Source organism: Papio anubis, chromosome 2 (genome assembly GCF_008728515.1).
Source record: "Papio anubis isolate 15944 chromosome 2, Panubis1.0, whole genome shotgun sequence".
Taxonomy (NCBI): domain Eukaryota; kingdom Metazoa; phylum Chordata; class Mammalia; order Primates; family Cercopithecidae; genus Papio; species Papio anubis.
The window spans coordinates 111,409,880-111,554,058 of NC_044977.1; the positions used below are offsets into that span (position 1 = coordinate 111,409,880).

Genomic DNA, 144,179 nt, shown 5'->3' on the forward strand with positions numbered 1-144,179 from the left:
TATAACTAATGCCAGAACAAAACTTATCTAACACACATTTTCTTTTAAAGGCCCATCACAGATTTCTTGCACTTAGGAACATTAAACAACCCTTCAGCACTATGTTTGAGGGCCATTTAAAAACAATGAAATCACCAACAAAAAGCACAAAAATGGAAAAAAAAATGGCACTATACGGATGGCAAAGGGACATTTGGTTACAGTACGAGAGCTGAAACAGGAAGGTAGTGTCACCTCTTTCAAACTCACTTATGAATTGGCACATCAGGCAACTCAAATTTTTTGCTGCTCTATGCATGGCCTCAAAGGAGCACGAAAGTGTGTTGAGTATTAATTTGGGGGTTACAAATAAACTGTAGTGAGTAAGCAATTTCACAGATACGGGATCTGTAAATAATAAGAATTGACTATATTTGTCCAGTAGGGATACAAATAATTTTTAACCAGAGGAACAGAACCCCAAGGGTTATATATTTGGCCCTGCTAGAGCGTTAACCAATTCTAAATCTTAGGCCAAGATCAAACTGGTTTGCCAATATAAGTCTAGTTTCTCAACTACTCTGAACTGGTTTTAACATCTCATGGATTCCCTTATTAATTGAGGAATACTATTGACATGTGCTCATTTTATATTTTTCTGAGAGTCATGTTTTTCACAATTTGAAATTTGAACTTTATAAATTTTCAGAGGCCGAGACACTGAGACAACATGCCCATAACTACTAAATAAGGAGGTTGAACTATAAAAGTTCTAATGTCCTTTTTTTAGCTCTAGATTCTGCAATTTTAGGAGAATGGGTAAAGGATGATTCAAAATTATTTAAACTATATTAATTGTAATAAAATTTGTCAAATATTTTGACTTTAGTTCATTAACATATTCTAGCCTCAATCTATCTAGCCTGATACTACTATTAGTATAGTATCAGAAAAGAAAAAAACTCTCTTAAAATCAAAACGAAAATAAGCCATCTAAATAATCTACAGAGAGTAAAACAAGATTATTTAAATCATTATCTGGTAAGAGATAAAAATTTGTCCAGTCTTAACGGTGGTTATATTTGGAATCAAGAAAAACAACTGTCTTTTTGTCACAGGATTTTTTGCCTTTTGTGATTTCAATAATTGCTTCATCAAGTAAATCTATATAGTCCCCCATTGAATTAACAGAGGGAAATGAAATTATGCTGATGGTTTCTTTCTTTCTTTCTTTTTTTCTTTTAAGCTTTCATTGCCAGGCAACTTAGAGTGAAATTTGAGGCTCAGCTATAATAACTATATTACACAGTTTTTCAAGACCTATGCCTTTATGGGCCTTTTGCCTGTCCTAATCTTATTTATTATTGATACTATTTATTTATAATATAAACTGAGTAATATAAATTTATTTATAAAATAGTATATATATAATTTAATTATAAGTTCACTATGATTTTTAAATAATTTTCTCAGTCCTGGGTTTTAAACTCCTATATCTATTTTACTCTTTTATTATACATGTCTTTTGTGGTCACCTATACAAGTCAAGCATTGGAAGGAAAAAACATTCTACTCCTTTGTGGAAGGAGGCAGGGTATACACAGGAAAAATAGACAAATAAAGGAAATAAAGAAAAAAAAACATTAAATTGTCCTTTAGCCAGAAAGGAAATGAGCCATTGTTGTCCGGAAGGCAGAACAAAATGACTATGACTTCTTACATATGAGGCCATCATGGTTGTATTATCGTAAATCAGAGTGACCTCAGACAACTAGTGCAATGGATTATTGCCAGAAGAAAGGCTTCAGGCCAACAATTTCTTATACCCAGCATGATGAAGGATAGAAATTGTAAAAGGTGGCCGGGCGCGGTGGCTCACGTGTGTAATCCCAGCACTTTGGGAGGCCGAGGCGGGTGGATCACAAGGTCAGGAGATCGAGACCATCCTGGCTAACACGGTGAAACCCGGTCTCTACCAAAAATACAAAAAAATTTAGCCGGGGGTGGTGGTGGGCGCCAGTAGTCCCAGCTACTCGGGAGGCTGAGGCAGGAGAATGGCGTGAACTCGGAAGGCAGAGCTTGCAGTGAGCCAAGATCGTGCCACTGCACTCCAGCCTGGACGACAGAGCGAGATTCCGTCTCAGAAAAAAAAGAAAAAAAGAAAAAAAAGAAAATTGTAAAAGGTCCCACTAACTTTTATGGGGAGAAAAAAGTAAAACACCCTATTTCTCAGGACAAACTTCATATTCTGACACCAGAAAAGTCATACCAAAAAATTAAGACTTTTCCACCTGCCATATGTGACCCACACCACCTCCCTTACCTCCAAGAGTCATGAAAAGCCTTGGAATAATGCCAAAATTATTCAAAGCTATAATTGTTTTTTAATTTGGAACTACAAAAATGAAGATTAACTGCAGTGTGATGACAAGCAGTAGAGGTGGCTCTATCCTTCAAAACAGTGGGAATAATTAGTGTCTTAGTAGAGAGGGACTACAGCCTCAATGTCCCAAGGCATTAGTGGGGGCAGGGAATTATGAGGAGATGGAAGGAAAGAAGAAGTCTGTCTTTTTAAAAATAAATGTTTTATACAAAATAAAATAATGTTTTCATATTTCAAAAGCAGAATGTGCTAATTTTTAGAAAATTTTGAAAAATTTAACAACGTTCACAGATGAAAGTAATAACCATTTGCGTCATCACCACTCAAGAGAGAACCCACCCTAACATTTTACTCTAAGTACTTTATGAGCCTCTAGTCTTCTAATCTTTGCTGATATATGCATATCTTCCCTCTCTAAGAATCTATCGCATTACAAAAAGGTCATTTGAATAGGGAACCATAATTTCACAGAAAACAACGAGTAAACATTTGATTGAAACTTGACTTTTAAAAGAAGCAGGCCAGGTGTGGTGGTTCATTTCTGTAATCCCAAGCACTTTGAGAAACAGGTGAAAGGATTGCTTGAGCCCAAGAGTTCAAGACAAGCCTGGACAACATGGCCAAACCCCGTCTCTACAAAATCACCAAAATTAGCCGGGCGTGGGGGTGCACACCTGTTGTCCCAGCTATTGGGGAGGCTGAGCCGGGAGGATCGTTCGAGCCAGGGAGGTAGATGCTATAGTGAGCTGTGATTGTGTCACCGCACTCCAGCCTAGGCGACAGAGCGAGACCCTGTCTCAGCAAAGTGAAAAAATATATATAAATAAATTAAATAAGAAAATTACAGAAATGAATTTATTTCATGTTGTGTTGAGCAAAATTTAGGTTGTAGTTGAAACTATGCACTAAGACTTAGAGTGAATCAAGTCGACTTTGTTTCGGAGCAATTGATTGAGCAAAATATATTTGATATTTGAACAGTGTGATAGGAAAGACAGTGCATCAGTTTATTAATTAAATCATTCTTTTTAAAACTACCTATTATTTTATGATTTTCATCTAGTTTATTTTATTTAGTTTGGGGCTGGGCACAGTGGCTCACCCCTATAATCCTAGCACTTTGGGAGACTGAGGCAGGAGGATCACTTGAGCTTAGGAATTCAAGACCCACCTGGGTGACATAGAAAGACCCTGTCTCTAAAAACATAAAAAAATTGAAATAAAATTTTTTTTAAAAAAAGAAGCTTAGCTATAGGCATGGTGGCTCATGTCTGTAATCCTAACACTTTGGGAGGCTGAGGCAGAAGGATTGCTTGAGTCCAGGAGGTAGAGGCTGAAGTGAGCGCTGATCACAACACTGCACTCTAGCCTGGGTGACAGAGACCCTGTCTCAAAAAGAAAAAAAAGTTCAACTTTGCCAGGCCCTCATTAGCAATGACTTTGGATGTCTTTGAGAAACTAGGAGGAAGATAAGATACTTCCTTTCTCAGGATTAATTTTATTTACATCCATGGAACTCATGGAATTCTGGTGTCTTTCAGAAGCTCTACAACTTTAGTTTGAAATTAGTTTGCATTGTGTCCTGATTATTTTAGCAAATGCTTACTGTATCTGAAAATCAGGTAGAGACTGACTCACCAAGAGACAAATTCCATGGGCAAAGGTCAGTGTTAAATCTGTGGGAGTTTTGTAACAATAAATGTTGCTTCTTTATACACTATCTTATCAATGTGGACATGAATAAGAAACAAAAACCCCTCTATACTTGATAACAGTATCAAGTAGTTTTGGTAGATGGGGTTGGGGGATGAAGTGCATCCTATGACGTAAGAGCTGTATAGGATCCTCCAAGAGGATCCTTATTTCCAGGATCCTCCTAGAAAAAGCCAGGACCTTGAGAATGATGGCAGCTAATTTATGATAGAGAGAAGGAGAAGTAAAGACTGAGCTAAAGAGAGATAGTATATGGAAAAGTGTTCAGAGCTATGCACTTGTAAGTTGTTATTGCCATTATTACAGGAGTCAGAATACCTGGACTAAGTCACCAGATGTATCTTATGCCTTTAAGAAAGTCACTTCCATTGGAAACACCATTGATTTGTAAAATAAAGGGTTGCTGTCTTTGTCTGTTTTCTGTTGCTATAGTAGAATACCACAGACTGGATAATTTATAAAGAAAAGAAGCTTCACTCACAGTTCTGGATGCTGGTAAGTCCAAGAGCATGGCACTGTCATCTGGCAAGACCTTTCTTGCTGTGTCATAACTGCAGAAAACATCACATAATGAGAGGGCAAGAGCAAAAGAGTCACAAAGCTTGCTTTTTTAACAAAGCCACTCCTGCAGTAACAAACCTATTCTTGTGGTAGTGGCATCAATCCATTCATGAGAGTAGATCTCTCATTAATTCATTAATCCATTTACAAGGAAGAGCTGACATTAATCCATTCACATAGGCAGAGGAATTAGTTTTCCAAAACATGAACTTTTGGGAAATACATTCAAAGCATAGCAATTGGTGTACACTTATGTTTTTAAAGTTCTATAATTCTATGACCTGAGAATGTGCAATATTTCTAAGAGATGCTGGAGTGCTTAAGAACATTTGAAAAATATAATTCTGATATTTGCTATTTAAGAAGAGTTTATAGCCATTTGAGTTTTTTTAAAAATAGATGCTCTTACATATTTGCACTTACATGTTTCTTTTGCTTTTAGTGGAACTAATCAATTGGCTCATAAGACTTTAGTGAATTAGGAAAATGCTTCTCCATTAGCTTGGCAAAAGGACTGTGTGTGTGTGTGTGTGTGTGTGTGTGTGTGTTCTCTCTTTGCAATCATGGCATTGCTTCCATTGGATAGATAAAACCAAATTATTCTTCTTTGGGCTCTTGATCTGATAAGTGGAGGTGCTATAGTCAATAATATCATTTGATTTTCTCCCAAATAGTTTTCAACTTCTACCTGAAGTGAACATAAAAATGTTAAATTGTTTGAATGGCTATACGAGATAAATACAAGTATGAAGAAAAGTAGATTTCAGGGGCAGACAGAAAATTTGGTCAATTTCCAGGAAAACATGCTGGGAGAAGATTATTTCAACCATTTAAAATATAATGGGCACCAGAGATCGTATAGAATCACTTGTTAGAGGTGTGTCTTGGTGTCTTGTATATTCAAAAATATCCTAGTACATATGCAACTTGATACTGATTTTAAAGATTTCTTGAATAAGATAACTAGCATAGGCAAGACAGTGACCCCATTTCTACATAAAATAAAAAAGTTAGTTGTGTGTATTAGTCTATTCTCACACTGCTATAAAGAAATACCTGAGACTGGGTAATTTATAAAGAAAAGAGGCACTACAGGAAGCATAGTAGCTTTTGTTTCTAGGGAGGCCTCGGGAAACTTATAATCATGGCAGAGGGCAAAGGGGAAGCAGGCATCTTCACATTGCTGGAGCTGGAAGAAGAGAGAGAGATGGGAGGTGCTACACACTTCTAAACAACCAGATATCATGAGAACTCTATCATGAGAAGATCACTAGGGTGATGGTGCTAAACCATTCATGAGAACTCTGCCCCATGATCCAATCACCTCCCTCTAGGCCCCACCTCCAACACTGGGGATTACAATTTGACATGAGATTTGGGTGGAGACACAGATCCAAACCACATCAGTGTGTGTGGTGGTGCACATCTGTAGTCCCAGCAACTCAGGAGGCTGAGGTTGGAGGACTGCTTGAGTTAAGGAGGTTGAGGCTGTAAGTGAGCACTGCACTCCAGTCTGGGTGACAGAGTGAGGCCCTAATTGCAAAAACAAAACAAAACAAAAACAAAAAACCCACAACAAACAAACAAAAACAGCAAAACCTTAGTAAAATGGATAGGAATCTCAAGGGATGTGAGTTAACTATTTGTGACTGCTGCAATAGGAATGTTTACTAATATTTCCTAACTGTTTACTATGGATCAGGCAGTGAAATACTTTGTAACAGGAAGTTGCTCGGGACTATACAGCTCATAAATGGCAGAACAACTGCTATGATTTGAATGTCTCCTCCAAAACTCATTTTGAAATTGAGTTGTCATTATGATGGTATTATGAGCTGAGACCATTAAGAGGTGATTAAGCCATGAGGGGTTATCCCTCATAAATAGTTTAATGTTGCTGTCATGAGAGTTGGTTTGTTACTGTGAAAGTGGATTGTTCTAAAAGTGAGTTTGGTCCTCTCTGTCTCTCACTCCCATCTTCGCTCGCCCTTCTGTCTTCTTCCATAAAAGATCACAGCCTGAAGGCCCTCATAAGATATGAGCCCCTTGATCTTGGACTTCCCAGCCCCCAGAACTATAAGAAATATATTTCTTTTCTTTATAAATTACCCTGTATATGGTATTCTGTTATAGCAACACAAAACAGACTAAGATGGAAAATTGCTACTGAGAGTGGGACTGTTGCTAAAACAAATACTTGAAACTGTGGAATTGACTTTGGAACTGGGTAATGGGTAGAGCTTGGAAGAATTTGGAGGAGCAGTCTAGAAAAAAACCTAGAGTGTCATGAATAGAACAGTAAGAACAATTCTAGTGAGGGCTCAGAGGAAGACCCCAGAAATAAGGACAGCCTAAATCTTCTTTTTTTCATTTTCTTTAAATAAAAAAAAAATAGAGATAGGGTCTTGCTATATTGACCAGGCTGGTCTTGAACTCCTGGCCTTAAGTAATCCTCCAATCTCGGCCTCCCAAAATGCTGGGATTACAGGCATGAGCCACCATGTCCGGTGTAAATCTTCTTAAGTTGTTGTGATGACAGAATGGGTAGAAATATGGATAGTAAAGGTCATTCTGGTAAGGTCTCCCATGAAAATGAGAAACAAGATATTGAAAACTGGAGCAAAGGCCATTCTTGTTATACAGTTGCACAGAAATTGGTGGAATTTTGTCCAACCTGAGGGCTTTATGGAAAACATAATTTAAGAACAATAAACTTGATATTGGGTGGAAGAAATTCCTAAGCAAAATATTGAGGGAGCTGTGTGGCTACTCTTAACTGCATACAGTAAGATGCAAGAGGAAAGAAAGGACTTAAAGATGAGATTTATAATTAAAAGATAATCAGAACTAAAATATTTTTTTAAAAACTTCAGGCTGACCTTGTAAAGAATTTTAAAAGTGTGTTCAGGAGAGTGAACCAAGGATTTGGCAAGTAACTGTTTGCTAAGGTGATTAGTACATACAGAAGGGATCGTTAAGACAAAGAGAGAATGACTCCAAAGGCACTTCAGATATCTTGAAGGCTGCCCCTACCATCACAGGCTCAGAGCTCTTGGAGGGCAGACTGTCTTCAGGGTATAGTTTCAGAGCACCCTCTATTGGCTTGCTGCCCAGAGCCACCTTGGGTCTCTACTCCCCACATTCTGCAAGAGAGAGTAGAAAAGGCTTAAAGTGCAAGATAAAAGAAAAGACTTAAAGACAAGATTTATACTTAAAAGAGAATCAGAACTAAAAGATTTTTTTAAAACTTCAGGCTGACTTTGTAAAGCTGCTCCTCAGCTGCTCCGGCTGTAACTCAAGCAGGACCAGGTGAGGTTCAATCCATGGCTCCAAAAGGTACAAGCTGTAAACTTTGGTGGTATTTACATGATGCTAATTCTGCAGGTGCACAGAATGCAACAGCTGTGGGGACATGGCTTTCTCCACCTATATTTCAAAGCACATTGCAGACAACCTGGGAAGCCAGGCAGAGACTTGTCACAAGGGTAGCACCATCACAGAGACCCCCTACTAGGGCAATACTGAATGAACAGACATGTGGAGTTGGAGCTACAAGAGAGTCCTCACTAGAGAAATTCTGGGTGGATGCATGGGAGTGGAGCCACTCCTGAGGCCCCAGAACTGTAGAGCTACCAGCTTGCAACACTAGCCTGGGAGAGCTGCAGGAACAAGACTCCAACCCTAGAGAGCTGTAGCACAGGCTGAGCCCAGCAAAGCCATCGGGTGGGGCTGCCCAAGACACTGGGAGGCCTAACCTCAACCCCACTGTGCCCAGGTTGCAGGACAAAGGGTCAAATAAAATTATTCTCCAGCTTTAAGACTTAACGTTGTTTTCACTGTTAAGTTTTAGATTTTCTGTGAACCAGTTACCTCTTTCTTGCCCATTTCCCCCTTTTGGAAAAGGAATGTCTATTCTACGCCTGTCCCAACATTGCATCTTGGAAGCATGTAACTTATTGATTTCATAGGCTCACAGATAGAGAGGCATTTGCCTCAGGATGAATCGTGCTTTGACTCTCACCTATATCTGATTTTGATGAGACTCTGGATTTTGAACTTTTAAGCTGGAACTGGAACAAGTTAAAACCTTTTGGGGCTATTGGGATGGAACGAAGCCATATTGTATGAGTTTTGGTGGAGCAGAATGGTGGTTTGAATGTCCTCTCCAAAATCATGTTGAAATGTAATGGCTGCTGTGACAGTATTAAGAGGTAGGACAAGTAAGAGTTGATTAGGCCATGAGGGCTCTGACCTCATAAATGGGTTAATGTCATTATAGGAGGAATGTGTTCATTATCACTACTGCAGAATGTTATAAAAGAGAGTTCTGGGACGGGCGCGGTGGCTCACGCCTATAATCCCAGCACTTTGGGAGGCCGAGGCGGGCAGATCACGAGGTCAAGAGATTGAGACCATCCTGGACAACACGGTGAAACCCTGTCTCTACTAAAAATACAAAAAATTAGCCAGGCATGGTGGCGGGTGCCTGTAGTCCCAGCTACTCGGGAGGCTGAGGCAGGAAAATCGCTTGAACCTGGGAGGCAGAGGTTGCATCCTGGTGAGCCGGGATCTCACCACTGCACTCCAGCCTGGTGACAGACTGAGACTCCGTCTCAAAAAATAAAAATGAAATTTAAAATAAAATAAAAATTAAAAAGTGAGTTCAGGCTGGGTGTGGTGGCTCATGCCTGTAATCCCAGCACTTTGGGAGGTCAAGGTGGGAGGATAACAAGGTCAGGAGATCAAGACTTTCCTTGCTAACATGGTGAAACCCCGTCTCTACTAAAAATACAAAAAATTAGCCAGGCCTGGTGGCAGGTGCCATAGTCCCAGCTACTCGGGAGGCTGGGGTGGGAGAATTGCTTGAACCCAGGAGATGGAGGTTGCAATGAGCCGAGCTCGCACCACTGCACTCAAGCCTGGGAGACAGATCAAGACTCTGTCTCAAAAAATTAAATAAATAAATAAATAAATAAATAATAAAAATAAAATAAAATAAAGTGAGTTTGGCCCTCTCTGTCTCTGTCTCTTGCTCTCACCCTTGCTTGTCCTTCCACCTCCTGCCATTGGATGACACACCTTGAAGGCCCTTGCCAAATTCAGGCCTCCTTGACCTTGAACTTCCCAGCATCCAGAATGATAAAAAATCAGTTTGCTTTATTTATACGGTACCCAGTCTTGAACCAAGCACAGTGGCTTGTGCCTGTAATTCCAGCACGTTGCGGGGAGCAAGGTGGAAGGATCACTTGAGCCTTGGAGTTTGAGGCTGCATTGAGCCATGATCACATCACTGCACTTCAGAGGGGATGACATATTGAGAACCTGTCTCAAAAAAGCAAAAAAAAAAGAGAGAGAGAAAGAAAGTAAAAAAGGACCCACTCTGGGATTCCATTACAGCAACACAAAACAGACTAAGACAGCCATGATTGAAATCTGGGCAACATGACTCTGGGTCACAGTACTCTAATGCTATACTTAACTATAGACTCTTGCTGCTTCTGTGCTGCAGTGCTTTCACTTTAGCAACTTGGCAAAAAATGTACTGTTTTGTCTATTTAAATCAGGTGTAAATCTCATCATCAAGAATATGTGACTTGGCTGGGTGCAGTGGCTCTTGCCTGTAATCCCAGCACTTTGGGAGGCCGAGGTGGGGAGATCACTCAAGGTCAGGAGTTCAAGACCAGCCTGGCCAACATGGTAAAACCTCATCTCTACTAAAAATACGATAATTAGCCAGGCATGGGGGCATGTGCCTGTAGTCCCAGCTACTCAGGAGGCGGAGGTAGGAGAATCGCTTGAACCCGGGAGGAGGAGGTTGCAGTGAACCGAGACGTGCTACTGCACTCTAGCCTGGGAGACAGAGCAAGACTCTATCTAAAAAATAAAAAAAATAAAAAAAAAAGAATATGTGACTTAATTGAATATTATTATTATTATTTATCTTTTAGAAACAAGGTCTCACTCTGTGACCTAGGCTGGAGTACAGTAGCACAATCATAGCTCACTAAGCCTTGAATTCCTGGGCTTGAGTGATCCTCCCACCTTGACCTCCCAAAGAGTTGGGATTATAGGCATAAGCCACTGCAGCCTGGCCAATTATTGTTTTTTTAAGCCTCAGTGTTGCAAATTGATGAAACCAAACAAATCAAAGATGACAGGAAAGAAGTGTTAATTTATATCAATCGAAATCATATTTTCTACCCTCTGTCTTCACATTCTTTATACCATCCAAGCCAAAGAGAGTAATTGCCAGTGCTGGGTAATTTCATATAATAGAGAAGTGTAGCACAAATGCACTCTTGAATCGAAATTACAACCAAGTGGTTACATTTACATATTGATACTGCAGTAGAACTTATATAACAGGCTGGAATTTCCTTTCAAACATCTGTGACTCAGGGTAAACTATGGGAAGTTAGAAAAAAGTTATTTCCGTGTTTTCAAAATAGAGAAACAGAACGGTCTGTTGGATTTGCCTTTAGAACTGATACCACTTCCCAATCTCAACTAATCTCAACTATAAGAAAAAAACAAATTGGCTAGACATGGTGGCTCGTGCCTGTAATCCCAGCACTTTGGGAGGCTGAGGTGGGAGGTTTGTTTGAGCCCAGGAGGTCAAGCCTTCATTGAAATATTATCATGCCACTGCCCTCCAGCCTGGGTGACAAAGTGAGATTTTGTCTCTAACAAGAATAATAATAATAATAATAATAAATGAATGAAATAATTCATGATTAAAAATTGCTTCAGGAGGAAATTGGGTGAAGGGCACAAAGGACCACTCTGTATTATCTTTGCAACTTCCTGTGAATCTATAATTATTCCAAAATAAAAAGTTTTAAAAAGATTTCCTTCAGTAAGGGAAGTGGGCTTTTCACATTGGAAAGAATTACTGCTATATTCTAGAATTTACTAGAAGAATAAAGGAAGGGATGTCTGTAGTCAGACTTTTGTCATTTTCTTTTTTTTTGAGACAGAGTCTCACTCTGTTGCCCAGGCTGTTGTGCAGTGTCAGGATCTCGGCTCACTGCAATGACCAACTCCTGGGTTCAAGCAATTCTGCCTCAGCCTCCCGAGTAGCTGGGATTACAGGCGCACGCCACCATGCCTGGCTAATTTTTTGTATTTTTAGTAGAGACGGGGTTTCACTGTGTTAACCAGAATGGTCTCAGTCTCCTGACCTCATGATCTGCCCACCTCAGCCTCCCAAAGTGCTAGGATTACAGGTGTGAACCACCATGCCTGGCCAACTTTTGTCATTTTCAAAGAGTGAATTTACTGTCCTTGGAGGGTCACTTCTTCCAAATCAGTGGCAGTGAGTAGGAAAAAAGTGTCAGGGTGCTCCATCAAAAGTATGCTCCCTTTTCCAACTCAAGACTTGAAATCAGAAGCAATAATCAAGGAGTACCAACTATATATTTTGGTGTTCCTTAAACATTTTCTCTTAGTGACAGAAATAATACCTGTTCATGGCCTGGTGTGGTGGCTCATGCCTGTAATCCCAGCACTTTGGGAGGCCAGTGCAGGCAGATCCCTTGAGTCCAGGAGTTTGAGACCAGCCTTGGTAAAATGGCAGAATCCTGTCTCTACAAAAAATTCGCCGGGTATAGTGACACAAACCTGAAGTCCCAGGTACTCAGGAGGCTGAGATGGGAGGATCACTTGAGCCTTGGAGGTTGAGGCTGCAGTGAGCTGAGATCACACCACTGCATTCCAGCCTGGGCAACACAGCAAGACCCTGTCTCAAAAAAAAAAAAAAAAAAAAAAAGAAAAAAAAAGAAAAAAAAGAAAAGGAAAGGAAAGAAAAAGAAAAAAAAAGAGATAATATGTGTTCATTATATGAAAATTTGGTGAATATTGAAAATTATAAATTAATCCAATTTATCCATAATTTGAAACTGAGCAATAACTAATGTTGATATTTTGGTATATCTTTTCAGTTATTATTGCTATATAAATGTTTTTGTATAAAATTGGCATTAAAACTTGTTTTCTTTACCTCTCTTTGAAAGGCACATACTTCATTTTCATTTTGTGAGTTTACCTTTACATTTAGTGAGTTTTTCTCAAATAAAAAAATAATATTGTGACTGATTATGCCCCTATTACTGTGCACTACTACAGACTTATAAACACTCTACACCTAGGCTATACTAAATTTATACAAATATTTCTTACTTCAATAATAAATGAAGGTGAGCTTACTGTAATTTTTTTTTTTTTTTTTTTTTTTTTTGAGACAGAGTCTTGCTCTGTCGCTCAGGCTGGAGTGCAGTGACATGATCTCGACTCACTGCAACCTCTACCTCCTGGGTTCACTCCATTCTCCTGCCTCAGCCTCCCGAGTAGCTGGAACTACAGGCACCCGCCACAGTGCCCAGCTAATTTTTTGTCTTTTTGGTAGAGATGGGGTTTCACCATGTTAGCCAGGATGGTCTCGATCTCCTGACCTTGTGATCCACCCTCCTCAGCCTCCTGAAGTGCTGGGGTTACAGGCGTGAGCCACTGCACCTGGCCTACTGTAACTTTTTTACTTTGTATACTTTTAAATTATTTTGTAACTTTTTGACTCTTTCGTAATAACACTTAGCTTAAAATGCAGGCACACTGTACAGCTGTATAAAAATATTTTCTTGCAGGCACGGTGGCTCACGCCTGTAATCCCAGCGCTTTGGGAGGCTGAGGCGAGCGGATCACGAGGTCAGGAGATCCAGATCATCCTGGCTAACACAATAAAACCCCATCTCTACTAAAACTACAAAAAATTAGCTGGAGTGGTGGCACGTGCCTGTAGTCCCAGCTACTTGGGAGGTTGAGGCAGGAGAATTGCTTGAACCCAGGAGGCAAAGGTTGCAGTGAGCAGAGATCATGCCACTGCACTCCAGCCTAGGTGACAGAGCAATGCTCCATTAAAATATATATATATAAAAAATATGTATTTTTTTCTTTCTCTATATCTTCATTCTCAAAGCTTCTTTCAATTAAATTTTTTTTTGGCTTTGTAAATTTTTGTTAAAAACTTAGACACAAACACAAACAATAGCCTAGGCCTACACAGAGTCGGGGTCATCAATATCACTGTCTCCCTCCTTCACATCTTGCCATCTATACTGGAGGGCAATAACACTCAAGGAGCTGTCACTTCCTATGATGACCATGCTTTCTTCTGGAATACCTCCTGAAAGACCTGGCTGGGGCTGTTTTACAGTTAACTTTTTTCTTTTTATGAGTAGTAGGAGTATACTGTAAAATAACAATAAAAAGTATAGTGTAGCGAATATATAAACCAGCAACACAGTTGCTTATTATCATTGTCAAATATTATATACTGTATGTACCTAATTGTATTGCTATAGGTTTATACAACTGGCAGCACAGTGTTTGTTTACAGCAGCATTACTACAAACACTGTACTTCAGTGTTACCGTGTCACTGGGTGATAGGAGTTTTTCAGCTTCCTTGTAATCTATGGGATCACTGTGGAATATCTAGTTCATAGTTTATTGAAACATTGTTATGTGACACATGACTGCATAAGACGGAGTTCCTTGGCCTCGGTATCACAAAGGCAGAGAAGATGCCATCGCTTTCAGAACTTTCTTGTAACCATATTAACATTAGTATGTTTTTGCATTTTCCAAAACTGTATTAGCCCAATACACTAGCACTGTATTACTGGGTTCTAGAGAAACCCAAATGAGTAAGACTGTGGAAAGAGAGAGGAAAGAATGGTTTCCTGAGGTTTAGGACTTTAGAATTCTCATGGAAAGGACCGTATTCCTCAGTGTTTCTCAAGCTTTAATGTGCTTTTAAATTACATAGGACCTTTTAATTTTTTTACTATTGCTGTTTTATGGTGTGATTAACATTTGTATACCGAACTTAGTCTGCATCTTATTTTTTCACTCAATAATGTGCCACGCAGATCTTAACACATCTATCTCTTTCCGTACCAATACAATAATAATCTTAGAATATGTTTTCATAATTTGTTGTGCAGGCCCCTCCTATTTTTGTTCAACTAAAAAAGTATTTGTTCTACTTGCCCTTTACTCTTTCATATATGGTTTATCTCATTTTTCAGCTTTATTGAGGTATAATTGACAAATAAAATTGTATATATTTAAGGTATAACCCAAAAAGTAACTGAGACAAGGGTCAATCAGTTTAGAAGTTTATTTTGCAAAGGTGAAGGACATGCCCATGACACAGTCTCAAGAGATCCTGAGAACATCTGCCCAAGGTGGCCAGGCTACAGCTTGGTTTCATACATTTTAGAAAGATATAAGACATCAATCAATACCTGTTAGCTGCGCGCTGGTTTGGGCCAGAAAGTACACACAACTCTAAGCAAAGGGGAGCAGAGTACCTTCCAGGTCATAGGTGGATTCAAAGATTTTCTGATTGGCAATTGGTTAAAGCGGTTTATCTAAAAGACCTAGAATCCATAGAAGAAAGGGTCTGGGTTAAGATAAGGGGCTGTGGAAACCAAGATTCTTATTATGCAGATGAAGCCCCCAGGTAGAAGGCTTCATAAAGAATAGACTGTAAATGTTTCCTATCAGACTTCAAAAGGTGCCAGACTCTTAGTTATTAATAATTCTCTCCTGTATCAGGAAAAAGACCCAGAAAGAGAAAAGAATTCTTTACAGATGTAAATTTTTTCCCACAAGAGACAGCTTTGCAGGGCCATTTCAAAATATGTCAAAGAAAGATATTTTAGAATAAAATACTTTGAGTTCTTCCAGCTGTGCATAGGCTGCAGCAACCCAGAAACCAGCGCCGACGTGAGGGAAGTCGCAGCCGTAGCCCGCGCCGGTGACCGCGCCAGGAACTGTTTAATATTTTTAATTTTTAGTAGAGATGGAGTATCTCTATGTTGCCTAGGCAGGTCTTGATCCCCTGGCCTCAAGTGATCTTCCCTCCTCAGCCTCCCAAAACGTTGGGATTATAGATGTGAGTCACAGCCCCCAGCCCCAAGGTTAACTTTGGAACCCCTTGGCCTAGAGGAGGAGTCCATTGCGTTGGTTGGGGGGCTTAGAATTTTATTTTTGGTTTACAAAGGTATACAATATATTTGATATACATATATATTGTGAAATGGTTACCACAATCAAGTTAATTAACACATCAATTGTTTGTCATAGTTACCCACCCGCTTCTTTTTAATAAGAACATTGAAGATCTATTCCTTTAGCAAATATTGAGTATATAATACAATATTGGCCAGGGGCTTTGAGTCTGCCTTTCTGACAAGTTTTGTGGAGTGCTCTGAGTAGCAGGGTTATTTGACTATTAGGAAAGACAACAGTTTGAGGTAACAATAATTTAGGAGACTCTATCAAGGGCAGAAAGAGACCATGAAGGTAACTAGCATTGGCCCAGGAAGGACTGCCTGATTCTCCAGCAATTTTGCTTATGGAAATCTGCATTTTCTTGGTCTGGATAGTCAGCTGCAGCTCCTCACTGGTTTGTAATAGCATACTATCTTCCTAAGAGGGAATATGATGGAGTAAATACATCACAAGTTTTAGGATCCAACACGTGGATACAAATCTTAGTGCTCTTGGGCAAGATCTTTTAACCTCTTCAGTTACTTCATCTGTTGGGTGAATAAAATAAAGTCTTCCATACAGGGCTACTGAGAAGATTACACAAGCACTTGGCAGAGTGCCTGACTCATAATAAATGCAAAGGTCTAGAGTTGTTATCTTTACTATTATTAATATATACATTGGTCATTTCCCTCTCATGGAAACAATGACAAATTTATTTCAGAAAGTTGTTCTTGAACAATATGAGAAATACCTTCTGTTTGGGGAGACAAGATAGTAAATTTCCAAACACATGCTGGATGGTCCTTTTTCTTTTCAATGTCTTATTTCTGAAAGACGTAGTAGGGGAGGGGCAGACTCAGAGAGAAGTGTGTTGACTTACTGATTCTCAGGAGCTTTGTTTCGAGTGACTGCAGACATTGCTTCCTAACCCAGTGAATGTACAGACCACTGATACAACTCCCTCCAGTAATTGAACCCCAAACAAACAATACCATTCTTCCACTTTCTTTTCTTAGCTAAACACCTTTGACATATACTGATTATTTAAACCTTCCTAGACTTTCAGTTCTGTCTTTCTTTTTTCCTTCATTAGCTCTTGTTTACTTCCTTCTGTCTTTGTTGCTTTTTGCTATTCACAAATGGGGTTGGGTTGGGTGGTAAGAATCTTTTTACTTAAAATGATTTTGCGATAACTCCAAATATGAGAGAACAGGAAAGTGAACCAATAATTTTTTTTTTTTTTTGAGACAGTTTCACTCTGTTACCCAGGCTGGAATGCAGTGGTGTGATCTTGGCTCACTGCAACCTCTGCCTCCTGGGTTCAAGTGATTCTCCTGTCTCAGCCTCCTGAGTAGCTGGGATTACAGGGGTGCACCACCCCACCCAGCTAATTTTGTATTTTTATTAGAGACAGGGTTTCACCATGTTGGCCAGGCTGGTCTCCAACTTCTGACCTCAAGTGATCTGCCTGCCTTGGCTTCCCAAAGTGCTGGGATTAATTATCATTAGTTATTTCCATGCCCGGCCAACCAATTATTTTTAATAGATTTAAAAAAAGAAATTTGGAAAAGTATGCTACTTCTCTGAAGTCACACAGCTCATAAATGACAGAGGCAAGATACGAACTTAAGTTTTTCTAACCTCATAGCTCATGTTCTTTCAAGTATGCCATGCTTATTGTCAAATCTGGGAGATAAAACAAGCACACAGACTAATATAATTCAAGCTAAAGTGGGTTATAGTGACTTAAGTACTCAAAGGGAAATCCCAGCACCTCTTCTCAGAATTAGGAAGAGCCAAGTTTCAGTGGAAAATACCACAGAGATAAAGCTAGAAAGGACAGGTTGGGGCCAGATTATAGAAGGTTATGCCAGGTGAGCATGAACATATAATTCAGTAAACAACTAGAAACTGTTGTAAGTGCTTAGCCAACAAGTGACTTAATCAGAGCTAAATTTTAGGAAAATGGATTCAACAATAGTATGTTGGATGGATTAGGGCAGGGAAAAGCAGAAAGCTCTATTTGGTGCCATGAAGGATACACAGATCAATCAACCTTGTGTTCTACATGTAAGATTCTCATTACACAGTAACTTTTTACACACAAAGAAAACTTCAATGAAAGGTAGAATTTAATAAATGTCATTGAAATATACAAAATGTCTTCGTAGTTGAAGGTTGAGGTGGCAAAAACAATCTGTTTTTAGTTAGTGTAGAAGGATAGATTTGTTAGGCAGTTATTGTCAGCATGAAAATTTTGAAAAGCTAGGTCTGATTTCATGGACATTTAAACTTTCTTGAAATTTATATTTCAGCTCATATGTAGACCCAAACAATTAGCTCACCATCTCTCCAACCTAGGACTTCCTTCCAAATACTAATGCCTAAAATCATTTTTAAAAATTATATATTAGGATTTCCAGTGGCAGGGTCTGGAGAAGGGGCGACAGTTGCCACGTCCAGCCGCTAAGGTGGCAAGAAGGCCCTGAAACAGCCCAAGACGCAGGCCAAGGAGATGGACTAGGAAGATAAGGCTTTCAAGCAGAAACAAAAAGAGAAGCAGAAGAAACTCGAGGAGCTAAAAGTGAAGGCCACGGAGAAGGGGCCCTTGGACAAGGTGGAATTATGAAATCTGACAAAAAGTAAGCTGTTCCTTGTGCCTGAGGTGATGGTGACCATTGATTTCATTCGTATTTAAACATCAGTATTCCCTGCCATAATGTCTTTTGCCACCTATAGCTGGAATGAAGTGTTGTCTTGGAGCCTGTTGTATATTTAAGAATAAACTTTTGTAAAAATAAAAAATAAAAGATAAAAATTATATATTACTATAGAAGATCTTGGCGGCCTTGCCTCTAGTCCCAGCTATTTGGGAGGAGGATTGCTTGAGTCCAGGAATTTGAGTCCAGTGTGGGCAACATAGAGAGACTCTATCTTAGAAAAAAAAAAAAAAGGAATTATTTAGGTATGCAAAAAGGCAAAGTTAAGAGTAAGAATTTGGTTTTTAAAATAAAAAAAAAGAAGCAAATCTACAGTAAGTTTTATTTTTAGAGCTGCTGCTTTATCAACTAAACCAAGATGAAACACTTATTCATAAGATGACAAAATTTTTTTTCTTCTTAAATTCATTTCTGAGTTAATACATATCTGACTCATTGTCACCAAAGAGGAACCTTCTTGCAGAGACTTGTGCAGCTGCCCTAGGGTCAGTCTCTACAGAAAATATACTTACCTTCATGCAGTGCTAATAGTGTAAATGTTAGTTGAAATCTGATTTTGATTATAAATAAGCTTTTTTTTTTTTTTTTTTTTTTTGAGATGGAGTCTCACTCTGTCACCCAGGCTGGAGTGCAGTGGTGCCATCTCGGCTCACTGCAAGCTCCACCTCCCGGGTTCATGCCATTCTCCTGCCTCAGCCTCCTGAGTGGCTGGGACTACAGGCGCCCACCACCGTGCCAGGCTAATTTTTTGTATTTTTAGTAGAGACGGGGTTTCACTGTGTTAGCCAGGATGGTCTCGATCTCCTGACCTCGTGATCCACCCACCTCGGCCTCCCAAAGTGCTGGGATTATAGGCGTGAGCCACTGCGCCCGGCCATTATAAATAAGATTTTATAAAAACTGACAAATAGACTAGAATTGTCTTTGCAAAAGTGAGATTTTTAACAATGAGGTTTCTGGTTTCTTGAGAAAATACAAACTCCCTAACACAGACTCATTTGCAATGAGAACGTCCATGAAACTCTCAGAAAGTAAGACGGAGCAGTGCAAATATCTGTAACAAGCAATAATGCCACAATGCAGAAAAACCAGGATTAATGTCATTCTGATTCAAAGCTTTTAAGCTTGGAAATCCATCTGACAGAAAGGATAAGAACTCAAGTTTATTTCAATTGAAGCAAAACAGGAAGAACAATAAGTAGCTAATCCTGATAATGGGAAAAGGGGGGAAAAGATTAGCTGAGCAAATGATGTTTCCTGATTGAATGAATTGGTGAAGTCTCTGGGATTCGGGTTAAATGTTGGGGCAAATTGGGTGAAGATGGGGTGGTTAAATTCACCTACCTAATTTTTGTTTATGAGATCCAACTGGAAAGATAGAGAAACTTCTGAGGCATTCATTTACTGGAGACTCTGCTCTGATTTATTTAGCAGGAAATACAATATTCACAATGAAACCTAAACAAAAGCAGTTGTGGAGCTGTTGGAAGGTAGACTTCTGATAGCAGGAATAGGAACACACCCAAGCATCAGGTCAGAAAGTTCTGGCTCCATGTCAGTGTCACCATTTACCAGCTGTGGGATTCAATATAGGAGAGTCTCAGGGGTGGCAGTGTTGCTGAAGCATTCTGGAGTTTCATTTGCACAGCAAGCACACTCTTTCCTTAGGCTGTCTAGCTACTGTGGTAGCTTGGAGGACTTGAAGATGGGGGGTTGGGAAGAGTAGGGAGGACCTGATCTCCCCATGCCTACCCCTGGCACTGCCTCAAGACCTTGAGCAAGATGCTCAATTCTCTGAGCCTAAATCTCCCATTTGCACAACAGGAATAATAATATCCCCTTACAAATCTGTTGCGTATAGTAAATGAGGTTAATTAATGTGAAGTGCTGCCTCCTAAATGCTCCATAAATGTATGTTAAATGTAAAAGATATCAAAGGGGAAATACTACAGTAGGAAATTTGTTTAAAAGCAGATTGTTTCTGTTAAAAAATTCTCAATTCTGCCCTGTTCCTAGATGAGTTTTGGTATCTATTTTCAGATATAGTTAGCCTTCCATATCTTCTGCATCCTTAGATTGAATCAACCTCGGATCAAAAATATTTGAAAAAAAATTAAAAATAATAATAGAACAATAAAAAGAATATAAAAAGTTAAAAATACAGCCTAATAACTATTTATACAGCATTTATATTGTATTAGGTATTATAAGTAATTTAGAGATGCTTTAAAGTATACTGAGTGTGGCTGAGGCAGGAGAATTGCTTGAACCTGGGAGGCGGAGGTTGCAGTGAGCTGAGATCAAGCCACTGCACTCCAGCTTGGGTGACAGAGCAAGACTCCGTCTCAAAAAAAAAAAAAAAAAAAAAAAGAGAACTAAAATGATAGCACAAGGAAACATGAAGCTGTAAAGGTAGCTCAGTGCTCAAAAGTTAACCACCTCAAAGTGAAGGAAAATTGTAAAAACCGTCACAAGTCTTAGAACTCACGCCCTACTTCCACCCCAGGTTGACTATCTCACCTGCCAGGAAAAGATTTCACTCCTAATGTTGAACCAAGCATTTTGTTAGCCTGACTCTATTTGTTCTTAAATAGATATGAAGACACTTTTTATCTGAGAGCGCATTAACTACTTACAGAAGAATGAATGAATGGAGCTCCCAGAGATTGTCCCTTAGAGCTCTGCATTCATTTGCTCACTCATTAATTGAAGAAAATTGGTGGGTACATGTGCTGTGTTAAGACTGTGGACTGTGGCTAGAATGTGATGAGAAATGAGTGAGACCCCAGGAGAGAGAGTTTGGCATAAAATAGTCATTCAATTATAAACCTCTGTATCATACAAAGTACTGTATTACATTCTAGGCACTATAAAATGAGCATAATTATACAAAGGGGAAAACCATGTAGAATGTAACTTTAATACATCATACACTCTACCTGAACTGAATTTGCTATCATTAACAATTTCACTTGACTTTCTTAGAATTTAAACGGGCTTTTGAAAACATGATTTGGATATCCAGGTCCATTTAGAGAAAATGGCTAAGGAAGTCTGAATTCATGAATCCTTTTTATCTTAAATATTCCTTGGGGTAAGAAGACGCATTCAAAATCATTCTCTTGATCTTAGAGTTTTGTTCTAAAGAGCAGGTTCTTTAATTTTTTTGTTTGTTTATGATACTGAGATTGGCATTTCTACCAACAACAAACATGTTTAGAGTAAGAGTCGGTCCGCGGGGCTCCTTTTCATCTTTTCTTACCTCCTAAATAGAGTCTGAAGTCTGGGCTATGTGGCTTGGTATCAGTTCAAAGCAATTGTTTCCCTCAAAAACTATTTGCCAAATGGATAAACCAACTGTGGTACTTCCATACCATGGAATGCTGCACAGCAATAAGAAAGAACCAAAGTGTTATGCTAAGTGAGAAAAGACAGTCTCAAAAGGTCACATACTGTATGGTTCCATTTATATGATAATCTCAGAAAGACAGAACTCTAGGGTCAGAGGACAAATCAATGATTGCCAAGAGTCATGGTAGGGAAGAGAGGTGACTATAATTAAGGCTGTAAACGGTTAAGTATGAGGGAGATTTGAGGAGTGATGGAACTGTTCTGATTATAATGATAGTTACATGAATCTGTACATGTGTTCAAAATCATAGAACTGTACACTAAAAGAAAAAAGATCCATTTTACATTATAATTTTTAAAATCAAAGCAAAGCCAAAACAAATTTGTAAGGAAAACAAGATGTTTTCCATTGTTTGTAATATCTAACAGAACATATAAGCATAAATGAAATCAGTGCAGTATGGGAGGAAGGAATGGAAAGACAGAATCTTAGATTGTTGGATGCTCATAGATTATTAATCCAGGGTTAGCAAACGTGCTTGTGGCAGATTATATTTCTGAAGATAGCTGCAATGATATGTGCCATTCAACACGTTCCTCTAGATAAGTCCGTCCAGCCTAGGGAACATGGTGAAACCCCGTCACTACAAAAATACAAAAAAAATTAGCCGTATGTGGTGGCACACACCTGTAATCCCAGCTACTGAGGAGGCTCGAGAATCACCTGAGGTTGCAATGAGCCAAGATTGCGCCACTGCACTCCAGCCTCAGTGATGGAGCCAGACCCTGTCTAAAAAAAAAAGGTCTATGTCCCTATCACATGAATTTGTGACTGCCTAGACCAAGTGAGGATGGTGGAAGCGACACTATGGGATTGCTGAGGCTAAGTCATAAAAACGCTATGCACTTCCTCCTTGTTCTCTTGGAACACTTGCTCTTAGAACCCAGCCACTCTAATGTGAGGAATTCCATGTAGGCCGTGGAAAGACCTATGTGAAAAGGAACTGAAGTTTCTGCCTACACACCTGGCTGATCTTCCAGCCAGCAGCCAGCACCAACTTGCCAGCCATGTGAGAGAGCCGTCTTAATAAGAGTCAAACTATCTGAGGCTGCATGGAACAGAGAACATGTCTGCCAAGCCCTGCCCACATTGGAAATTCATGAGCAAATTAAATAATTGTTGCTGTCCTAATCCACTAAGTTTGGTGACTTGTATGGAGCAATAGATAACTAATATGTCATCTCAAGACTCATGTTTTTACTCACTTAACAGAAACAGATCAGAGTTCCTTTTGAAAATGTGGTGTTCAGAAGAGTTCTTGGGATGGAATGAAGCTTAGAGGGCAAGAGTCCATGATTGATTAGTGAAGTCATCCCCGGACATAGTCTGAGAGATGGCACCGATGTTGTCTATTTGTCAATTGTATTAGAATTCAGCACCTTCATTTTATATAATTAAGACAGAATGCAGGCAGGGTAAGATCTGCTTAAGATCACATAGATATTTAGTACCAGAGCCAAAACCTCTAAATGAAGTCTTCTGATGTGCAGTTTTGTGTTTTTTCACTTTGCCATGTCCCTTTCCAGGGACCTGAATTCTCTGATTTCCCTGAATTCCCTGATTCCAGGGACCTGAATGACAGGACACAGAGCAGCAGATATATGCCTGCATACTTCTACTTCCCTCTCCCATGCCTGTGACAGACATCATTGACACTCTCCTAAGGTCACTGGGATGCACTTGGATGACAGATTCCAAATTGCCATGATTGATGAGAACCTGAGTGGAAATATACAAAAGCTATAACTGATTTGTATCACGAGTGTCAGAGGAGTACAGCAAAGGTGACTCAAAGTACAAACTGTACTTTGGTATGGAAAATGCACTGTGTGTGAGCAAGAGGGAATGCTTTAGGCATGACTATTCTGTATCAAGGATGCCTGTCTGAAACCACACAGACCGACTGACTTCTCAGAATCTACTAGGGAATTGCTTCTCATGTCCTTGGGGAACTGTGCTATAGATCCTGTTAGATAATTTCCATTTAATATTTTATTACTTATTTTGTTGTAGGTGAAAGAAAATCTGTTACTGTAGTTATGATGTTGTATGTATATAATTTGGCTTCATTTCAGACACAATAGAATTGGAATGCATACAACACATACAGGGCAGTGCTGAAATGTTGGACACTTTAGTGGCTCTGTTCTTCACGGTGTTCTTGGCATCGTCTGAGAGCAAGGTAGGCTCAGAAAAAAAAAATAGACCATTTCTAGGGTAAAACTTAAAAGCAGGATATGCAAACCTATGGCACTATGGACTACAGCGTAGCTCACTGAGTACAGCATTCAGACTCACCCAAGAGCAGAGCTTCTCTAAACTTGATCACAGTGAAGCAAAACACCCTGCAAAAGCAACTGTAACTAAACTCCTAGAAAAACAATGATCACTTTCTCCCCTCCTACCATTCTGACTAGTGTATGGGATGGGGTGAGGTGGGGTTATTTGCCTAAAAAAAGTAGCCAAGTGCATTCACTTATTTATTTGTTTGTGGAGTACCTAGTAAGTGCAAGGTGCTCTGTTAAACACTATGGGGGAACACAAAGATGAAATGGACAAGGATTTTGTCTTCAAAGGTTCTCTAGCAGGGACCCCACCATGCTCTCTTAATAGAGTAGGATTTGAGAACATGGGCCTAATGAGTCAGAAATCTAATTATCAACCGGTGGCACCCCAACAAGAGATCATGGGGCTTAATCCTTAGAAGTAGGATACATCTCTACAATTGTCTACACAAACCAGCAGGCATCAGAAATGTTAACAGCATGCCCCTTCACCTTTCTCTCTACCTCCCTTCCCTTTCTCTCTCTTTCATTATTCATGGATTTCATTATCACTGGAAAAATTGTGAATTGCTGGATCACTTAGATGCATTACTATCCTCTTATGAAACTATTCCTGATGATGAAATTCTTTTAATCAGCCCCACTTTCAGAGTTTCATATAGGCTTGTCCTTTAACAAGTAAGTTTTTTTTTTTTTTCCAGAAAAATATGCAGCAGGTGTGGCAAAACAGAAATACAATATTCTTGGAAGTAGATTTGTTTGGATAATAATTAAACTTTCCTTTTTCTGTACTTGGACTTTCTTCTTCTAGTAATTTCTTTGTCTACATTAAATTTTCAAGAAGGTTGACGTTATCATTCTTTTAAACTCTTCAAAAGACAGTCAAATTCTTGTTACATCTTTTCAGGTTTTTTATCTTTAGGAGCTGTTCATTTATATTTCCCCTAATCTTTTCTGGAATAGACTATCTCATTGCTTCCCACTGGGTTTTCCTAAATACCAGCAACTTGTTTTTCAACAAATAATCTTAACCCAACAACCACCTCTCAAAGCTTTATAACATCTGGTAAATGCTAGTGCACGGGAACAAGGCGGAAAAGAACCTAAGGAAAGAATATGGGGCCGGGATCGGTGGCTCATGCCTGTAATCCCAACAGTTTGGGAGGCCAAAGCGGGCAGATCACCTGAGGTCAGCAGATTGAGACCAGCCTGGTCAACATGGTGAAATCCCGTCTCTAATAAAAATACAAAAAATCAGCCGGGTATGGTGGCTTGCTCCTGTAATCCCAGTTACTTGGGAGGCTGAGACACAAGAATCGCTTGAATCCGGAAGGTGGAAGTTGCAGTGAGCTGACATCACACCACTGCACTCCAGCCTGGGTGACAGAGTGACTCTGTCTCAAAAGAAAGAAACTGCACTCCAGTCTGGGTGACAGAGTGGCTCTGTCTCGACAGAGAGAGAGAGAGGGAGGGAGGGAGGAAGGGGGGGAGAGAGAGAGAGAGAGACAGAGAGAGATAGAGAAAGGAAGGAAGGAAGGAAGGAAAAGAAAGAGGGTTTTGGAGTTGATCCAATCTGATGTAATGCAAGGCTCTGCCAGTACCTTGGTGACTCTGATAAATTAATCTTACCAGGGCATCAGTTTGCTTATCTGTAAAATGGGGATAAAATTCACACTTCAAGGTAATTATGAGGATTAAGTACAGTATAAGAAAGCAGAGAGCATGGTCCATAATAGCCACTCTTTTAACAATTTCCCTTTGCTTCCTCCTAGAAACGACAATGATAAAGCTCAGGATTTAATCATTAAAACATAAATAGTTACAGATGCAAAACACTCATGTCCCAACTAGCTCTTCTGACACTTTGATATGCAGAATATTTGGCATTTTTCCTCTTTCTTCTTAATGGAAAAGTGCTCTTAATATTAGTAAAAATGAAAATTTTGGGGGGAAAATGATTCACAGTTTCTTTATCTCTGGATAAAGAAAATAGAAACAGCTGTTTCTATTTTTGTCACGGCCTGGCTTTTATACAAACCGGTCACATTTTCTCCACAGTCACAAACAGGTTGTGCTTATCATGGCATCACCTCTTTCAAGGGACTAATAGATTTATTCCAGGTGATAGTGAGAAGCAGCTAGAAAAGGAGGATTGGAAGGCTGCGGGGGTGTTAAAGTTATCTGATGATACTGTTCGAACCTTTCTCCGGCACAGAAACTCCACAAAGAACTCCTCTGCAGTTTTCGCTACCCAGGGCTGTTTCTTTAAATTGTTTGACGTCAGAGAAGGAATGCTATAGCAACAGTCTGTCAAACTGGAATTAACTCCGAAGAAAAATGGGGGTGGGGAGAGGAAAAATGCTCCCAGGCGGTACTGACTTTAGAGGAAGCAAATTGGATAGATGCATTTATTTTATGACATTTTAAACATAAAACACCCAGATAAATGTGAGAAAGAAAAAAAAAAACTCGATTGAGATGCATGTGGTGTTTAACTCATGCAGAGAAGAGCGACTTGGCAGGGATATCTGGAAGGCCTTCCAGTTTTATCAACGACAATAGGAACAATAACTTCCAAGTATTTGGAGGCAGGCTTCGTGCAAACATTACTTCATTTAATATGCTTAGCACCTTTATCAGGCAGGTATCACTATCCTTATTTTGGCGATGACGAAACTTAAGCCCGAGACGGTACACGGTCCTACAACTAGTGATGGTAGAGCGGGGAATGCAACGCAAGGTTGTGCGACTCTGGGCTTCAGTTTACTTTCTGACATTTAGAATTCCAGAATGGGAAACCTAAACGGGACCTTTGGGGTCTTCTAGCTCTGCCCTTCGATCCTGCTCACCAGCAAACTGGCGCCTGTCAGAGCCGGAAAGGAAACTGGCCACGCCACTTAGACGGGCGCTACTTAGCAGCGTGCCCCAGCGCCGCACCAACAAGAAAACGAAACTGCCCGGGAAGGAATGTTTTTCTTCTCCTTCGGGCAGGAAACGAGAGAGAAAATAGGAAGCAGAAGCTGCGCGCGGCTCCCGCTCCCTTCGCCCCCCGCCCGGGCTGCGCGCGCTCCGAGGGTCTGCGCGCCCCCGGCACGTCCCCGCCGGGCCCGCGCGCCTCGTGCCTCGTGCCTCGCGCCTCCAGCCACGTCCCCGCCCTGGCTCCGGCGCGCCGCGGAGTTGGCTGCTGGGCGGTGCGGGACTGGGTGTGGCCGGCGGTTCTGGTTTCGGCGGTGCGCTGGGCTGCGCTCTCCCCGCGGGCTCCGCGCTCCAGGAGCTGCTGTGCGCTCAGCGGACCCCGGCAGCGCGCGGTCGACGCGGGCCCGAGCTCCCTCCAGGTAGGCGGCGAGCTCGCGAGCGGCGGCTGGTTGGTGTGCCCGGCGAAGCGATTCCGGGCTTCTCGCAGAGACGTGGGGCGCCGCGAGCCACTCCTGCAAAACGGGGCCCGGGTGACGGTGCGGGGCAGGATGGGTCCCTCCTGGCTCCGGGACTGAGGGCTCGGGCGGCGGACGGTGCCCGGGAGGGACGGGGAGGGCGCGCCTGGGTCGCGCTCCGCTGCTGCGCGGGAACCGGCCTCACGACCGCCGGCGCAGGCACTTCCCGGGTGGTCCAGATGGCTCGCCCGGGGCAGCGAGGAACGGTCGGCGGTCCAGGTCCTCCAGACCCCCTGGGTTTCTCGTCACTCCCCGAGGCCTCCTCCCAGGAACTCAGAGTACGAGCCCGTGCGTGCCCCCAAAATAGCGGGTATTCGGGACTGCCCAGGAGGGCTATTGGGTGGAGAGCGCTGGGAAAACTCATAAAAGTTCTACGCTGAGTCCAAAATTAGTCCAGTGGTTTTGTATCTGATTTATTTTGGGAATGATATAATGTCCAGAGTTTGGGGATGGGAGGGGATTAATGAATTTTGAATACTTGTGAGTTCAGTACAAGAAAAAGTGTTTTCCTTTTCTCTCCACCTTTTTCTACTTCAGAACACAGATGATTGCCATATACTTTGATATGTATTCCTATTCGCTAAGGGAAAACTGAATTTTCAAAAGTTTAAAACCAGGCTTTCATTTGTTTATATAAGCAATACTTTGTTATTTTGCATCTCCTTGTCTTCCCTTTTCTCCCTCTCCTTCCCTTTCTCTTTCCATAAAGGATGAGGATGCATCTTTCTCCTTCTCAGCCACTGACAAAGTAGCTTGGCGTGTGGATTAGCACTTTATCGGGAAGTTTTCTTAACACGTTCAAAATTTAATTGTTGATTAGAACTTTTATTATCAGTCCATCTCAGTGTTGCAAACTGAGTTTATGACCATTAAGTACATCTTCTAGGACAGAGATAGAACACACGCTGCTTATTTAAGATGGGAGGGAAGTCATTTCTAGTCGGAGAGGAAAACGACGGATTAGGTGCATTTAAAATTGTGTGCTTTGAGTCTCTGCCATTGTTCATTTTAATACTCTTCAGTGTGGTGCTTTTGGTTTACTACTGATCCTGGGCTCTGAAAATTTGCTGTATATTTCAATATGTGGTTTTAAAACATTTTAAGATTTTCCATGTTGCTTTTTGGTTTGTAGATGAATTTGAAACTGAAATAGAAACTTTTAAAATGTCTTATTGAACTTTGTCAACCTTCTGTATATACTTTTATGAAACTGATTAATACAGCTTTTGATACATTTAGGTTGGTTCATCTCTTTGTGGGCCTGTAGACATTATTTAGGAAGTTATTCCGAGTCGTTGGCCTTTGTTAACCTGTAGAATTGTTTCTTTTAAACAATTGGCATGTAAGTACTCAGCACATACTTTTACACTTTAAAAATAGACTCTGGGGCAATTTGAAAATTAAGAATTGGAACTAAGTGTTGGACATTTTTCTGCCCTTACCAAATGCTGCCTGAGATGGTGTGATTTCTCTTAGGCGTGTTATTGAAGTCAGCTGGCTGTGTCATCAGTTTCTTTACCTTGCTGACTATTTTAATCTGCATCTGTTATGGACTTATTTATTAAAATATTTCTTCTGGGCTGGGGCAGTGCTGCAAGTTATTCTTCTTGTATCTCACAATAACACCCTTATCTACTTCCACAGGTAAGGAAACTGAGGTTTTAAGTAACTTGGCAGTGGTCATGTAGGCGTTAAGTAACTCAACTGGGATTCGAAGCAAGACCCCTCTGCTTCCACAGTCCATGTTCTTTCCCCTGTGCCATATTAACTTAGTACCAGGGCATTAGGAGTGACCCTCAATTACTCATTAGCATGTGTATAAAATATCCAAGACATCCCAGAGACATGTTTGTTTTTCCAGCATGATCATTATTGTCCGTCCATGTTTTTATACAACTTCTCACATCAGCCATTCTCTTTTCACCATGCTACTCCTAGTTAAATGTCTTGTTCCAAGTTCAAAACCTCCCTTTTGCCAGGGCACAGTGTATCCTATTGATATTAACAGGTAGTGATGGTTTAATTATTTTGATAAAATAATAATGCCATTTTAATGTGGGTTCTCTAGAAATAGAGTTATAACTAATTTGGAAGGTTACGAACAGGATGGCAATCTGTTTTGGGATATGAGAACCCTTTATATCCCTCAAATTAAACCAGGCGATATTTTGATAGATATTTCCCTCTGCAATTTATCATACTCTCTCCTGTGTCTTCAATTTGTCAGTTACTACAGAGTCATTTGCACTATTTTACAGTCTGTCTCCCATTTTAAAATAAAATTGTTTCTTGATCAGTGTTCTGCTTCAGTGACTGCCTCATTTCTTTTTATTTATTTATTTTTATAAATAGAAGCAGGATCTCACTGTGTTGCCCAGGCTGGTCTTGAACTCTTGGGCTCAAGCAGTCCACCCACCTCAGCCTCCCAAAGTGTTAGGATTACAGGCGTGAGCCACTGCGTCCGGCCCTACCTCTTTCTCTACCTCACCTTGAGGAAGCTTAGTTTTTTAACAGCACAAAAATAAATACAGGAGCAATAACCAGAAACTAATTAGTTAACTACAGGCACTGGGTAGGAACTGAGTAAACGGGAACAACAGAAGGAATGGCGTTGCTCTGAATATACCTTTTTGCATAGTTTTGAGTTTTGGAAACTGTTAGTCTTTTTTATGTTCAAAAATAAAATTAACAAGATGTGGAGAGTGGGACTCCAAAACTGAATACAAACAGCAACAACAAACCGTGTATTTCTGTGAATAACATAAACTCCCAGAAGAAAGAAAGAAAAAAAACCCAAGTAAGTTTTGAGCACAGGATTAAAGATTAAAGAACTGAAAAAATAATCTTGAACTCTGTGTACTCTGTGTAGTAGGCTATTATTTATATGGTAGAGGTGTAGCAATTCTGAAACTATTTTGTGTGTGTTACAGGATTGAGCAAATGGGTCAATTCATTGATATTTTGGGAACTGGGATTTTCAGTGAGGAAGAAGATAACTAAAAATATGAAACAGGCCTGGTGCGGTGGCTCACACCTGTAATCCCAGCACTTTGGGAGGCCGAGGCAGGCGGATCACAAGGTCAGCAGATCGAGACCATCTTGGCTTACACGGTGAAACCCTGTCTCTACTAAAAATACAAAAAATTAGCTGGGCGTGGTGGCGGGCGCCTGTAGTCCCAGCTACTCAGGAGGCTGAGGCAGGAGAATGGTGTGAACCCAGGAGGTGGAGCTTGCAGTGAGCCGAGATTGCGCCACTGTACTCCAGCCTGGGCGAGAGAGCGAGACTCCCATCTCGGAAAAAAAAAAAAAAAATTGAAACAGAAGAAGGCAATGAAGAACTCTTGATTTTGGATTGGAATTAATGGTATCAACATGAACTCATGATTAAAATATATATTCACATATGCCTACTTGCATCTATTTGCTAGTTCTGTCTAATTAAAGGGCCCAGAAGCAGTGACATTCTAGGTAATTAATTTGGATTCAGGCAATGTTACTTCAGGCAAGTGCCACACAGTCTCAAATGATCTCTCCAGATTAACACCAAGGGGAAAATAGTAGCTTCACAGTGGAGAAGTGTGGCAGACACTACCTTAACCAAGGGATCAAAGTTAGCATCGCCAGTAGTAGCATAATCATGTTGTTCTTGCTGTGTCTGAACCGAGAACATCATTACTTTTCTGTGGTTTTTCTAAAATAACCAGAATTTAATCACAAGGAAGCAGTTGGGGGACCTTTATTGAGGATTATTCTAGAAAGTAACTGCCTTGTAATCTTTAAATATGTCAGTATCATGAACGACAAAAGGTAAGGAACTATTTCAGATTAAAGGAAGTTCAAGAGACATGGTAATTAAATAGCATGCATAATCCTGGATTGGATCTTGGCTTGGAAAAAAAAAATCATTTCTCTAAGAACATTGTTAGGGTATTGGCAAGATTTAAATATGGAGTAATAGCGTTGTATCAGTGTTAAATTTTCTGAATTTGATCATTGTTCTGTGATTATGTAAGATAATGCGCCTGTTCTTAGAAGATAACACAATGAATTGTTTAGGAGTAAAAGGTCAAAATGTTCTTAGCTTACTCTCAAATGGATAGACAATAATGATTCCATATAGAGAGAGACTGATAAAGCAAATATGGTACAAGTTAGCAATCTAGGCGAAGGGTGCAAGGGTGTTCACAGTATTACTGTTTTCAAGTTTAAGATTTTTAGAATTGAAAAGTTACAAATAAAACTTCAAACAGTAACAATGCAGCTTTGCTTCAAAAAGAAAATCTTTGAAAGACTCCACATAGGCTGCCTCTCCTCCTTATCTGCCATCTTCTTCTGAACCCACTCCAGAGAGACATTATTCCTCCTACTTCATGAAACAGTCCTTCTCCAGGTCACCAGGGATGTCAGTCTTGCCAAACTGGATCTTCAGCCACATTCGATACAGGCAACAGATAACTCCTTTCTTATCAAAATGTCCTTTCCCCTTGGCTTCTGGGACACTCGCTCTCTCTGATTTTCATCCTGCCTCATTGGCTACAGTTTCTCATTCTTATCCATCTCAGTAAATGGTACCACCATCCACCAGGTTGCTCAGGCTAAAAATTCTAAGAGTTATCCTCATTCCCCTATTTCACTCATCCTAAATCTGTTCCTTCAATAGCAAGTATTATGGGCTCTACCTTCAAAATCACTGCAGATTGGACCATCTTTTTTAAAAATTTGATTTGACCATTCCTATCACCTACACTGCCACCACCACTCTTGTGTCAAACTGTATTCTTTCCTGGCCTGGATGACTGCAGGAGCCCCCCAACTGGTTTGTCAGCTTCCACTCTCTGTCTCCCACCAGCCAGCATGAACTTTAAAAGGGGTAAATCAAAGCAGGTTATATCTCAGTCATCAGAACCCATTATTGTTAGATAAAATAAAAATGTTTTAGCCAGGCATGGTGGTGCATTTCTGTGGTCTCAGCAACATGGGAGTCTGAGGTGGGAGGATTGCTTGAGTCCAGGAGGTCAAAGTTGCAGTGAGCCATGTTTGTGCCTGGGCAATAGAGTGAGACTCCATCTGAAAAAAAAATCAGGATTTTTTTTTTTTTTTTTTTTTTTACCATGATCAAGAGGCTATGACTGGACTCTGGGGCACCCTTCTAGTCTCCTCTGCTGCTCTCTGCTGTGCTCACTCTGTTCCAGCCTCGCCATTGTCACTGCGGTTGGTCCAGCATGTCGGGTTAGTTTCTGCCTGGGCCTTTGCTTGCTGTTCTGCCTGGAATGCTTTCTCGCAATTAAGACATGGCTCATCCTCTCATTTCATTCAGTCCTTACTTAATTTATACAAAAATAGCCTTCCTCCTCACCCTCTAACTTCTTGAAGTTCTTGCAGTTTTTTTCTTGCATATGACTTATCTGTACTTAAAATTATGATGTGCTTTCTTGTTTATCTCCTAGACAAATACAGAACAAAGCACTATGGCAATGGGAAGTTTTGTTTTGTTTACTACTGACTCTCTAGAGCCTGGAATATGTTTGGCACATGGTCAGGACTCAGATATTTGTTGAATGAAGGAACGAATGCATGAATTAATATTTGCTGTATCTTAGCTAATGCTGTTTCAAATACAGAAGACGGTTTCCCGAGAATCTGACAGTATTAGTGCTATGTAAGGTGTTTGGTGATGCTGCTAAAGCTTCTCTGAAAGCTAACAAGTTACCAACTTTGTGTTTCACGTTGTCACCTTTCTTTTGTATGCCCTCTGGTGGAGTGATAATAATAAGCGGCAAGCGAGTAGAATAGGTCGAGAAGAAACTAAAAGGCAAGAACTTAGATCACAAACTGGATAATTAACTTAAAAAAATAGATTTGAAAATTTTAATTTTAGTTAAGCCTCCTGAATAATTATAATAAGATTAGAAAGAATGAAAAGAAAATGAGGCACAGTTAGATTTGAAGAGATATCTGGCTTAGGATGAAAAAATAACCTATTGCACACACCCAAAATGTTTGGATTACTTAAAATAATTCCTGCTTAAATATACTTCTGTCCCTTAAAGTATTTTAATATTTTTCCATCTTTGGTTCAAAGACCTCTTTCTCTCAACCGTAGTAATCATTTCAGTGAACCTTTATTGACTTTACCATGTGTCGGTTAATGTACGCAAGTGGTGAAGCCAGTGTTCAGACTCCAGCAGTAGAGGACCAGAGACAGTGCGCTCAATCATCATGCTTCACTACCACCTTTGTGCTAATGTCCTGTGGATGGTACAGGGACTGGAGAATTTCCTTTAGAGCAATAGTTATGGACAGAAAAATGCTTGGTAAGTTCACAGTGTGTATTCCTCAGTTCCATTTTCCAGTATGTTTATAGAGAGCCCTTTCTTCCAGAATTGCTGAAAGATGTGTTATCTTTTTTGAAATAGAAATCACATGAAATGTTTCCACACTCAGGTGCTACTGACTTGCTAAAATAATATAAAGTTTCTCTTAGTGTACATATTTAATACTTACGGCAGTAACAGCTTCATTGTTCCCCCACTTTTGGCTTTAGCAGGGTTTGTTCATATACTGTATAGTTATTACAAAGGAAATTTAGTATACCTTACTGGGTAAGGACAAACTCCCACTGAGATGCTTATCTTACTTGCAGTAGGAAACCTCCAAAAAAGAATTCGTTCAGAAGATATCATTATTCTTAGTATCTTTGCAAGTCAGTACTTAGAGCACTAACAGCGTCTTCTTAATAGCTGCATAATATTTCATTGTATGAATGCATCATATCTACTCTCCTATTTACATTTTTAATTTTTTGTCATATAAACAATTTGCTAATGAATATCCTTAAACATTAATTCTTAGCTATCAAAAGTGTTGGCCAGTTGCAGTGGCTCACGCCTGTAATCTCGGTACTTTGGGAGGCTGAGGTGGACAGATTACTTGGGCCCAGGAGTTCAAGACCAGCCTGGGCAACCTGGTGAAACGCCATCTCTACAAAAAAAATACAAAAATTAGCCAGGTGTGATGGTGTAAGCCTGTAGACCCTGCTACTTGGAAGGCTGGGGTAGGAAGATTGATTGAGCCCAGGAGGCAGAGGTTACAATGAGCTATGATCATGCCATTGCACTCCAGCCTGGGTGACAGAGGAGACTTTTAACTGCCTTTAAAAAAAGAAAGAAAGAAAGAAAGAAAATACATAAAATACTCTTTGTAGAAGCCTTACTGTTTCTACTCTCTTTTAGCTTGTCATGAATTTTCAGCTATGGAGAAATTGAGGAAATCTGCTTTCTTTATGGAACAGATTCTGTCAATTTCTCTATAGCTGAAAAAAGGGAGAATACTACTTTGGGAGGGACAAGATGAGGACAATGGCCCCTATGCCCAAAGAGCTAATAATCCCTAGGCTCTTATATAGAATTTTTAATTTTTTTTTTCTGGCAGCACTTAGCAATGGCTTGACTCAGTTTTTTTCTCCTTATTTTTATATTCAGTTTTTCAACAAACACCTTTACCCAGAAATTGTTTAAAATATGAAAATTGGTCATTTACTACTTGGTAATGTGATAAAAACCCAGTAAGGCAGCTTAAGCTGAATGAGGTTTTATGTCTAATTGGCATGTGACATAAATTATATACATTGTGTTTAGGATAGTTAAAAAGGCTTACGGTGGCTTGTTTTCATCAGGAAATAATTTAAGACATTCTAGAATTCTGCAAATTAAATTATGTGTGTATGTATATATGTATGTATGTACTTCTTGAGACAGAGTCTTTCTCTGTCACCCAGGCTGGAGTGCAGTGGTACGATCATGGCTCACTACAGCCTTGACTTCCTAGGCTCAAGCCATCCTTCCATCTCAGCCTCTTAAGTAACTGGGACTATAGTTGCATGCCACCGTGCTGGCGAAATTGTGTATTTAAATGGGACATGGTAGGCAGTTAATTACTTGAGGAAATTGAAATTTGTCAACAAGGGATCTTAGTTATCTGCATTACTTATTAAATGGGGCTCTAGGGAAGCTGTTGAGAGATAAACAAACAAACAAAAAAACAAACAAAAAAAAACCACCCTGAAAAATGTGATCTCCTTGCCATGTGATCTAAAAAACAAGAAAACTTAGTATTTAAAAATTTTAAACTTAGATATTAGTTTTCATGGTTTGTGTTAACCTTTACTATGGAAGTTAAAATTTATGAACAAGAGATTTCATTTGGTTCATTAATTACTGAGTGTATCATCAGGAAAACTTTTTTGGGGGGAGAAAAAATGAAAAAAACCACAGAGACTCTTTGCTGTAAGACATAAAGAAGGTAGAGATATGTTAGTATGTAAATTTCATTCATGTTTATGTGTTGACTCACTTTTTAATGCAAAAAAATCTCCACAAAGATTTTAGAAATGATGATGAGACAGATTATGAGAGGATACTGAAGAATTGGGGGGATTGTGTGTTCCCTTAAGGCATTGAAGAGCAGTCGTGGTATATCTGATAGAGAATGTTGTAGGATAAAAACATCAGTAGGAAAATCAGCAGTAGAACAAAACTAAATGTGACTAAATGTAACTAAAAATGAATATTCTGTTCAAACTGCATGGTAGAGAGAAGACCCTTTGAATGATAGATTCTGAGAACATTCGTAGTAGGGGTAGAGAATTGGGGATGGGATGGAATCCCAAATAACTTGAGTTATTAATTAACTGCTAATCTAAACCTGAGACAGTAATTGTATAATATTTTGGTAAATAAAGTGTGATCCTGAGGTAGCAGAGATGGATACCAGCTCATCTCAGAACAGTATCACTGTAAGTACACTTGCTCGTTAACTAAAACTTCTAAATTTTATCTTATAGGTAGGCTTTATGGCTTTGTTAAGATAAATGAAATCTATAGTGAAAGACACTGGATGCTGTATTCTATTTCTACTTATTATTGGTAACTTTAAGATATTTTACCTTTTTTTTTTTTCTGAGACAGAGTCTCACTCAGTCACCCAGGCTGGAGTACAATGGTGAGATCTTGGCTCACTGCAACCTCTTTCTCCCAGGCTCAAACGATTCTCAAGCCTCCCCAGTAGCTGGCATCACAGGCGTACACACCAGTCCTTGCTAATTTTTGTATTTTTAGTAGAGATGGGGTTTCACCATGTTGGCCAGGCTGGTCTTGAACTCCTGACCTCAGGTGATCCAACTGCCTCAGCCTCCCAAAGTGCTGGGATTACAGGCGTGAGCCACCGTGCCCAGCCATATATTTTACTTTTATTAAAGCTGTGAGCATATGGAATTGTAGCTACCTTTCCATGACTATGTTAATTGCACAAGTTACATTTTGTCCTATGTAGCTGAGTTAGCAAATAAGCTAGATGGTAATGCTTGTGAGGCACTCATAAACATTTGTTGGATGAAATTCTGATATTCCCAGTTGTCATATTCTAACCCTTTAATGGTGGGATTGATTTTTAAAATTTTTGTATGTAACCAAGAGTAATATATAACCAAGTCTGGTAAATTTAAAGGGTTGTTTCTGGTAAAACAAAAGCAAGTTATGTGACTTTAAAGTGATACAAGACTGCCAGGTATGGTGGATCACACCTTTCATCCCAGCTACTCAGGAGGCTGAGGTGGGAAGACAACCTGAGCTCAGGATGTCAAGACAAGCCTAGGCAACCTAATAAGGACCCTATCTCTAAAAAAAAATTTTTTTAATTAGCTCGGCACGGTGGTGCATACTTGTAGTTCCAGCAACTTGGTAGGCTGAGGTCGGAGATTGTTTGAGCCACTGAGTTCAAGGCTGCAGTGGTGAGCAAGGATGGCAGTGCCACTGTGCTTTAACCTGGACCACAGAAAAAGACGCATCTCTTAAAAAAAAAAAGTGACATAGGACTGTGTGACTTGGTAACACAGAGATAACCACATGTGGTCGTTAAAAAAAATCCAAGAGATGATAATGCTTGAGTGGTCATGTAAGAAAAGACAGGCTAAGTGTATGATTTAAAATTTACATAATCATAATTTATGTTTTTAATATTTAGTTCACAAAATCTTAGAGTACTAAAACCAAGAGGCTCCTCTTAGAGAAGGTAGTTTTAGGACTAAGTAAAAGGAAATGCCCTGCTATTTTACAGAGCTGATGGTAAATTTATAGAACTTGTTACTTTAAGAAGTAGTACAGGAGAAAATATAAGCATACTAAAAATGGGTTCAGTGAATTCATGGACAATAGTTTCAAAACGTATTGTGTAAAATTTAAGAGAAATCCTTAGTATGTTGAGTTCAGCCACGTTCTCATAAACATTTGGTTTCAATGATGTGACACTTTAAATACAAGTTCTGTCATAGCACTTACGCTCTAATATGATTATAGTGATGAGCCCCATAATGATGTTTCAGTCAGCTGGGCGCAGTGGCTCACGCCTGTAATCCCAGCGCTTTGGGAGGCCGAGGCAGGTGGATCGAAACCAGGTCAGGAGTCGAAACCAGCCTGAACAACATGGTGAAACCCCATCTTTACTAAAATACAAAAATTAGCCAGGCTTGGTGGTGGGCACCTGTAATCTCAGCTACTCGGGAGGCTGAGGCAGGAGAATCGCTTGAACCCAGGAGGCGGAGTTTGCAGTGAGCTGAGATCATGTGCCACTGCACTCCAGCCTGGGCAACAACAGTGAAACTCCATCTCAAGAAAAAAAAAGGATGTTTCAGTCATTGAGTGGACTGTATATAGGGTGATGGTCCCATAAGAGAATAATATCTTTTTTTTTTTTTTTTTCTGAGACGGAGTCTCTATCACTCAGGCTGGAGTGCAATAGCGCGATTTCGGCTCACTGCAACCTCCGCCTCCTGGGTTCAAACTATTCTCCTGCCTCAGCCTCCCAAGTAGCTGGGATTACAGGTGCCGGCCACCAAGCCTGGCTAATTTTTGTTTGTTTGTGTGTTTGCTTTTGTATTTTTAGTAGAGACAGGGTTTCACCATGTTGGCCAGGCTGGTCTCAAACTCCTGACCTCAGGTGGTCCGCCTGCCTTGGCCTCCCAAAGTGCTGGAATTACAGGCATGAGCCACCATGCCTGCTATACCATGTTTTTACTGTTCTTTCTATGTTTAGATATGTTTAGATACACAAATATTTACCATGGTGTTAAAATTGCCTGCAGTATTGAGTATGCAGTACAGGTTAGTAACCCAGGAGCAATAGGCTATATGCTATAGAGCCTAGGTGTATAGTAGGCAATACCATCTAGGTTTGTGTAAGGACACCCTTTGATGTTTGCACAGTGATGACATTGCCTAAGGATGTGTTTCTCAGAGCATATTCCCATCGTTAAGTGATGCATGGCTGTATTGTTACTTACTTGTTTTTCCAATGGATGAATGTTTCTGATGGGGTGGGTTTCTATGCCTAGCACAGGGTAGGTGTTTAATACATGTTTGTTGAGTGGAAGAATGAATCACATGATGATTTAGATTGACAGTTGGTCAGAATAATACTCATTTCTTACGTACTTTTAGGAGTATAGGTGAAAATAATAGGAACAATGCAGAAGAAAATCCTTTTGAAAACTTTCCCACAGTGTTGACTGGAAGAGTTTAAACGTATTCATTTAAAGCTGCTATTGTCTCTCTCCCTCCCTCTCTATAGATACATATCTAGATCTATAGCTCTAGATATCTACAGATCTAGATATAGGAATTTTTATAAAATACACTGAAAGAATAGAAACATATCAACACTATACTTAAGACATGTACTCTGCATTAGGTTTTAATTCCATAAATTCCTATTCATTTTTTATTTTTATGCATGAAATTTTACTGGGTAATGGAATTTACCATCCCTGTTAAGATTCGGCATTGATGACATATCCTGTTCAATGTCATAAGCCCTAATTATTAACCCCAAATGGACCCATTTATGATACATGGAGAAAGAACTTGTTTTTCTTCTTGGTCAGTTTGCGCCTGTACCAACTGATCACATCGTGCTTGTTCAGGAAACGTAATCACAAGTTCTTTCAAAAATAATGAAACATGTAAAAGTCAGCTGGCATTTCAGAATCTAAGTCCCTTTTTAATTCCCAAAATACATGAGACACTTTTCTTGGTGAGTATTTTCTCATGTACTTTGCTACTTTAACAAAGATTAATTCTTTTAAGCCTTAATTTTTAAAAAAATGGCTCAAGTGTCTCTTTTTTTAGGTGGCATGAATATTTCAAGATAAAAGAAGACAGCTTGGTTCCTAACTAAGCCTGTCCTTCCCGACCTTGGTATTTATTTTATTCTTATGGTTCTTTAAAGTAAGACCAAAGGAGGTATAGCTGCTCCCTGAAAAATCACAGTTCTGTTTGATGCATTGTTTCCATCAAGGAAAGAGAAGATAATATCTGAAATAGGTCAAGGAATTAATTGTTAATGATTTCTGTGTACAAGTGTTTTAAGTTGGGAGCGTTGCAAAAATTGCAGTTTATATAGGAGCTTCTTTTCCTTTTCTGAAGCCATTCTTCAGAAAAAAAATTCAAAATCTTATCACAATTCAGATGAGGGAAATTATATTGCTTTGTTTTAAAATGAACTAAGAACGAGAATAATTTTTTTAAAATCTATATTCCTTTTAATGTATACATCAAAGAAAAAAACTGAGACAAGTCTCAATCATTTTGTGAGGTTTATTTGCCAAAGTTAAGGATGTGTGCCTGGGAGACAGGTCTATGCCTATCTTTGAAGATGATTTTGAGGGCTTCAATATTTAAAGGAGAAAGGGCAGCATGTTGGGAAATACACAATTTTCATGTGGGAAATGGGTAGGGGAAAATATCATTCATGCCTTTGTTTAGATCAGCAAATCTGTATTTTTACGTAAGACAACATAGACACAATTCAGATATGGGGAATTATTTTGCTTTATTTTAAAATGAATTTTTTTATTAAGTCTGTATTCCCTTTATTGTGTAAATCAAAGAAAATGACCGAGGCAAGTCTCAGTCATTTTAGGTTTATTTGCCAAAGTTAAGGATGCGTGCCTGGGATACAGGTCTATGCCTTTCTCTGAAGATGATTTTGAGGGCTTCAATATTTAAAGGGGAAAGGGCAGGATATTGGGAAATACACAATTTTCATGTGAAAATTGGTTAGGGGAAAACAGTCACTCATGCCTTTGTCTGGATCAGTGAATCTGTATTTTTACATAAGACAACATAGACAAATAGGGCAGAGGAAGCAATCAGAGATACATTTGTCTGAGGTGAGCGGAGGGATGATTTTGAGTCCTGTCCTGTGTCCCACACCTGTGAAGATAAGCTATCAATTGACATTGCCATGGTGAGCTTCAGCGGAACTGCTTTAGGGTAGAGATCTTGGGGCCCATAAGGATTTCCTTGTGGGCAAAGTGTGAGGGAGGTATGTAGCTTTTCATCTTTGTAGCCATCTTATTTAGGAACCAAAATGGGAGGCAGGTTTGCATGACCCAGCTTGACTTTTCCTTTAGGCTTAGTGAGTCTGGGGCTCCAAGATTTATTTTCCTTTCACAGATGTCTTTATGTTTAAGTATTTAGATGTTTTATCTGATTAGGAAGATTACAAGTGCCAGTTTAGTGATTTTTAGGAAGTGATTAATGCATGAACACACATTCTTGAACTTTCCTCCAATCACACGATCTTAAACTGCTTGTGTAAATAAGAGCTTAGACCAGTGGATCTCAAACTCTAGAGAGCTTCAGACTCACCATGAAGACTTACCAAAACACAGATTGCTGGGCTCTGCCCTCAGGGTTTCTGAGTCTGTAGTCCTGGGAAGGGATTTATGAATTTGCATTTCTAACAAGTTTCTACGTGATGCTGATGCTGCTGGTCCCCACACTGTGAGAACCATAGTTTGAAACTGTTTGGTTCAATTAGTGGTTATCAACCCTGGTTCCGCCCTTACACACTTGAAGAGTCAAGGCCTTAGGGTGGGTATGGGCCACAGTGGCAGGTGCTGCTGATGCGGTGGGGCAAGTATTTAAATCTTCCAGGATGTGGATGTAGTTTGAGAAAGCCCTTCAAATGATGAGTTGTTTTTTTCCTATTCTCTCTCCCCCTTTGAAACCACTGTCCTCTACCCCTCAGTACGAGAGCCCTGGTGCAAATGAAACAGCGCTCATGGATTGTTTTAGTCCTCTCCCAGAAAATAAAACACAGCCTTTACCAACAGTTGCCCCAGTGCTTCTTAAGGAGTTCAGTAGAGGAAGAAGTAGTTAAATTACAACATAACTGAGGTGCGAAGGCCAGGAAAGGACTTCTTTCTGGTTATTTCTTTTTCCATTTTTGTTTAGAGCACTATAGTATTAGATCCGTCGATTAATCACTGTAGATAGTAGCCTGAGTAGTGTTCATGGTTATAGCTTTTTCATGTATTTCCCTTGCTGGGCCAAATTGACTTAAATTTCCAAAGACATTAAAAAATGTGTATTATTTAATTCCCAAAACAATCCCGTGGGGTAGAGATCCCCACTGCGCAGATGAAGGAATTGAGGCTTAGAGTAAAGAATTTCTGGGGTCACACTGTAAGTAGTCATCTCTGGCTCCTTTAGGTTGTGTGAACTTGGCTAAGGTCCATAACCTCCATGTGTAAAGTTTCCTTGTCTGTGGAATGAGAATGATACTGGTACCTACCTTCTGAGGTTGTTTTGAGAACTAAATAAAGAGTTGCTGCACAGAGTTGTATACATACACGTAATAAATGCTCAATAAATGTTATCTCTTGGTTGGCTAACTCCTAGTTAGTACTTTTGAAGTTCAGGGGTAATCCTGCATTTTCTTTTTTTTTTTTTGAGATGGGGTCTCACTCTGTCGCCCAAGCTAGGGTACAGTGGCACAATCGTAGCTCACTGCAGCCTTGACCTCTAGGGCTTGAATGATCGTCCTGCCTCGACCTCCCAAAGCACTGGGATTGCAGGCAAACACCACCACACCTGGGTGATTAAAAAAATTGTTTTTGTAGAGATGGATACCTGCCATGTAGCCGGGCTGGTCTTGAACTCCTGGCCTCAAGTGATCTGCCCACCTCAGCCTCCCAAAGTGCTGGGATTATGGGCATGAGCCACTGTGCCTGGCCTATCCTGCCTTTGTGCCAGGTGATCCTCCTCATATGTATTACAGGTCAGTCTCTTAACTATTTAGAAACACCAAATACTCTTGAAAACTACAGGTTTTTTTTTTTTTTTTTTTTTCCTTTTCATAAATCATTTAGTGGCAAAACCTTATATGACCTAAACTCATTTGGTGGCACAGTGTGACCTGAACTGTAATAACGTGAAGCTATCGCTTAGTCTGTTTTTGTTTTTTGGAGATAAACTTGCTCTGTTGCCAATCAGGAGTGCAGTGGTGCAATCTTCCGCTTACTTCAACCTCTGCCTCCCAGGTTCAGGCGATTCTTATGCCTCAGCTTCCCAAGTAGCTGGGACTGCAGACTCACGCCACCATGCCCTGCTGATTTTTGTATTTTTAGTAGAGACGAGGTTTTACCATGTTGGCTAGGCTGGTCTTGAACTCCTGGCCTCAAGTGATCTGCCCACCTTGGCCTCCCAAAGTGCTGGGGTTATAGGTTCTTAGTCTGTTTTTTTCCTACCTCGTATGAGCATGCTTTACATTTTGCTGCAGAAATGTTAATTCTTGACTCTGTGGGTGCTGCTCTGGGGTCTGGTTGTGGTGTTATGCCAATACAATGAACATCCCTTTCTAAAACCTGGGAACTTCCAAATTCTGAAATATATCTGGCCCTAGGGTTTAGGGTAATGGATTATGGGCCTATGTGTGTATGTGTTTATACGTCTGTCTTCCCTTTTAGACTGTAAACTCCTTGAGACCTGGGCCTCAGATTTATTCATATGTAGCCCCAGTTCCTGGCACATTCAGTAAATATTTGGTGAGAGAGTAAACCCTACTAGGACATAACAGTTAGGTGAAGGGAAATAGACTGGAGAGGAGTGCCTTGTTTATTTCCTGGAACACAAAACAGCCTGCCTTCAGTTCACAAGAGGTTGAACTATTTTACTTTAGGGATATTTAAAAATGCTCAATGTGATGAGTAATTTGGTAGCAAAACAAAAAACAAGATTTAAAAAAGTTAATGCCGTATGCTACAATTTCAGCATCTGCGACTTCTATTTTCCTCTCTTATCCACTTGTACACATGCAGCTGTAGGGTTTTGACTAACTTCCTGAGAAAGCAAGCCACGTGGAGATGTCTGTGTATGGAATATTTGGGGTGGGTGGGCATGTGTGTTTTAAAATGTCTTGGTTCAAAAAAAAAACATAAAAGCTTTAAATATTGTACCTGATTCATTATGGTTTTTAAAAATTATTTTATAAAGTATAAGAAATATAAATTTGTATTGCAAAAAGAAAAGTAGCATACTAGAAAATGTATAACAAATTTAAAATTATGACTAGACTTCTAGAGAAGCAAAAGTAGTTTATACTTACTTTTATTTTATTTTATTTTATTTTGAGATGGAGTTTCACTCTCATTGCCCAGGCTGGAGTGCAATGGCATGATCTCAACTCCCCGCAACCTCCGCCTCCTGGATTCAAGCGATTCTCCTGCCTTAGCCTCCCGACTAGCTGGGATTATAGGCATGTGCCTGGCTAATTTTGTATTTTTAGTAGAGACAGGGTTTCTCCATGTTGGTCAGGCTGGTCTTGAACTTCCAACCTCAGGTGATCCGCCTGCCTGGCCTCCCAAAGTGCTGAGATTATAGGCATGAGCCACTGCATCAGGCCTATACTTACATTTTTTAAGTACAAATTAAAGTAACATTTTTTATGGCTTATATGAGCTTTCATGATCAGTATGAAACAGTAGCTAGGAAATACTTGTATTTTCTTGTCTTGTGCAGATTAAAATGTGTTCACTAACACAGCAATATAATTGTACAGCCTGCATAATGCCTTGCTTCAGTAAAAGTTCTGTGGACATTCTAAGACATGGAATGAGAAGGCCATTTGAATTATGCAAGTGTATTTTTTCCATTTTATTTAACAGATTGGCTTGGATACAATGGCTCATTAGTAGCTTTTGATATTTGTAACTGGTACAGCTGAACTCTTAAAAGATAACTGATATGCTGCTTTCTGCTCAATAACGCTTTCACTATGTGATAGTTATTTAAAATGTGTTAAATGAATCGAATATTCGTGTTGAAACAGTGCTTAATCAAGAAGTTACGGTGACAAAATAAGAGCACTGTGTTTATGAAACAATTTCTATTTAATTATTGGTTTAAAATTGCCTTAGTCAGCGATGTTAATGCCGCTTTGAAGATTGTGATAAGCAGCTCCAATGTGATCTTGAGCAAAAATCACTATTGGTTGAAATTCGTTGACGATTACACTGTGCCCTTCTGTGTTTTTTTTTGTTTTTGTTTTGTTTGTTTTGTTTTGTTTTTTTATAAAAGAAAGGGATGGTATGTGTATCTCATATTCCTCTTTAGCTTTGCTTCCTCCCAAGAGGGAAGTTTCCTAACTAGCTTGATGAAGATAGAACCCTGGACACATAAATCAATATTTAAATGAATGGAGGAGAAGGACCCATAAAGGTAAAAAGAAGGAATAATTAAGTACAAGGGTAATCGGAGAAGTATGGGTTCATGAAAGCCTCAGGAATAAAATTTCAATAAGAAGGGAGGATCATTAGATTGAACAAAGAGATCTTAAGATGCCCTTTGAAAAGAGGCCGTATGGCAGAGTGGTAAACAACCTGGGTTTCAGAGTCATATGGTTGGATTCAAATCTGAACTCTGCCTCTAATCTTAAGCAAGTTATTTAACCTGCCTAAGCTTCATTTTCTTTTTTCTTTATTTTTATTTTATTGTTCCCAGTGGACTTCAGGTGCAAGAGTTGGATAAATTATTAATATGCTCACCTTTGATTCCTATAGCACTCGCTTTTATATATTTATGTTTGCTTGCTTATTTTGTTTGTTTATTTTTAAGAGGCAGGGTCTCATTCTGCTGCCCAGGCTGGAGTACAGTGGTACAGTCATAGCTCACTGCAGCCTTCAACTTCCTTCCTTCCTTCCTTCCTTCCTTCGTTCCTTCCCTTTCTTTCTTTCTTTTTCCTTCCTTCCTTCCTTCCTTCCTTCCTTCCTTCCTTCCTTCCTTCCTTCCTTCTCTCTCTCTTTCTTTCCCTTCCTTCCTTCCTTCCTTCCGTCCTTCCGTCCTTCCGTCCTTCCTTGAGTCTTGCCCTGTTGCCCAGGCTGGAATGGAATGGTGTGATCTCGGCTCACTGCAACCTCTGCCTCCCAGGTTCAAGCGATTCTCATGCCTCAGCCTCCCAAGTATCTGTAACTACAGGCACACACCACCACATCTGGCTCATTTTTGTGTTTTTAGTAGAGACAGGGTTTCACCACATTGGCCAGGTTGGTCTCAAACTCCTGGCCTCAAGCGATTTTCCCACCTCGACTTCCCAAAGCGCTGGGATTACAGGTGTGGAGCCACTGCGCCTGGCCCATTGTGTGCATTCTTAAGCAATGTATCATTTAGTTGTTGTTTTTTGAGTTTTGTAAAAGGGGTATGATGCCAGTATGTGTCTCCTGGAATTTGGTTTTTTTTCTCCCAAGATTATTTTAAAGATCCATCTATGTTACATGTAACTGTAGTTCATTTGTTTTCACTGCTGTATAATAATTTACTGTGAAAACACTACAGTGATCCATTCTCCTGTCAGTGAGCATTGGTGTTCCAGTTTATTGTTATTATAAGTAGTGCTGTATGAACACTGTTAAATCCTGTGCACATGTACTATAGATTCCTTACGGCTTATATATCCAGAAGCAGAATTGAACTGTTAGGTTGAAAGGTACATGTGTCGTCACCTTTGTTAGATGTTGCCAAATTGCTTCCCCAAGAGTTGCCCCATGGAATTTGTCCCATTTCTACAACCTTGCCAACCCTTGGTTGAGATATAAAATGTTTTTAATCTAATAGGCATGAAATTCTATCTTATTTTAATTTGCATTTCCCTGATTCCTGAGGTCGAGTGTCTTTTCATTTGTATGTGGTCATCTGCAGCTTTTCCTGCTGTGGTTTGCCAGTTCATATTTTTGCACATTTTCCTATTGGATTGTTAGTCTTTTTAATGATTCATTTGAAGTAATTACTTTTAAAAATCTAGATGCTAATTCAGTATTTGAATTTTAGCTTACAGCTATCTTTTCTCAGTCTGTGACTTTTTTTTTTTTTTTGGTGTTTTGTTCTTTTGAGGTATCTGTGTTCTCATCATAGATACCTTGTATTTACCCAACTGAAGCTGTTTGCTCCCCCCTCCCCCGGCCTTTAGAGACAGGGTCTCTTTTTGTTTCCCAGATTTGAGTGCAGTGGTGTGATTGTAGCTCACTGCAGCTTCAAATTCCTGTGCTCAAGCGATCCCCCCACTCAGCCTCTTGAGTGGCTGAGACTAGAAGCATGGACCACCATGCCCAGCTGGAAGCTGCTAGCTCTTATAGTTGATCTTTTCTCATCTCCCCAGTTTTCTCATATGTAGGGATAATTATAAAAATCATCAGCAGTGGATGTGTCTGTGTGGTGGGGCTGGAGGGTATAGCTGGTCATTGAACTGTTAGTAAGCCTTTGGGGAGATTCTGCTCCCCTATGTTGAAAGCTTTTTTTTTTTTTAAAATAGCATGCTTGATGCCTCTTTGTCTTCATCTTTGGGGCTCATTTATCAGGTCTGTGTTATTGGGAGAAGTCCCACTCAATTTTCTGTTTTGCATGTAACTAGTGTAGATGAAAAACTTTCTGTCTGTAATCACTTCCTATTTTTGTCATTAATTCAGGAAAAGTCTGATCAGTCAGAAATTATTTTTTTGGTTTACTCCCTTCTCAGATTGGGATCTTGATTATTTTAAACTTTAAATAAGGAACACTGAATTAATTGATGCTGCAGTTAGTCCGCCTGGCTAAGACCCAATGGAGGATTTCTTCAGTAGTGGGTGACTGTCTTGCCAATCCCCCCCTCCCTCCACTTTCCATATTTTTCTTTTCCTCACATCACAAAGCTTTAGACATCCTTTTGCCACTTCCCTGATTTCTGTTTCTTATTAAACTGTGGATGTAAAGGAACTGCAGGAGGGCAAGTGGTTAGATGACTTTCTTTTCTACTGTCAAAGTGTGTCGCTAAAGAGCTTCCCTTCCCTGAATTTACCCATGCTTTAGATAAACAGCCTGAGGGAGCTACTTACTAAACTATACCTGATGCAATAGTATTGTTTCCAAGAGTTAAAAATTTTTATAGTCATATTATGTACACACATTTCAATACACAGTTTGGCCATTTTGGATCCTTACCTTCAAAACGTATTTACGAGGACTTGCCATAGTAGGCTTCACCTGGGGCATCCTATGGCCTCGTTTTACCCTCATCAGCCTTTAGGCTTGTCTGAGAGTAGTTTATAATCTATTGGTCTATGCTAGATTCATGCTTTATTGGTATTCTCAGGAATCCAACAGTTGTTGGCTGAGAAGAAAAGATCACCAAAAAAATCTGTGTAATCAGAATGTTCTTCCTCCCAAGTGACAAAATGAATCAGTTGTGTTTTTTTTAAGGAGTGAAAAGTTAGTTCCTCCTTTTAGCAGCAAAAAGGAAAGGGGAAAAAAGGGCAGCTTTGACATTTCTTTTCAGACATCCAAAGAAAGGTTGCGGTTGTCTGGCACAGGCATCACAAGGGTTCTGATTTTGCAGCTTAGCAACATTTCTCAGACAGCCCCTTGCCTTATAACTACGCTCCCTCTCCATCATGCCTGCCCAAACATAGCTGGAGCCTGCTGGACATGAGGTTTGAGAACTCAGAATTTCATGTGAGAAAGTGGGGTCATGTGTAGGCAGTTCTCTTTAAAAGTCCTTGATGAAGGGAAGATAAAGGACTGTAAGTGGTGGTGCAATGTGGAGTCAAGGAATTTTTTCTTTTTTCTTTTTCTTTTTAAGGGAGAGACTTGGGCGTGTTTAACTGCTGATGGAAAAGACCCAATTGAAAGTGAAAGGTTCCCCCACAGATTGTCTGCTGGATGAGAGTGAGGGATTATAACTGTATAGTAGACAAATTAAGCTGTTAACAGCTGAACACACTGAGGAATCTTAGCTTCACTGATAGTGGCACAAAGAAACATTAAGTTCATCCTGATGTGCTGTAGTATGAAGTCCACAGCATCACCTGGAAGGATTCTTGCCAAATATATTGAACCTAAATATAATCTAGCCAGTAGATCTAACCCCCTTCCAGTTTACAAGCAATCAGTATAGAAGATAAACAAGTTAAACAGTAGTACCATAGGAAGTAAACAGAATGGGGTACATCCTGTAGAACAAGTGATTTAGTCTTTTTTCCTTTTTTTTTTTTTTAATTGAGACAGAGTCTCACTCTTCACCCAGGCTGGAGTGTAGTGGTGCAATCTCGGCTCACTGCAGCCTCTGCCTCCTGGATTCAAGTGAGTCTCCTGCCTCAGTTTCCCAAGCAGCTGGGATTACAGACACATGCCATGATGCCTGGCTAAATTTTTTGTATTTTTAGTAGAGACGGGGTTTTGCCATATTGGTCAGTCTGGTCTCGAACCCCTGGCCTCAAGTGAGCCACCCACCTTGACCTCTCAAACTGCTGGGATTACAGGTGTGAGCACCTGCACCCGGCTGATGATTTAGTCTCTCTAATAAGTCAGTGTCAGAAAGTGCAAAAGAGTAGGCAAGAGATGGATTCTTCTAGATGGTGGCACAAGAGACATAACTAAATGTATTATGTAGTTCTTAACTGGATCTGGATTTGCACAAATCAGATGTAAAAAGACATTGGTCAAAGAGTTGGGGAAATTTGAAAATCTTCTGGGTTTTAGATATTAAATAATTTCTGTTAATTTTAGTAGTTATGATAATGGTATTGTGGTTTGGTAGATATTTTTAGAGATGTATAGTGAAGTATTTAGGGCTAAAATGTCTTGATGTCTATAACTGACTTTAAAATACTTCAGCAGAAACAAAAGATAAAGCAAATACAGCAAAACAAGTTAGTATTTTTTAAATCTATGTGATGAATATTAGGGTTGTTCAGTCTTTGTGTTAGAAAATTTTATTAATAAAAAGACTAAAAAGAAAAAAATGTATGAGATTGAATATACTGGAAGTGTAAGATTACTTAAAAGGTGAGAGTTTAAATCACTGGTGGAGGGGCTGGGCATGGTGGCTCATGCCTATAATTTTAGCACTTTGGGAAGCCAAAGTGGGAGGACTAATTGAGGCTAGGAGTTCAAGCCCAGCCTGGGCAACATAGCAATACACTATATCTCAAAAAAAAAAAAAAAAAAAAAAAAGCCAGGCGTGATAATGCATGCCTGTAGTCCCAGCTACTGGGGGAGGCTGAGGTGGAAGAATTGGGTTATCTCAGGAGTTTGAGGTTACAGTGAGCTATGATTGTGCCGCTGCACTCCAGCCTGGTTGACAGAGTGACACCCTGTCTCAGAATGAATCAATGAATGAATGAATAATAAATAAATCGCCAGTGGAGGAATTGGCCCAAACAGGAGAGAAGTCATCTATTCTATTATAATTTAAAGGAAGGACTGGGTACAGTGACTTATACCTATAATCCAAGCACTTTGGAAAGCTGAGGTGGGGGGATCGCTTGAGCCCAGGAGTTTGAGACAAGCCTGGGCAACATGGCAACCCTGTCTCTATCAAAAAAGAAAATCAGCTGGGCGTGGTGGTTCCCGCCTGTGGGCCCAGCTACTTGGGAGGCTGAGGCTGGAGGATTGCTTGAGCCTGGGAGGTTGAGGTTGCAGTTCACCACCACTGCATCCAGCCTGCGCAGCAGAGTGAGACCTTGTCTGTCTGTGTCTGTGTCTGTCTGTCTGTCTCTCTCTCTCTCATTCACACAAAGAAGGAAGATGAGGAATATGCTGAGTCAGTTATGTATCTATAGCTTTGTATAGTAGTGGAAAATTGAAAAAGTTCATGTCTGATGGCTTCTACTTTATGATATAGATGGCAAAGTCATCTGCTGCAAGAGGGCTTGTGAGAAGGTCAAAATTTTGGAAAGATTGCAAATGAATTTAAATATTTGATAGCAAAAGCAGAAGCAGTGCATACAAAGCTGTGTAGGGTTGCCAGGTAGTTTTGAGGGCCTAGTTGAGATTGGTGATGTGAATTTGTAGTAGACTGATATGCCCCATTGTTTGTCTTTCTCAATCAATGTTTGGCCACTTGAGTGCTCACTGAAAGAAAGTAGGTAGCTGATTTCATCCAGGGTTTTGCTTTTGCTGTTGAGTGTGACAAGATGGAAGGGCAGGCAGTCTGGGGTACTGTGAAAAGGCTTGAAGTGTTGGACCTAGAATGCCTGATGAAGTACTGGATGAAGCCTGGTTAAGAAGGGATGAGCCACAAACTCACTATTTTCCACATTGGACCCCTCATCTTTTTTCTTGTGAAGCCTGTATCCATGACCGCAAAGGGCCTGGGATCTTTACCTACTTACGAGTGAATCAATGAGTCTGTTATTGTTTCATGAGACTCCTTGGTCAGACACAAAAGATTTTCTTATTCACGGGGAGTAGCATGGTGTGATCCTGCTTTGTGTTGATTGCCTATGTTCCCCAGTGCCCACAGGGTGACACAGGTAGGCCCAGATGGATGCTGCACATGCATTGGATTTGCATCACAGCCTAGAGACACTGAGCTTGGGGGTTTTACCCCTTTTACAGTAAATAGAAGTCATTCTGCTCTTCGTCTCCTGAGGAGACATTGTCTTATTCCTTGAGGTTGCATGTTGCAAAACAATCCTGAGAGATGGCCCAAGTAACAGCCACTAGGGACTTGTATTCTTGGCATTCCCAGCCAGAAGGTGCAGGAAGGGCCAGGGTCTGTGACAGATTGCCTCTCCCGTCATCCCATCAGTGCCCCATTCACAGAGTGATGGTGGTGAGGGAACTGCTTTTTGTTTCCCATTTCTCTTCATGGTACCTCCATCCTTAGGGGCACTCAGCCTGGAAATTCTCATTCATTTGGTACAGATCATAGTCTGTCCCAAGTAACTCTTCCTACAGGTAGCTCCTGCTTTAGAAGGTCACTGGTATGTGTGTGTGGCTTTGGGAAGGACAGCAGTGGGATGGGTAACAGGTAATTTTTAATATGCTTAAAAGTTCTGAGACCCAGGCTGGGCTCAGCGGCTCGTGCCTGTAGTCCTGGTGCTTTGGGAGGCTGGGGTAGGAGGGTCGCTTGAACCCAGGAGTTCAGGACCAGCCTGGGCAATATAGCTAGAACCCCAGCTCTACAAATAATAACAATAATGGTAATAATAATAACTGCAAAATTTTAAAAAGTTCCAAGGCCCGTTGATAGTTCTTTCTAGTATGTTAGCAACTTAGTAGGAGGGATGTAAACTAGTTCTGCTTACCCCACATTTTTTGGGACCCTAAAAATAAAGAGCTATCAAAATCAATCGGAGTTCTAGGACTTTTGGGCCAGGGATATCTCAGGAACGGTCAGCAAGGGCAGCTAAGGTTGTGACTTTAAAGAGCCTGCATGCTGCTTGTCTGCAGTTCAGCAGAATGGTATTCCAGACTGGCTGTAATCTGTCCAGTCGGGCCCTCTCTGAGATGCATACTAAATTGTTAAACAATCAAACTTTATCAGGGAATGGTTAGGACTCATAAATAAAAGATGGAAACTTTGGATAAACAGAGAAATACGCCACAGTATTAAATTGGAAATGGAATATTAGAATGATTTTAGTTCTTCTGGAACTGTTTTATACTTAATGCCATTCCAATCAATCCTAATACATTTATTTTTTAATTGGACAAAATAAATACATAGTGAATTCTGAAAGAATAAATAGATGCTGGTGTCTTTTTCTTTTTCTTTTTTTGTCTGAACATAATAAACAGATATTTCTACCATGGTTGATGTGATTGTAGGATAGACACCAAAAACAAATTCTCTCTCATGAGGGGAATCAATCTTTTATAGGAATTTGAACTTAGGACAGTCATTTTGGGCTACAATCTTGACCTAAAAAGATATAAGCTTGGGTTTTGTACTTAGGGGAGCAGAAAAAGTCATTCTGTAGAAAGAAAAAAACCAAGGAAGAGAAAAGAGACCAGGACAAGTAGAGAAAGAATACTCCCAGTTTCTAGCCTCTAGTGTCCTTTTGAGGCAGTAATATTCCTGTCTTCTGGTTCTCTGATTCATCCTAAATCCTTAGAATGAATAGTCCTATATTTGTTAAGCTATTTCAGGTTGCTTTATTTACTGGAGACCAAAGTATCTTAAGTGATGGGGATACGACAAAGAATAAAGCAAACAGAGACCCCGCCTCAAGGAACTTTACATCTCTTTTTTTTTTTTTTAAAGACAGAGTCTCGCTCTGTCACCCAGGCTGGAGTGCAGTGGTGTGATCTCAGCTCACTGCAGCCTCCACCTCCTAGGTTCAAGCAATTCTTGTGCCTCAGCTTCCTGAGTAACTGGGATTACAGTCATGTGCCATCACACCTGGCTAATTTTTGTATTTTTGGTAGAGTCGAGGTTTCACCATGTTGCCCGGGCTGGTCTTGAATTCCTGGCCTCAAGTGATCCACCCACCTCGGCCTCCCAAAGTGATGGGATTACAGGCGTGAGCCACCACGCCCGGCCCTTTACATCTTATCAGAAGGAAAGAGATCACAAATAAGTAAATACTTGCTGATGGTGTTGAGTCTTATAGTGAAAAACAAGACAGGGTAAGAGGAGCGTGTTTGGGTGCATGTGTGCTATCAGCAAAGGTCCCACTGAGAAGATCGCATTTGAGCAGATATAAGGGAGCAAGGGATTAAAATATCAGGGACAAGATCTATCCAAGCAGAGGCAGGAGCAAATGCAAAGACACTGAGACTGGGGCCTGCTTAGTGTGTTTAAGGAACATCAGAGAGGTCTTTGAACAACTGGAAGAGAGTGAGTGTGAGAGTGATAGATGAGGTCAGGGGTGGGGGTGTGTGTGTGTGTGTGTGTATGTAATGATACAGGGCTCTGTGGGTCAAAATAGAGTTTAGTGGAGTGGAAAACCTTTGGAGGATTTAAAGTGACTTGTATTTTCAAAGGATCTCTAATTGCTCTAATTAGACCAGAGAGTGGTCGAGGTCAGTAGGAAGGAGACCAAGTGAGAGATGATCATGGTGGTGTGGACACAGACAGTAGAAGTGGAGGAAATCAGAGTTAGAACCTGGATAATTTTTTAAGGAATAACTGACATGATTTGCAAATGGATTCGATGAGGAGGGTATGATTAAAACAGGACTGCTCCCAGATTTTTAGCTTAAACTATTGTAAGTAAGGATGGACTTGCCATTTCCTGAGATGGTGAAGGCTTGGGGGTGGGGTGGGGTTCAGTTTTGAGGTACTCTTTGAGGTGCCAATCCAGACATCCAAGTGGGGAAGTCTCTTGGTGTCCTCTGAACTATTGTAAAATATTTCTCACTGGACTCCATTCTGGTGCCAATTCCGCATAATTCAGCCTTGAATACTACAACTTGCAATTTCTCCTCCATCGTCTGATCATGTTCTTGTATAAAACCCTTCAGTAAATAACCTCAATCTGTATTTACTAAGCATCTTTAAATTCCCTTAATAATTGACTACCTCCATTGAATTTCAGAAGGTCCAAAAAGAAGTTATATGTCAGTGTTGTAACACTAGATGAAGATGTAAATACAGAACTGAATCTTTCTCTTGTTCTCTGTTTTTTAACAGCTGTTTTCACTCATTAGCTCCTGAGGTAAACAAATTAAAAAAATGAGTGAACTGGAACAGTTGAGGCAAGAAGCAGAACAACTGCGGAATCAGATTCAGGTAAAACCTTTTCATTTCGAAATGTTAACACTTATTTACAGGAATCTACAAAATTTGCCTGTTTATCAGTCTATATTAAATGATTTCGAAGGCTAGAAATGGTCTTTTTTCTCTCACATGTGAAGTAAGAACTAAGGTCTATTTGTGTTTATCATGTCTCGAAAGAACTCTTCAAAATTCATTGCAAACAAGTACCTATGTAGAAGAATGACCTCTATGAAAGACAGACATAATTCTCTCTCGATTTACATGGCGAGAATCATAGATTTTTGGTACAAAACAATAATGTAGATAGTGTCACAATGTAATACACTAGGAAAATATTAATCTGTACATTAGATTGCAGAAAATCATTAGGCTGGGCACAGTGGCTCATGTCTGTAATCCCAGCACTTTGGGAGGCTGAAGCAGGTGGATCACCTGAAGTCAGGAGTTCAAGACCAGCCTGGCCAACATGGTGAAACTCCGTCTCTACTAAAAATAGAAAAATTAGCCGGGCGTGGCGGCATGCACCTATAATCCCAGCTACTCGGGAGGCTGAGGCAGGAGAATGGCTTGATCCCTGGAGACGGAGGTTGCAATGAGCTGAGCTCGTGCCGCTGCACTCCAGCCTGGGTGACAGAGCGAGACTCTGTCTCAGAAAAACAAAACAAAACTATTAGTGGCAGAATCAAAACATGTCTGACACCTTTTACTCTTGGAATCAACTCAAAACAGTAAGGATAAGAAACAACTACAAACTCCATCTTTAACAAAATTAAAAGACACTAGATCTTCAAAGCATAATAGGATGGGGAGGAGTTGCCAAATGCAGTGAAGCAGCAGCACGTGGAGATGCTCTGAGAGGAGGCGTCTGCGTGGGGAGCACTCTCTAAGAGACAGCACCACGGTCCCTTCTTTGGAACAATGGGAACAGATGCTTCCTTGGGCTTCATTAGCACTGAGAAATATCAAGGAAGGCAGAGCTAAAAATGAAAGGATATAGACATGCCATCTTGTAGGAAGCCTGGTGGTAAGCAGGGTGGAGGAAAGAGGCTTTGAGTTGTGAGTAGCCTGGCAGCTGCCTCCTCCTTTTCCCAGAGAAAAGTAAAGGCTAAAGCAACGTACAAGGGTAAGCAGGGAGAATCTCATAACTTGGAACACAGCTGCAGCTTTTCCCAGTTTGAACCTCTTGCAATAGCTGTTTCTGAAGAATTTATCTAATTTAAAAGTGAAGAGTAGGCTGGGTGCAGTGGCTCACGCCTGTAGTCCCAGCACTTTGGAAGGCTGAGGTGGGAGGTTTGCTTGAGACCAGGAGTTCAAGACCAGCCTGGGCAACATAAGGAGACTCATTAAACATTAAACAGAAAAACATTAGCCGGGTGTGGTGGTTTGCGCCTGTAGTCCCAGCTGCTCGGGAGGCGGAGGCGGGAGGATTGCTTGAGTCCAGGAGTTTGAGGCTGCAGTGAACCATGAACACACCACTGCATTCTAACTGGACAAAAGAGCAAGACCCTGTCTCCAAAAATCAAATCAAATCTCTACAAAAATGATACAAGAAGAGAGAAGAAAGGATTAGGAAAAACAGGGATGAATGAAGAACATTCACCAGAAAAGTGTTGATTCTGAGTGAAGTCATAACCAGACAGACTTATTGCCAGAAATTCAAGAAAGTTAATTATTTCGATGTGAGTAAGAATTATGAGTTGAAACCTTAGGTATCTGAATGAGTTGAAATCTTAGGTATCTGAACAAATTTCAGAACAAAGGAGAGATTTGTTTTGCCTGGGATACTCACAGAAGGCTTTGCAGGCTCATCTCTGAATTTGATGTTACTGCACCCACTAGAAGGAATTTCTGCCTTCTCTACTTTGTGTCACTTACTCCAGATGCTGAACAGGAGCAGCTGATTGGCTAAACCACGTGGCCACATGCCCATCCTCACACCGACTCTGTGAAGTCGATGGTGTTACTTCATTTAATAGTTCAGGAAGCTGAGGCTCAGTGAGATTAAATAAATTGCCAAGGTAACAGATCCAGGATTCAGACCAGGTGTGTTTTGCAAGAACTTAAAGTGGGTTCTCCCAATTTTAGTTACTAATGTCCTTTCCTGTGACCTGTGCTGTAGCCATGCTAGTCTGGTTCCCTGAACAGGCATTACTCTTTCTCATCTGTTACCTTTTATCAAATTGTTCCCTTGGCCTGGAGTTATACTACCTCTGAGCCAATTTTGCTCTAATTCTGTTGAGTCCTAATCTTCCAAGAGCCCTCCCCTTGGATTTATCATTTTTTTTTTTGTATTGAGATGGAGTCTCACTCTGTCACCCGGGCTGGAGTGCAGTGGTGTGATCTCGGTTCACTGCAACCTCTGCCTCCCAGGTTCAAGCGATTCTCCTGCCTCAGCCTCCCGAGCAGCTGGGTCTACAGGCGCACACCACCATGCCCAGCTAATTTTGTATTTTTAGTAGAAACGGGGTTTCACTATGTTGGCCAGGGTGGTCTCGATCTCTTGACCTTGTGATCTGCCTGCCTTGGCCTCCCAAAGTGTTGGGATTACAGGTGTGAGCTCTCGCGTCTGGCCAAGTTTCTTAACTTCACTGATGATCAGTATCTTTGCTGTGAAGCAAGAGTACCAGTACCCCACTTTATATGTTTCTGCAGAGGATTAAGTGAAATAACACATAGAGGACTTAGTCTACTGCCAGCAAGTGGCAGATTTTTACTCGTGCAGCATGTTGGACGTCTGTTATAGAGCTGATCACGGTGTGCCTTGTGTTGTAGTTCCTTGTGCACGTTTACCCCTACTGTTTGTAGCTAAATGGATAATTTTGTGTCTTAATCATCTTCATATCTCACTAGCATCCCAAGCACAATGTCGTGGGCGCAGGTGCTCACCAAATCATCTCCTCCCATGATTTCAAGTAACCACATATATGTAAAATACTACATACTTTTCTTAGTTTAATTGTCACACTATATTTAAAAATCTTTCCGGCCGGGCGCGGTGCTCACACCTGTAATCCCAGCACTTTGGGAGGCCGAGGTGGGTGGATCACGAGGTCAGGAGATTGAAACCATCCTGGCTAACACGATGAAACCCCCTCTCTACTAAAAATTAAAAAAAAAAAAAATTAGCCAGGAGTGGTGGCAGGCGCCTGTAGTCCCAGCTACTCTGGAGGCTGAGGCAGGAGAATGGCATGAACCCGGGAGGCGGAGCTTGCAGTGAGCCGAGATCACGCCACTGCACTCCAGCCTGAGCAACAAAGTGAGACTCCGTCTCAAAAAAAAAAAAAAAAATCTTTCCTTTCTTCCTCCTCCCATCCAGAAATATGATCTATATTTTTACCTTACTATGGTGTAAATACATGGTATAATATATATTTATTATGTATTATAGTAGATTATTTGTTTTAAATTTTAAAAAACGCAAATAGAGAAAACATTTTGTTTTCTTGTGTAATTGTTATGTCTTTGATTTGGAAAAAAGTATGTATCATCTTTCTCTTGCACAAAGATCTTACCAGATTTTGTGTTTCTTGTGGTACTGGACAGTACGAATTCAGCCTTTAATTGGGAATACTTTATATTCTGGTTTTTTTGTTTGTTTTGTTTTGCTTTCTTTTTTTTTTTTTTCTCAGAGACAGGGTCTCACTGTTTGCCCAGGCTTGTCTAAAACTCCTGGGCTCAAGCAGTGCTTCCCCCTCAGCCTCCCAAAGTGCTGGGATTATAGGCATGAGCCATCATGCCTGGCCTTATATTCTGTTTTATAATGGATAATAGTGTTCATAAGACAGAGTTCTCAGTGTAAATAGAATCTTTGCATAATGTAATTTTGCACATAACTGCTGCTAACATATTTGTAGAATTCTTGTGTTCCAACATGATAATTTTTGTTACCAGTTTTCACCGTAGTAATTTCCATTTGCAGTTTTAAAATTGTGTTACTAATATTAATGTAAGCTCAATGAGGGCAGAGATTTTTGGTGTCTGTTGGTGCCTAGAATAGTGCCTGACACATAGTGTTCAACCAAGTTTTTTTAACAACTAACTAAATTTAAAAAGATAGTCTAAACAATGATAGTTCATTTTCATAAAGCTTGAAGTCAAAGAACCTTTTTTAAGAATTTGGTCTTCAACTCTACCATTTTTGGAACATGGTCCAGGCCCATCACTGTCATTTCTGGAAACTCTTCATTATAGGAAAGTGGGCTACATTATTCCTTACCAGATGAGGTCTTTAAACCCACAATTTGGCTAAGAATGAAAAAATAAAATCATATGTTTTGTGCCACTGCTTGTGAACACCCTTACTTAGAAATATTCTAAGTGGTTATAAATAGGTTGAAAGGGCAGCCAGAAAGATGTCCGCAATCCAGTGTTTGCTGTGAGCTGAAGCAGGCATTTTTCCCTTGGCTGACTGGAACAAGTTGTCCATTTGGGACATTTATTCAGCAAACATTGTGTGCCTTCTCCTTGCCCAGGAGTATGCAAGTACTTAAACACTGTATAGGAAAAAAAAAAAAATTGAAGAGGATACTACTGCAACCTTTGTGGAAAAAAGTTTCAGTCTAGCAGAAAGGATTTAATTGCATTTCTTATTTTTCTATGTGTATAAATCCTCTAAATTTGTTAACTGATAAATTTTAAAAAAACTGATTAAGTTTGGTTTAAAACTTTTTTTGTTTATTAAATATCTCTTTGCAGTCTTTAATTTTGTGTTAATTTCTGCTTCACCATCTTCCTTTTGATAATCCTTTTCAGTTTGTATAAAACTTTGAGGTCTCTCAAATTTTTATTGACATCTCTCAGATTTTGTTCAGAAGAGGCAAATCCATAGAGAAATAAAGTAAATTAGTGATTGTTAAGGGCTGTGAGAGAAAAAGGAATTAGGAGATATGGGGTTTCTTTTTTGGGGTGATATAAATGTTCTGTAATTAGTGGTGATGGTTACACAACATCGTGATACTAAAAACCACTGGATTATATGCCTTAAAATGGTTAAAATGGTTCGATTTAGGTTATATGGTTTTTATGTTAAAACATTTTTTAAAGATTATGTGGTATAGTGAAAAGTAAATTAGCAAATCTACATTTTCAAAAAAAGTATCACTGTAGTCGTTCCACAGGTTTCTAAATGCATTATAATCATCCTTCTTTACTTCAGGATGCTCGGAAAGCATGTAATGATGCAACGCTTGTTCAGGTAAAGTTTTGTTTTTCTTTATTTCATTTTGGTAACTCATAAAATAATTTGACATTGAGGCAAATGACAGATCCTTGTATTAGTACTTAATTGAAAAAAGTTAAATGAAATCTCTGTGTAAAAGCACTTTATAATTTGCCAAATGCTATACAGTGCGAGTGCTTTTTAAAATATATTGTTAAAGTAGACGTCTATGGAAAAATAAATGCTACACAAATATACCAGCTATACCAACATGGTGAAACCTCATGTCTACTAAAAATACAAAAAGTTATCTGGGCATAATCCCAGCTAGTCGGGAGGTTGAGGCAGGAGAATTACTTGAACCCGGGAGGCAGAGGTTGCAGTGAGCCAAGATTGCACCATTGCACTCCAGCCTGGGCGACAGAGTGAGATGCCGTCTCGAAGAAAAAAAAAAAAAAAATTATATATATATATGTACATATATATATGTATGCATAGGTATACACATGCACACATATGTGTATATATATAGATTCAAGGCCAAGCATGGTGGCTCATGCCTGTAATCCCAGTACTTTGGGAGGCTGAGGTGGGAGGATCACTTGGGGTCAGGAGTTTGAGGCCAGCCTGGCCAACATGTTGAAACCCTGTCTCTACTAGAAAAAAAAATTAGCTGGGCCTGGTGGTGCCTGCCTGTAATCCTAGCTACTTGGTAGGCTGAGGCAGGATAATCCCTTGAACCTGGTAGGCAGATTTTACAATGAGCCAAGATCACACCACTGCATTCCAGCCTAGGACACAGAGTAAGACTCTGTCTCAAAAAAAAAAAAGGATTATGTATATTTATGTATGTATATATGTATATATAGATTCATATAGTTTATGCTTCTTTTTAAATAGTTTCTGATTCTTTTTGGTATACCCGAATTAAGTGGTTTTTTTCCTTGTGAAAACTCGTAGGTTGGGAATGATAGTAAGAGGGGTTAAGAAAACTAATATTTTAAAAATCTTTGGAAGGCTTCGTGTTTAATTAATATTGATAATTATTATTAAGGAAGTATTTTATGTGCTTTACAAATATAAAATTGGCTTTCTTACAGTTAAAATTATAAATGTTTACTGTGATCATTTGCTACTAGATTTTTATTTGTGGCTGGTTTTTATTAAAGCATAGAGGTTTATCTATTTTTAGTTAACAGTCTGCAGAAGGCATTCTTATTATATATTTATATATATTATTTATAATAGCACGTAGGATTATTTTAAACTAATCATAATTTTCATGAACATATTGATCCCATAACGGCTCTGTGGAATTATATCTATTAAATTTCTTCGATTACTATAAATGTACTTTATGTTTGTTTTTTTCACTCCTCACTGTTTGTAGTTCAAGTTGTCTCATGAACCATGACTAAGGTAAAGAATAACATTTTTGTTGCTTTCAAAAGATTACATCAAATATGGACTCCGTGGGTCGAATACAAATGCGAACAAGACGTACACTGAGGGGCCACCTAGCTAAAATCTATGCTATGCACTGGGGATATGATTCCAGGTTTGTACCTGTCATTACCTGTCATTTTTAAACTGTCTCAGAATTATTTTCATTAAGAACTATCATTTGCATTTTCTTCGTTTAAAAAGAGTATATTCATGAAGCATTTGCAGAAAATGCATCTCAGATGAAGGAACATGTTGCTTTCACTAAGAATATTAATTGACTCTTTAAAAGTTAAAAAATTTTTAATATGGAATCCAGGACAACTGTTTAGAAGAGGATTCCTTTTCTTTGCAGTGGGACATTGCAGACATTCTGTGTTTTTTAAATATGCTCAAAGCATTTTTCCTGTGTATTAACTTTGAGATTTCAGTTAATAAGCAAATATTTATTCAACACCTTCTATGTGCAAGTTATTGGTTATTGCTATAGGTACTTAATACATAAATTTGCAAATAATGGAAATTACACCAAACAAAGTTATTTCTATTGAATACATCTTTTACTCCCTTGACCCCATCACAGAAAGGCGTGTACTTGAATGTGCAAGCTGACTGTCTGCAGGTGCACAGGCACACGCACAGCTGCCACCTGGCCTGCAGTTACATAGATTGCTCATCACTGTCATTCACTATGTGTATAAGGCTACAGTGCAGCCTGTGCTTTTTCCATTGTCTGGCAATAGCAGGTGTGTCTGCTGCCACAGTGATTTACTTGTTCCTTTGATTTGGTTAATCTTAATGGGAAATGCCTAAACCGAGAAACTTCTGTTTTTTAATAGAAGTTGCACGTTTATTCTCTTCTCCCAGGAGACACTAAAATTGTAAAGTAGAAGAAGCCTCAATTGTTGCTCTAATTGGGATACTTGACCACAATAATATCGAACATGTCATAAAAGTATACAATTGACAACTGACATAATGTCTTCATCTTTTTCTTTCTTTCTTTTTTTTTTTTTTTTTTTGAGACAGGGTTTCACTCTTATTGCCCAGGCTAAAGTGCAATGGGCGATATCGGCTCACTGCAACCTCTGCCTCCCAGGTTCAATGGCTTCTCCTGCCTTAGCCTCCCAAGTAGCTGGGATTACAGCATCCGCAACCATGCCTGACTAATTTTTCTATTTTTAGTAGAGAGGGGGTTTCACCATGTTAGCCAGCCTGGTCTTGAACTCCTGCCCCTCAGGTGATCCAACCGCCTCAGCCTCCCAAAGTGCTGGGATTAATCAGGTGTGAGCTACCGCGCCTGGCCGAATATCTTACTCTTTTTCTTAAAGGAGTTTAAGATAAAAATAGTTTACCTGTTGATAAAGCAAATTTTTAATTCAAAATATAATAACATGAAACAGTGTTTATGGTTCTTGCTTTCCTTAAACATTTTCTCAAGACTGTTAATCTTCATAGAAAACTGAAAGTATCACCCAGGAACCTATCTCACATAGTCTTCCCACCCATCGTATTGTCAGTCCATTACTTAATGTTCTCCTTAACTCTTATGCTGATGATGGCAATTGATTTCTAAAGAATTTTCTTTAGATTCCATCCTATACGCCACTATCAGATAGATCTTCCCTTTTGTAAAACCTTGTAGTGATTGCTACCTGAGAACCTGATAAATTTATTTACCTCTAGGGAAGGTAAATAACTGGGTGGCTGATGATAGACCCAGGAAGGGGCCTTTTTAAATTTTTTTCTGTATATCCTTTTTTATTTTTTGAATTTTACACCATGGTGAAAAATAAAAATTCCAAACAAGGCTGGGCGTGGTGGTTTATACCTGTAATCCTAGAACTTTGGGAGGCCAAGCAGGTGGATCACTTGAGGTCAAGAGTTCGAGACCAGCCTGGCCAACATGGTGAGATCCCATCTTACCAGTTGTGGTGGTGTGCACCTGTTATGCCAGCCATTCGGGAGGCTGAGGCAGGAGAATCACTTGAACCTGAGAGACAGAGGTTGCAGTGAGCTGAGATCACGCCATTGGACTCCAGCCTGGGTGACACAGTGAGACTCTGTCTCAAAAAAAAAAAAAAAGAAAAAATCCAAACAAAACGAATTTAGTGGCTAAAATTACTTAGGAGTTCATACTCTAGCTTAACAAAGCTTTCTGCAGTTTAAGCCCAGTCTGCTTTTCTCACCTTATTTTTCCTTTTTCTCACAAACTCTGTACTACTGGAAGACTCACAATTTCTGAAACACTCACTGTGTTTTTCTACCTGTCATTGATCTTAAAGCTTTCTCCTAAAATACAGCCTTTTCTCTGTCTTTAGCTCTCAACATTTTCTTTCAAGACTCATTCTCTTTTGATTAACTCAACTAGCCATTGTTCCTCCTTTACTCTCCTGTGGTATTTATTTTATACCCCTCTTCTGACAGTTTTTACTATTTGATTTAATATAAATATGAGTAAATGTCTTATCTTCACCAGATGGTAGAGGCCTCAAGAGCAGGAGATGTATCCTGCATTGTACCTCTAGTACTGTCATAGTCTCAGGCTCTCAATTGGTGTTTTTAGATTTAATGAAATATGGTTGTTAGGCTACTATGTACATTCTTGTCATTAAATTTAAGTAAGTCAGTAAGTACTAAACCAGTCAGCTAATATCCTCCAAATCTTGTATAACTAAAATGTTGTTATGACAAAAAAGTTTAATCATAGCCAGACATTTTTAGTCAGTTGCTAAATTTTATTTTATGAAATATGTTCAAAATTTTTGGCATGCAGCATACATTTTTTAAAAGTTGGAAGAACATATTTGGGTATCAAGTTTTTAATTATAAAGATTGTATTTTTTTCTGAATTATTCTACATTAATGCAATGCATAACCAATTTAAGCTGTTTTTTCCCTCTAAGTGTCAAATTATTTTTGTGTTTGTTCCTCTAGGCTGCTAGTCAGTGCTTCCCAAGATGGAAAATTAATTATTTGGGATAGCTATACAACAAATAAGGTAGAATTTCTTCATAATTCTTTTTAAATAACCTTATATTTGTTTGGCTGTTTACCAGTTCTTTCCTTTATTCTTTTACCTCAAACTTAAATTGCTTCCTGGGATAAATTTATTATAGTTTATTTTAATCTAGTTCTTCTCTTTTGTCTTAGTGTTTGCTTTTAATGTTTAACCCTTTTTTATTTCCAAAGATGACTTTGTGTTTTACTAGAGGGCTCATATTTAATTTATGAATATTAGAAAAAGTACCATTATACATGTACTAATAAATGATTTTTTAAAATCCCCATTTCCTAATGTGACAAAGACCCAGAGATTGTAATTTCTAGTTGTGGATAAGTTAGATGGCTAGTGTGAAGCTCTTCTTTGGCCCGCTCCAGGCATTGATTTGTGCTTCTGGACTGCTTAGAAGATACAGTAGATTGGAGGCAAATGACAACTTGTTTAGATCTCTTGGGGGTAACAGACTCTGGATGGTCCTAATACATCCACTGGAAGGAATCCCCAGTTTAAAATTGTTGAGTGGTAGTGAAAAAGCTTCAAGAATACTTTGATAAGTTTAAGACCTTTATACTCTGTGTATACATATTAGTATTTTTATTAAACATTTGAAAATACCATTTTGTGAAATAAACAATAGCTTCAACCGGATTGAGGTTTTAAAGCAAGCTAAGACAGTTTTGTAATATAATAGTTTTTCTTTATTAATCATCATTAAGCATGTTATCTTTCAACTATATTTTCATAAAACAAAAAAATGTATTTTAAGCATATTATTTTAGGTTAAGTGAGAGCATAGTAGTAATCCTGCCATGTGTTGATTCCCTGTATGGACTGTTTAGCCGTAGTATTCTCATACACCTTACTTTTTTCCATCTGACTTTCAAATTATTGGTGTTAGGGTAACAAGGCAGCAGATAGCGTTGTGACCAGATCAATGCAAAACTATCACCATTGTTTGAATGAGAGCCCAGAATAAGGGCCTATTAGTAGAGGGATGCTAGTGTCATCTTTTCATAGAAGACTCATGTAATCGACTCTGAGACTTGCTAATTATCTCCCTAGTTCTTGTTCAGAGTTATGTTTGAGGAATTTTGAGCACTATTACAAAAAAGAAAATTCTATTAAAACCTTTAACATTTTACACTTAATTTTTCAAATGGCAATATATTAACATTGAAACTTCTTTATGTTCTTTATTAAGAGAATTATTTCCAAGAAGAGCACTTTTTGACTCATGATTTGATAATACAAAATAATAGGCATTTTAATGTGCATTAGCATTTTATTTTTCATGGTTCACTTTCTCAAGCCATTATTTTATTTGACTTATCTTTCTTAGATGTATTTAATTTTTAGTAATATTTACTTCATTGTAAATGGGTTTATGCCATAGATGATGGTTTTTGTGATCTGAGTTTGGTGTGACCGGTGTGTGCCCTACAGATGCATGCTATTCCTTTGAGGTCCTCCTGGGTGATGACCTGTGCGTACGCTCCCTCTGGTAATTTTGTTGCCTGTGGAGGCTTGGACAACATCTGCTCTATATATAACTTAAAGACCAGAGAGGGAAACGTGAGAGTGAGCCGAGAGTTGCCGGGTCACACAGGTGAGCTTCCCTAAATATTCTTTCCCACCACACGTGATTCCTTGTGTAGAATGTGCTGATCAAGGACAAATAACAGATTGTGCTCGGCTGGCTAAAGGATGAGGATTAATCGGGTGGGAATAGAAATTATTATGAACCAAAGGAAACATTAACTTTTTATAGTCAGACAAACAATCATAATTTTGTTTTTCTTTCAAAAATAGCTGTATTGTTTTTGTAAAAATGATAAGTTTATGGCACAAAATTCAAACTCATGAAAAATAAAGCAAATAAAATGTTCTCCGTTTTCTGCTGCCATATAACCATTCTGGGATTGTGGCATCTGTACTCAATTATATAGTTGAGAGTATGCATTAAGGTGCGTTAGTGAAATACTTTTCACCATGATAGTGTATTGCTTTGTTTGCCAGTGTGCCCATCATAGTTCAGTAGTGTAGTATTGGGTTAATGGTGTTAATTAGGAATTTATTGCCACTGATCTGGTATCCATCCATCTGAATTTTTAACCATACTGTTTGACCTTGCTTTTACAAAATCTCTAGAATGGTGTTTTCCTGACATTTCCATATTTTGAAACACTGATGAATGCTGAGCATTCAAATGCCACATCTTTCATAAAGTCTTCACTGTTGTTCTTTTGATTTCTCACGATATTTTTTTTTTAATATTTTTTATTTGAAAAAAAAATTTTTTAACCGCTCCTTGCAGAGCAGGGCTAACTCACAGGCGGTGCGCCCAGAGGCGTCCTCTCACAGTATTTTAAAAGTATTTCTCCAGGGTGCTTAACACAGTCGGCCATAGATTATAGTTCTTCCCAAGGTAATTGTCTTAGGTGGCAGGGGCTGTGTCTTGCTCAGTTTGGTAGCTTTCAGAGTACCCAGCACAATGTCATTAACACAGTAAATGCCTAAGAATGGTTTGTTGATAACATTTAATTTATAGACTGTAGGATTTGAAGTAACTAAAAGTAGAACTATGTTGTTGCCCAAGTATTCTATTTTTAACAATATGTATTGCTATTTCATATGGTAGCTGAGTTATTCAATCAGTGATAACCTAAAATTTGCTACTCTTTATGCTGTAGGGTACTTGTCCTGCTGTCGTTTTTTAGATGACAGCCAAATTGTTACAAGTTCAGGAGACACAACTTGGTAAGTTTATTTCAAAAGCACACTGATTATGGGTGTGAGGGTGGTAGCAGGAACTGACATAAGAAGAGGTCATTGTCATTAAGTGTTGTATTTTATTTTTAATTACAGTGCTTTATGGGACATTGAAACTGCCCAGCAGACCACCACATTCACTGGGCATTCTGGAGATGTGATGAGTCTTTCTCTGAGTCCTGACATGAGGACTTTTGTTTCTGGTGCTTGTGATGCCTCTTCCAAATTATGGGATATTCGAGATGGAATGTGTAGACAGTCTTTCACGGGACATGTCTCAGATATTAATGCTGTCAGTGTAAGTGAATAGCATTTCCAGAGAAAATTTATTATGCATTTAAAATATTGAGCTCTGTGGCATGATTTTAACAACAAATTGCCTTCAAGGATTCTTATAAATAATGTGCTCTTATAACTTTGAATCTCCAAGTAATAAGCGTTTTTGATTTTTTAAAAAAGAAAGCTTCAATTCGTAGTCCTAGATCGTTTTTATTATTGTTGGATTTTGTTGTTGTTGTTGTTGTTTGATTTTTTGAGACAGTCTTGCTCTGTCATCCAGGCTGGATTACAATGGCACAGTCATGGCTCACTGCGGCCTCGACCTCTTGGGCTCAAGCAATCCTCCCACCTAAGTCTCCTGGTAGCTAGGATTACAGGCACACACCACCATACACGGCCAATTTTTGTATTTTTTTATAGAGATGGAGTTTTGCCATGTTGTCCAGGCCGGTCTCGAACTCCTGAGCTGAAGCAATCCTCCTGCCTCAGCCTCCCAAAGTGTTGGGATTGCAGGCATGAGCCATTGTTCCTGGCAACCTAGGTTTTTAATTGCTGGTGAATATCGCTTTTTTTTTTTTTTTTTCAAAGTAGAGGGAGGGATTATCATGAGTAAACAAGCAGATCATGGATGTTCTGACAATGAGAAAAAAGTGTCGTATCTCTGGGACCAAAGCGAACAACTCAGAGAGAACAATAAGGATGAAAACAGCAGCTGATGAGTGTGGAGTATAGCTTTTGAAGGCAGTGCAGCCCGGGACTAATCTTAGTTCTGCTGCCGTCAAGCACCTGTGTGATGCTAGTCATGCTGTCTAATCTTCGTGAACCTAAGATTCTTCAGTTTTTAAAATAGAGGTAATACCACCTACATCAGAGAATGGTGTGGAGACTAAATTAGGTATTAGATGCTCAGTAAATGGTATAAATAATAATAATTATTATTATTTAGAGACAGGGTCTCACTTGGTTGCCCAGGCTACAGGGCAGTGGCATGGTCATATCTCACAGCAGCCTTGAACTCCTAGGCTCAAGTGATCTTCCTGCCTCAACCTCAGGAGTACTGGGACTGCAGGCACTCACCACCACAGCTGGCTGGGTTATTTTTGTTTTTTTTTAAATCTTTGGTAGAGGCAGAGTCTCATTATGTTGCCCAGGCTGCTCTTGAACTCCTGGGCTCAGCGGTCCTCCCACCTCAGCCTCCCAAAGTGCTGGGATTACGAGGCATGAGCTACCATGCCTCGCTGGTATCAATTATTTATAAGCTACTTCATATTTTATAAAACTACCTAAACAGATAACCATAAATAGATTAAGCCAGGTAAAAAGTACTCAGTATATAAGAGGATAAGCTAGTCATAGGTGTCTGTAAATTAGGATAAAGTGAAAATAACATTTTGAATGACAATCAAAATGATTATGAAATAGTCAGAATTGATGGGGAGGGGTGTTAAAAGAAGGTAGGATACTGCTTGAGTTAGGTTACCTAAGCAGATCACATATGACTAGAGTGTCCAAAAGTACCATAATTGCCAAGGATTTTAATGTATGAGAAACATTCTAATTTTGTAACAAGACATTTTTGGGGAAAAAATTAGCTTTTCTTTATCGTGCACTTACTGAGAGTCATTTTTGTTTTACATGATTTTGTAGAAGACATCAGAGAAAGTAAATGCTGTGCTCACCTCATCCCCACCTCTTCGCCTTAGGCCAACCTGGTTAGAATAATAGAGTTTTAGAGCAGCAAACTTTAACCCTCTCTATCTCTCGGCCCATTACTTTTATCACATTGAGATGTTCTCTCATAATTTGCTAAATTCTTTATCAGGAATGAGTGTTGAATTTTCGTCAAATAATTTTTCTCCATCTAGTGAGGTGTTCGTGTGGTTTTTTCCAGCCAGTTAAAATGGTGTGTTTACATTGATTTTCTTTTTTTTTTTTTTATTTAAGTCAAAACATTAGTACCATCTTTTAAAACTATAAGTAAATATAGAAGCCTTCCATTTGGAATAAAATGGTTCAAACAAAGATACTGTATATATAACAGTTTTCCTTTTTTCCTATGAAATTATGACCAACTTTATTATATTTTTACTTTCAAATTATATTCAGTGAGGATTTCAACAGTGACATTTCTCACACTGTTTAGAATGTTAGGCTTAGAAATCAAACCGTAATAGTTTCATTTGTGGCTGAGCCCCATATATTCACTGATTGAGTTGCTGAAACTTTCCATTTGACTCTATATTTATGGGGCCTCTAGGTGTCTCTCAGCAGTAAAGATACTGTTAATAATTGTGAACTGTGATTATTATTTTCATTAACTCAGTGCCAGATTCAGTTATTTCTATCATAGATCAAGGCTTTTTTCCTCCCCAGCCCCCACTTTTTTAAGGTATAATTGGCAAATTAAATTGTATATATTTACAGTTTATAATGTGGTATCATATTAGTTATAGGGTTTTTAGGTTATCCATTTCTTTTTGAGTGAACTTTCAAAGATTTTATCTATATCATCTCCATTGTCATATTTATTGGCTTATAGCTGTTTATTATACTCCCTTAATTATTTTTGATATCTGTAGAGTTTAAAGGATATCCTGCTCTCACGTATGATGTTGGTAATTTGTGTTTTACTTTTTTCCTGATAGTCTAGGACTGTAGGTTGAATTGTGCCCATCTAAAATTTATGTGTTGAAGTCTTAAAGCCCAGGACCTCAGACTGTGACCTTATTTGAAAATAAGGTTGGTCCAGATATAATTGGTTAAAATGAGGTCATAATGGATTGGATGACACTAATCCAGCGTGACTATTGTCCTTATAAAAGGGGGAAATTTGGAGACAGACAAGCATAGAGGGAAGATGATGTGAAGAGACACAGGAGAAGACAGTCATCTACAGGACAGAGAGAAGATTACAGATCTTTCTTTCACAGCCCTCAGATATCTTGGTTTCAAGCTTCTAGCCTCCAGAACTGTGAGACAATACATTCCTTTTGTTTAAGCCAGCCAGCTTGTGGTGCTTTGCTATTGCAGCCTTAGCAATAAATATATCTGGCTAGAAGTTTTTTTATTTTATCTATATCTATACCTATCTATCAATCAACTATCTGCTCAGAGTACCAGCTTTTGTTCTGAATGATACTCTGCTGTTTTTCTGTTTCATTGATCTTTCACTCTCATCTTTATTATTTCTTTTCTACTGCTTCCGTGGTGTATTAGTTCGTTCTCACACTGCTATGAAGAAATACCTGACACCGGGTAATTTATAAAGAAAAGAGGTTGAATAGACTCACAGTTCTGCATGGCTGGGGAGGCCTCAGGAAACTTACAATCGTGGTGGAAGGCACCTCTCCACAGGGTGGCAGGGGAGAGAATGAGTGCGAAGGGGGAAGCCCCTTGTAAACCATCAGATCTCGTGAGAACTCACTATGGCAAGAACAGCCTTCAGGGAGCCCACCTCCATGATTCAGTTACCTCCCACCGGCTCCCTCACAACACTTGGGGATTTGGGGATTACAATTCAAGATGAGATTTGGGTGGGGAAACAAAGCCAAACTGATCACTTGGGCTTCATTTGCTTTTCTTTTTCTAGTTTTTTTTTTCTTTTTTTCTTTTTCTTTTCTTTTTTTTTTTTGAGACGGAGTTTCACTCTTGTTGCCCAGGCTGGAGTGCAATGGCGCAATGTGAGCTCACCACAACCTCTGCCTCCCAGGTTCAAGTGATTCTCCTGCCTCACCCTCCCAGGTAACTGGGACTACAGGTGCACGCCACCATGCTCGCTAATTTTTGAATTTTTAGTAGAGACAGGGTTTCTCCCTGTGGTCAGGCTGGTCTCAAACTCCTGACCTCAGGTGATCTGCCCACCTCGGCCTCCCAAAGTGCTGGGATTACAGGCGTGAGCCACTGCGCCCGGACTTTTTTCTAGTTTTTTAAGATAGAAGCTGATGTCATTGATTTGGAACTTTTTAAGATAGAAGCTGATGTCATTGATTTGGAACTTTTTAAAATTTCTAATATTGGAACTTAAAGCCATAATTTTTTTTTTTTTTTTTAAGACAGGGTTTCACTCTGTCACCCAGGCTGGAGTGCAGTGGTGCAATCATGGCTCACTGCAGCCTCAACTTCCCTGGGCCCAAGTAGCTGGGTATACAGGTGCATGCCACCGTGCCTGGCTATTTGTGTGTGTGTGTGTGTGTGTGTGTGTGTGTGTGTGTGTGTGTATTTTTTGCAGAGATAGGGTCTTGCCATGTTGCCCAGGCTGGTCTCGAACTCCTGGGCTGAAGTGATCTTTTGTCTTAGCCTCCCAAAGTGCTCGAATTTCAGGAGTGAGCCACCATGCCTGGCCCTTCTTCATGTTTCTTGTGTTTGGATCTATGAATTTCTTTCTTTCTTTTCTTTCTTTCCTTTCTTTTGACCGACTCTCTCTTTGTCAGCCAGGCTGGAGTGCAATTGCACGATCTTGGCTCACTACAACCTCCACCTCCTGGGTTCTCAGCAACCTCCACCTCCCGGGTTCAAACAATTCTCTTGCCTCATCCTCCTGAGTAGCTGGGACTGCAGGCACACACCACCATGCCTGGCTAATTTTTGTATTTTTCGTGGAGGTGGGGTTTTATTATGTTGGTCAGGCTGGTCTCAAACTCCTGACCTCAGGTGATCCGCCCGCCTCGGCCTCCCAAAGTGCTGGGATTAAAGGCGTGAGCCACTGCACCCCGGCCCCAATCAGATTTTTTTTCTGTGTCCTCTCTTCCTTCCTTTGGAGACTTTAAGTTACAGAGACATTAAACTACTTGAAGTTTTCCCAGAGCTCCCTCATGTTCTGTTCATTTTATTGTTCAGGATATTTTTCTTTCTGTATTTTACTTTGGATGGTTCCTACTGCTTTGCCTTCATGCGTCTTTTCTCTTCTGTAGTATCTAATCGGCCATGATCCCATCCAGTGCACTTTTCATCCCAGACACTGTCATTGTCCTTGTCTATTAATTTTATCTTGTGTGACTTTTTCTGTTTTTTTCAGCTGATTAATTTTTCTCCTAATTATAGGTCATATTTTCTTGCTTTTTTGCATGTCTGGTGAATTTTTATTAGATACCAGACATTGTGAATTTTACCTTGTTGGATGCTAGATAATTCTATATTCATAAAAATATTGTTTAGGTTTGCTCTGGGGCATAGCTAAAATCAGACTGGCCAAGTTAAGTTACTTGGAAATGATTTGATCATTACAGGGTTTGCATGTAAGTTTTGTTAGATGGGACCAGAGTCACACTGTGTGTGCTTAATTTTGCCCCACTGGTGAGGCAAAAGACTTACAAACCCTCTTCCCTATAAATTATGAGGTTTTTCCTGTGTATTATGAGGTTTTCCCTCTGGCTGGAGGGGATAGGCGTCATTCTCATCCTATGTATGCACCAGGGTTTGTTTCCTCTCATCTTTTTGGGTGTTTCTTTTCTGCTTGATTAGTTTTCTCACACGACTCTGCTGATCGGTACTCAGTCGAATACCTAAAAGAGGCCCTCCACATGCCTCTGGAGTTTTCTCTTTGCCAAACTTTGCCCTCTCCGACACTCTCTGTGAACTCTAGCTGCTGTGGGCCTCTTGGATTCCCAGTGCTGTCTCCTCAACTTAGGGAGGCCAGTGGGCTCCAGCTGCGTTTCTCTTCCCCTCACCACGACCTGTAAACTTTCATAGTAAGGTAGTAAGATGGAGCAGTTGTAGGAATTATTTATTTATTTACTTACTTATTTTGAGACAGAGTCTCATTCTTTCACCCAGGCTGGAGTACAGTGGCGTGATCTCGGCTCACTGCAACCTCCGCCTCCCGGGTTCAAGGGATTTTCCTGCCTCAACCTCCCAAGTAGCTGGGACTGCAGGCACCTGCCACCACACTGTGCTAATTTTTATATTTTTGGTAGAGATGGGGTTTCACTATGTTGGGCAGGCTGGTCTTGAACTCCTGACCTCAGGTGATCTGCCCACCTCAGCCTCCCAAAGTGCTGGGATTACAGGTGTGAGCCACCACACCCGGCCTCTTTTATTTATTGTTTCTCAGAGCCACACTCCTTCGTTGACTGATATCCAATGTTTTTAGAACCATGTTTTATATATTTTTGTCCAGTTGTTTTTAGTTCTTTAAAGTGTGGAGCAAATCCAATCATTATTACTCTGTTTTGGCTGGAAGCAGAAGGATAGCCAAGAAGTAATTTTTAAAAAAATATCTTAGTGGCCGGGCGCGGTGGCTCAAGCCTGTAATCCCAGCACTTTGGGAGGCCGAGACGGGCGAATCACAAGGTCAGGAGATCGAGACCATCCTGGCTAACACAGTGAAACCCCGTCTCTACTAAAAAATGCAAAAAAAACTAGCTGGGCGAGTTGGCGGGCGCCTGTAGTCCCAGCTACTCGGGAGGCTGAGGTAGGAGAATGGCGTAAACCCCGGAGGCGGAGCTTGCAGTGAGCTGAGATCCGGCCACTGCACTCCAGCCTGGGTGACAGAGCCAGACTCCGTCTCTCAAAAAAAAAAAAAAAAATCTTAGTTGAAGAAAAACATTGAGTTGAAGGTCTAAGGGTCTTATGAAGTAGTTTTTAAAAAGTAATTAAAAGAGGGGCCAGGCGCTGTGGCTCATGCCTGTAATCTCAGCACTTTGGGAGGCTGAGGCAGGCAGATCACTTGAGGCCAGGAGTTCAAGACCACCCTGGCCAACATAATGAAACCTTGTCTCTACTAAAAATGCAAAAAAGTTAGCCAGGCGTTGTGGTACATGCCTGTAATCCCAGCTACTGAGGAGACTGAGGCAGGAGAATTACTTGAACCCAGGAGGCAGAAGTTGTAGTGAGCTGAGATTGCACCACTGCACTCTAGCCTGGGCGACAGAGCAAGACTCCATCTCAAAAATAACAAAGAAAAGTAATTAAGAAAAACCAACATGTCCTGTTGAATTTAGAGTATCAAAAGATGGAAGAAAATTCAAGGTGAAAACGCAGATTACCTAGATATGAGAGATTAAAAACCAAGCTAACCTCATACTTTTTCACAATAGACACTGCTGGAAGGCTCCTGAAGAATATCTGCCAAGTGTTAAGGGAGAAATACTGTATCAGAGATCATAGCCATGATGTAGGGAGAAAATACACTAAATAGAATATAGGATAAGATATTAAGGCCCAAGAATAATCACATAAGGCATTACACATAAATGATGACTGCTATTGAAAGATATGGAATAAACCGAACTACCATGTTGTTTGCAAGAAACACACCTAAAGCAAAAATGACCCGGGAAGGCTAAATGTAACAATGAGAGAGTGGGTAAGTCATAAACTGGAAGGAAATCTGCAGTAATATTACTATATTACTATTAACCGAAGTAGAATTGGACCAAAAACTGTAAGATGAGAGAAGTTTTATCTTAATAAAACGGACAGTAGTGACACCACAGCATCGAAATTCATAAAACAAAAGCCATTAAAAATTCAAGGACCCAAAACACCATTGTGTAGGAGACTTTAGTAGACAACTTGGAAATGCTGATACCCTAAGAAGGTACGAAATAAGATACTGAGGATCTGAATAGTGTTGTTTAATAATGTTGACTTGATAGTGTATTGTACATTGCACCATATTTGGGTTTTACCAAATATGCAGTATATTACCTTTCTAAAATCTGAAAAATTCTGAATTCTGAAAAAGAACTGTCCTAAGGGGTCCTTATAACCCTATGAGGATTGTGGACCTTTTATCTCCTTGCCGCTCGTTCTGCGGTAGCCACACACACACACACACACATATATATTCTATAAATATTAGTACTTACCTTAAATGTTTCAGTATGACATATGGAGAACCAGAGCCAGTATTTGTTGAATACTTGCTGTGTTCTGAACAATAGGCTATATACTTTGCATATGTTATTTAATTCAATCCTAACCAACACTTTGAAATGGAATCTAAGGCTCAGAATATTTAAGAATCTTTAGTGCCCAACATCGCTCACCTGGTAAGTAGCCAAGTTGGAATGTTAGTCTAGATTTGTCTATTATTACACTGCCTCCTATGATTTTGCATACATCTGTAGAATAAATGTTTGTTACTCTCCTGTCTAGTTTTTCCCAAATGGATATGCCTTCGCCACTGGCTCTGATGATGCCACTTGCCGGCTCTTTGACCTTCGTGCAGATCAAGAGTTATTATTGTATTCTCATGACAATATCATCTGTGGAATCACTTCCGTAGCCTTCTCAAAAAGTGGGCGTCTCTTGTTGGCTGGTTACGATGACTTTAATTGTAACGTATGGGACACGCTAAAAGGAGATCGTGCAGGTTAGTAAATCAATCCACATTAGGTTCTGATTTTCAGGAAGTGTGAAGAGGTTCCCGTCAGTTGTGTTCTAGGCCTCCATGGACATCTTGGAGTTGTGGGAAGTGGTAACCCAATGCTTCTCATCATGTTCTTTGTTGTTACCCTTTGTTTGTGGTTATAATCCATAAGCCATATTTACACTTTTGCTTTCTGAAGAATCACACTGAAGTCTGTAATATTTTCTTGTTTCATAGACTTCAAAGTTAAAGATGGTTAGTGAATGTGATTCAGTGTGGTATTTTAGAAATCACATTTTTCTTATCACCTGACAGGAAACATTGTAACTGCTCGTTTTCTTCCTTCTGAAGCAGATCTTGTATGGGACAGGACATACACTTGTCACTTCCCTTAGCCCCACACCCTGAGTCCTCCTCTGCAGCTTCCACAAGATGACAATACACATTAAGTCATATTGGGGACTGTCATTAATAACAAGTCACACAGAGTAATTTTTAACTTTTTAAAAATCAAAATTATACTTAAAGGAATCCAATTGTCCTATATAGCTTGTTACCAAAACACAGCATTGCTTCATTCCCAACCCATAGTTTCTGCAAAGTAACTACATTTAGTCATTAACTACTCCTCCTCTCCCTCTCCACCTTTGTTTTGTTTTGTTTGGACAGGATCTCTTTATGCTGCTAAGGCTGGTTTCTTCCTGCCTCAACCTCTGGAGTAGCTGGGATTACAGGCTTGAATCACCTCACCTGGCTTACTTACGTATCTCTAAATAACATGCCTGTATTGCTGTTACTTGTTTAAAAAAAAAATTAGGTGTTATCTGTTGTTGACCTATTATCACGGATGATAAGGGTTTGGTTTTAAGCTGCTCCCACCATAGCCACATTCTTCCCCACCAATTTTTTCCCATATGATAGATTTTGTTTAGAGCCACATTCACTGTTTACATAATTCCGACTTTTTAAAAAGTCATTTGTTGCTGAGCCATGAGACGTGTTCTGACTTCTTTTGCCATGCGGCTTTTTTTGTAATTTCTAGAGTTAATTTTTTGGTTTATAGTCTTAGTTTTGATGTGCTTCTCACTAATGAATCTTCACACTTTCTGCCACTTTTGATATGTCTTGGAGCAGATCCATTTTCATTGTGCTGGGTATTTAGTGCGCCTTTTTGATCTGGAAACTGATTGCCTTATAGAATAGGGACACTTGGGGGTGGGGGCTTGTTGAATTTTATTTCTTCTCCATTATCATTATTCCCTTTTTCTAGATCTCCCATTATGTTGATAATGGGCTTCCTGGACTGATCCTTTGACTTCTTTTTTTTGTTTTTAAGAATTTTTTTTTTTTTTTTGAAATGGAGTCTTGCTCTGTTGCCCAGGCTGGAGTGCAGTGGTGTGATCTTGGCTCACTGCAGCCTCTGCCTCCCAGGTTCCAGCAATTCTCCTGCCTCAGCCTCCCGAGTAGACTAGCTGGGATTACAAGCGCGCACCACCATGCCTGGCTAGTTTTTGTATTTTTAGTAGTGACGGGTTTCACCATGTTGGCCAGGCTGGTCTTGAACTCCTGACCTCAGGTGATCTGCCCGCCTTAGCCTCCCAAAGTGCTGGGATTACAGGCATGAGCCACTGTGCCTGGCCTGACTTTTTAATTGTATATTTTGTATTTTCCATCTTTTTTGCTTTATCTTCTGGAAGGAAACCTCACCTCGGGTTTCAACCCTTCTGTTAAGTTTTGGTTTTCATTTTCACTGCCATCTTTTTAACTTAAGAGCTATTTTGTTCTGGGTTTTTCTTTTTTCTTTTTCTTTTTTTCTTTTTTTGTTTTTTTTTTTTTTGGTGGCACCCATTCTTTTATATTGCAGGATCTGGCCGGCAGCCCGCAATGTAACGGGGCTCTCTCTTTGTTCCTAGGCGGATCGGCAGGTCGAGAAATAATAGGCACACACAAGATAGTGAAAGCCGAGTCTGGGGGATCACCGCCTTCCGGTCCCGCAGTGCCAACAATGCACTGGATATACCAGCATTTTATTATTAAGTTTAGTGAGGGCAGGGGTAGGTTAGTGAGGGATTTAGGGTCATTTGATGATGGTGAGATGGTCACATGGGGATGAAGTAGTTCTTTAACATAACATCTGTATGCAGAAGTGCAGTATACAGAGATAATTTACAATATAGTGTGTGCATCAGTAATTTCTAACAGAGCCTTAAAACAGAAAGTCTTTCCATAACCTATGATTAGCAAGATATTAATCAGCAGTAACAGTTACAGCAAAAGCTGGTTACAAACAATCCATAGAAAGAAGACGTGAAGCTAGACAACCGGGTAGACCAGAAATTCCCAGAAGGGAGTATGCCTTAACCCTAAAGAGGCCTAGAAGAACCATGGCAAGATGAGGGCGTTCATAGCCCTCTCTTATCTGTATGGACAGGTGCTCCCCATGCGTCCGTTTATAGGCTCTCCACGAGGGTCGCATTCCATTCCCAGAGCTATAAACATCTGCTTTTCTGGGATAGGAATCTTGGTGATGTGAAACCTCCCTGACTGCACGTCCATTCATAGGCTTTCTGCAGGGGGAAGCACATCACGTGCTGTTGGCTCATTCTGGCAGTCCCACCTGGCATTGTCTTTACACAATCCTGTGTGCAATTTTGTATTTAGAATAATCACAGGAGCATTTCATCTTTTATTCTGTAGCAATAGTTTCAGGGGGTCTCCCTACACTTTTATTCATAAATGAAGTCTTGTGTTTCTCTGAGCTTATTAGTGAAAAAAATTTTTTTCAAGTTTCTTCTTCAAGCATAGCTTTTGTGTTGCCAAGTTTTTTTCGTTTTTTTTTCTCTTCATTTTTGGGGTTTCCTGTCCTTATTTTTAGAGTATTTCCTTAAAAGTGTTAGCTCTTATTCATACTTAAGAGTGAGGCACTAAAACCATTCGAAGCTCTGAGCACATGGCTGGCGTGCTGACTCTAGGCCTCCCTGAAGGGTGATCTGGCTGGCCATTAACTGAGGAAGCTCTCCTGTGTCTGCCCATCTGCCTTTCTGCCTTTCTTCCGTTTTTCCATCTTCCACTTTCCTCCATGAAGTGTATAAACTGGCTGCCAGTTTGGGGGCTGATTTCTAGAGAAAACCTGAGGGGCCACAGCATTTACCTAGTAAACTTCCGTTATTTCCCATTTCAGCAGTTTACCAATCTCATCTGGGTCTGTTTTCTTCCAGTCAGGAGACCCTGTTTTACCCTTTCCACTGAGTGAGTCTCTAGTCTTATGCCACAGCACAGGATGATCCGTCACCTGACTCTGCAGAGTGGAGGAAGAGGACACCTGGGGGGTCTTACTGATTGATGAACACTTTCCAGTGCAATCTTATTTTTCTCTGCCTTTGCCCCTACCTGTTCCAGAGATACCTGTTTCCACCTAGTAGGGATGCTTTTGGAGAATCTGCAGTGTAATTTTGTTACTTGGCTTACTATATTATTCATTTTGAACTCACTATTTTGGTGTTCATTAACACAGTTGCCACCATCCAGCTTACAAAAGTTGGTTGCCATTGCCTGCTCTCATCTCACTGTCCTTGTGGATTTATGTCCTTACCCTTTTAACCCCCCTATGCAGTTGTTGGGGTTCCTGAGGTAACAGAGGCAGTGTAAGTTTTTTCCAGGAATAATTTTCTACAACCTCTTTTAAGAGGCTGCATGGTTTGCAGTTTTATACTTTGCAAGTAGATTCCTGGAAGTATTCTGTTGCTTAAAGCCAATTACTTTGTAAAGATATTTGGTGTTTTGCCTGGATTGAAACAATTCGTATCCATAACAAAATAAAAATGTGCTTGTTGTCCACACTTACATGCTTGAGTTTTAGTTTTGCTTTACTTACAAGCTGGTTTCAAGTTGGCTCACCTGGAACTTTGAACTTAAAATTGGATCCTGACTTGGGAATTGCTAATTCATTTCCCTGTCCAATGTGACTTAAAGTATTTACCCACAATGTTCATATTTTTTTGTTATTTCAACTCATAATGGTAAATTTTCCCATTGTCAAACATGGCCATTACTGGAGATACTATAGAGAATATTTAGAGTTAGACAAGATGAACTTTTCCTGAGATGATTGATCGAAAATGATATACTTACGAATATAGGGGGATAATGTAAATTCAAACATAGTGTATTTTTAAAAATTTTTGAGCATTTGATATATTCTGATTTTTCTTATTAATCTTATTGTATTTCTTGTTTTCCTCCCAAATATTGGAAATACATCAAGTGAGTTTAATATGTGAAAGAAATGAAAACTAGATGAGTTTCATGGTTTCAGAAGGTTATGACCAATACCATTCCAGAGTTTGGTGATTAGCATAAGAAAGTAAATAAATTATGTTGGTATTTTTGGAAGCAGTGATGTAAGGCAGCTTTATTCTTATGTTTTTATTGTTCCTGTGGTGAAGGACTACTTCAGTGAACTTCATTGAAAATCTTGTTTTTGTTGAAAATAGCATAGCTCAGTAGCAAAATTTGGAATATCATGAACTTATTAAAGATGTGGAATAATTGTCTGCATATGTTTTCCTAGATAAGTTGAATTATAAAATGATTTTTCAAAAAATAAAACCACAAATTGAGGCACATGTCAAAATTCAAATAATCCAAATTTATAAATACATCCAGCTTACTTCTAACCTATCTTCTTACTCAGAGAAATTTGTTTTCTTTTAAAGTATTATCATTTTTTAACTGATGAGCTTTCAGACTGGACTGATAGTTTTTAAGTACCCTTTTAAATCTCTGCATATACTTGTTTAATTCTAAAACTCTAAAATTGCTAATTTTTTACTGAATTTTTTTTTCAGGTGTCCTTGCTGGTCATGACAACCGTGTGAGCTGCTTAGGTGTAACTGATGATGGCATGGCTGTGGCAACAGGCTCTTGGGACAGTTTCCTTAGAATCTGGAATTAACAGTGTCATACATGTTCTTTGTTCTCCATTGATATATCTGGAGAAATCAATGCTACAGCCTATAGCTGTGAAAAAATTCTACCTTATATTTGCAGGTGAAGATTTTTCTATGAGATTATATACAAAAACAAGCTTTCAGTATACTACCAAAAAAAAGTCAGGGGGGAAAAAGGCAAAGGCGCCTTCTGAGATCAAAAGGACCAGTGTATTAATTTGAGGAGTTGGGTTAATTTAACCTTAAGGAATTGTGTGTACTCAAGAGTCTATTTTCTTTGTGTAGAACATAATGTACACATTATAGCAGGTCGCCATTGTGTTTGCATTTTTTAAGAAGTACATTTTTAACTTTGTATACACAAGAAATGTCACGTTTTTTAGTTTTGTAATGGAAGAACCAGGTACAGAAATAGACAGAAATGATACTGTATGTGTGTATATTTATGTCTGAAGAAAGTCCCCTTGAATTCTGATATCTCTTTGAATCTAAGAGATCCTGATGGCTTCATGTTTAAGAGCATTGACAGGAGGGGCACCTCTAAGGGGAGTCCTTCGTTTCTCATGCATCATTTGCCATATACTATTAATCTAAGTGCTCGCTTTCAGTCCTTTGAGGGGACAGATAATCTGAAGGCCAGAGATTAGAGATTTCACTGATATTTTGGACATACATAAGAAACTTCTTTAGAATTTATTAATAAAAAGTAGATAATAGCATATAAATGGTTCTTCACATTTTAAAAGCCTGGTTATGATCTGGTTATGATTTAGTACCCCGCTAAATGGCTGAACTTTCCTATTCATTTCATATTTGGAACTAAGTTTGTAGTGTATATTCATCTTTCAGAAGTTTGGTAAACATTGGGATTGTCCCTGCATCTGAACATCTTTCCCAGTGCTATCAGTATACATTTAGAGAGGAAATGCAGTGTGACAGTGTTACATTTGGAGAGAAGTGTGAAATCTAACCAAATCACTAAGACATATTTGTTGTAATATGGTGGTTTATTTCACGTTTGCATACTATAAAATCTGAATTGATGTGAAATATCTGTGCCTTTACATTTCTTAAAATGAAACCCTTAAGCTTTTTGTTCTGTTTTGCAATATTTTGTAATATTCCCTTCCTTAGCACAAAATACTGGTTTCTAAGTGGTTTTGCTTCAAAGGATATCTAGATCTAAGTGATTCCACTTAAAGCCAAAATAAAAATTCCTAAAGCAGTTCTTAAAGGAGTTAGAGATAAATAGTTCTTCTGTGGTATAATAATGTGTCTATTACTAGAATGTCCCCCACCACCAAGTTAAAGATACTTTTCCTGTTGGATTTTCTTTTACAAATAAGTCGGAATGATTTATAATAGAAGATTGTTAGTCTTGCGTGATGGTTAAGTCTTGGATTATTCTGATATATAGACGTGCATTGTTTTGTAACTTAGTTACTTTTCAGATAGGTCTGTGTTAACTTTTGAACATGTGTAACCTTAACCTAAATACTCCCAAATTTTACCTCTGAATTTTTGTTTATATTGTGAATGTGCTAATATATGCATCAACTGTAAAGACATCAGTATCAGTTTTGTTTATTAAAATCAGTTGACAATTAGAAGAATAATAAAATGGATAAAGGCAAATTAAGATATAGGACCAAAACAGAATATCGTAGATGGCAGTTATGAATGTATATTTATATTTTGGTTAAGATTTCTATTAACTTTTTGGCTGGGTGCAGTGGCTCACACTTGTAATCCCAGCACTTTGGGAGGCCAAGGTGGGCGGATCACTTGAGGTCAGGAGTTCACGACCAGCCTAGCCAACATGGTGAAACCCCATCTCTTCTAAAAATACAAAAATTAGCTGGGTGTGGTGGCACATTCCTGTAATCCCACCTACTTGGGAGGCTGAGGCAGGAGAATCGCCTGAACTCAGGAGGCAGAGGTTGCAGTGAGCCGAGATTGTGCCACGGTACTCCAGCCTAGACGACAGAGTGAGACTCCGTCTCAAATTTAAAAAATAAAATAAAAATTTTAAAAAATTATATGAACTTTTGCTATTAATGCTATGAATGTTTATTTGTAGGCTGTTTATATCACTTCATAAAGAACAGCTCTTTAAGAAAAGAATAAAGGAATGTATTCATTTCCGGAAAAAGAGGGTTGGGGAAAGTTCGCCATGTAGGTTAGTCAGAAATTTATTCTGAAGTCCTGTTCAAGAAAGCAACTGTATTATGCATAAAAATAACCTTAAATGTATGAGAGAGAATCTCCTCTACTTAAAAGTTATTATAGTAGTCAGAGGCATACAGACCACAGGAATTATATGGCCTTAACATATTTCAAAATGACATTTATTTTAATGTTCTTAAAGTTTATGAAGAGGAGTTTAAAGCAATTCCCATAATTAAACATTTATTCGGCGACTAAAAACTATTTAACACTTGTGGTTAATTATACACATAAACAAATGGCCACAGAGTAGCTTCACTACCACAGTTACCTTCCTGGTTACACCTTTGCTTTCTAATATTAGAGGCTCCAGTTGCTAAGTATATTTGTTTACTTGCAGTTTAAGTTGAGCTGATTATTTGTTTAATTCTGTTACTGTTCCTGAATTCAATGAGTATATAATTTGTAGAGCTGTTGAATATTTTTGATCTTACTTTTTAAGGCTGAAAAATCTGGCTGGATTTAGTTTTAAAAAATACACATCATCCAGAATATTGCAGTTAATGTTCCTTTTTTTTTTTTTTTTAAAGACAGAATCTCTGTCACCCAGGCTGGCATGTGCAGAGGCACGATCTTGGCTCATTGCAGCCTCAACCTCTGCCTCCCGGGTTCAAGTGATTCTTGTGCCCCAGCCTCCCAAGTAGCTGGGACTATAGGCATATGCCACCATGCCTGGCTAATTTTTGTATTTTTAGTAGAGACGGGGTTTCGCCATCTTGGCCAGTCTGATCTCCTACTCCTGGCCTCAAGTGATCCACTGGCCTCAGCCTCCCAAAGTGCTAGGATTACAGACGTGAGTCACCGTGCCCAGCCAGGTTTCCTTCTTTACTTTCTAGGAAACATTTAAACATAATGTGCCTCAGAAGGTTAATTTGTCGACTCTGTAGCATGTCAAGAAGAGTAATTTTTTGAGATCTGGCAAGAATGTTTTAGAGGTACATATTCTTTTCTAAATATGTGATCACCCTGTGGTGTTTAGCATATCATCCCAAAAACCTGCTTAAGAGCAGTTCTTGGCCAGGCACAGTGGCTCATGCCTGTAATCCCAGAACTTTGGGAGACTGAGGCAGGTGGATCACGAGGTCAGGAGTTCAAGACCAGCCTGGGCAAGATGGTAAAGCCCCGTCTCTACTAAAAATACAAAAATGAGCCAGGTGTGGTGGCGGGTGCCTGTCATCTCAGCTACTCATGAGGCTGAGGCAGAGAATTGCTTGAACCCGGGAGGCGGAGGTTGCAGTGAGCTGAGATCACGTCACTGCACTCCAGCCTGGGCAACAGAGCAAGACTCCGTCTCAGAAAAATAAATAAATAAATAAAATAAAAAGCAGTTTTTGCTATCAGCAAGGATGTCTCCTCCACTTTAATGGACAGGCCTCATTTTTGGCAGCTATACTGTTTGAGATTTAGACTGAATATCCAGGATTCCTCCCTAGCTCAAGTTTTTACTTGCGATTACACATACCACATTGAATTGCATCTTCAGAGGCAAAGATTTGGGCTTCATATCTCATCAGCAAAAGGGCCTGTTCAGCAATTCCCTTCATTTTAGACTCATATGACCTCAGAGATTGCATGATAATAGTAAACTAGTCTCCTGGAAATAATGGATGTAGGTGCTTCTAGAATATGTTACAGAATTTCAAACTTAACCTATTAATAAATGGATCTTGACTTAAGGTGACAAAGTGAAACTTTTATTATTGCCTAAAAATGCTGTGCCAGTATTGTATAACTGAGCTCCTCCAATACTCTTGGTATTTTGGATTTAATAATAATTTAAGACCTTAAGCATTTTCAATGTGAACATGTTCAGGGAAATATGCTTTGATGTAAATGTCTCAGATCTAAGTTGTAACACAATGAATACTTGTGGCTTATTCTTGGTTTAACTTAGGAAAACTGGTTAAACAATCCCCCATTTGGGCCTGTCATCATTTTAATAGTGAAGATGGTCTTTCTAAAATGTTCAGGGTCTGAGTCAGGCTGAATTTTTTTTTTTAATTAAATATTATGTTCAGATTCTTTCCTTTCTGCCATTGTGAAAAAGCAAAATTTTAAATGATTTCTTCTGTTAGAATTTTTAAAAATATCCACAGGTTGGACTATCTTATGGGTTGCACAATGAATTTATATTTTAAATTAGATTAAGTAGAATGTGAAGTACATTTCAGATTTACTAGTTTTCTTTCCATTGTTCATTTTGGGTTGCCTCAGATTCAGTGTATATTTTAAAATATTGGTTACATAATAGGTACTCAGTGAAATGGTTTATAGAATATCTAAGCTAGCACTTTATTTTTAAAAAGTAACTTATTAATCACACATTGATGGTACACCTTGTATTTAGCAAATGTTTGCATGTCGATAAAATCTCCTATGTCTTCTTTAAATCCAGTTACTGATTTTGTAAAATACAGTTGTGATAAAGCAGCATTACGGGGGGTGGGGGGGGGGAAAGCTATGTTCCAACTGGTGTTAAATGTATTCAACAAAATCTTACATCGTACAGTATTTCTTAATTAATAGAACTTCAGTGATATACTTGGTAGATATCTCAAGCCTTTTGTCTTTTACACAATGGTGCTTTATCCTATTGTTTTCTTTTCAAAGAAGCATCTGAACACTTGCATTTCTATTTTCCTATCCAAAGGCATTCACATGTAAGTGTGTTTTTAAAGTTGATTAAAATTATTTTCCTGTTAAAGCATTCTGAAAATGTTTGTCTTTACCTAGAATGATTTGTACACACTTGTGGTCAATTGAACATGAATGTCAGTAGTAGTCTAATTATGGGAAGGGTAAACATGTTAGATTAAGGCTCTTAAAGCTCTAAACCATATAAACTATGGACTTGTATCATGATTTAACTGTTCTTAGATCTTTCTTACACAGTGATTCATTCCTCTATTTGTACAGTGGCTTTATGAAATGATGTGAATTGATCCTGTAATCAATAAAGTGCTTTTAACCAGATTTCATTGTATCTTTTTTTTTATGCCGCACCTTTTTTTTTTTTTTTTGAGTGTTACTGTTGCCCAGGCTGGAGTGCAGTGGTGTGATCATGGTTTACTGCAACCTCAGCCTCCCGTGCTCAAACGATCATCCTACCTCAGCTTCCTGAGTAGGATCGGACTATGGGTACATGCCACTATGCCCAATTAATTTTTATATTTTTTATGGAGACAGGGTCTGTGTTGCCCAGGGTGGTCTTGAACTCCTGGGCTCAAGAGATCTGCCTGCCCCAGCCTCTTAAAGTGCTGGGATTACAGGCATGAACTACCATGCCCAGCCAATTTTTTATAAAGTTTTTATTGAAACGGGTCTCGCTTTGTTGCCCAGGCATGTCTTGAACTCCTGACTTTAAGGGACCGTCCCACCTTGATCTCTCAGACTGCTGGGATTGCAGGCTTGAGCCAACAAGCCTGGCCTCTATAATTTTTAAATAAGCAATTCTGCTTATGGTGTTGATAAATTATCTTTACTACTTTCTTTCACCACCACACCCTTGGGGGAGGATGAATGTGGAAATTAAAGATGTTATATAATTATTTACAGATTATCTTAAATTTACTTCAAAATGTGGGAGATAAAACAACTTTAGCCATGGGTTGGAAATTCCTGAAGCTGCACAATGGGGTCATGAAGGTTTATTATGCTTTCCTGGTTATTTCTGTCCTTGATTAATATTATTCTATAATAAAATGTTTCTTTCCCTTATGAGTTCATGCAGGGGTACACAGCACTATAGGTTGAAGCAGAGGGCAAGAATTAATTGCCCTTTGACACTCTGAATATTAGTTCTATTGTCCAGTGAAGCATACTAAGTACCTGTAAATTGTTATGTCTAAGGCAGAAAACTTGAAATGTGCTCCTCCAATGGTATTGTGCCTAGAATTGGTGGGTTCTTGGTCTCGCTGACTTCAAGCATAAAGCCCAGGACCCTCACGGTGAGTGTTACAGTTCTTAAAGATGGTGTGTCTGGAGTTTGTTCCTTCAGATGTTCAGATGTGTCCGCAGTTTCTTCTTTCTGGTGGGTTGGTGGTCTCGCTGACTTCAAAAGTGAAGCCAAAGACCTTCGTGGTTTTGCGAAAAAAACAAAGCCCCCAGTGTGGAAAAGGACCCCAGCGGGTTGCCACTGCTGGCTCAGGCAGCCTGCTTTTTATTCCCTTATCTGACCCCACCCACATCCTGCTGACTGGTCCATTTTACAGAGAGCTGATTGGTCCATTTTGACAGAGTGCTGATTGGTGTGTTTACAATCCCTGAGCTAGACACAGAGTACTGATTGGTGCATTTACAATCCTTTAGCTAGACACAGAGTGCTAGAGAGAAAAGTTCTCCACATCCCCACTAGGTTAGCTAGATACAGAGTACTGATTGGTGTATTTACAAACCTTGAGCTAGACACAGGGTGCCGATTGGTGTATTTACAATCCCTTAGCTAGACACAAAAGTTCTCCAAGTCCCCACTAGACTCAGGAGCCCAGGTGGCTTCACCTAGTGGATCCTGCACTGGGGCTGCAGGTGGAGCTGCCCGCGAGTCCCGCTCCATGCGCCCACACTCCTCAGCCCCTGGGCGGTGGATGGGACTGGGTGCCACAGCACTGGGCAGCGCTCATCAGGGAGGCTCCGGCCGTGCAGGAGCCCAAGGCGGGTGGGGGAGGTTCGGGCATGGCGAGCTGCAGGTCCCAAGCCCTGCCCCATGGGGAGGCAGCTGAGGCCCAGCGAGAATTGGAGCGTAGCACTGGCGGGCCAGCACTGCTGGGGGACCCAGTGCACCCTCTGCAGCTGCTGGCCTGGGTGCTAAGCCCCTCACTGCCCGGGGCCAGCAGTGCTGGCCACTCACTCCGAGTGCGGGGCCCACCGAGCCCATGCCCACCCAGAATGCGCTGGCCCGCGACTGCTGCACGTAGCCCCGGTTCCTGCCCACGCCTCTCCCTCCACACCTCCCCGCAAGCAGAAGGAGCCGGTTCCAGCCTTGGCCAGCCCACAGAGGGGCTCCCACAGTGCAGTGGCAGGCTGAAGGACTCCTCAAGTGCCGTCAGAGTGGACTCTGAGGCCGAGGAGGCGCCGAGAGCGACGGCTGCTAGCATGTTGCCACCTCTCAGTATTGTATGACACATACTAATGACTGGTGTATGTAACTTTGACTTACTCTTTTACTGTATTATACTAATGAGGTGATACCAAACCATTATGAGTTTTCATGTTTAAGTACTTTCATATAAAGGTTACGGCCTTGAGCTTTGTAACCTAAATTAGCAGTGCGTGATCTTAGACATTGTTTTTCCATGTTGTAGTTGTTACCTAATCCCACTTTCTGTGGCCTGTACCATTTCTTGGGTTATAAATCAGCAATAAAAGCTAAACACCAAAATTAATTTGCATTAGTATACTGCATTCTAGTGTCAATTTGACCAGAAGAACTAAACAGTAATGCAGTCAAAAGAGGTCTCCTCAAGATAACTTACATATCTACCACGAAAGTAATTAAGAATGAAAGATTAAACCTCACTTACTACTAGTATAAATGCTACATTTGTCAACTATCAGGCAAACAGGTTTTATTTTCATCTTGCAACCTTGTATAGTGAAAAAAAATTTTTTTTTAAAGATTATACAAAGTTTAATCCTGCAAACATACAAAGTAAACAAGTGTATGTGCAATAACATTGAAGTACATCACTCATAATCACATAATTTCTGTATAATTCATGGACTTGGTCATAGGTGCACATATTTCCAGGCATAAGAGTTGGCTTTCATTATTTTACTGTTCCATTTCCAACATTCATTATGTTTTCACAATTGATCAGATAGAACTACATAAAACAAGTGATGGAAAAGTTGCCATACCAAAGCTACTACACCAGTGGCCCCCAACTTTACTGTGCATCAGAAACACCTGGATGGCTTGTTAAACCATAGATTGCTGGACCCCAAACCTACTGTTTGACTCCATAGGTCTGGGTTCAGACCCAAGAATCCACACTTCTTGTAAGTTTGAAGGTGATTATAGCTGTGCGTGGTGGCTCACGCCTGTAATCCCAACACTTTGGGAGGCAGAGGTAAAAGGATCACTTGAGCCTGTGAGTTCAAGACCAGCCTGCACTACATGGGGAAACCTCATCTCTACAAAAACTAGCCAGGCATGGTGGCGTGTGCCTGCAGTCCCAGCCACCCAGAAGGTGACGTGGGAGGATCACCTGAACCCGAGAGGTTGAGGCTGCAGTGAGACATGATCACCCCACTGCACTCCATCCTGGGTGACAGACTGAGACCCTGTCTCAGAAAAAGAAAAAGAAGTAATGTTGATGATCCACGACCAAACTTTGAGCACCACTGTATTATACTAATGAGGTGATACCAAACCATTATGAGTTTTCAAGTTTAAGTACTTTCATATAAAGGTTACGGCCTTGAGCTTTGTAAACTAAATTAGCAGTGCGTGATCTTAGACATTGTTTTTGCATGTTGTAGTTGTTACCTAATCCCACTTTCTGTGACCTGTACCATTTCTTGGGTTATAAATCAGCAATAAAAGCTAAACACCAAAATTAATTTGCATTAGTATACTGCATTCTAGTGTTAATTTGCATAAAAATATATTTTTGAAAGGCTTCAATGGCCTAGTGTTATCTCCTAAGATATCTTGAAAAATAGAGTTGCACCTGCTGTAAAAAGGCTGAGTAGCATCTAGAAGCCTTAAAAGGCATAGAAAAGGAAGGATTGTGTATTCAAAGAAAAAAAGCCTTAAATTTTATCCCTCCCATGAAAAGGAAGCATAAACTACACGTGGCCAAATGTACTGTGTTCCCTGGGATTGTGCATTTCTAACAAGTGTCTAGGAGATATTGATCTGGTAGTCCTATATTTTGTCTAGCAAATTCCTAGAATGGTGTCATTTTTGTACATTTCCATTCCATCTGAGTTTCAATCAATTTTTTTTAACTTCAAAGATTTTAGTTGATTCATTAAAGAGGAAACTGGTGAGGCATTTCTACCAGCTCAAGGGAGAATTTTGTAAATGTTACATTTATTGATCAGAAATACTGAAATGAATGTGCAAATGGAGGCAAAACTGGCCTCTTCCACAGTGGGGAAGAAAGTCAACAGAACCTCTACTAGGCATAATTTACATGTGTACAGACTCAATCAGCTTTTAATATAGAAAGATATTTGAACCCAAAATCTTTCATTAAGGTAAAAAATACAGTAATAATTTTTGATGAAACCCTGGAAAATTCATACAAATAAAATTAAAAGCCTCCAATGGGGTAGAATCCAGCAATATCCTAGACAAATGCCTCCTGAAGAACAGCTTTTTTAAAACATCACTGTTATCATTCAAAATTCAGACCTCTCCTATCTTTGGCTATTTTTATCTCTTCAAACTTTACTCCTAAAATTGCGCTAGGAAAGCTTTCCTTATTGTAATCATAATTGGAGCAAAGCTGAAAATGTTTCTTTAGAAACATTTAAGGAAATTACTTAGACTCAGATACTTATAAGTGACCATAACAAGCTTTTTATCCTGTTTCACGTCAGTTTTAATGGGAATAAAAAGTAAAAACAGCACATTTATTAGTGGTTCACATAGCTGCCATGATGGCAAAGTGACTGTAACTTGCATAAATAATACACTCAAGGACATTCCACACTCCTTGGTGGTTCTAGCAATGCAATTTATTAAATAAAATTAAAAAGTGACTATTCCCATGAAAGAAAGCATCAAAAACTAGTTTTGAGAAAGAAGATGAAAGGCTCAATCTCTAACTCCTGGATGCCAGGAAGCAGAGTTTTTCAGAATCAAAAACAAATTAAGAGCTCACAGCCCCACCCCTCAGGGGTCACATAAGTTGGTACTGTTGCTTGTAACTAATTCATGATTTTAGCCCTTTCTTTACCCAAAATTAAAACTAAGGACATAACACTCTTCAAAAATACACATACCCTGAGATAGATCATTACCAGACTCTACACAGGGCTTTGCTATTTAGGTACAGTTAGTACAATTCATATTTAAAGTCATTTCATAAAAATAACAACTGTCCCAATCTTACAAGTTTCATTTCCTCCCATCATGGTCACCAAAGTAATCTCTATTGTTAGGATTCTTCATTGCTTGAAGGTAGAAACTGCTTAGCAAAATTCTCCAGCTCATTTTCAAGTTGAACAGCTTTATTTCTAATTAAAAAAAATAAAACACCAATCTAATTACCATAAAAGTCAAGGAGAAAAGTGTATTCCATCCATTATTAAAAGACAAAAACTTTAATAATAAACAACGAAGAGCATAACAGACAGTGGAATCACATCTTACACGGGAGTTATATCCTAAGTTACCTAGAGTCATGATTATGCTTGCAAATTCCCTTTAAATAATGCACAAAGTACAGAGTGTTTCTTACGGACATATAAGGAAACTAGCAGATGTTACAGCGGCAGTGGCATACCAAAAATATTTCCTTTAAACACTAGATTCATCCTTGATGCAGCCAAATGCCCACAAGAGAGGAAAATTGGAACTAAAACTGTCAGAAAACCAGATTTGTTTCCCATTCTCATACTATGCCAGGGCACATATTTATTGCGTGGGCTCTCTCTCTCCATTATGGAGCAGGGAGGGGTCTTGTTTTACTTTATTCCTGTGTGCATATGCTTCAGGTCACACAAGTGAAGTGTACATCAGCTCTGAACTCTACTGTATATATTTCTTGAGGTAGCTCTCCTGCAGCGTTAGCACATTAAATTCTATTCAAATGGCTGAGCCTAATCTAGTAAAAAATGGAGATTCCAAATATTATAGTATTTGATTTTTTTAAACTTTTTTCTATTAGAAAAATTATTAATTAGCAGACCAAAAATATTCATACTTATTCAAGCCAGTCTTTCCCAAATCAGAAAGCTACATGACTAATGCCAATAATCTATTTTATCATTTGTTTTATTATAACAAAATGAAATACTACTTAAAAACTTACCTAGGTATTTCTCTATCAAAATCTGAATAAATCAAAACCAAAATTAACCACAAAAACTTACAGGGTTAAGTTTAAGGTTAAGACAAAAAACCAATTTCTACTGCAGTTTCACGAAATTTGAAAGGTATATTTGGGATGAGCTGACTTAAAATAGGAGCAATCGAATGCATACAATTCACATGGGTGGGTGAGGGTGGAAATATCTAAATGACAGGCAGTCATCTTTTCCAGAGATTTTGAAACTAAGGTGCAATGAACACGTGTGTTGGTCAGATGAAGACACTATGGATAATCACTACTATGGGTGTTTTAAGCACATGTCCAAAAATCCAGGTCACAAAGACAGTCCCTCCAATTTGTAAACACTGACTACTAAGCTATTCTTACATGGGCAATTTTGTGTAGTATGTGTCCTAGAAGTAACAGCAGGGACTAAATGAGGTTTAATCGTTCTTCCAAGACATTCTGACAAGCGAGCCTAATGGGTAAGCATAAGTAAGAAAGCTGAAAGTTAAGTTCTTAAGCACTGAGTAAGAATTCCCAACTACAGACCGAATGGTGACACTTTCAGTCTTGTCCCCAAAAGCAAATTTCATTAGACCCTAAATAATATATAATGAATCATATCAAACCAGAAATCCACATTTTATCAGGAAATCTTACTTTTGTTATGATTTAAGTATGCACAATCAATAGTCTCCCATGAAAACAGAAGTTATGAGTCTTGAACATATACAACTAAAAACCACTTTTAATCATACAACTTCTGTTCTGAAAGGGACAAATATAGCCTAATGAAGAGTAAATTTGGATCTATAAAGTTTCTTTCGATTCAGATTTGTTTTCTTGTTGAAATTAGCCTTCGGTGAAACTGCAAAACACATGGAATTCAATATGGAAGATTTTCATTCAAACCAACACAAAGAGCTATTAGGTATGAATACAAATTCATTAATAATTTTACATATTTTGTAATGAGACGAGTAAATGTTCAAATTATTGAGAAGAAAGGTTTACATACCTTAAGAGCTTTGAATTGTTTTGTATTTTCTCCAACTGATCTATTTCTTTCGGTAATCTAGCAATTTCTTCTTCCAGTTGTTTTTGAGTAATATCAACTTGTTGGCACAGGCGAGCAAAAGTGGTAGCCATTTTTCTTAAAATAAAAATTTAGAAGCAGTCATAAATGTCTTCAAAAATGAATAAGCTTTAATTTAAAGCTCACATAAAAAGGAGAACACAAGTTTTAAAAATCTTCTAAACTATAGGGAATCAGAACACTAAGAATGCTAAGAGGGAAGATATGGCACTAGTGGGCTGAATTTTATCCTGGCTCAAGAGATGATATTACCTCTGCTATATGGCTGTGAACAAGAACAAGCTACATAAAGACAAAAGACAGGTCTGTTTCTTCAGAAGCACAATAAACCTTACTCATGCTCGGGACCCTGCCCAATCAAAGTAAGAAATTATCAGGAACAGAAAAAAAATTCCACGAACTTTCGTGACATAGGCAAAAATACCTTACTATAGCAAAATTTAACAATATTTCTAGAATCAAAGGGTTATATTTGAGAGCTAATTAATATAGCAACTTTGGCAAACATTATATTTTTAAATGGGAGCATACCTCTTCCCATTCTACCAAATCCCAGTATTAGACATGAAGCATGTGTCATTCTTTTAATATTTTGTTAAATATTAAATATTTACTTAGTTTATTTTAATTGAGATATTATTTGAGGTTGCCTCCATTAATGTGCCAAGTCTTCTAAGAAAGAGTATCAAGTCAAGTTTTTATTTCCCATAACCCCTAGCATGAATTGCTACATGGGAGCCAATTAATAAATGTTTGATAATCAATGCATGGAAAGCTACATTAACTTTGTTTTTATTTATATGAATTTCAGCTGATTTCTTTGGATGTCCAAATATGTTAATTAGATGAAAACTCATTCTTAATATAAATTACAACTATCAGATAAAATAGAGGCTCAAAAAACTTAGTCAATGAATGAATGAATGAATGAATGAACAAATTCCTCAAATTTGAGGTCTCCTGGTAACCATTCTCTGCAATTATTAACTGTTACTTCAGGCTTTGATTTTGTATCTGAAACAGTTTACCGTTCCTGCAATTCCTGTCTCCTGAGTCTGAACAATTTCATATATTACTGTAAAGTTATTTGTTTTAGAGCTGAGTGTTGGTGACATCACTCTCAGAATTCCTAATTATCCAAACCCCAATCTACACATACAGACAAGGCCACATCCTGCCATGACGTCAATAACTGAATGTATGTACACAGCTTATATACACGTGCCACACTGAAATTTTTCTCTTCATGTCCTTGAATGCATTCCTTTCCCCTTACCTTCTTGCTTTTGATTTGGGTTGTTGTCTCCATCTCATCTTCTGATACAGCGTGTTCAAATCTCATATGCTACACATCTCCTCTAGGAAACCTTTATTGATCTACTATCCTTCATGATTTAAGTAACTTGTACATCCTTGTCTTATGATAATAGTTTATCTTCTTCTTGTATTTCTTATCACTCTTACTTTGTATTATAATTATGTAAATGTTAGTTTCTCCCATTAAACTGAAGTTATCTTGAACTCAAAGAATTTTTAAATTCTGCTCTCAAGAGGCATCCAAATACAGAATACTGTACCCTGACTTGACTGGAGTTCTATATATTTTTACCACATGAATGAAACAAATATTTAAGTTGCATAAAAGCAGAAACCGGGTCGACTTAGGTATATGTTATAATAAAATTCTCCTAAGATCTAAAAATAAAATAGCATTTAACTTATAAATTTGAACCACGAGAGCATAAATACATTACACTCACCATGAAATCAGGAGTCTGCCTACCATTAAGTTCATTTGTTAAATGCTAAGAATTCATTCAGCTTTCTTAGACTGCTTGGCCAGGCTACCTCTCTATTCATTCAGTTTTTTTAATTAATAAACCACAAAGATCTGGCTGGGCGCAGTGGCTCACGCCTGTAATCCCAACACTTTGGGAGCCCAAGGCAGGTGGATCACTTGAGGTCAGGAGTTTGACAGCCTGGCCAACACGGTGAAACCCTGGCTCTACTAAAAAAAAAATACAAAAAAAAAAAAAAAAAAATTAGCTGGGCATGGGGCTGGGTGTGGAGGCTCACGCTTGTAATCCCGGTACTTTGGGAGGCCGAGGCAAGTGGATCATGAGGTCAGGAGACCATTGAGACCATCCTGGCCAACATGGTAAAAACCCCATCTCTACTAAAAATACAAAAAAAATCAGCCAGGTGTGGTGGCATGCACATGTAGTCCCAGCTACTCAGGAGGCTGAGGCAGGAGAATTGCTTGAACCCGGGAGGCAGAGGTTGCAGTGAGCCGAGATCACGCCACTGCACTCCAGAGTGAGACTCTGTCTCAAAAAAAAAAAAAAAAAATTAGCTGGGTGTGGTGGCACGTGCCAGCTACTCACTTGAATGCGGGAGGTGGAGGCTGCAGTGAGCCGAGATTGTGCCATTGCATTCCAGCCTGGGCGACAGAAACCACAAATATCTTAAGGGCAACTATTTATTTTTGAGACATAGTCTCTCACTCTGTTGCCCAGGCTGGAGTTCAGTGGTGTGATCTCAACTCACTACAACCTCTGCCTTCCAGGGTCAAGCGATTCTTGTGCCTCAGCCTCCCAACTAGCTGAGATTACAGGCATGCGCTACCAGGCCCGGCTAATTTTTGTATTTTTAGTAGACATGCAGTTTCACCATGTTGGCCAGGCTGTTCTCAAACTCCCAACCTCAAGTGATCCACCTGCCTCAGCCTCCCAATGTGCTGGGATTATAGGCGTGAGCCACTTTGCCCAGCCAGGTACATAAATTTAGAACAGGTCTGCTGAAGATCTTTTGAGTTGGGCGTGGTGACTCATGCCTATAATCCCAGCTACTCAGGAGGCTTGAGGAGGGAGGATCACTTGAGCCCAGGAGGTCAAGACCAACCTGGGCAACATATTGAGACCCTGTCTCAAAAAAAAAAAAAATTAAAAATTATCCAGGTGTGGTGGCACACACCTGTGGTCCCAGCTGCTCAGAAGGTTGAGGCAGTAGGATCACTTGAGCCCAAGATTCGAGGCTGCAGTGAGCCATGATTGCGCCACTGCCCTCCAGCCAGGGCAACAGAGACCCTATCTCTGAAAAAAAAAACAACAACAACAAAAATTAAGAACTATCTTTTTAAATCCCTCCAGAGTTCTTGAGAGTTCCTATCTACCAATTTTCTAATGTTCAAACCTAACCTATCAGGAGAATGGAAAGAAGAATAGTGATTAGGAGGGAGAAACGGCAGCAGTGAGGTTTAGTATTGTTCTATTTTTTCTCATTTGTGGCGATCACAAAACATGTTCATTTTGTGATAATTCTTTGAGCAATACACTTATTTTGTGCATTTTCTGCATGTATGTCATATTTCAGTAACTTTTTTTCAAAGGAAAGATGCACCTTTCAACTTACTGTTTTACTTGGTGACTGCAGTTCGCACTCGTGGAGCTAACAATCATCTTCAGTTTTTCAGTTGCATAGTTTACAAACTGCTGTTTAAAGGCTCGCTCCTTGGCATGGGTGGTCCAGGACAGTCTTTCATACAGATACAAAGCTCCATACATAGTTAATGAAACAGATATGAGTTTCCAGCCTATAGTTTTCCAAATCTGTAAGATAAAGTCACAGGTTAGTCTGAGAAGGAAAAACACCATTTTGGAGAGCACATTTAAAAGCATTTTAGTTCCTTATGGATCTCTGAGTTAGATACATTTGTATATTCCTTCTCTATGAGAAAATCTGAAGTTACCAGAAATCAATCAGGCTTAAAAGGGATCAGCACACAAATAAGGGAGAGCTTAATAAGCTGCCAGATTTGATAAATTGATTCAATGTATCTCAACAATAAAAGGACGTTAACTATTTTAGGTCAGATCTTTCAAAAACCAAAACAAGTATATCTATGCTGTTAATGATACAATTTTTTAAAAAAAAACAAATAACTACTACTAAAAATAATATTTAATACTTAAGATAGATCCCCTTGATATTCAGAGAAGGCTAGATAGGGCACTTGGGGTTTTCTTATTACCCCAATGTACAAATATTTCTTTGGGTGCTATGATGTGAAAATGTTCAGGAAGTATTAAAGACCAGCTAGATGGTGACAGTTCATTCCTAAAAATGTATGTTTTTTAAAAATTTAAGATGAGACTTGTGATATTTAATTCACTACCTTTAACCTGCAAATGTTCATACTATTTTACAGATCCTATAAACAGAAGTAAATACTATATACCTTTTCTTTTGTGAGCTAACAGGCAGCCTTGCAAACATTTCAATTTTAATTACACTAAAAGTAATGTTTCTTACCACTCCTCCAACAATAATGATACCCATAGAAGTTCTAGATGTAAGGGAAGCCAATCCTGTTACTAATGTAATCATGAGTTCTTCTTGTGATGCATTATCTGGTGTTGCTGGAGTGGTAGGAGCACTGGGAGTAGAAGCTAAAGATCTAGGGAGCTGCCAAAAAAAAAAAAAAGAAAAAGGAAAAAAGATTATTATACTTAAACAACTACAAATTAAAGTTACCTTTATAAAACTCTTTAAAATTATAATAGCAAATCTATGAGGGAAAAATTACTCTAAATGATGAGTATACAGCAAATATACATAGAAAATAAAAATAATTTGGAAATTCTTGTCTACAATATGGACCAATGATATCATGAACAATAATAAATGTTCATAATATACAATGGGGTCTAAATGTAACAATAGGCCTTCAACTCTCAAGAGGAACGAATTGTGTTTTTAAAAAAACTAACAACAAAAGCACAATCCTTGAAACAAACAACAACAAAAAAAGATAAACCAAAAAAAAAAAGGACTTCAAAATAAAAGCCTCTTAAACTTCAAAATGCACAGCCACAGACAAGACAAATATATTTGGGGGTGGGCGCGGTGGCTTATGCCTGTAGTCCCAGCACTTTGGGAGGCCATGGCAGGAGGATAGCTTGAGATCAGAAATTTGAAACCGGCCTGCGCACCACAGTGAGGCCTTGTGTCTACATAAAATTGTTTTAAATTAGCTAGGTGTGGTGGCACATGCCTATGGTCCCAGCTCCTTGGAAGCAGGGGCTGCAAGTGAACTGTGATCATGCCATCATACTCCAGCCTGGGCAGAGCAAGTCCTTGTCTCAAAAAATAAAAAATCAAATAAAAATCATATTTGGAAATCATATATATGAGAAAGAACTTGATCTAGAATATGCAAAGAAACCCTGCAACTCTATAGGACTCAAATAATTTAAAAATAGGTAAAAGCTTTGAATAGACATTTCACAAAAGAAGATACACAAATGGCTAGTGAGCACACAAAAAGATGTTTAAAATCATTGGTCATTAGGGAAATGCAAATCAAACCTCCAATGAAATACTACTCTATACCCACTAGAACCTAAGTATATACTAAAGAGAAATGAAAACACATGCCCACATAAAAAACATGTAGATGAATATGTATAGCAGCATTATTCATAATAGCTAAAAAGTACAAACTACCCTAATGTCCACCAACTGATGAATGGATAGTGTTATATCTATAATGGAATATTCCTCAGCCATAATAAGAAATGAAGTATTAATACATCCTACAACACTGATACCATGATGACAAACCTTGAAAACATTATACTAAGTGAAAGAAACTAATCACACAAGGCCATATTTTATATGATTGCATTTATAGGAAATGTCCAGAAAGGGCAAATCCATAAACATAAGGCAGATTAGTGGTGAGGCTGCAGGTGGAAATCATAATTGACTACAAATGAGTAAAACGGCTTTGGGGTGACAAAAACTAAAACTCAATTGTGGTGATGGTTTTACAATTTCACAAATTTCCTTAAAAATTACTGAATTGATAAATTTTTAAAACTTTTTCTTTTAAAAAGTTTGTATTTATTCTAATTTATTTGAAATGTGAAAACCAAATCTTCTAAGAAAATATAAAAGTTTCAAAAATGAATGTAGCACCACCTGCAACAGTACTGGACGAAAGCTTTATGATAAGCTTTCCCTTAAGCATACTACAGGCTGACTGTCCCCTATCCAAAATGCTTGGGACCAGAAGTGTTTCAGATTTCAGATTTTTTAGGATTTTTGAATATTTTCATAGATATTATAATGAGCTATCTTGAGGATGGGACCCAAGTCCAAACACAAAATTCATTTATGTTTCATATACCTTATATGCATAGCCTGAAAGTAATTTTATCCAATATTTAAATAATTTTGTGCATGAAACAAAGGTTGTATACATTGACTCATCAGAAAACACAGGTGTCACCATGTCAGCCACCCATGTGAACACTCTGTGGTTGTTTGGCATCACCATCATTCTTGACTGAATTTATATGCTACTGACAAGCAATCATTTTCTTACACCTATTCACACGAAGGAACTTAATAGTAAAAATATAAGACACACCATTAATAATAGTGAAAAATAATGTATTCAAACTAAGCAGCACAGAACACCTGTATCAGCTGTTAAACAGCAACAATGGCAGGCTTTCAGTCTCTACCTACAATGCTATGTTTTGATTAAAAAGTTCCTGTACACAGTACTTTGTGAGGTGAGAAGAAACATCAGAAGCAGTTGGGGGACCAAGAAGTGGGTCCTCTAGGCATAATAAGACATTCTGCTGAATGGCCTTTTAAAATGTTTCCTGTAGTACCACCTACTTGCTTCTCTAACAATGGTTTTTGTTGAAGTCTCTCCCTGATTTTATAAACCTATTTCTTGTTCTGTTATGAATACATGCTGCTCTAGTGCTTCAAGAAGCCCATCACCATGCTGCCTATAGGCACTTGTTCTGCAGGGTCAACAACATCATCTTCATTATCACCATTATCATAATCACCTTGATTTAGAAGCATTTTAGCTCTTTTGTCATCAGTTAATGAATGAACAACTGAAGCCTCATTATCAACGTTAAAACACTTCTTTGATATACCCTTCTTCCAGCTTACAGATGGACTCTGAAGATATTATTTTTTTGCATAAGGAGGTCAGACGTCATTTTTTTCTCTCTTGACATACTTCAAAGTCACCAACTTGCTCCTCATCATCAATAAATGTAGTGACAGGCAGAGGCTGCAGGCATACACAACTGAGTCACTGTCTTCCAAGTGCTGGCATATATGGCATCCTTCATCCTAAACTCCTTGTGCTGGCAACAGCATATATGGCAGCTTTCATTCTAAACTCCTTCTGAAAACCTTCCACACTCAGCCTCAGTTCACTGCTGCTAGCATGCTGCCCAAAAAAGGTTTTTGCATTTACTCCTCATTGATCTTAGAATACCCTGGTCACAAGGTTAAAATAATGAAACATTATTTTTTATGAGAATTTCAGCTAGAGGATGAGCAGAATAGTTGTCAAGGAGTAACAAAGTCTTGCAGTCATCATCTCGTCTAGCTTCCCTGCAAGTGCACACAAGCTGCTGGTATAAAATGTGAAACCAATCAGAAAAGATGTCCCTAGGGATCCATGCCTTTTTGTTCGCACAATAATGGACTACTAAGAAATTCATTCCTTGAAAACAGTGAGGACGCAAGCTTTTGCCTATCACAGCAAGTTCACATTTATGCCTGCTGCATTAGCACATCCCAGCACAGTTATTCTGTTCTTTGCATCCTTAATTCTTGTAGGGGCTGTCTTCTCAGCTGTAGTCAGTGTCTTTTTGGGTCAATAATGGCAAAACAGTGATGTTTCGTCAGCATTACAGACTTGTTCTGGAGTTGATTTTCATCAGAGACAACTTGGCATATTCATCAATGAATTTCTCTGCTGTTTTTGTGATCAAGATGCTTTACCACCACAAACCTTTAAAAAAGTTAATGCTATCTTACCTTAAATTTCTCTAACCAGCCTATTGAATACTCACAGTTCCCTTTGATTTTCAGTTCATTTTAATAGATCTTTATTTCATAACCAGCATGTCCTTAAGTGGCATGTGTTCACTGAAACGCTGATGGGTCCACTCTTTCAATACATGATCAAGATCTTCGTATTTAACTTTCTGTAGTGTTTTTTTTTTTTTTTTTTTATTTAACTTCTGTCATCATTTTTAGCACAGAACTTCAATAGTTTAGGCCAAAAGAACAACTTTAGGAAAGTTGTTCTTTCTTTTAGGTCATATATAGTGTTCATTCCAACATCATTCTTCTGTAAGAAGTTGCTCACTTACATTGTTATCCAGTTTTTCCAACAGCTTAAATTTTTGTGCTATAAATAAAATAAATGCCTCTTCTTTTTCTTATCAATGTCACCCACGAGGGTATCTGTAGGCCTTTTAAACACTTTAAACTGGAAGCTGTGGCTCACGCCTGTATTCCCAACACATTGGGAGGTTGAGGCAGGTTGATCACTTCAGATCAGGAGTTTGAGATCAGTCTGGCCAACATGGTGAAACCCCATTTCTACTAAAAATACAAAAATTAGCCGGGCGTGTTGGTGGGTGCCTGTAATCCCAGCTGCTTAGGAGGCTGAGGCAGGAGAACAGGACGAATCCAGGAGGTGGAGGTTGCAGTGAGCCAAGATTGTGCCACTGCACTCCAGCCTGAGCCACAGAGCAAGCCTCCATCTCAAACACACCCCCACTCAAAAAAAAATCTTTTTTAAACAGTATCTTTACACCAGAGAAAAGAGAGTAAGTAAAGAAGCCCATAGTGGGTAATGCACAAAGGTCTTGGCCCCTTGTGGGGCATCATGGGGAACCTGCTGTTGGTGCATTGGGCCTGCACATGTGCCATTTTAGTACCCTTCCTAGGTGTGCTTGTGTGGGGGAATTTGGGCATGTGTGGAAGATATATTGCAGTTAGAGGAGGCTGAGTCTTTCCCCTGAGGACACTGAATAAAACTGTGTGTTGTGTGCCTGCCTTTTTACTATGACCTCACATGAGGTCTTGTGTGGAATTTTCCACCTGTGGTGTCACCATACTCAAAAGTTTTTGATTTTGGACCTTTAAGGATTTTCAGATTGGGGATGCTCAAACTAAATATCTACCTCAGAAATGGCTCTAAGAGACAGATATTAGCTTTTAAATATGCAGATTTTGTAAAGCTAGTTTTATTATAGAAAAATCACATAAACAAAATAATAAAGGAGAGTCTAAATTGGTAGATTCAAAGATACATACCTGAAAGATAGGCTCTGATAATCCTAGGAGCACCCTCTGAGCATTTCTAGGGCCCAAAAATCGATGTACAAGGGAAGACCAGCCCAGGGAAAAATGAAATACAATATCCTCTTGAAAATCAGAACATAACTTGTGGTAATTTAGATTATAACTGAGATCAAATTTCTGGCAAGGGATCAGTGTATGTAGTTTATCCTGTATACCAGCTGGAAGTAATGGCTTCAAATTTTCTAGAAAGAACAAAATTACAACACTTATTTTAAGAAAGAATGGTAAGTGTTTTACCTCCAATGGAACGCCTAAAGGAAAATAAGCTCTTTACCAGAGTCATGAATGAAAAAACAAACCAGACATGACCTTGTAGACATAAATATTACCAATAATTTCTTGCTGGGACTGAAGCATTAAGGCGTTTACTTCATCGGTGCATCGATCAGCCAAATTTCTTCCCATACCATCCTCTATGTGCTTATTTAATTCCTGTTAACAATGGTAAATATCCATATTATTTTTTCTCCAGAAAGCATGTAGTTTTTATAAAGACATAAAAAATGCAGTAAATGCCAAAATGGTCTTTTTAATTTAATTTAATTTAATTAATTTATTTTGTGTGTGTGTGAGACAGGGTCTTGCTTTGTTGCCCAGGCTGGAGTGCTTTGATCTTGACTCACTGTAGCCTTGACCTCCTGGGCTCAACTGATCCTCCTGCCTCAGACTCCTGAGTAACTGGGGCTATAGGAGCGTGTCGCCACGCTTGGCTATTTTTTTTTTCAGATGGAGTTGTGCTCTTGTTGCCCAGGCTGGAGTGCAGTGGCGTGGTCTTGGCTCACTGCAACTTCTGCCTTCCGGTTTCAAGCAATTCTCCTGCCTCAGCCTCCCAAGTAGCTGGGATTACAGGCGCCTGCCACTGGCTAATTTTTTTTTTGTATTTTTAGTAGAGACAGGGTTTCACCATGTTGGCCAGGCTGGTCTCAAACTCTTGACCTCATTCATGGTCCATCCGCCTCAGTCTCCCAAAGTGCTGGGATTACAGGCATGAGCTACCGCCCAGCCTAACTTTGTTTTTTGTACATTACAGTTCTCACTATGTTGCCCAGGCTGGTCTCGAACTCCGGGGCCCAAGTGATCCTCCCGCCTCGGCCTCCCAAAGTATTGAGATTACAGGCATGAGTCACTGTGCCTTGTCCTAAAATGATCTTTATCTCATTCTAAGTATAAATTTTCTATTTACTTTTTATACAAGATAGTTTACATTTATTACAAGAGGGCAATCTAACAGTTTCATTTTGTACTGATTGCCATGAAGACACTGAAATGCCAAACCATGAAATAAATGAGGGTATAGAATAATAAGAAACTGTCTCTGAATAATTTTATCTATACTTTAACTTACACTTTTATATATTTTTAATACATCTGGATTAGGATGAAACTCTGAACAAAATTCATCAACCAAAACAGACAGTCGACAAATTTCATCTGTCATTGCACATGAAACCTGAAAATATGAAAAATTCGGAGTTAAAATAATTAAACAAGATTATCAATTACTCAAAAAAATTAAGTTGAAAAATCTTAAAACATTCTTTTAAAGTAACAGGAATAACATTTTTAGTATTATCAAAAATAATTTCCATCCAGGTTATTTTAATCATGAAGCTACTGTTACCCACTTTGTTTGCCACCTCCTCGGTAACCTCCTTGATTTTTTTCTTAGCATCCAGTGTTAAAAGGTTCATCTGGTTTCGAATAAAGTCCAGTCTATCAATTTGGTCTTCCCTCTCTTCCACTGAATAATGCCTATTTCAGTAATAAAGAGTAATCAACGTTCAGGGTAGACTGAAGTCCTAAAGCATTTCAGCAAGGGACTCATTCATGTATTGAACCATCTATTAGCATGACCCAAGAAAAAAAAACTTGTAACATCTGAAAGGATTCAAGTAATATTTCACTTATAAAGTATTTTATATAGACCATTTGATAGAAACCACATTTCTCTGCCCATGTGGCACCTGAAACCCAGAAAGGATGAATAAGAATTCTAAGTCTTCAAACACTTCATAAATATGAACAGGCAAAACACAATGCAGTACTAACTTTAGTTAATAAGCAGGGGTCAGCATATGGCACCTTACAAGCCAAATCTAGCCAGCTGCCAGCTTTTGTTAAAGTTTTCTTGAAAGCAGCCACATCCATTCATTTACCTATTATCTATCTATGGCTGCTTTTGCTCTAAAACTGTAGAAATGAGTAGCTCCAAGACACTTTATGGCCCATAAAGCCTAGAATATTTACTGTCTGGCTCTTTTTTTGAAAAAAAGTTTGTTCACCTCCGGCTGATACAGGAAAATAAAGGTCTGAGATCCATTTAAGAAGATCTTTTACTTAAGAAGTTCCCAGGACATTATGATTATACAATCCTCAAATCACATTTTCTTTGTGCAATACTTTGTTCAATGTCGTATGTCTTTAAAAATAATTACTAATTAAATCAATCTTATAGACCAAAATTTGGGTACTACATCAAAGCAACTGAGCTAGAAGAAAGTGCTATAGCAGCACAATCTCATTAAACAGAGGCTCTACACAGGGGCTGAGTTCAAACTCAGGGTTCTGATCCTTGCATTTTATATGCTGGCAGTTCTCTGCATTTGAACTTAATTCATTCCTAAGAAAGTACCATTATAAAGCAACACACAGGAACATGAGAGAGTCTTTGTTCCCAGCAAGAGCAAATACATTTAAAATTCCAATGTTATGACATCTTGGACTTAAGCTTTGATGCTTTTATGTTTCCTTCAACTGGCTTAAGTCCACTGAAGGTTCTATTGAGGCTTAACATCATTACTTTTGTCACATCTAGTAACATTCCATTCTGTGTTTCAAGCATACCAAGTTTGTGAGAATTATACTTTTTATCAATAATGCTGGTATTTTCATGTATTCATTGCCACCTTTACAAGGTAACAAATAGTATAAAATAATGCCATACAGTATAACATAAAGGGTACTGCTTACCGAATCAACTTTCTGGTTGGCAGGTAGCATCACCTTGTTTGTTCATCAGGCGATAAACAAACACAACTAGTATAAAATAGTGATTTCAAAATACCGATGTATGACTATATTAAAAAATGGGTTGTGGGTTGAATGCAAAAAGAGGATCACCTGTTTTGGAGTTCTTCATAAAAATCTGCTTGAAGAAATAGCCATAAAACATTTTAAAAATCACAATTCATACACAGGAATAGTAAGGTCCAGGGAATATAAATGATGTGTGCAAGGTTGCAGAATAAATATTGACACTTTCAAATATGCACTTAAAAAATACAAGTAGGCATCAGTTAAACCCACAAGGCTGATTTCACTGTAAAAAGTATTTATAGTACAACAATTTAAAACCTCAGTCTTAACAAAAGTCTGACCAAAAAAACTAACATTTTTATGTTGCAACGAAATGAACTCATACCTTTTCTCTTCAGCTGCCAGGTTTATTGAATCCATTATGTTTTTCACAGTAGCTAGTATCTGTTTAGCTCTGATAGTGTGCTGTTCAAACTTTGTTTTCACTGCTGACTGCGAGATACACTCCTGCGAGGGGCCCAAGCCATAACACATTACTGTAATTCCACCTCAACATTTTCAGGAATTTAAACACAAGAACTTGCTGTTTGTAACTTTAACCCAAACAGAAATAAAGATAGAAAATAAATGAGTGATAAAAGCACAACTTAAAATTACAAAGGTGAAAAAAATACAAAGACTCAAAAGTAAAAAGGGCTTTAGCAGCAAGTTACCATCTTTGTGTATTTTTACACAGTAATGTGCAATGGTTTGACTCTAACATTAAAAAAAAAAACAAAAAAACAGAGTACTATTTTCAATGTTAAAAAATTCTCTCATTAGAATTACTATTTTTTATCTGGATCACCTTTAATCCAATTCTAGTCCTTCTATCTAGATTCTTCTCATACTTGAAATAGATATAACCTAGTAAAGTTCTTAAATAAGATGTGAATTAGAACAATTCCTTATTTAAAAGCTGAATGATACAATGATTCCTGTAAGTTCGATAAAAAAGACTTCTCTGGATTAAAATGTGAAGAATCTGAAAGCTAACATTTAACAATGTAACATCTAAAATTGTTTATAGAAAAAATATCTGCAGCTATTTAGAAGATAATTGTAATTACTTTCATTAGAATATAGTATGTACACAAAGGCCTGAATCATGCCCTATCTCATTTGTTTTACCTTCAAGCTAACAACCCATTAATAGTGGTTATAAATCAGTGTTTTATAACCAGTATTTATTTAAATAAAAAATACATCACAATGCATCACATGTATCGATGGATACATTTTGCAACATTTTTGTTTCAATTTTTTTTTTTTTTTTGAGACGGAGTCTCGCCCTGTCACCCAGGCTGGAGTGCAGTGGCCCAATCTCAGCTCACTGCAAGCTCCGCCTCCCGGTTTCACGCCATTCTCCTGCCTCAGCCTCCCGAGTAGCTGGGACTACAGGCGCCCGCCACCACACCCGGCTAATGTTTTGTATTTTTAGTACAGGTGGGGTTTCACTGTGTTGTCATGATGGTCTTGATCTCCTGACCTTGTGATCCGCCCGCCTCGGCCTCCCAAAGTGTTGGAATTACAGGCGTGAGCCTCCGCGCCCGGCCTTCAATTTTCAATATATAGAATACTTGTTATCTAAGAAATACATATAAAAATTTATACATATATATATATATATATAAAAAGAAATACATATATATATATATATATTGACAGTCTTGCACTGTCATCAAGGCTGGAGTGCAACAACATGATCTTGGCTCACTGAAACCTCCACCACCCAGGTTCAAGTGATTCTCCTGCTTTAGCCTCCCAAGTAGCTGCAATTACAGGCATGTACCACCATGCCTGGCTACTTTTTGCATTTTTAGTAGAGACAGGGTTTTGCAACGTTGGCCAAACCGGTCTGCAACTCCTGACCTCAAGTCATCTGCCTGCCTCAGTCTCCCAAAGTGCTGCGATTACAACAGTGAGCCACCATGCTCATCCTATAAATATATATTTACTATGATTTATCATTTAAAGTTTATAAAATTGTTATATTACAATTTGTCTTTCGTTTTTTTCTTCATGGAAAGTCAAATTCTGCACTGAAATACAGCACAGTAACTACTATAGATGTTTTACAAGAGACGTATTTTCTATGATAATTTTTTTTTAAATTAGGGATATATTAATTCTCTGATACTCCAATGAATTCATCTTCTTGAACCTCTATATATTTAGCTAATACAAATCGTGGTAATTGCTTCCTGAAGTTCATTACTCTCCTTCCTTTGTTAAAACAAATGGCTTTTAAGCTTCAAAAGGCATTTACTTAATACTCTAGTACTACATTTGTTATCCTGAAATCATCAGGATGCTACATGTGTATTCAGTGTCCTATTTATGACCTATGCTTAGCCTTCATGTCTATGAAATTATTCGAGCATTCAGAAAGACCACAATCTCCTTTGCCATTTTAGCTCCCCACTTCAGCATTTTGTTTGAGGTAGAGAAAACAAAACAGATTATTTAGCTATAGAGCACATGAGGGTAATTCATTTAGTCAATATTTAACTCTGAAGCCATTACTTTCTTGCACTGCCTAGCTTAATTTTTGCCCATGGTGAAGCTCATTTATGCATTAGTCATTTTCACTGATTTTGAAAAGATCAATGTAGGAAGTTATAGTATTCCTGTTCTGTACACACCTAAAGATAAAACATTCCTGGATGTTTTCCTTTTTTTTCCTTTTTTTTTTTTTCTGGATGTTTTCTTCTTTAAAATCAACAATAATTATATAATAATGAACATTTGTAAACTACTTATTTTTTAATAATTAAAAGAATGCATTGATTTTATTTTAAATAAACGCCTCGTAAATGTGTCAAATTAACTTCCGCAAAAATAATAAAAACAAAAATATTTTTAAAGGAAAAATATTAAAATAAAGTCGATATTCCTCGATGAAGCAGATCTAGATATCAGCAATGAAGATCCAAATTTGTAGATAACAGCACAGTGTTAGAGCTAGACGAGACAGAAAAGATCTCCAAAAGTTATTAGGCAATATAAGTTTCTTTCTGATTCAAAAAGATATAATGATGAGTAAGCATAGAGAAGAAAATAATCAATCTTCTTCTAATTAAAAAGTATCCCACAGTGGTGCTCCCACTGATCTGTAGGATATTTAAGAGATACCTTGAAAAAAGAACATTCTACTCCAAATAAGTATGGGTAGTGTTAATTTAAATAAAGTCCCCCTTCTAAGTTATTTCTCAGCATCCTTAATACACTAATATGCTAATTAATCTCTATGGGGAACATATATACTACGCAGCAGTTCCCAGACTTATTTTATCAGGAACTCTAATCATACATTAATATTAATTTATATGTGTAATTAAAACATAAAACCAACAAACTTTTCAATTTCCCTTGAAAATAGACCCTACAAACACCTAACAACATGATATTCATCACTGCCAACTTATTTTGGTGTATTTTCAACAGAAAAGTGCAAGAACTATACCTTTCATCTAGATATATCAAATACTAACATTCAGCCCCTTTTGTTTACTTCTCCTCTCCCTCCATACACATGTTCCACACTTTCTATCTTGTGTGAGGGCATATATATATATGTAATATTTATATATTATATATAATAAATATAATCTTGCAATATATATATAAAATGTATGCCCTCATATATATAAAGAGAGGCATACATTTTTATATATACTTATGTATTATTTTCCTTCCCAAACATTTTGACAGGTCATTACTGCATCACAAGCTTATTACTAAATACATCAACACTTGTCTTCTAAGAAAGAAAACATTTATTTGCACAATCACGAAACAACTGTATTCAGAATATTTACCATTGAGACAATACTATTATCTAACAAACAGTTCATGTTCAAATTTCACCTATCATCCAGGAATGCCCATTACAAAAAATCCACTGACATTTTAAATAAGTTATTTTTATATGTCTATCTCCCATCATACAACCAAAACTAGTAAGAATTAATGGTGAAATAACTGTGCAAAAGAAATTTGGATTTCTAACTTGCCTTTAGAACAATGCAGTCCAAATGCATTTTGAAACTTTCCAAATACAGTTTTAAAACAATAAGAAAATGTATTAATAGACTAACACTGATTTTCCTTTCAAAAAAGAAAAGAGACAGAGTCTCACTCTGTCACACAGGTTGGAGCACAGTGGTACCTCCATAGCTCACCATCACCACAGACTCAAACTCCTTGGCCTCCTACCTCAGCCTCTGGGGTAGCTGTGACTATAGTCATGAGCTATCATACCTGACTTTTTTTTTTTTCCTAGTAGAGATAGGATTTAGTCTTTTCATGTTTTTGCCCAACCTGATCTCGATCTCCTTAGCTCAAGCAATCTTCCTGCTTTGGCCTCCCAAAGTACTGGCATCACTGGCATGAGCCACCAACGCCCAAGCTAATATTGATTTTCTTGATTGCTTTTACTCAATTTAATTTTCAAGCCTTGTTTAACTTAGTATTCTAAATGTTTAAAATACTTAGATCCACTTGAATCAAATGAATCTAAAGAAGTCCATGGCAAAGGTCAGAATGATAAAGGTGATGAACTTGACAGTTTTTCTTTTCACAAAAAATCTTGCAAGACTACAAAGAAAAGTAAGCAAATCCCCAAAACAAAGAGAAATGTGTGTAAAAGCCACAAGATGTGACCACAACACAAAGAAACCAAGAAATTAGTAACCAAAAATTGGATAAAATGAACCAGAACACTTGAATTTTAAAAAATCTTATATTGACAAGGAAATGCCAAAAGGATAATTAGAAACAAAATCAACAAAAACTAAACTAGCACTGAAAACCTTGGGATACGCCCAAAGTTACAGTCACAAATTCACAATCCTGAATCTTTTCTTCAAGAACAATAAGCAAAAAACCAATGCATCTTCAAAGTAAACAATGTTAAAGATGAACACAGGCCAGGCACGGTGCTCATGCCTGTAATCCCAGCACTTTGGGAGGCCAAGGCGGGCAGATCACAAGGTCAGGAGATCGAGACCATCCTGGCCAACATGGTGAAACCCCGTCTCTACTAAAAATACAAAAATTAGCCAGGTGTGGTTGCGCGCCCCTGTAGTCCCAGCTACTAGGGAAGCTGAGGCAGAAGAGTCCCTTGAACCCAGGAGCTGGAGGTTGCAGTGAGCCGAGTTCATGCCACTGCACTCCAGCCTGGCGACAGAGTGAGACTCTGTCTCAAAAAAAAAAACAAAAAAAAAACCACAGAACTTAGTGAATGAACCCCCAAAAATGATATTTATTAAGTGATAAATTACATAAGAGCTGGGGCTGCGTCTTTGGATGATAAAACATTGGCAAACTCATTAAGGGTCTGTGTGTGTGTGTATATGTATATGTAGATATACATTCATATTTAAATATAGACATGAGAAACAAGAGACTCAAACAATTTTATGCTACTAAATTATAAAATTTCAGAAACATACCAATTTCTAAGAAACCAGGAATTACCAAAACTGATTTAAGAAGTAACAAATACCAGTCTTGGACTAAAGCTGACTAAAACTTTCAACATAACTAATCACCAAAAAATATTTTGTCTCTTTTCAATACATTTAGACATAATATTTTTTGCCCAGCTGATTATGTTTAGATAAATTCAAGTAATTTTTACTGATTCTCATTTTAGATATTTCAGACTTAAAATTTTCAAACTCTAAAGCTGCACATTCCATGACTTTATGTTAAAAAAAAAAAAAAAAAAAGCTATTGCTCAAAAGCAATTTTTTCCATACATAAATTTTAGAATCCCAAATGGACCATCAGAATAAAACACAAACTGCCAAGTTTCCTCTACAAACATTTAAAAAGAATAGTTCCTAAGTCTGTCTGATTATTGCAATCATTTGGGGAGCTTTGAATATGTATGTATATAGATTGCTAGACCAACTCCAACCCCCTGGATCTGGGGTTGGGGATATGATAGGTTGGGAGCCTGCGGTTCTGTAAAGCACATCATGTGATTCTGATGACCAGCCAGGCTTGTGAACCAATGCCCGACAGCATATCTTTTATTCTTCTCATTCCCACCTCCTCAAGGAGATATTCTGGGGAAGCACAAGCTATACCATGAAGCAATATGGAAGCAATATAAATGTGTAACAGAACATTACACAATTATACACTCTATAAATGTATAATTTAGAAGAAATCAATGATAAACATACATAAAACACATATATACAAAAGTCAATAAATAAGGAAAGACAAGGAAACAGATCCTCTCCCTACATATTTTCCCCATGGATGAAATACTGATAACAGTGAGGAGAGGAGGCTGAGGTGGGAGGATCATTTGAGCCCAGGAGTTCGAGGCTGCAGTGAGTTACGATTGCCCAACTGCACTCCAGCCTGGGTAACAGAGGGAGATCCCATTTCTTTAAGATAAAAAAAAATGGTGAGGAGAGCATCAACCCTTTGATGAAAGCAAAAGGAAAAGGAAAAAAACAAGCAATGGTCTTTGAGTAACTGGGACTTCACGTATCCTATAGCTTGGCTTGAGAGGACATCTACCCAAAATCCAGTAGCCTCGGAACAATTAGATCTTACCAAGATAGCTGGCAGTGGATTTGCTTTCTTCCAGTTTGTCTTCATCTAATAACCTTTTTTCTCTCACCAAATTAAAGATGAGAGATAGTAAGCAAAATGTTTATTTTAAAAATCCTGCCAAGTATACTCAACATTCATGTCCCCCCTATTAAGGCAGTTACTACTTATAAGAATAATTACAGATTGAGGTTTCTTCAATGCTGAAGTCATTGTGTTCATTCCTAAGTGGGAAGGTGATATGAATTATATAGGGCAAAACAGGAGTTCAGAAGGTTAACATCTAAAGAACTATTCAGTCAAATGTAGGGTGAGTTTTAATGTCTCTGAATAAAAACACTTACACTGCAACATAAGAAACTAGCCTCCCTCCCTGTCTACCACTCAGGCACTTCAGTAGTTTCCTAGAAGATTCTGAAAACGGTGAAGCTCTTTTTTACTCAATTATTCATTTAGAGTGTTTGGCACAACATATGGAGAATGGACATATGGTAACACAGTATATAAATATAATAAAATTTTGTCAAATGGCATTAATCATGTTTTGTATACTTCTATTAGTCATGCGGCACAAAGAAAAAAAGGATAATGCTTACTTTGCTCTATTATCCATTCCAACAGCAATTACGCTTGTTTGCTCTTGTTCCAAATTATTGAATACAGGGAATTTCATTCATTGCACAACACAGCAATACTGAAACACAGTTTCTTACTTATATATAAATACATAAAAAATAAGAATAAGGAAGAAATTACAATCGCTAATTCTCAATTCTTACAAATCATTTTGCAGGGGGTTCCTTTCTTCAGACTTTCCACATTTTACTGGCTATGTCAGTAACTAAATAACAGCAAAAGTTATTGACAAAGACAAATGATAAAACAGAAGATTATGCTTTCTCCAACCAAGGAAAGAGTTTTGTATTAGGCAATACAATCACAAAATTCCTACCTCAAAGATTTGTTCAAAATTCTGAAATTCCTGTAATCTTGCCTGAAATCCTTCAGCAAGTGCTCCACCTGTAATGTACAGGCAAAGATTTAAAAACCTAGTATATAGCAAGATATATTTTCTGGTAGGCTACTGATTTTATAATTTTATATATATATATATATAAATAGTCCATTTTTTATATATATATATATACACACATACATATAAATATATATATATATTTTCCACCCCCCCCACCCGAGACAGAGTCTTGCTCTGTTGCCCAGAGCTGGAGTGCAATGGCGCAATGTTGGCTCACTGCAATCTCCGCCTCCTGGGTTCAAGCAATTTTCCGGCCTCAGCCTCCCCAGTAGCTGGGATTACAGGTGCACGCCACTATGCTGGGCTAATTTTTGTATTTTTAGTAAAGACGGGGTTTCACCATGTTGGCCAGGCTGGTCTCGAACTCCTGACCTCATGATCCGCCCATCCCAGCCTTCCAAAGTGCTGGGATTACAGGCGTGAGCCACTGCACCCGACCAATTTTAAATATTTTTATATTTAAAAAGGAAATCTATAACTAATGCATACCACTTTCTGGCATCCCCTGTGCTTTTTGCTTTCTAGCACTAAGAACTTCCTTTGCTGAAACAAAGAAGATACGATTCTGTGCTTCTAAAGCATTTACAACTTTGAGCTCCTCCACCAAGAAATGCAGGCATCTTTCCATGTGCTGTCTGCGTACCTACAGAGAAAAGGGTATTAAAAGAATTCTAATAATTTAAACAAATATAATAACCAATGACTACAGGCCAATACTTTTATTTACAGTGATATAACAAAAGTTACCATATAACTAATGAATTCAAAAAATTCTAATAAATGAAGTTTGATACTTAATGACAGAAAATCTTTCTCTTAACGATTCTGTCTTTTGAACATTTATTTAAAATTCTGCTGGGCACAGTGGCTCACGCCTGTAATCCCAGCACTTTGGGAGGCTGAGGCGGGCAGATCACAAGGTCAGGAGTTTGAGACCAGCCTGGCCAACATGGTGAAACTCCGTCTCTACTAAAAACACAAAAATTAGCGGGGTGTGGTGGCAGGCGCCTGTAATCCCAGCTACTGGGCAGGCTGAGGCAGGAGAATCGCTTGAGGCCGGGAGGTGGAGGTTGCAGTGAGCCAAGATCGTGCCCCTGTACTCCAGCCTGGGTGACAGAGCAAGACTCCATCTCAAAAACCAAACCAAAACAAACAAACCCTGCTAAGGTTGGGGCGAATGCATTAACCAGGCATTAGAATTGCAATGTTGGGTTCAAGATTACCACTTGGGCACACTGAGGTGAAGATTACGGGTTAGAAGTTACGATTTAGTACTAGTCTTCAGCATTATGGCTATGATAAGGGTTCTCTATATTAAGACTTGCAAAAATAAATCTAAATAGGAATGCTGAAATATTTGAGGAAAAATAATTTATGAGTGATACTTCCTAATTCTCCAATGATTATGTGAGCCCCAATTTGAAAGAACATGGCTGTAACACAATAGTTAATGACAGGAGGATATAAAACATGATGTTATGCAAAATTCCAATGGTGGAAAAATGAAAGCAAATAATTTAACATGTGAACAGTGATGGGATAGTTTATTTTTATCTTGTCCTCTACATATAATAATTTCATACTACCATTAAAATCAGAAATCGTCTCAAGCAAATTAAATAAATATTATAGTCCAAATTCCAGATACTTTAATCTTTTTAAGTTTCTACAATTGGTGTGACTAAAATGCCAAAAAAAAAAAAATTGAGGATGCAAATCTTATGAAACTCAATCTGCTGGCAAGAGTACAAATTGACACCAAGCACTTTGGAGAACTCTGGTGCTATGTTTACTAAAATCTAACATATTCTTAACTTGTAATCTAGCAATTTTACCTCTAGGTACATATACCCATGGTTTACTGACCTCTACATTACTGACATTTTGGATTGGCCAATGTTTGTTTGGGGGCCCGTTCTGTGTCAGGGCATGTGTAACAGCATCTCTAACCTCTACTCATTAGATGCCATTAGCACAAAACCCCAGTTGTGACAAAAAAAAAAAAAAAAATCTTCAGATGCTGCCAAATATCCCATGGGGGTCAAAACTGTCCAACCTCCACATTGAAAACTACCTAACAAGAATGCATATATATGCACACCAGAAGGACATATACAAGCATATGCACAGTAGCATTCATAACTAAATATAGTAAATTAACCCAAATGCCCATCGCCTTGAATAAGTCAACTGTAGTATAGTCACAGATGGAATACTATACAGCAATGAGAATGCAATACAACTATGCTATGCACAATATGGACACATATGACAAACATGTTAAACGAAAAAAACAGATGCAAAAGCAGATATTATATGATTCTGTTATATAAAGTTGAACAGGCAGAAAAATTAATTTAGGGGGTCAAAAGTCATGATAAATGGATAATTTCTTTTTGGTAAGGAGGACAGAATGGAAGTTGGAAGGAGGGAGGTAAGCGAGAGGTGCTGGGGTGTTCAGAATGGTCTGCTTTTTGATCTGGATTTTGACATAGGTGTGTTAAATTTGTAAAATTTGGCCAGGCATTTTGGCTCACACCTGTCATGCCAGCACTTTAGGAAGCCAAATTGGAAGGATCACTTATGATTTATGTACTTTTCTATTATGTACATTTCAATAAAAACTTAAACAAAAAAGAAGTTTCAAGCTTCGAAATAACTAGATAGTATAACACAATTTTCCCTCAAAGTAACTTCATACCTCGGTCTTTATCACATACCTACTTCAGGTTTTCTCTAACTATATTCTTTTCATGGAATAGCTCTTATAATTTTCTATTATATAAGCTATATTGTTTTCTCAAATAACAATATATGTGACTGTACTTCAAAACCTACAAAAAATAAATAAAATAACTTACGTCTTCCATATATTCCGGCTCTGATGCAGAGGCATCCCAACGATTATTGAGAATGAAAATATTAGGCTTGGAAAGCCGCTCATTCACTTTGTGAAAAAAATGTTTTTCCTGAAAAAAAAAAAAAAAAAAAAAAAAAAACTCACAGTACATTCACTGTAATTTACATTTACAATTGAAATTTTATTTTAATGAGAAAGTCTGAACCATTTAGACAACATTAACACCACTGACAAAGGATCCCAAAGCACTCTATGAGCATTAAACTTTCAAAGATGAAAAAAACTGATGAATAACAATTTTAAAAAATCATGTTATAGTTTTGAATATTAGATTATCTCAACTCTGGAAAGTTTATTTCAGATGAGTCTGGCTCCAGACATTTGGATAAATAATCTTCTAAGTCTGACAGCAGCTTAAATTGTACACAGGTAAGGTGAAACCTAGAGTATATTCAGGTGAAGCTGGAAACAGCTAACAATACTGAAAATATAAAAAGGCTTGCCCGATAGATGGCAGAAAGGAGGAGTGGTTTATATTTTATTCAAGAGACTTAAGTAAGCATCCTAAAATTTCTGGCACTCATTCTCCCTGAGACTGGCAAATAACCATAAGCTAGAGTCATCAAGCCCTATATTGCTAGAGAAATCCAGGGAACTATACACTATAGAAAGACTAGAAACAGCCCTTCTGGTTCTATGAAAACACAAACCCTTTCATTCATGCCTGTTTTCAGAAGTTCTTTCTAATCTATGATTTGGATTTCTCTTTTCAGAATGAAAACAGACACTGCTTCATTCCCTACCACTGAAACACAATAATACGATTAAATCCTACCGTATTCATTAGTGTAGATTCAGAGTTTGCAACCAAAACGAAGACATCAGCATCCAGGCAAAACTTATCAATCCAGCTATCCAGCTCTGTAGTAACATCTGTGCCTGGACTAATGAGAGTGAAATAAAAATTGTATTATATTTCTTAAAAAGAAAATTTGGGTTACAGAATTTTTTCAGCTTTTATGTATAATTTGAAGTCTAAAAAACAGGATTTCCACCTGTCATCTATAAGAAGCCTAGGAAATTTTAACCCAGTGATCTTTCACAAAGCAAATAACATGCTCAATATTTCAATCTTTTTAATCTTTATGCTTTAGATGGCTGAAATATAAAACTAGGCTAATGGATACTAAACAACAAGGGTTAAAGCAGCTATATCCAGTAAGGCTCAGAGAAGATTTAAGCCCTTATAAACACAAATAAAAACATATAAATTTAATATACCAACTACACTAGGACCTGCAGTGAAGAATTTGTCAACTACAAAACTTTGTAAAAAATTAAAAAAATTTTTCATTTTAAATGTTTGTGGGTACATATTAAGTATACATATTTATGAGGTATATGAAGTATTTTGATGGAAGCATACAATGTGTAATAATCATATAGGGGCTGAGCGCAGTGGCATATTCATGTAATCCTAGCATTTTGGGATTCCAAGACACGAGTGCTTGAGTCCAGGACATTGACACCAGCCTGAGCAACATGACAAAACCCTGACTCCACAAAAAAAAAAAAAAACCACAAAAAATTAGCTAGGCTTGGCGGCATGCCCCTGTAGCCCCTGCTACTCTGGAGGCTGAGGTGGGAGGATTGCTTAAGCCTGGGAAGCGGTGGTTGCAGTAAGCCATGATTCCATCACTGCACTCCAGACTGGGCAACACAGTAAGACCCTGCCTCCAAAAAAAAAAAAAAATCACATCATGGTAAATGAGGTATCTATCAACTCAAGCATTTATTCTTTGTATTATAAACAATCCAATTATATTATTTTAGTTATTTTTAAATGTACAATTAAATTGTTATTCAGCCAGGTATGGCAGCTCACACCTATAATTTCAGCACTTTGGGAGGCTGAGATGGGAGGATTGCTTGAGGCCAGGAGTTTGAGACCAGCTTGGCCAACATGGTGAATTCCCACCTCTACCAAAAAATACAAAAATCAGCCAGGCATGGTGGCTACTCGGGAGGCTGAGGCACAAGAATGGCTTGAACCTGGGAGGCGGAGGTTGCAGTGAGCCAACACTGTGCCACTGTACTCAAGCTTAGGTGATAGAGCGAGACTCTATCTCAAAAAAATAGAAATAAAAATCAATTATTATTCACTATAGTTACCCATTTTGGTACCAAATACTAGATCTCTTTCATTTTTTCTTGTATCTATCCAACTGTCAATCTTAACTGACTGGGTCATAGATACAACCTGGTTATGAAATAAAGCTAAATTAGTTAACATTGTATTTAAACCAAATATTTTGGTGTCATGAACATCTTCTCTCTCTTCTGTTTCTATAGATTACTTGAAACACTCATTTCCACTTAAAAGGAAAATTCATTATCAAAAACAAAATGGAGCCAGGTGAGGTGGCTGGTGTGTGTCTGTAATCCCAGCTACCCAGGAGACTGAGGTGGGAGAATTGCTTGTGCCCAGCAGGTGAAGGTTGCAGTAAGCCAAGATCATGGCACTATGGCACTGCACTCCAGCCAAAAAAAGTGGCCATCCTTAAAATTTCTTGAAATGGAATAAGACTGATGAACTGGTGCTTTTATGTAACTTATAAAATAAAACCAATACCTTATCTCTTCCTTAATCTAGCTAATGAGAACAAAGTGGCAACTGAATGTTTTAATTTTTTATACCACATGCTAAAGTAAGCAGTATTATACTATTAAATAAACTTCCAGAGAAAATGCAATCCACATGTAATTTTACCTGTCTACTAACACCAGGTCATCTCTCAAGAGGGCACATTTTGCTTTTGGCCAAAACACACGTACAAGACAGCCAGCTTTCAAATCTTTGTCCATGTGAAGGGCATGGGCCAGTTGATTAACTGTCTAAAGCAGGAGGAAAAGAAAAAAATAAACTCCACTTGTAATAAAATTCAATAAAAATTAACAACATTGTAGTACATTTATTTTAGCCAAATAGGTGTATAAAAACTCTGAAATAAAACCTTCTGAGCAATCTTGAGAACCTGAATTTTTAAATTTCCAAGTACGAAAAAAAATGGTTCCCTCAAAAAGAACTCCAGCAACAGAATTCTAAGCAACTCCTGATACTGATACTGGTTTTGTGAAGTATATATGTTATGGAGTCTTCATTCTTTTTGCCTACTTGTATTTTCTGACTACTGAAATAAATGTGTATCACTTTGTCATATGGAAGAAATGTCATTATTAAAATAGATTAAAATTAAATAGCTTTTAACACCCCCTAGAAAGGAATGAAATCATGTCTTTTGCAGGAACATGGATGGAGCCACAGGCCATTATCCTAGGTCAATCAACGCAGAAACAGAAAACCAAATACTGCCATCTTCTTGCTTAAAAGTGAGAGCTAGGCCAGGAGCAGTGGTTCATGCCAGTAATCCCAGCACTTTGGGAGGCCGAGGTGGGTGGATCACCTGAGGTCAGGAGTTTGAGACCAGCCTGGACAACCTCGTGAAACCCTGTCTCTACTAAAAACACAAAAATTAGCCGGGCGTGGTGGCGTGTGCCTATAATTTCAGCTACTCGAGAGGCGGAGACAGGAGAATTGCTTGAACCCAGGAGGCAGAGGTTGCAGTGAGCTGAGATCACACAACAGAGCGAGACTCTGTCTCAAAACAAACAAACAAACAAATAAAAAAGTGAGAGCTAAACATCTGGGTACACACAGAAATAAACAAAGGAACAATAACACTGGGAACTACTACAGGGGTAAAGGTGGAAGGTGACAAGAGCTGAAAAACTACTGAATGCTACATTCACTATTTGGGTGACAGGTTCAGTTGAAGGCCAGTCTTATGCATCACACAATATATCCACATAATAAACCTGTACACATAGGCTGGGCGCAGTGGCTCAAGCCTGTAATCCCAGCACTTTGGGAGGCCGAGACGGGCAGATCACGAGGTCAGGAGATCCAGACCATCCTGGCTAACACGGTGAAACCCCGTCTCTACTAAAAAATACAAAAAACTAGCCGGGCGAGGTGGCGGGCACCTGTAGTCCCAGCTACTCGGGAGGCTGAGGCAGGAGAATGGCGTAAACCCGGGGGGCGGAGCTTGCAGTGAGCTGAGATCTGGCCACTGCACTCCAGCCTGGGCGACAGAGCGAGACTCCGTCTCAAAAAATAAATAAATAAATAAATAAATAAATAAAAACCTGTACACGTAACCCCCAAATCTAAAATGACGAGGAGAAAAAGAGTGTGAAGAGGACTGGAAGAGCACAGATCAGGAAAATGAGAGATGATTTCTTTAGAGTAACACAGCATACTTTGAGGCTCTAAAGTCATGAGAAGTTTGAATTTTGATTTGCTAAAAATCTTAATTACAAAATAATAGTGATTCCTTCATTTATATGAATTAAAAGCTTGATTAGTATTTTCCTTTCTTTTTGAGACAGTGTCTTGCTCCATTTCCTAGGCTGAATGATCACAGCTCACTACAGCCTCAGCCTCCCAGATTCAACCAATCCTCCCACCTCAGCCATTCGGGTAGCTGAGACTACAGGTATGCGCCACCATGCTTGGCTAATTTTTGTATTTTCTGTAGAGATGGGGTCTCACTATATTGCTGAGGCTGGTCTCAAGCAATCCGACCACCTCAAGTGCTAGGATTGCAAGCGTGAGCCACTGCACCCAGCCTTGAATAGTATTTTCATAAACATCATCTCACTTTTCTAATAACTAATCTGAAGGGTATGCTTATTCTAAAACTTACAGATTGAGTCACCTGATTTACATCAAAGAGCAAATTCACAGAGCAAGAACCATCCATGACTTTACCAAGAAATGAAATAGCATGGATCTTCAAGCACTGAACTTTTTTGTTTGTGGAAGAGATCCTTAGACTCAAGACAAAGTGACCGCAATAAGAAACAGTGCCTTAACTAACTGCTTTCAGTCCAGAGTCAACATCTTGCATTCTAATTTGTTTTTCCTTTTATTCTTTTTTTGGCTGCAGGAGTCTAGTGGCACTAAATTGAGAGATTTATGAAAGGCAGGGAATTGCCATTGGCTCTCATCTGACAAAGTTAAAATCTTTATTCATGAATATACTTACTACATACTCCTGAGGTAAGACAGTTTCTAAAAACACAGACACATATCAAAAACAGATTCCAGGGCCCAATTTCTTAAGCAATTCTGTTTTAAAAAGACAAATCTGAGGCCAGGCATGGTGGCACATGCCAGTAACCACAGCACTTTGGGAGGCCAAGGTGGGACAAATTTGAGATTAAACAGTAATGATACACTTCAATAATGTCAGTCTCGGTCGGGCGTGGCAGCTCACGCCTGTAATCCCAGCACTTTGGGAAGCCAAGGCAGGTGGATCACCCGAGGTCAGGAGTTCAAGACCAGCCTGGGCAACATGGTGAAACCCTGTCTCTACTGAAAATACAAAAATTAGCCAGGTATGGTGGCGCATGCCTGTAATCCCAGCTACTTGGGAGGCTGAGGCAGGATAATTGCTTGAGCCTGGGAAGCAGAAGTTGCTAGCTGAGATTGTGCCATTGCACTCCAGCCTGGGCAACAGAGCAAGACCCCGTCTAAAAACAAATAAATAAATAAAATAATGTTAGTCTCACTGTAAGGGGAGATTTAAAAAACCTGTAATTCTAATATACCTTTAAATTAAGGACAGGTTTTATTCTTCCACTAATTTAGCTATGAAGTAAAAAAAAAATTTAGAGTACTTAAAATATTTAGTGATGGCTTTCAAAGTTACAAATATTAAGTTCTTCCTATAATCCTAGCACTTTGCGAGACTGAGGCAGATGGATCACCCGATGTCAGGAGTTCGAGACCAGCCTGGCTAACATGGTGAAACCCCAACTCTATCAAAAAAAAAAAAGGACAAAAATTAGCTAGGCATGGTGGCATGCACCTGTAATCCTAGCTACTTGGGAGGTTGAGGCAGGAGAATCATTTGAACCTGGGAGGCAGAGGTTGCAATGAGCCAAGATTGCACCATTGCACTCTATCCTGGGCGACAGAGCAAGACTCACTCTCAAAAAAAAAAAAGAAAGAAATATTAACAGTTCTTTTAATAAGATGTCAGCAATGCAGACATCTATAAAAATGTTATTAAAGAATAAGTTAAGGACATTGCTTCAGGTATATTATGCTGCTAAAGGTTAAAGATCATACCTTCACACTTTTTTTTTCATCTGATCCTTCTGTCATAAGATAGGCTTTATCTCCATCAGTTCCTTCAACACTTAGGAAGCAATTGGTTATATGGCCAATCCCACTAGGGAGAACTTTATCCCACAGCATTGCATTGATAACAGAGCTCTTCCCACTGCTTGTCCTGAAGAATATACAAAATCATGAAAAACAAAACATAACAGTAAAAAAATTAGTTCTTTCACTGGGTCTAATATCAACTTTTTTAAAATTCAAATTTTGTTAAGATTTCTTAAGACTGCATTTTTACAAAAAAACTGACCACTTGGCTTACACAAATATTAGCAATGTACATTTCAGAAAAAATAAAAGTGTAAGAAAACAAATCCGACCTTTCTCATAGTATTATCCTCAACTTTTCTTTCTTGCTTTTTGTGGCAATTTGAAATCACAGGTCAAAATTCTGTAACACTACTATCACAAGATGGGGTCTAATATCCCATCTCCTTAAATCTGGGCTGGTTTGTGACTGCTTCAACAAATAATGCACATCAGAAGTGACACTGGGTGGCTAGGTGCAGTGGCTCATGCCTGTAATCCTGGCACTTTGGGAAGCCAAGGTGGGTGCAACACTTGAGGTCAGGAGTTTGAGACCAGCCTGACCAACATGGTGAAACTCCATCTCTACAAAAAATTAGCCAGGTGTGGGGGGTTGGGGGGGGCACCTGTAATCCCAGCTACTCAGGAGGCTGAGGCAGGAGAATCACTTGAACCCAGGAGGTGGAGGTTGCAGTGAGCCACGATCGTGGGTGACAGAGCCAGACTGCATCTCAAAATTAAAAAAAAATAAAAAAAAGGAGTGACACTGGGTGACTTCCAAGACTAGGTCATAAAAGACAATGCAGCTTCTTCTATCTTGTTCCCTGGAATATATGCACTTGGAGCCTTGCCATGTAAAAAGTCCACTTACCCCGAGTCTGCTGTGCTACAAGGAAGTCAAGCTAAATGGAGAGCTCTGGGTAGTGCTCTACTGAACAGTCCTAGCCTTTGAATCATTCCAGCCCAGGTCCCAGACGTGTAACTGAAGATTTAAGATTATTTCAACCCTCAGTTTTTGAGCCACCCCAATCTTCACATCTTCTCAGTTAAGGCTCCAGAGTCCATGGAACAAAGATAAGACACCCCCGCTGTGCCCCATCTGTATTCTTGACTCACAGAATCAGTGAACATAATAAAATGGCTGTTAAGTTGCTAAGTTTGGGTAATCTGTTATGCAGTCATAGGATAAAGAACACTTTTGATGGCTCTGAAATGCAAAGAACAACCCATACTCACTTCAGGAACTTGCTTTCCATTAAGTCAACCCAAGTCCCAGATACCACTGGGAGCCTTTTGGTTCACTGCAAAAGCATCCTATCTTTTTGGCATATGTTTTACCTCTTTTCTTTAGCAGAAGAGGGAAAGAACTTTTCTTATGTTATGGATATCATTCCCAACTCCCTTCCCAGGGAAGCTGCTTACCTTCATTAGCTCAATATTGGCTTCCATTGCCACTATACCACATTCTGCAAGGATGCCTAGGACCTCTCTTAAAATTTATCTTTCTGGACATTTCATGAAGCCTTGCAGTGATCCTCAAGGGTAGTTCTGAAACCATCTCCATGGGGTTAACAAGAATTACATGCCGGGTTCTGGACAGAAATATGGCTATAGCTCATTATTAATCAGGCTGCACTTTGGCCCACTTCCTTGTTGCTAAATGTCACGTAACACCAAATACTGACCATTTGTACCTCCTTCTTCCTATAGACAGGATCTCTGACATTAGAATCATAACACTTTTAAGGATAGTTTAAGATGTTTTCAGGCCCCCAAATCCAGCAACCAGTTTGAAAACCCTCCGCCAGAAAGGAATGGGATGGATCAGCATGTGAATACAGCCTAGCTGTATTATCTCCCTCTACCATGACTTCAATCTGCAAGCTCCAACCAATCAATGATCTCTATACTTTGGGCACTCCAAAAACCTTAAAAACCCTAACCTCAAATTCCTTGGGGAGATGGATTGAGGTTCCCTCCCATCTCCTCATTTGGTGACCCTACGATTAAATCTCTTCTCTGCTGCAACCTGGTGTCTCAGCATATCAACTTGCTGCATGCACTGGGTGATGAACCTACTATGGTTACAGTTTGGGTCCCCCCACCCCATATAAGAATCATCTGGGGAGCCCATTAATGATGCAGATCCCTCAAACGAACTGTGAACCTAAAGAATCAAAACTCTGGGGATGCTCTCAGATGATTCTTATGCATACTAAAGCGTGAGACACGCCGTCATCCTGCCTCCCAAAGCAAACAAAAAAAAACAACTGTGGAAAAAGAAACTTTTTATCCTCTACTATCAAAATCAACACAGAACACTTCTTAACTAGATGTATGGGGATTTTTCCACATGCATGAAGCAGTTCTCCAGCAGACACCAACTGGGTGTCCTACCATTCAATTCATTTCTACCTCCTCCCACCTTGGGTTCAATGTCAGAATAGCTCACAGAACTCAGGGAAGCACTATACTTACATTTACTGGTTTATTATAAAGGATATTATAAGTGACACAGATGAGATGCCTGAGCACTCATGCCCTCTCAGCATGCCACTCTCCCAGGATAACCATGAGTTTATTTACCTGGAAGTCCAATCTTATTCAAGAGTTTTCATAAAGCTTAATTTTCAGCCTGTCCTCCCCCACCCTTCCTGGAAATGGGTTGGTGGGAAGGAAAGTTCCAATCCTCTAATCCCCTGATCACTTAAACTTTCAGGTGACTGGTCACCCGCTGAGGTTATCTAGGCACCGCCCCACCCTAAACCACTTATTAGCATAAATTCAGGTGTCATCAAAAAGGGCTCATTATGAAAACAAGATACTCCAATCACTCAGGAAATTCCTATGGTTTTAGAAGCTCTGTGACAAGAATGGGACAAAGATCAAATATATTTCTTTTTATACCATACCAATGCTTTCTAATTTTCCTTTTACCTGGCTGGCATTTCTTTTTCTTGTTTGAGATGGAGTCTCCCTCTGTGGCCCAGGCTGGAGTGCACTGCAATCTCCGCCTCCTGGGTTCAAGTGATTCTCCTGCCACGGTCTCCCAAGTAGCCAGGATTACAGGAGTGTACCACCACACCCAGTTATTTTTCCACTTTTGGTAGAGACAGGGTTTCGCCATGTTGGCCAGGCTGGTCTCAAACTCCTGACCTCAGGTGATCCACCTGCCTCGGCCTCCCAAAGTGTTGGGATTACAGGCGTGAGCCACCATGCCTGGCCCCTGGCTGGCATTTCCATGGATAGTCCCTCTTCCTCTCCCCAGTGTTTTTCATTACACACTCTCCCTGGATCATCTCATGAACTCCTGTGATTTCAATCACCAACATAAGCCAATAATAATTCCTAAATTTCCTGGAATTCTCCCTAGTCCAAGTCTCATATTTCCAACCGCCTTTTTGGTAACTACACTTGAATATATATAGTTGTATTAAACACACACAATTTATGGCCTATACTACTTGTCAGAGGTGTTTGAACCAGAGCAACTCCATCTTGAATAGGGGCTGAGTAAAATGAGGGTGAGACCTACTGGGCTGCATTCCCAGTAGGTTAGGCATTTTAAGTCACAGAATGAGATAGGAGGTTGGCACAATATATAGGTCACAAAGACCTTGCTGATAAAAGAAGTGACCAAATCCCACCAAAACCAAGATGGCGATGAAAGTGACCTCTGGTCATCCTCACTACTCATTGTAATATATATATAATATGTATATAATATACATTAAACTAATTATAATACATTAGCATGCTAAAAGACTCTCCCACCAGTGCCGTAACAGTTTAGATGCCATGGCAACATCCAGAATGGATGGCTATATGGGCTAAAAAGGGGAGGTACTGGCCGGACATGGTGGCTCACACCTGTAATCCCAGCACTTTGGGAGGCCGAGGTGGGTGGATGGCCTGAGGTCAGGAGTTCGAGACCAGGCTGGCCAACATGGTGAAACCCATCTCTACCAATAATACAAAAATTAGCTGGGCGTGGTGGCACACTCCTGTAAACCTAGCTACTAGTAGGGAGGCTGAGGCAGGAGAATCGCTTGAACCTGAGAGACAGAGGTTGCAGCGAGTCAAAATCATGCCATTGCGCTCCAGCCTGGATGACAAGAGCGAAACTATCTCCCAAAAAAAGAAAAAGAGGGGGACAGGTACCAACTTTCAGTTCTGGGAATTGCCACCCCTTACCTGGAAAACTCATGAATAATCCACCCTTTGTTTGGCATACAATGAAGAAATAACCATAAAAATAGCAAAGCAGCAGCTCTTGGGGCTGATCTGCCTATGCAGCAGCCATTTTGTATTCCTTTACTTTCTTAATAAACTTGCTTTCACTTTATGGACCCACCCGGAATTCTTTCTTGCACAAGGTCCAAGAACCCTCTCTTGGGGTTAGGATCAGGACCCCTTTCTGGTAACAATACTATAACTGCCTCCTACCTCCTGTTCTCATTTCATTCATTCTCCCCATTATATCTAAGGTTATAATTGTAACATCCAATCCTCTCATGACTATTTCTCAAAATAAAAGAATGCAGAACTCCTTAGCATGATATATTAATATAAGGTCTTTTACAATCTGACTTTTGCTTACAAAGTCTCTTCTTTTGCTAGTTTCATAATGCCTTAAATTCAACTACTTGAGTTCTCCAAACATACTGCGGTCTCTCTCCCCCTTTCTATTTATGGCTTTCTGCAAGAAATGAGCTTTTGGACCTTTTTCACATCCAAAGCTATACCTATTTCTCATTCTCAGTAGGACAGTTGAGTCATCACCTTCCCAGGAGGCTCTTCCTTCCTACTCCACCCTAATCTGAAGTAGGATCTTTTTAAATGGAGCTGTCTCATGCCAGACTCTGTGTAAGGCCCTGAGAATATGGTCAAATGGGAGAAGCAGAAAACAAAAACATAAAATAAGAGCACTGTGAAAAGTGTTGAAAGACATTAACAGGGTGCTTTAACAGAAAATAACTGAGAAGGAATAATTTAGACAGACTGGTCAGAGAAGGTATCCAAGGTAGTAACATTTAAGATGAAATATGAAGAATAAGAAGGCATCAGATATAGATAGAACAAGGAAAGGAGAGTTGTAGGCATAGGGAATTGCAAAGGCAAAAGCCCTAACATGGGAAATAGCTTAGAAGGCCAACGAAGTCAGTTTAGTAAATAAATGCCTCTGTTGGTACACAGCACATGATAGCTGAATGACCAATTATGGAGCTACTTATTTGTCTTTGCATATAAGCTGTGGCAGAGATCACCCTATCACTCTGGATAGTGACACCAACGTAATGGTGCCTCCTACTCTCCCTCTGGGAATGAAGGAGTTGAAAATTCTGGAAGACATACCTGATCACTGCCCTTTTCTTTCCCCCATAATCCTTACAACCTGTGAACCTGATAATTGTCAACCTTAAGAAAGATAGTGAAGAAAATCACCTCTAAATTAGCCAGGCACAGTGGCTCACACCTGTAATCCCAGTACTTTGGGAGGCCGAGGAGAGTGGTTCACTTGAGGTCAGGGTTCGAGACCAGCCTGGCCAACATGGTGAAACCCCATCTCTAATAAAAATATAAAAATTAGGCCAGGGCCAGGCACAGTGGCTCACGCCTGTAATCCTAGCACTTTGGGAGGCTGAGGTGGGTGGATAGCCTGAGCTCAGGAGTTCGAGACCAGCCTGGGCAACATGGTAAAACCCCATCTCTACTAAAATACAAAAAAAAAAAAATTAGCCAGGCGTGGCAGTATGCGCCCATAGTCCTAGCTACTTGGGAGGCTGAGGCAGGAGAACTGCTTGAACCCAGGAGGCAGAGGCTGCAGTGAGCCGAGATGGTGCCACTACACTCCAACCTGGCAAGAGTGAGACTCTGCCTCAAAAAAAAAAAAAACCAAAAAAATTAGGCCAGATGCAGTGGCTCACGCCTGCAATTCCAACACTTTGTGAGGCCAAGGCGGGTGGATCACCTGAGGTCAGGAGTTCAAGACTAGCCTGGCCAACACAGTGAAACCCTATCTCTACTAAAAATACAAAAATTAGCCAGGTATGGTGGTGCACGCCTGTAATCCCAGCTACTCGGGAGGCTGAGGCAGAAGAATCGCTTGAACCCGGGATGTGGAGGTTGCAGCGAGCCAAGATTATGCCATTGCACTCCAGCCTGGGCGACAGAGCGAGACTCCATGTCAGAAAAAAAAAAAAAATGCTGAGTTTACTTGGGAATCAAAAATAAGGATTATAATCTGGAATGCATGGAATGGCATACCAGTGCATTCAGTGAGGGTAAGAGGAGTTTTTTTAATCAGTAAAAAGAGATTTACATAAGCTGCCTAGAAACAGAGTTCTTTGGTTCCAGAGGTTCAATGCCAGCTATTGTCAGTTCATTGGTGGAGATGCCATTACTGGATAAGAACTCTCCTGAGAACATTTTATCTTAATTAATGCAGTCCTAAAGTATGTTTATTGATAAGTCTTATCAAAGCAGGAGATTTGAAAGAATTTCTAGAATGTCCTTGGAAATAGTTATCTCAGACACGTAAGCAAGAGCCTCTTTCCTTCTAGGCCTCTCTAGGTCTGACAAAAATTATTTCATCCTAGCTTCTGAAACTTTCACATAATCAAGTAAACTTAAAAGAGTAAATCACAAATTATGCTTATCATTTATCTGTATTTCCATTCTTAAAACTGGCTAAGAGCCAATTCTTAGAGATGAGAATCATGAAAAGGTAAAAATATGACTGACTTTCATAAAGCTTCATTTTATACCAGGAGGTAAAATGTACAAATTCTTTCACATGCTAACAGCTTTAATGTTCAACACAGGCAGAAACTTGCGGGGCTGGGGGAGGATGGGAGAAATATTACTTGCTGAAACATCAGACACAAAGCTGATTTCTGGAAACTAACCTTAGAAGTAATAATAAATAATTACCTGCCAAAAAACGCCACCTTCATGTGTCTCCGAGACAGCACCTCACCAATGATGGAAAGCTTGTCTTTATATCCCTGCATTTCTACCAGATCATTCTCAGTGGCTATTCGATCAAGTTCTGGATTCTTGTATGTTGCTGTGAAATTGAAATGGCGTCAGAAAAGTGATATAAATGAATATTAAGTTAGTTATATAATGGAATACCTAAGATTGTATGTATTTTGGCTTTATGTTAACATGCCACCCACAGCATCTGAATGTTTGGTAAAAGGTGCATACTCTGTGGCAATGGGTCATAAGAATCCCGCCCGAAAGAATTTCAAGAATATTAAACGTTGCAAGGGCACAATCAAAAGCGTACTTCTAGGTCTCAAACATACAAGCTACCCCTGAGACAAGACTACATTTCTAAACAGAGAAACTAGAACCTAACACTGACCTATTATTTTTCCAACCTGACAGGATGAATCTTCAGATCTTGAACTCAGAAGGGGGAGCCACATACTGAGAAAAAAGTGAGGTTTAATAGGAGCCCCTCAGAAATTAAGATGTGGTTCAAGGTCTCCAAGCTAGGAAAGACCCTGCTACTTTACCACGTTCTATCTGCTTCCCTCAGGGATGAGGCGAAACAGCTCATTTAACAGAGAAGAAAGAGAATTACAGGTTGTGTCCCGTCTACAGCCATACCACCCTGAATGTACTCGATCTCATCAGATTGTATCCCAGTCTCACTCTCATCAGGTTTAGGGTTTAACTGCACATCCCAGCCCTCACCTCTCCTCTATAGCTGGAGGTAGTTTAAAAAGCCTGGGTTTGAAAGTAGAAAAATATTTCAATTTTGTTTATAATTCAGGAATAGGAGATAACCTGATGTTTACATTCTTATCACCTCTTTTTGAAGGTAAAGACATGAAGATTCATGTGGGCATGGGGGCTCACGCCTATAATCCTAGCACTTTGGGAGGCCGAAGTAGGCAGATCACTTGAAGTAAGGAGTTCGTGACCAGCCTGGCCAAAATGGTAAAACACCATCTCTACTAAAAATACAAAAATTAGCTAGAAATCACTTGAATCTGGTAGGCGGAGGTTGCAGTGAGCCAAGATCATGCCACTGCACGCCAACCTGGGCAACAGAGCGAGACATCGTGTCAAAAAGCAAAAACAAAAAAAAGATTCATCTGGCTATCTGAATGATCCTAATTAGAGACAAACACTGCCACTGAAAACATACCCAGTGCACATCCAATTAAGCTTCTCATATCTCACCATACTTTTTTAATGCATTAATAAAATATATGCAATTTGGTGAATAATGGACAGACTTGTTTAAGTATCATTACATTTATTTTTGCTTTTCATTTTATTTTTGCTCTTGTATGTTTTTCCTGATTTATTTGCTTTGTCTCCTTTTTGCAACATTTTCACTGAGGTTCTAAAACCTTTAAAACTGTGCCGGGCGTGGTGGCTCACGCCTGTAATCCCAGCGCCTTGGGAGGCCGAGGCGGGCGGATCACAAGGTCAGGAGATCGAGACCATGGTGAAACATGGTCTCTACTAAAGAGGTAGTCTCTACTAAAAATACAAAAAATGAGCCGGGCGCGGTGGCGGGCGCCTGTAGTTCCAGCTACTCGGGAGGCTGAGGCAGGAGAATGGCGTGAACCCAGGAGGCAGAGCTTGCAGTGAGCCAGGATCGCGCCACTGCACTCCAGCTTGAGTGACAGAGCGAGACTCCGTCTCAAAAAATAAAAAAAAAAAATAATAATAATAATAATAAAACCTTTAAAACTGAATTCAGATTCTAAAGCTGCCATTTCACTAGTGCCTAGCATAATGCACGATCTATAACACGCACAACACACATTTAACTTCATTTTCACTTCCCATTAATTTTTTTAGAAAATAAAATATTTTTCAAAAGTCAACTGTGCCAGCTCAAATTATTTCCTAATTGGAAACAACGATTCTATACTACTATTTTTTTTTTTCTCATTCAGCATTCAATTGTGTCAAGTCTGGTGCTAGGAATACAATGAGTCCTAGGCTCCTGCCCTAAAGGAGCTCAAAATCTGGTAAGAGAGGGTTGCGAGAGACATGAAAAAAAAAGTTTGATTCTACCAATCTATCAAAGGTTTCCAGCGTTGCTGGAAAAATTTATAGAATCCCTCCCTTTCCATTGTACAGTTGAGAGGTACATAATCTTTGTTTTTTTGTTTTTTTTTTTGAGATGGAGTCTCACTCTGTCGCCCAGGCTGAGTGCAGTGCGCAACCTCGGTTCACTGCAACCTCTGCCTCCCAGGTTCAAACGATTCTCCCTCCTCCAGCCTCCTGAGTAGCTAGGATTACAGGCTTCCAACACCATGCCGAGCTAATTTTTGTATTTTTAGTAAAGATAGGGTTTCACCATGTTGCTCAGGCTGGTCTTGAACTCCTAACCTCAGGTAATCCACCCATCTTGGCCTCCCAAAGTGCTGGGATTACAGGTGTGAGCCAGGGTGCCCGGCTGAGAGGTACATAATCTTAAGAACCAGCAAAAAATTTCAACAGTTATCTTCAAAGAAGTATTCCCGGCCAGGCACGGTGGCTCACACCTGTAATCCCAGCACTTTGGGAGGCCGACGTGGGAGGATCACAAGGTCAGAAGTTCGAGACCAGCCTGGCCAACATGGTGAAACACCATCTCTACTAAAAATACAAAAATTAGCTGGGCATGGTGGCACGTGCCTGTAGCCCCATTTAGTCTGGAGGCTGAGGGAGAAGAATCGCTTGAACCCAGGAGGTGGAGGCTGCAATGAACCGAGATCCCAGCACTGCACTCCAGCCTGGGCAAGAAAGCAAGACTTTGTCTCAAAAAAAAAAAAAAAAAAAAAAAGTACTCCCTAGTAAGACATTCCTCATCACCATTGTTTCAACAGTTATGAAATGCCTTTTGCCCCTTTCCACTGCAACTCAGCCTCATTTAAGAGAATGAGATATGCCTGAGGTCTTGGTTTAACCGCTAAGTTGGGGAGGAGACAAGTATAATGGTTAAATGTGGACTGCCTGATTTTTTGTCTGGGCATTTATTAGCTGTGTGACCTTGGGCAAGCTGTTTAACTTTTCTTTGATTTAGTTTCTTCATCTTTAAAATGAAAGATGGTGGTGATGAAAATTAAATGAACTATTAATATAGCTATTTCATCACCTAGTGGTGATAAAAATTAAATGAGCTATTAATATACTAAAGTTGTTATTAATACCATTTAATTTTCCCCTTCTGGAGGGTAGAAATGGGTTTTACTCGTTATGGTACTTCTCATAGTATACAGTTCAATGCCCTATATGTGTTCAATAAGTAATGTTGAAAGAATACGCACTTTTATATATTTTCAACAGTAATTACTTTAAGAACTTAAGAAGAACTAACCTTCAACAAAATGTGATCCTTCAGTAACAAACTCCAGTAACTGGTCAAAGATTGCAGTAATAGCCTTCTTAGCCAGCACAAAGTGCTTCAGTGGAGAAACAGTTTCTGCCATTATGCTACTAGGGGAGATAAAGTTAGAAAAGCACAAACTAAAGTGGATGATAGACATGTAAACTGATGACACACCAGTGACAGTCATCAACTCCCCAATGAGATAAATTACGCTGGCAAAATGTTTTTAGGTAATTCTTTTTGGGGAGTGTTCTAGTCAGACAATTAGAGATGACTTTTGAATGATATTTCACTAAAATAAGTGAAATCTATTAGCCAAAATTTTGGTTGCAATTTCGACTCAATTTCCCTTTGGTGAAGATGAAACTAATTGTGACTAAGTTTGTCACTGCATGTGACTATAAAGTACATCAGGGAATAGGATTAGTGAAAGGAAGCCAAGTTCACAAACAATAACGAAGTTATTAAGTTTCTCAACCTGAAGCTCTAGGTGAGTGGGGGTGGATATGCAGAGTGAGGAAATAAAATTCTAAGATCACAACGTGAGGCTGACATTTAGAAAGACGGAGTTCATCACTACAAATGAGGAGGTAAGGCTTAAAGAGGGCATTAACGCTTCCAGCCAAAGTATCAGAAACTTCAAGGAATATGAGTCTCAGAAAGCATAGGTGGTTTCTCAAGAAAAAGACACCAAAGACAAACAATCACGGCCTAATCCTGGTGTGCACATGGAAAGCAACACTGGCCATAAAGAAGGCGGATCCTTCCAGAGAGTCCAGAAATGACCGCGCGAAGGAGCTGCGTGGGAAAAGCCGGGTGGGGGCAACGCCCCGGTCCGGCCGGTGTGAACACCTGCCTTAGTAAAAGCCTCCCGCCTTCCCACACCGGGCGCAGTAGTCGGGGCCAAAGCCCACCCCAGCCCCGCGCGCGCCCGTCCAGGTCCGGATCCCCCACTCCCACCCCCGAGCTCGGCCTCGTGGGCTCCGTGGGCTCGACTCGGCCGCCAGCCCCGCTCGCCTGACGGTTCGCTCTCTCCTTTCCCACAGGACCGCGGCGGGCGGCGCCTCGTCACAGAACGCTGCATGCACGACTCCCGCCCCCCTGTCCCCAGTCGCTCGAAGGTCACTCCGAGCGTCGCAAACATGCTAGCTGTCGAGGCAGCCGGCACTCACTGTCTCCGCTCCAACTATCACCCGGCAACAGCAACTCGGCCACTGATCCCAAACCGCCTCATCTTCCCGAGAAGTTAAAGGCGGAGAGGAGGCAGGGGGAGTGGCAAAGGGCGGCCACTTCCGGCCTCTTGCCTCCTCTGTTCTGTTTGGCTCCGTGGCCGGAAGCGCATCTATGTCAGGCGCCATTTTCCTTAAGGGCAGAAGGCAAGGTTTGTTGCGGGCAGGGACTGCTACGAGGAGAGTGGTTTTCCGTTCCCCCTTCCAACTTCTCACCCTCCCTTCTCCCCTCAAAGTGTCCAAGTCTCTGCCCAGCCTAGGCTTAGCTACCTTCCAATGATGGCAGTGGCTGACGCCTGTAATACCGACACTTTGGGAGACCGAAGGGGTGGGATATCTCTTAAGACCAGGAGTTCGAGACTAGCCTGGGCAACATAGGGAGCCCCACCCCGCCGCTTCCTCCTCCCCGTCTCTACAAAATAAAAAAATGAAAAATTAAAAAAAAAAAATTTAAAAACCTAGCGAGGCGTGGTGGCACACACCTGTGGTCCCAGCTACTTCGGAGGCTTAGGTGGGGGGATTGTTTGGGCCCGGGGCTGCAGCGAACTATGATTTATCGTGCCACTGCACTCCAGCCTGGGCAACAGAGCGTGACATTGTCTCCAAATTAAAAAAAAAAAAAAAAGAAAAAGAAAAAGAAAAGAAAAATCCAGATCATATCACTTTCCGAGTTTAAAAGCTTTCCAGACCCGGTGGGGTGGCTCACGCCTGTAATCCCAGCACTTTGGGAGGCCGAGGCGGGCGGATCACAAGGTCAGGATATCGAGACCATCCTGGCTAACACGGTGAAACGCCGTCTCTACTAAAAACATAAAAAATTAGCTGGGCATGGTGGCGGGCGCCTATTGTCCCAGCTATTTGGAAGGCTGAGGCAGGAGAATGGCGTGAACCCGGGAGGCGGAGCTTGAAGTGAGCCGAGATCGTGTCACTGCACTGCAGCCTGGACGACAGAGTGAGACTCTGGCTCAATAAATAAATAAATAAATAAAAAGAACTTCAGAAAATAGAGCAGAAAACCCAACAGAAAGAAAAGCAGACAAAGGATAGGGAGAAGCATTTCACAAAATGAAAGTGAAAATGACTAATAAGCATATTAAAATAGTCTCAACTTTGTTAGTAATCAGATCTATGCAAATTTAAACAATAATAATATACTACTTTAGACCCTTAAGATTTACAGGAAATTTAAAAATTGTATGATATTGTTGGTAAGCCTGTGAGGAAACATGATCTTGCTGATGGGAGTATAAACTTTAGTCATTCTGCATATATTTTGGAAGTACTGAATCACAAGTATATAAAAAACTTACAAAAATGTGTATGGTAGGTAGCGTTATACATAAAGCAAATACTTAGATACATGAAAGTCAATTTGATATTTAACGAACTTGTAGCTCAGACAGGTGACAGTTTCCTGCATTATATGGTAAATCTCTTTGAAGTCAAGAACAGTAGTTTATCTTTGTATCCCTGAGCACTTGGCTTGCTGGTAGATATACCATAGCTGCTGTTGGTTAAATAGAAGCATAGTAAAATAGTTTTTGGGTTTTTTTTGAGGAATCCCACTCAGTTGCCCAGGCTGGAGTGCAATGGCACGATCTCGGCTCACTGCAACCCCCACCTCCCAGATTCAAGTGATTCTCCTGCCTCAGCCTCCCGAGTAGCTGGGATTACAGGCATCCACCACCAATGCTTGGCTAATTTTTTATTTTTGTAGAGACAGGGTTTCACCATGTTGGCCGGGCTGGTCTCCAACTCCTGACCTCAGGTGATCCACCTGCCTCGGCCTCCCAAAGTGCTGGAATTACAGGCATGAGCCACCGCGCTCAACCTGTAAAATAGAAGTTTTTAAGGTCAAAAAAAAAAAAAAATTTTTTTTTTAAGGAAGGGGGTGTCCAATCTTTTGGCTTCCCTGGGCCACACTGGAAGAAGTATTGTCTTGTGTTACACATAAAATACACTAACGATAGCTGATGAGCTTCAAAACAAAACAAAACAAAAAATTGCAAATAAAACTCACAACGTTTTAAGAAAGTTTACAAATTTGTATTGGGCTGTGGGTTGGACAAGCTTGTTTTAAGGAGTTGCAGAACCCATGGACTATTTAAGAAAAACTTAGTAACATTACATCTACTGTTTGTGATCATAGTCACACAATTTATAGCTACTGAACAGGGATTACAAATCAGAGTCATATGCTTTTGTCCTTTATTTTTTAATATGTTATTTTCTCTAAGTGTTTGGTATAACATTCCATGAAAAACACGGGGCACATTTTAACTTTAAAGAAAATTCTTTGAAGAGTGGTTGGGAGTTTGTCATGTTCATTCTACCTTAAAAAGCATTTGACTAATGATGTTAGAAGATCATTTTTCTCAAATATAAATAAGTTTAATCTGGAATTCTATATTCTCCAATTTCAGTCATTCATATATCATCTACCCAATGTTTTCCATATCCATGTATGACTATTATTTACTTCATATTTTTCAGCAATTTGTTTTTCTTACAAAGTTGATTTTTTCCTAAATTAGCCAGGCGTGGTGGCGGGCACCTGTAGTCCCAGCTACTCAGGAGGCTGAGGCAGGAGAATGGCATGAACCTGGGAGGCAGAGCTTGCAGTGAGCTGAGATCGCACCACTGCACTCCAGCCTGGAGGACAGAGTGAGACTGTCTCAAAAAAAAAAAAAAAAAAAAAAAAAAAAGTTAATTTTTTCCTAAGTAAAAATATTCATGAATCAAAGTGTTGTGCCAATGAAATTTTATACCACACAATTTACAACCATGAAAATAAAAACTACATACCATATACAATTATTATTATTTTATTATTATTATTATTATTATGAGACAGGATCTCACTCTGTCTGCCCAGGCTGAAGTGCAGTGGCACGATCAATAATAGCTCACTGCCGCCTTGAACTCCTGAGCTCAAGCAATCCTCTCACCTCAGCCTCCCAAGTAGGTGGGACTACAGGCACACACCACCATGCCTGGCTAATTTTATTTTAAATTTTTGTATAGTTGGGATCTCACTATGTTGCCCAGTCTGGCCTCAGGCGATCCTCCTGCCTTGGCCTCCCAAAGAGCTGGGATTATAGGAGTGAGCCCCCACACCGAGACACAATTATTTTTATATGTTTTTCACTTTATGAGTCTAGACTGTATCTCTAAGGTTCATCACAGATCTAACATTGTGTCATTCTAGGTTCGGTCCTTCTACTTCAGCATCTTAGTTGCTCACTAACAATGGATGAATGCTATAAGGAATTTAACCAGAATATTGTAACTATAAAGAAGTTATTAAGATGTGTGCCATAATGTTCTGCTTAAAATCTAAAATAGACACATTCAAAATTTACAAATTCAGCACAAACTGATGCCAGGCAGGTATATATAAAATATCTGCAGGGTATACAAGCAAGTGATGTGGGTATGGCATGAAGGGAGTAACTTATTTTAAGAGTTTGGAGAACAGATGGAAGGAAGAATCAAAACAAATCTACTCTATCTTAGTCAATATAGGCTACTATAACAATGTACCATAGACTGAGTGGCTTATAAACAACAGAAATTTCTCACAGTTCTGGAGGCTGGAAGTCTGAGATCAAGGTGCTAGTATGGTTAGGTTCTGGTGAGGCTCTCTAACCAGACTGCAGACTGACTTCTCATTGTATCCTCACATGGAAAAAGGGTGAGCGCTCTCTGGGGTCCCTTTTATAAGGGCACTAATCCCATTCGTGAGGGCTCCACTTTCATGACCTAATCATATACCAAAGGCCCCATCTTCTAATACCATCACACTGGGGATTAGGATTTGAACATATGAATTTTGAGGGGGACACGTTTAGTTCATGGCAACTTACCTTGTTAGTTGGGAAAACTTTAATCTTTTAAAACTTTCTGAAAACCCAAATAAGATGAGTTGTAAAGATAACAGTAATCAGCCATAGAATATAATTTCAGAAATATGTATTTAAAAAAAGATGAATAAGGCCGGGAGTGGTGGCTCATGACTGTAATCCCAGCACTTTGGGAGGCTGAGGCAGGTGGATTGCTTGAGCCCAGGAGTTTGAGATCTGCCTGGGCCTCTCTTATAAAAGAAAAAGAAAAACAGAAAAAGACAAATAATGCCATTGTGGACATAACCACAAATGAACAGGGTAGGCAGGAAACATGGGAATTCTGTATGCTCAAATTTTAGCCAACCAAAATCCAGAACAGCACGGTGAATAGCTTTAAAAAGAAACAAAAAATTACCCACCAGAAATTACATTTGCTGAATATGATTCCAATTCTGATTTCAGCTTTACTTTGAAAAGTAAAGGCGAAAATATCAGTAATTCAACTGCAGGATTTTTCAGTAGTGGATACACTCTCCGGACAAGATATTAAAAACTAGAAAATTTTGAGTTTTCATTCAAAATATGTACTATTCATTACATTTTTGGAATGTCATTCATTCAGCTCAATATTTCTAGCAAGGGGAAAAAAGATGTCAGGTTAGATTCATTTGCCTATGTAAAAACAACAAAGAACACACTTTTAAATGTTCTGTTAATTTCTTTTAAAACTCTCTAATCACCCTTCATAAAGTATGGGAATAAGATTAGTAGATACTACAATATTCTTTTCCAGCAATGTAAGAAAATTTCTTTTTGGAATGAATAAATTACTCTTCACAAATTTATTTTGGGTTCAGATAGCTACCACTTTAGCACCAAAGTTACTAAAGAGAATTAACTTAATAAGGAATTGGTGGTGACTGATGCTTTAGTATGGAAATTCATTATCCAGAAAATTATTTTTCAAATCACTAGTACAAAGTAAATTCCTAACAACTCTAATAGTCTTAAAATCTTAGTTTTTAAACTTACAAATTGGACATATAACTTTATATAAACAGGTAAACTATATGTGAAAACTTTTAGCTTTGCGAATTTGTTTTAAACCATGAATGTACACCATTTCTTAGATGTGAATGTTGTCTTAAAAGATTAATTTATGGAAAGCCAAATTAACATAAGGAATATATGTAATCCCATAAACTCAGTGCCATAATAAAAATTCTCTTCTGACACTCTATCTTTAGTCAACAGTACTGAGGTTAAAAGTTATAGGCAAGGGAATATATATCCCAAAATTTTTTTTATTTATTGGGATGAAACTGTTAATTGTATGATATACCTGACTAACACAATTGGCTTCTCCACTGGGTTTAACAGGTGATCTTAAGTATTTATTTTCACTTAAATTCTTTTTTTTTTTTTCGGAGACGGAGTCTTGCTCTGTCACCCAGGCTGGAGTGCAGTGGTGCAATCTCGGCTCACTTCAACCTCTGCCTCGGGGTTCAAGCAATTCTCTGCCTCAGCCTCCCGAGTAGCTGGGATTACAGGTGCCCACCACCACGCCCAGCTAATTTTTGTAGTTTTAGTAGAGACAGGGGTTCACCATCTTGGCCAGGCTGGTCTTGAACTCCTGACCTCATGATCCACCCACCTTGGACTCCTAAAGTGCAGAGATTACAGGCGTGAGCCATCGTGTGCATCCAACCTCACTTAAATTCTTAATGAACATTGATATTTTGGTAAGCCAATCTACTTCCCAAGAAGATTGTGGCCATTTGATTTTTTTTAGCTCTTTCAAATTTATATAACATATGTTTTTGTTTTTTTCTTTTGAGACAGAGTTTCACTCTTGTCACCCATGCAATGGCACGATCTTGGCTCACTGCAAACTCTGCCTCCCGGGTTCAAGCAATTCTCCTGTCTCAGCCTCCCAAGTAGCTGGCATTACAGGTGCTAACCACCCCACCTGGCGAACAACCCACTAGATCTGTATAAGTCTATCCTGTAGTCCTTTCGGCCATTTGATAGAAATTGAACAGGGAGTCAGAAACTGGGAATCAGAGTTTCCAAGTTCTTGCTCACCCCATGACCTTGGAGAGATGTTTGTCCTTTTAAGAATCTGTTTCCTCATCTGGAAACAAAGTTAAATTTTGTTGTCGTTGTGTTTTTAGTAGAGTACGGGTTTCACCATGTTGGCCAGGCTGGTCTCGAACTACTGACCTCAGGTGATCCGTCCGCCTTGACCTCCCAAGGTGCTGAGATTACAGGCATGAGCCATCGCACCCAGCCAACACATGGTCTTTTTAGGCATTAAAATTCCATTAAAAAATTAACACAGCAGCTTGGAAAATATACTAAGTCTCTTGTAAAAGGTAGTAAGACATACAAGAAAAGTGAAAAAGTGCCAGGATTAAGTAATTCAATGCTTTGTAAATCAGATTTAAGAATTTGGATTAGTGCTAGTCTATTAAAAAAAAAAAAAAGCCTGCAACAATTCAGCAAACAATGGATTAGAGAAACTATGAAATTGACAAACAATATGCAATTCAGAGAAATGTAAGAAAGGTGATTTAAAACGGTAAAACTGGCAAATTTACAAGCAGGAAGAGGCTTTTTAGTGAACAACCATTTTCAATTTCTGGAATACAGGGAAATGTTTTGGAATTTCAAAATAACTCATTGTAAGATGAAGATTTAAAACAGCAAGAAAAACAATAATGACCTGTCACTACTGTTCACTGCTGCCCAGAACCTTCTACTGAAGTGTTAATAAACATCATCAGTCATGTAATCTCAGACTTGAATTGTGGTGCAAGTCACAAGAATACAGTGAAAATGTCTGTCTCTGAAGTTAAAAACTACAACAACAAAAGTAGGAGTGTTAATTTTTTTAGGTAGGTTTGTTTTTCTGAAGTTCATTAAGTTAAAAGACTGGCTGGGCACGGTGGTTCACACCTGTAATCCCAGCACTTTGGGAGGCCGAGGTGGGTGGATCACAAGGTCAGGAGTTCAAGACCAGCCTGGCCAAGATGGTGAAACCCCATCTCTACTAAAAATACAAAAATTAGCTGGGTGTAGTGGTAGATGCCTGTAATCCCAGCTACTCGGGAGGCTGCGGCAGAATTGCTTAAACCCGGGAGGTGGAGGTTGCAGTGAGCCGAGATCACGTCACTGCATTCTAGCCTGGGTGACAGAGGGAGGCTCCATCTCAAAAAATAATAATAATAAATAAATAAAGACCAACTACTTCAAGCAATTTATGGTCAATCATTGATTTGAAAACGGCCAAGGCAAAAAGGTTTTGTGGGACAAACTGTCATTGGGATAGGTCCTTAAGCTGCAGATTCATCAAAAAGTACAAAATTATGCTGGACACGGTGGCTCACGCCTCTAATCCTAGCATTTTAGGAGATCCAGGTGGGCAGATCACAAGAGGTCAGGAGTTCAAGACCAGCCTGGTCAACATGGTGAAATCCCATGTCTACTAAAAACACAAAAATTAGCTGGGCGTGGTGGCACACGCCTGTAACCCTAGCTACTTGGGAGGCTAAGGCAGGAGAACTGCTTGAACCTGGGAGATGGAGGTTGCCGTGAGCCAAGATCACGCCACTGCACTCCAGCCTGGGCGACAGAGCAAGACTCTGTCTCAAAAAAAAATAAAGTACAAAATTTTATGGTTCTGAAACTTGGATTTATGTCTCTTTGAGTAGCTGCATTGCAATCTTTTCTTTTCTTCTCTTTTCTTTTTGAGATGGAGTCACCCAGGCTGGAGTACAGTGGCGCGATCTTGGTTCACTGCAAGCTCTGCCTCCCAGGTTCATGCCATTCTCCTGCCTCAGCCTCCCAAGCAGCTGGGACTACAGGTACCCGCCACCACGCCCGGCTAATTTTTTTGTATTTTTAGTAGAGATGGAGTTTCACTGTATTAGCCAGGGCGGTCTGGATCTCCTGACCTCATGATCTAAAGTGCTGGGATTACAGGCATGAGCCACCACTCCCGGCCCACATTCTTTTCAATTACTAACACTTGATCAAAATGTAAAGCAGCAAATAGATTTTTAAAAAACACACAAACCAAGACATTACTTAAGGTGTTTTTCTGAAAATCTAATTCCTGGAGCTAGATGTATAAAAAGCATAAAAACAAAATTATCAAGAACTAGGTTAATTGTTAGGTAGTCACAAAAAACATCCGAGGGACAAAGGTTAGGTTTATGTAGCATAGTGTAATGGAACCATCACTAGACTGTAAACCAGATAACCTGGATCCCACTCCCATATGCCATAACTGGTTATATGTAATTGGCCTCATAGTGACCTACATTTCTATTTCTGCAAGAAACTTAGAAAACTAGAGGCTTTAGACCAGATGCTTTCTAAGGTTATCTTACAATTTAAACTGTTACACTTTTAAGTCTTATGAGAAATATTTGTATCAGCCCTAACAGGAATGTTATAATTAGATGGAATGTGAGTTGCTAGGAACAGGTATGCACATACAACAAAATAGTCGGGATAAAAATAATACCTTCTAAGAACACTTGCAGCCACCATTGTCAAAACAGACTAAATTCTTGAAGTAGGAAAACCATTGGTCACAAATTGATCTTCCACTTGTATCAATAAACCTAAAAAATAGTATTGTTAGCAGTGCTTGTTAAATTTGAGAGCAATGATACACATAATTCTGTCTTCTTTGTACTGCTGTTTCAGACTCTGCTACTGAATTATGTTCCCTCCCAAATTCAAATGTTGAAGTCTTAAACCTCAGCACCTTAGAATATGACGTTATTTGAAGATCAGTTCTTCAAGTTAAAAAGATGTTGGGAGGGGCCCTAATCCAATATGACTGGAGTCCTTATAAAAAGAGGAAATTTGGCCCAGCGCGGTGGCTCATGCCTGTAATCCCAGCACTTTGGAAGGCTGAGGCCGATGGATCACCTGAAGTCAGGAATTTGAAACCAGCCTGACCAATGCGGTGAAACCCCGTCTCTACTAAAAATACAAAATTAGCCCAGCTGGCGCCTGTAATCCCAGTTACTCGGGAAGCTGAGGCAGAAGAATCACTTGAACCCGGGAGGTGGAGGTTGCAATGAGCTGGGATTGCGCCACTGTACTCCAGCCTGGGTGACAAGAGTGAAATTCCATCTCAAAAAATTAAAAAAGAAAAAAAAGGGGGAAATTTGGGGACAGACTCGCACACAGGGAGAACACCATGTTAACATGAGGCTATCCATCTACAAGCCAAGGACAGACCTGAAACAGATCCTTCCCCTACAACCCTCAGAAGGAACCAACTCTGCCAGTAACTCCATTTTGAAAGTCTGGCCTCCACAACTGAGAGACCATAAATTTCTGCTAGGCAACTCAGTTCGTAGTAATTTGTTATGGCAGCCATGGGAACTAATATCGATGCTAATGTACCATTTTATTGACAAACAAATATTGTTAAGCTATACATTTTCATGCCAGCAACCCGTATCTCCCAGATCTTCCTAACTTTACATTAAATACTTCAGTGGGTTTTCTGTCAATAAACAATTTGACGTCAGAGATTTGGGCAAGAGTCGGCACAATGGCTCATGCCTATAATCCCAGTGATTTGGAAGGCCAAGGTGGGAGGACTGCTTAAGTCCAGGAGCTTGAGACTGGCCTGGGCAACATAGCGAGATCTCATCTCTATAAGAAATTTAAAAACAGCGGGCATGGTGCCACATGCCTGTAGTCCTAGCTATGCAGGAGGCTAAAGTGGGAGGATTGCTTGAGCCTGGGAGACTACTGCCCGGGAGCTGTGATCAACCACTGCACTCCATCCTAGACAACAGAACGAGACCGCCTCTAAGGAAAAAAATATTAAGTCTGTGCATGAATTTATGGTTCCTCAACAGAAAATGAAACATCAAGTTATGAATGAGTTATGATAGTTATTTATTATTGTGTAAGCCCTTATTAGTTCCTCCCTCATCCCATCTTAAAATATTCAACAATAGACGGGGGCTCAAAAAAATTTTTTTTAAAAAAACAGACTGCCATGAAAACCAAATCTTTTCTTCCTGTAATAACAGTGGCTTCCTAGTGTTATTTCTTATTAATGAGAGTATCCGTGGACTTAATTGTATATTGCATTTTAGTTCTAGTCGTGTAATAATTTAATGACTTCATACACAAAAAAACTAATATTGTCTTGAGTTTTAAAAAGAAAAAGTTACTAGCACCCACGGTTAAGGAAGAAAAACTGCAGCTCATTTCAATACATTTGTTTCTTTTCAATTCATGAAATCGAGCACATGCAAGAAACAGGATGACAGTCACCAGGAGTGGTTAAAACTACAAACTATCACGCAATTGAAAATACCACATTAAAGATATATTTATATACTGAAAATGGAGGAATGCCAATAAAATTTTATAATTTACAAAAGTTACCTGTTAAAGGCAAATTTCATAAGTTGTGTTTACAATCATCCATTTAATCATCTCCAAAAAAAGGCTAAATTTATTATTTTAAACTTTCTGTAAGTTAAAGAGAATAATCAAGTTGTCTCATGGACTGGAAGGTGACTTATTAATTCCCTTTCGTTTCCAAACCTCATCAAGCAGTCACTACATTTATGAGGTAAGTCAGCTGAGTGCTTGAAATCTAGATGAATTTTAAGATCTTCAATTTGTCCTGTTGAATATTCACAATATTGACATAAATAAATCCCTTCAGATAAATGTGAATTTAAATGCTTGCAATATTCTAGCATACTTGAAAAGCCTTTCCCACAGTCATCACAAACATGAGGAAAAATTTTAGTATGTTCAATAGCAACATGCCTGTTAACATTCGTATGAAGTCTACTCCGAAAACCACATACTTGACATACAAAGAAATTTTTACATTTGTCAAAGGTAATTTTGCTTAAGAGGCTATACTGTCCATGTTCTCCATTGTTATACTTATCACTTAACTCTATTAATTTACATGCATGCTCATTTACCACATGGCTATGCAAGTCTTCTGGATCATTAGTTTCATGTTCACAGAACTGACACAAGTACTGTTCATCACAGCTATGCTCCTGGAAATGTAGGTAGAGTTCACTGCTTGAGGAGAACTGTACATCACACTGTTCACACCAATAGAGGTGATCACTAAAATGGGTGTCTGCAATGTGC

General features: G+C 39.2%; 3 protein-coding genes across 10 annotated transcripts in view; 1 reads left to right on the top strand and 2 right to left on the bottom strand.

The window, feature by feature from the left end:
- The first annotated feature begins 27,200 nt into the window (after positions 1 to 27,200).
- Positions 27,201 to 85,464, top strand: GNB4 (G protein subunit beta 4). Of its 2 annotated transcripts, none has more exons than XM_003894802.4 (10): positions 27,201 to 27,445; positions 54,266 to 54,364; positions 59,508 to 59,546; positions 60,962 to 61,068; positions 63,891 to 63,954; positions 65,401 to 65,563; positions 66,648 to 66,714; positions 66,823 to 67,024; positions 75,103 to 75,319; positions 80,164 to 85,464. In XM_003894802.4, exons 2-10 carry the CDS (start codon positions 54,308 to 54,310, stop codon positions 80,268 to 80,270), a joined length of 1,023 nt encoding a protein of 340 aa, XP_003894851.1. In that variant the 5' UTR covers positions 27,201 to 27,445; positions 54,266 to 54,307; the 3' UTR covers positions 80,271 to 85,464. The 2 variants fall into 2 exon arrangements, with proteins under 2 accessions (XP_003894851.1, XP_009199588.1); XM_009201324.4 differs by lacking the exon at positions 27,201 to 27,445 and adding an exon at positions 56,233 to 56,395 and having other exon boundaries at positions 54,263 to 54,364; positions 80,164 to 80,594.
- A 2,576-nt stretch (positions 85,465 to 88,040) lies between these two features.
- On the bottom strand, positions 88,041 to 133,245 carry MFN1 (mitofusin 1). 6 transcript variants are annotated; one of them, XM_021934651.2, is made up of 18 exons: positions 133,114 to 133,245; positions 131,930 to 132,048; positions 128,527 to 128,662; positions 121,516 to 121,678; positions 118,090 to 118,214; positions 116,155 to 116,263; positions 115,321 to 115,428; positions 112,949 to 113,102; positions 112,376 to 112,443; positions 105,194 to 105,315; positions 103,398 to 103,524; positions 103,118 to 103,222; positions 102,102 to 102,204; positions 101,725 to 101,954; positions 96,886 to 97,038; positions 95,986 to 96,182; positions 92,497 to 92,631; positions 88,041 to 90,678 (listed from the first exon to the last, which is right to left on the bottom strand). In XM_021934651.2, the coding sequence occupies exons 2-18, from the start codon at positions 132,039 to 132,041 to the stop codon at positions 90,600 to 90,602; spliced, it is 2,226 nt and encodes a 741-aa protein (XP_021790343.2). In that variant the 5' UTR covers positions 132,042 to 132,048; positions 133,114 to 133,245; the 3' UTR covers positions 88,041 to 90,599. The 6 variants fall into 6 exon arrangements, with proteins under 6 accessions (XP_021790343.2, XP_021790344.2, XP_021790345.2 ...); XM_021934652.2 differs by having other exon boundaries at positions 131,930 to 132,045; positions 133,114 to 133,233; XM_021934653.2 differs by lacking the exon at positions 131,930 to 132,048 and having other exon boundaries at positions 133,114 to 133,236.
- Positions 133,246 to 142,922: 9,677 nt separating this feature from the next.
- The window catches only part of ZNF639 (zinc finger protein 639), an 11,996-nt gene continuing 10,739 nt past the window's right edge, over positions 142,923 to 144,179 (bottom strand). For both annotated transcript variants that reach the window (XM_003894805.2, XM_031663559.1), the window contains one exon: positions 142,923 to 144,179. This exon is cut by the window's right edge and continues 526 nt beyond it. In XM_003894805.2, the coding sequence (XP_003894854.1) occupies positions 143,552 to 144,179 (628 nt within the window). In that variant the 3' untranslated portion in view covers positions 142,923 to 143,551.

What these genes read in the sequence shown, in the direction of transcription:
- GNB4 (XM_003894802.4), top strand. Translation starts at nt 54,308, where the DNA reads ATGAGTGAACTGGAACAGTTGAGGCAAGAAGCAGAACAACTGCGGAAT. An exon ending in ATGATGCAACGCTTGTTCAG is followed by an intron (nt 59,547 to 60,961) that starts GTAAAGTTTTGT and finishes TGCTTTCAAAAG; the next exon opens with ATTACATCAAATATGGACTC. An exon ending in CAGATATTAATGCTGTCAGT is followed by an intron (nt 67,025 to 75,102) that starts GTAAGTGAATAG and finishes TCTCCTGTCTAG; the next exon opens with TTTTTCCCAAATGGATATGC.
- MFN1 (XM_021934650.2), bottom strand. Translation starts at nt 132,128, where the DNA reads ATGACTGTCACTGGTGTGTCATCAGTTTACATGTCTATCATCCACTTT. An exon ending in ACAGGGGATGCCAGAAAGTG is followed by an intron (nt 112,444 to 112,948) that starts GTATGCATTAGT and finishes TGTACATTACAG; the next exon opens with GTGGAGCACTTGCTGAAGGA. An exon ending in AACAATTCAAAGCTCTTAAG is followed by an intron (nt 90,679 to 92,496) that starts GTATGTAAACCT and finishes TTTTTTAATTAG; the next exon opens with AAATAAAGCTGTTCAACTTG.